Source organism: Arachis hypogaea, chromosome 12 (genome assembly GCF_003086295.3).
Source record: "Arachis hypogaea cultivar Tifrunner chromosome 12, arahy.Tifrunner.gnm2.J5K5, whole genome shotgun sequence".
In the NCBI taxonomy this organism is placed as follows: Eukaryota; Viridiplantae; Streptophyta; class Magnoliopsida; order Fabales; family Fabaceae; genus Arachis; species Arachis hypogaea.
Window position 1 is genome coordinate 21,266,385 of NC_092047.1, and position 144,179 is coordinate 21,410,563.

General features: G+C 39.4%; 3 protein-coding genes and 1 non-coding gene across 26 annotated transcripts; 3 read left to right on the forward strand and 1 right to left on the reverse strand.

Annotated features, from left to right (window-relative positions):
• The first annotated feature begins 47,949 nt into the window (after positions 1–47,949).
• On the forward strand, positions 47,950–51,265 carry LOC112729185 (protein RETICULATA-RELATED 4, chloroplastic). The gene is made up of 5 exons (XM_072210443.1): positions 47,950–48,202; positions 48,314–48,367; positions 48,505–48,549; positions 49,093–49,232; positions 49,329–51,265. Exons 1-5 carry the CDS (start codon positions 48,074–48,076, stop codon positions 49,432–49,434), a joined length of 474 nt encoding a protein of 157 aa, XP_072066544.1. The 5' UTR covers positions 47,950–48,073; the 3' UTR covers positions 49,435–51,265.
• On the reverse strand, positions 50,426–95,129 carry LOC112729819 (SWI/SNF complex component SNF12 homolog). The gene is given in 5 exon segments (XM_025779966.1): positions 50,426–51,058; positions 51,631–51,734; positions 94,390–94,534; positions 94,761–94,853; positions 94,983–95,129. Coding segments are annotated over 5 exon segments (1,122 nt in total).
• On the forward strand, positions 74,338–74,445 carry LOC112732065 (small nucleolar RNA R71). The gene has a single exon (XR_003167806.1). It is a non-coding gene; the product is annotated as a small nucleolar RNA R71 (small nucleolar RNA).
• A 1,105-nt stretch (positions 95,130–96,234) lies between the features above and the next one.
• LOC112727116 (uncharacterized WD repeat-containing protein C18H10.05) lies at positions 96,235–100,198 on the forward strand. 23 transcript variants are annotated; one of them, XM_072209006.1, is made up of 10 exons: positions 96,276–96,530; positions 96,934–97,025; positions 97,366–97,523; positions 97,615–97,666; positions 97,781–97,863; positions 98,051–98,144; positions 98,349–98,411; positions 98,787–98,973; positions 99,800–99,871; positions 99,961–100,198. In XM_072209006.1, the coding sequence occupies exons 3-8, from the start codon at positions 97,393–97,395 to the stop codon at positions 98,808–98,810; spliced, it is 447 nt and encodes a 148-aa protein (XP_072065107.1). In that variant the 5' UTR covers positions 96,276–96,530; positions 96,934–97,025; positions 97,366–97,392; the 3' UTR covers positions 98,811–98,973; positions 99,800–99,871; positions 99,961–100,198. The 23 variants fall into 23 exon arrangements, with proteins under 23 accessions (XP_072065116.1, XP_072065122.1, XP_072065105.1 ...); XM_072209012.1 differs by having other exon boundaries at positions 98,802–98,973; XM_072209007.1 differs by having other exon boundaries at positions 96,276–96,513.
• The last annotated feature ends 43,981 nt before the right edge of the window (positions 100,199–144,179 follow it).

The following is a 144,179-nucleotide window of genomic DNA, read 5'->3' on the forward strand; positions in this document are numbered from 1 at the left end:
TTCAGGTTTGCCATCTCGTATACGCGAGCAAGATGCTTTCGTACGTGAGCAAGGAAAAATGCGCGCCAACGCGTACGCGTGGCCCACGCGTACACGGGACCCTTGTTTTCAGCAAAATTAATTGTGTTTTAAAACCTAATTTCGAACCTCTAAACCTCTAAATTTTACTCTTTTATCCCCTTGATCTTACTGGTATGCGTAGTAATGAGATGAAGCTAGGAAAATGTGGTAACTTAGGGGTGAAGTAAGGTTGAAAAATGATGAATTATGTATAAAAAGTGCGAATATATGAGGTATATATGATGCCATTGCTATAATGAATGATTGTGCAATGATTATAAATGATTATGAATGCTTATATGGCTTATGCACTCAATTTTATCTGAGATACGAGTTTTTCTAGGTAAAAAATCGTGGCTTGCCACCACGTGTTCTAGGTTGAGACTCGATACTCTGTTGACCTTACGTCGTAAGGGTGACCAGGCACGTATAAATTCTCGGGAAGGATGCTCCCAATGAGCAGATTTTATATATGATAAAAAGCTATGCATAGACTCTTGGGGATGCACGACGGAGGACCGTCCAGGGTTTAGCAACCGGACTTGTCGGGTTGGCTTGATAACTGACAGATGAGACTCATCAGCCACAAGATAGGCATACATCATATGCATATTGTCTGAGTTGCTTGTTATGCTCTATTTGGGAATGCCTATGTGATTTTCATATGTTTAATTATATACGTGCTATTTGCATTACTTGTATCTAATTGTGTTTGTTATTGCCTGCTTGCTTGTCTGTGTAATTCCACCGCTGTTGGAGGTTTCGGAGGAAAGGGGATAATGGAGGGCTAGATTTAAGATTTGATTAAGTTAGGAATCCTTAAAAAACTACCCTAATTCATGGCTTCTGCTTTATTTTCTTTAAGATTTATAATCTGAGAGTCGGAGCTCTAGGATTGTCTTTGGCTTTTCCAGGACCTTATATCTTATGTATGCGGCACCTTTACCATGCTGAGAACCTGGTGCACGGAATTGTGATCACACTTTTCACAACTCTAGTACAAATAACCAGCAAGTGCACTGGGTCGTCCAAGTAATAAAACCTTACGCGATTAAGGGTCGATCCCACGGAGATTGCCGGCTTGAAGCAAGCTATGGTCATCCTGTAAATCTTAGTCAGGCGGATTCAATTGGTTATGAGTTTTGATAATTGAAAGATAAGTAAAACGTAAATTAAAATAAAGATACTTATGTAATTCATTGGTGGGAATTTCAGATAAGCATTTGGAGATGCTTTGTTGCTTCTGAACATCTGCTTTCCTATTGTCTTCATCCAATCATGTGTGCTCCCTTCCATGGCAAGCTGTATATTGGTGGATCACCGTTGTTAATGGCTACCATCCGTCCTCTCAGTGAAAATGGTCCAGGCATGGCTTCTGTATGGCTAATCATCTATCGGGTCTTTCGTCTCGGATGAAAAATACCTGGCACAGCTACCGCACGGCTAATCATCTGTCGATTCTCACTTGTGTCGGAATAGGATCTCTCTATCCTTTTGCATACTGTCACTGCGCCCAACATTCGTGAGTTTGAAGCTCGTTTATTCTAGCCTTTACCACAAAGGTTCTGATCTCTGTGAGTTCGACTGCTCTGTTGTCAGGAGATGCAAGTCAAAGCCACGAATCAGAGGCCTAAGAGATTATACTCCAGCTGTCGTCCAATGACTACCTTGAACATCATGTAGACCGCTTGTGGTTGTCAGGCACGCGGATCTTGGCTAAGCGAGTAATGAAGATAGTGGGTGATTGTCACGGGTCACCCTTTCATTCTGAATTAACTGAATTAAGAACGAGAGTATATCTTGGAGAAGAGACATGCGTGAATTGAAAGAGAAACAATAGTACTTTCATTAATTTATGAAGAACAGCAAAGCTCCGTACCTTAATCTATGAGGTGTAGAAACTCCACCGTAGAAAATACATAAGAGAAAAATGTCTTGGAATGGCCGTGTGGCTAGTCTCCAAATGTGAAAAATGGCATAAGATCAGATTACAATAGTAAAAAGTGCTATTTATACTAAACTAGTTACTAAGGATTACAGAAAATAAGTAACTAAGTGCAGATAGTGCAGAAATCTATTTCCGGGCCCACTTGGTGTGTGCTTGGGCTGAGCATTGAGCTTTACACGTGCGTAGGCCTTTTCTAGAGTTAAACGCCAGCTTGGATGCCAGTTTGGGCGTTTAACTCCAGTTTTGGTGCCAGTTCCGACGTTTTACGCCAAAAAGGGTCTCTGGCTGGCGTTGAATGCCAGTTTGAGCCAACAAATCTCGGGCAAAGTATGAACTATTATACATTGCTGGAAGGCCCAAGATGTTAGCTTTCCATCCCAATTGAGAACGCACCAATTGGACTTCTGTATCTCCAGAAAAACGCATTTGAGTGCAGGGAGGTCAGAATCCAGCAGCATCTGCAGTCCTTTCTCAGCCTCTGAATCAGATTTTTGCTCAGGTCCCTCAATTTCAGCAAAAAAATTTCTGAAATTATAGAAAAACACACAAACTCATAGTAAAGTCCAGAAATGTGATTTTTGCATAAAAACTAATAAAAATATAATAAAAAGTAACTAAAACATACTAAAAACTACGTAAAAACAATGCCAAAAAGCATATAAATTATCCGCTGATCACAACACCAAACTTAAATTGTTGCTTGTCCTCAAGCAACTAAAAACAAAATAGGATAAAAAGAAGAGAAAATACAATAAATTTCAAAATATCAATGAAGCTTAGTTCCAATTAGATGAGCGGGACTAGTAGCTTTTTGCTTCTGAACATTTTTGGCATCTCACTTTATCCTTTGAAGTTCAGAATGATTGACATCTATAGGAACTCAGAATTCAGATAGTCTTATTGATTCTCCTAGTTTAGTGATGCCAGGGCATCTTGGCCAGTTTCACTGACATTTTCTTTACTGTTTTTAAGGTAGTTTCATGCATTTTCTTAGGAAATAAGCTAGTTTTGGGTGGATATTCACTTACATCTTGATTCAAGCATACATTGTGCATTTTATATGATTTCATCAGGATTTTACATGAATTATATGATAAATTGGATGATGCATGATCCATGATTAAGAGCAAGACTTTGATGTACTTTGTTTGATTGATTTCAGGCCAAAAGAAGAAGAGAAGAGCCACGTTAGTGGCTACGTTAGTTACACTAACGTAGGCACTAACGTGGAAGGAAGGAAAGCCCCAACGTTAGTGGAAAAAGTGAGTGGCATTAACTTTGAAGAAAGGAAATGGAGCCAACGTTAGTGACACTTAACATTATCACTAACGTTGGACCAAGTTCATAAGTGGGCACGTTAGTTACCACGTTAACTTAGTTAACGTGGTCTCTAACGTTAAGAAGAAAGGGGGAAAGCCAACGTTAGTGACATTCAACATTGTCACTAACGTTGGCCCAAGTTACAACAAAGCCACGTTAACTCCCACGTTAACTTAGTTAACGTGGAAGCTAACGTGGAGAAAGGTGGTGATCGACAACGTTAGTGACACCAAACATTCTCACTAACGTTGGAGTGAACTCACAAGCCCCCAATAAGCCACGTTAACTTAGTTAACGTGGTAGTTAACGTGGGCAAAAGTCCCACCTGGCAGCCTGACCATGCCTTCTTCAAACACGCATAACTTGAGCCACAAAACTTCAAATGAGGTGATTCCAGTGGCATTGGAAAGTAGGATTCCAGAGCTTTCCAAGCATATATGGCACTACATGGTTGACACTAAATTTGAGGGAGAAATCCTGCCCCGAAAGTGCAATGATGAACATGGTATCAACCTGTATTAAGGCCAACTGACCTCTTCACCTTCCAAGAAGTGTAAATCGAGTTGTAGAGCTCCAAATGATGCACTTCCAAAGGCATTGGAAAGTAGACATCCAGGGCTTTCCAACAATGTATAATAGTATGGGGTGGACACTAAGTTTGAGCTTCAGAAACTGGCAATAATAAAGCCTTGATCGCTAGTGTTATTGGCAATCAACATTTCCAGTAACGTTGGCATATATGCCAGCGACCATGTCCACTTCAAAGGAGCATAACTTGAGCTACAAAGGTCCAATTGAGGTGATTCTAGTTGCGTTAGAAATCTGAAATTCAGAGCTTTTCAACGATATATAATACTCTATAGTGGGCATGAAATTTGAGCACAAACAAGAGGCATCTTTTAAGCCCCAAAAACACCAACTGGGCAGCAAGTGCAACGTTAGCCACAATAACTTTAGCACTAACGCCACACTTGTAGCATTAGTGTGGCTAACTTTAGCACTAACTTTAGCACCTGGGCCTCAACTTAACTCACTTCTCTCTCAAGTCCACTTCAAAGCTCAAGCAAGCAAGCCCACAATTGTCAACCAATCAAGACCACAAGAAGCATCTAGAATAGAAATTTTCATTTTATTGTAATTTGCTTTTATTTTCATTTTGTAATTTAGGAGAGCCTATATAAAGGCCTTAGCTTTTACATTCAAAGTATTCGGGAATTCTGGAGAATTGAAGGAAGGGGGAGAGAGTGAAGACCAATTCGAACTTCTGTGAATTGGCACACTCCAAGGGGAGTGGGTCTTCGGACCCCTCCCCTCAACCACTCTTCTTCCTTTTCTCTTCTTTTCTTCCTTAGGAGTAGTTTCATTTTAGTTGTAATTTTCATTTATGAATTTTGAAGTTTCAGTTTTAGTTTTTATCTTCATCTTTACTTTTCTGCACTTTCTTTCTTTTCTATTTTTGTAGAGCAATGACCAACTAACTCTTTACATTGGGTTAGAGAGCTCTATTGTGATTCAATGGATCAATTGTAGTTCTTATTCTTCTTCTTCTTTCTTTTCTCTTGATTTTACTTGAAAGCTTTCGATCTTCATCCAATTGGGTAGTTATCTTGGAAAAGAAACTATTCATACTTGGATCTCTTGTGAACTTTGGAAGAGGAATGGAGAGATCAAGCTAGAAATGCTTTCTCATGCTGGACCAAATTGGATTTGGATGGATATGTGACTATAATCCTCTCAACACTTGATTTGGGAAATGCATGTGGTATAATCAGTGACCATACTTCATCTCTTCTCATGAGCAATTGACCAAGGAATTGGCTGTTGATCAAGATTTGAGAGATTGAATTACAAGAAATTGTAATTCAATCACTTAAGATTGCCAAGGAGATCAATGAGTGCATTGATTGAGGAAGAGATGGGAATGAACTTGATCCGGAGGATTGCAATATCTCTTGATCCCAATGTTCATTTTATTTAGTTCTTACATTTACTTTTCTTGCCATTTTACTTTTCTGCACTTTATTGCTTTCTTTACTTTTCTGTCAATTTACATTTTCTCGTTACTTATCACCCCATTATGATTCGTCTAACTAGGATAATCAATTAACCATTGATTGCTTAATCCGTTAATCTCTGTGGGATTCGACCTCACTCTATTGTGAGTTTTACTTGACGACAATTCGGTACACTTGCCGAAAGGAGATTTCTTGAGAGACAAGTTTTCCGCGCATCAAGTTTATGGCGCCGTTGCCGGGGATTAATTGTGATTAACAAACTACCGGTTGGTTGATTACCTAGATTAGACATTTTCTTTTGTTTTGCTTTATTCATGTAATTGTTTTAGTTCTTTATTTTCTATGCTCTCTAACTGTTTGTGTTAATGCCTCACCAAGAAGCCCCTGTTCGTGACAGCTTTGGCTCTTGGTGATTTTGTTATTAATACAACAGTTCTTTACTCAGCTTCTTTCCAAATAAAATTGGCATATGATCACATTCTAAGTTTGGTGTTGCCCTGCAACAATCTGTTTTCAATCTTTCTGGATACTTGCATCAATTCTAAGAGAAAGTGTCACACTAAGTTTGGTGTGCCACTTATTATTCTATGCAATGTATCCAGCAACACCACTTGTTTGTATAATCATAATGCCTTTGCTTCTTAGGCTTGCAGTGTTACCCTTAAATTTTGCTTGCTTAACCACATACATCACTTACATTTCAGTATGTAAGACGTTCATGACCCATCATAGACCCCACCACCACTGTTTTATTTGCTGCTTGAAGACAAGCAATTAGTCTAAATTGGTGTGGAAAGGGAGAAAAGTAGAAGAAGAAGGGAAACAACAATAAAGATGAACTACAAGGTGGTAAAGTTCCTTTTTCCTCTTACTTATTTCCAGTACATTCAATTGCATGATTGTCTTCTAAGTTCTTTGTATGTATGTGTGCTTGTTCCTTGTAAATAAGCATGTCAATTCTGTCTTTTAAACTTTTTATTGATTAAGGCTGTGTTTTCTAGTCTGAATGTCATTATTGCATCCTTACTTTGCTTACTTGTATGCTTGTCCCTTTTGAATCAAATGAAAAGAGAATGAGTGTTTTTAAAGACCAAAGTAGAGTTCATACTATGGAGTAAGTTCATGAGTTTATGGTGTGGTCATAAGTTAGCTAAGTTGGTTCAACCACAAGGTGGGAAGACAACTATCTGTCCTGAATCATATGCTTTGAACACACCCCATGAGACTAGCTAAATAATAAGATCCTAATAAGAAAAAAGGAAAGAACAATAAAGGTTGAAAAATAAAAGAAAAAGAGTAAGCAATAAGGCTAGGCACCAATGGTTTTAATCTTGAGGCATGTGTCTGTGGTGCTCCTATGTGAGGGATCTACTTGGATGAATAAGCTCTTAGGGGTACCTTATCACTTGGTAACTTGGGTTAACTAACTCGGGATTATCAGCTGAAAGTCCACTATCAAGAGTAACCCTCACTACAGAGCATTTAGTAACCCAAAGAGGTGCTGGATACCAAGGTCTCAAGAAAAGAAAATAAATAAACTATGTGCCTGTGGTGTGTATGTATGGGGGAGAGACTTGAGCAAGTAAGTACTTAGGGGTGCTTCAACACCTAGCACCTTGAACCAACTGGTTCGGGAGTGTTGGCTGAAAGCTTATTTTAAAGAGTTGCCCCCTTACAGAACACTTAACTTAAGAACAAAAATAAGCCCTGAAATGACAACAAAAGGATCAATGAATAAAAGTCTCATGGGATGCAATCAAAGTGAGTGTTTTAGGACATGAAAAAGGTCTGAAAGCCAGTAAAGGAATGAACCTAAGTTGCTATGCATGAAACCACCATAAAATCAGTGACATGACTTCCACAAGAATGACTCATTTCTATTGGCATTCCATTCATCATTCTCTTGTTCCAGTACTTGCTTAGGGACAAGCAAGCTTTAAGTTTGGTGTTGTGATGCCAGGGCATCTTGGCCAGTTTCACTGACATTTTCTTTACTATTTTTAAGGTAGTTTCATGCATTTTCTTAGGAAATAAGCTAGTTTTGGGTGGATATTCACTTACATCTTGATTCAAGCATACATTGTGCATTTTACATGATTTCATTAGGATTTTGCATGAATTATATGATAAATTGGATGATGCATGATCCATGATTAAGAGCAAGACTTTGATGCACTTTGTTTGATTGATTTCAGGCCAAAAGAAGAAGAGAAGAGCCACGTTAGTGGCTACGTTAGTTACACTAACGTAGGCACTAACGTGGAAGGAAGGAAAGCCCCAATGTTAGTGGGAAAAGTTAGTGGCATTAACTTTGAAGAAAGGAAATGGAGCCAGCGTTAGTGACACTTAACATTATCACTAACGTTGGACCAAGTTCATAAGTGGGCACGTTAGTTGCCACGTTAACTTAGTTAACGTGGCCTCTAACGTTAAGAAGAAAGGGGGAAAGCCAACGTTAGTGACATTCAACATTTTCACTAACGTTGGCCCAAGTTACAACAAAGCCACGTTAACTCCCACGTTAACTTAGTTAACGTGGAAGCTAACGTGGAGAAAGGTGGTGATCGACAACGTTAGTGACACCAAACATTCTCACTAACGTTGGAGTGAACTCACAAGCCCCCAATAAGCCACGTTAACTACCACGTTAACTTGGGCAAAAGTCCTACCTGGCAGTCTGACCATGCCTTCTTCAAACACGCATAACTTGAGCCACAAAACTCCAAATGAGGTGATTCTAGTGGCATTGGAAAGTAGGATTCCAGAGATTTCCAAGCATATATGGCACTACATGGTTGACACTAAATTTGAGGAAGAAAACCTGCCCCAAAAGTGCAATGATGAACATGGTATCAACCTGTATTAAGGCCAACTGACCTCTTCACATTCCAAGAAGTGTAACTCGAGTTGTAGAGCTCCAAATGATGCGCTTCCAAAGGCATTGGAAAGTAGACATCCAGGGATTTCCAACAATGTATAATAGTATGGGGTGGACACTAAGTTTGAGCTTCAGAAACTGGCAATAATGAAACCCTGATCGCTAGCGTTATTGGCAATCAACATTTCCAGTAACGTTGGCATATATGCCAGCGACCATGTCCACTTCAAAGGAGCATAACTTGAGCTAAAGAGGTCCAATTGAGGTGATTCTAGTTGCGTTAGAAAGCTGACATTCAGAGCTTTCCAGCGATATATAATACTCTATAGTGGGCATGAAATTTGAGAACAAACAAGAGGCATCTTTTAAGCCCCAAAAACACCAACTGGGTAGCAAGTGCAACGTTAGCCACAATAACTTTAGCACTAACGCTACACTTGTAGCGTTAGGTGGCTAACTTTAGCACTAAATTTAGCACCTGGGCCTCAACTTAACTCACTTCTCTCTCAAGTCCACTTCAAAGCTCAAGCAAGCAAGCCCACAATTGTCAACCAATCAAGACCATAAGAAGCATCTAGAATAGGAATTTTTATTTTATTGTAATTTGCTTTTATTTTCATTTTGTAATTTAGGAGAGCCTATATAAAGGCCTTAGTTTTTACATTTAAAGTATTCGGAAATTCTAGAGAATTGAAAGAAGGGGGAGAGAGTGAAGACCAATTCGAACTTCTGTGAATTGGCACACTCCAAGGGGAGTGGGTCTTCGGACCCCTCCCCTCAACCACTCTTCTTCTTTTTCTCTTCTTTTCTTCCTTAGGAGTAGTTTCATTTTAGTTGTAATTTTCATTTATGAATTTTGAAGTTTCAGGTTTAGTTTTTATCTTCATCTTTACTTTTCTGCACTTTCTTTCTTTTCTATTTTTGTAGAGCAATGACCAACTAACTCTTTACATTGGGTTAGAGAGCTCTATTGTGATTCAATGGATCAATTGTAGTTCTTATTCTTCTTCTTCTTTCTTTTCTCTTGATTTTACTTGAAAGCTTTCGATCTTCATCCAATTGGGTAGTTATCTTAGAAAAGAAACTATTCATACTTGGATCTCTTGTGAACCTTGGAAGAGGAATGAAGAGATCAAGCTAGAAATACTTTCTCATGCTGGACCAAATTGGGTTTGGATGGATATGTGACTATAATCCTCTCAACACTTGATTTGGGAAATGCATGTGGTATAATCAGTGACCATACTTCATCTCTTCTCATGAGCAATTGACCAAGGAATTGGCTATTGATCAAGATTTGAGAGATTGAATTACAAGAAATTGTAATTCAATCACTTAAGATTGCCAAGGAGATCAATGAGTGCATTGATTGAGGAAGAGATGGGAATGAACTTGATCCGGAGGATTGCAATATCTCTTGATCCCAATGTTCATTTTATTTTTAGTTCTTACATTTACTTTTCTTGCCATTTTACTTTTCTGCACTTTATTACTTTCTTTACTTTTCTGTCAATTTACATTTCCTCGTTACTTATCACCCCATTATGATTCGTCTAACTAGGATAATCAATTAACCATTGATTGCTTAATCAGTTAATCTCTGTGGGATTCGACCTCACTCTATTGTGAGTTTTACTTGACGATAATTCGGTACACTTGCCGAAAGGAGATTTGTTGAGAGACAAGTTTTCCGCGCATCATTTAGTATGTTGATTCTTGAACACAGCTACTTTATGAGTCTTGGCCGTGACCCTTAGCATTTTGTTTTCCAGTATTAACACCAGATACATAAATACCATGGACACATAACTGGGTGAACCTTTTCAAATTGTGACTCAGCTTTGCTACAGTCCCCAGTTAGAGGTGCCCAGAGTTCTTAAGCACACTCTTTTTGCTTTGGATCATGACCTTTACCACTCAGTCTCAAGCTTTTCACTTGGACCTTCATGACACAAGCACATGGTTAGGGACAGCTTGATTTAGCCGCTTAGGCCAGGATTTTATTCCTTTGGGCCCTCCTATCCATTAATGCTCAAAGCCTTGGATCCTTTTTGCCCTTGCCTTTTAGTTTAAAGGGTTATTGGTTTTTTTCTTTTGCCTTTTGGTTTAAAGAGCTATTGGCTTTTTCTGCTTGCTTTTTCTTTTTCTTTCTTTTTCTTTATTTTTCGCCATTTTTTTTGCAAGCTTTGTGTTTTTCACTACTTTTTCTTGCTTTAAGAATCAATTTTATGATTTTTCAGATTATCAATAATATTTCTCTTTTTTTATTATTCTTTCAAGAGCCAACAATTTTAACATTCATAAACTTCACTATAAAAAATATGCACTGTTCAAGCATTCATTTAGAAAACAAAAAGTATTGCCACCACATCAAAATAATTAAACTATTTTCAAGATAGAATTCGAAATTCATGTACTTCTTTTTCTTTTTCAGAAAACATTTTTCATTTAAGAAAGGTGAAAGATTCATGGAACATTCATAACTTTTAGACATAGACACTAAACACTAATGATCATGTAATGAAGACACAAACATAGTCAAAACATAAAGCATAAAAACCGAAAACAGAAAAGAAAATAAACAAGGAGATTAAAGAACGGGTCCACCTTAGTGATGGTGGCTTCTTCTTCCTCTTGAAGAACCAATGGAGTTCTTGAGCTCCTCTATGTCTCTTCCTTACCTTTGTTGTTCCTCTCTCGTGGCCTTTTGGTCCTCTCTGATTTATGGAGGATGATGGAGTGCTCTTAGTGCTCCACTCTTAGTTGCTCCATGTTGGAACTCAATTCTCCTAAAGAGGTGTTGAGTTGCTCCCAATAGTTGTGTGGAGGAAAATGCATCCCTTGAGGCATCTCAAGAATTTCTTGATAAGGGACTTCCTCATGCTCTTATTGAGGTCCATGAGCGGGCTTTCTTGTTTGCTCCATCCTCTTTCTAGTGATGGGCTTTTGAGATGAATCTCTCCATCTCCCATGACTCGGAGTTGGAAGCAAATGCCTTTCCTTTCCTCTTCCTAGAGGTTTCTCTGACCTTAGGTGCCATTAATGGTTATGGAAAAACAAAAAGCAGAGCTTTTTTTCACACCAAACTTAAAAGGTTTGCTCGTCCTCGAGCAAAAGAAGAAAGAAAGGATTAGAGGAAGAAGAGATGGAGGAGATGGAGGTGTGTGAATAGTTCAGCCAAGGGGGGTTTTAGGTGGTTATGATGTGTGAAAATGAAGGAGTGATGAAGGGTTTATATAGGAGTGGAGTGGAGAGGGAATTCTTGTAATAGGGGTTGGGTTTGGAAGGGAGATGGTTTGAATTTGAATGGGTGGGGGTAGGTGGGTTGTATGATGGTTTTGGAGGAGAAATGGAGGTGATTGGTGGAGGTTATTTTGGGGGAAGAGTGTTATGGAAAGGTGTGAAAAGGAGAGAGAGTGAATTGGGGTAGGTGGGGATCCTGTGGGGTTCACAGATCCTAAGGTGTCAAGGAATTCTGGTCCCTGCACCTTTCTGGTGTTTAAACGCCCTCTGTGTGCCATTTCTGGCGTTTAACGCTAGCTCTGCTGCCTTTCCTGGCGTTAAACGCCAGTCTATCTGCCAATTCTGGCGTTTAACGCTCAGAATACTGCCAGACTTGGCGTTAAATGCCCATTCTACTATCCTTACTGGCGTTTGAACGCCAGTAAGCCTGTCCTCCAGGGTGTACTATTTTTGATGCTGTTTTTGATTCCGCTTTAATTCTACAGCTGTTTTTGTGACTCCACATGATCATCAACCTAAAGAAAACATAAAATAACAATGGAAAATGAAATAAAAAAGTAATTAACATAGATAAATAAGATTGGGTTGCCTCCCAATAAGCGCTTCTTTAATGTCAATAGCTTGACAGTAAGCTCTTACAGAGCTTCGCAGATGCTCAGAGCATGATTGTGGCCTCCCAACACCAAACTTAGAGTTTGAATGTGGGGGCTCTGCTTGACTCTGTATGGAGAGAATTGGATAAAGCTTTTCATGCTTCTTCTCCATGTTTACAGAAGAAGATCCTTGAGCCTTAAATACAAGGTAGTCCTCATTCAATTGAAGGACTAACTCTCCTCTGTCCACATCAATCACAGCCCTTGCTGTGGCTAGGAAGGGCTTCCAAGGATGATGGATTCATCCTCATCCTTTCCAGTGTCTAGGATTATGAAGTCAGCAGGGATGTAAAGGCCTTCAACCTTCACTAAGACATCCTCTACAAGTCTATAAGCCTGTTTCATTGATTTATTTGCCATCTCTAGTGAGATTTTTGCAGCTTGTACCTCAAAGATCCCTAGTTTCTCCATTACAGAGAGTGGCATGAGGTTTATACCTGACCCCAAGTCACACAGAGCCTTCTCAAAGGTCATGGTGCCTATGGTACAAGGTATTAAGAACCTTCTAGGATCCGGTTTCTTCTCAGGTAATTTCTGTTGAACCAAGGCATTCAGTTCATTAATGAGCAATAGAGGTTCGTCCTCCCAAGTCTCATTATCAAATAACTTGGCATTCAGCTTCATGATTGCTCCTAAATACCGAGCAACTTGCTCTTCAATAATATCTTCATCCTCTTCAATGGAAGAATACTCATCAGAGCTCATGAATGGCAACAGTAAGTTCAGTGGAATCTCTATCGTCTCTGTGTGAGCCTCAGATTCCTTTGGTTCCTCATCAGGGAACTCCTTAGTGGTCAGTAGACGTCCATTGAGGTCTTCCTCACTGTAAATCACTGCCTCTTCCTCCTCTATAGGTTCGGCCACTTTGGATATATTGATGGCCTTGTACTCTCTTCTTGGATACTCTTTTGTATTGCTTGGGAGAGTACTATGAGGGATTTCAGTAACTCTTTTACTCAGCTGACCCACTTGTGCCTCCAAATTTCTGATGGAAGACCTTGTTTCAGTCATGAAACTGAGAGTGGTCTTAGATAGATCAGAGACTATGGTTGCTAAGTCAGAGAGGCTCTGCTTAGAATTCTCTGTCTGTTACTGAGAAGATGATGGAAAAGGCTTGCTATTGCCAAACCTATTTCTCCCACCATTATTATTATTGAAGCCTTGTTGAGGCTTCTGTTGATCCTTCCATGAGAAATTTGGATGATTTCTCCATGAAGGATTATAGGTGTTTCCATGGGATTCTCCCATGTAATTCACCTCTTCCATTGCAGGATTCTCAGGGTCATAAGCTTCTCCTTCAGAGAAAGCTTCTTTAGTACTACCAGATGCAGCTTGCATTCCAGTCAGATTATGAGAAATCATATTGATTTGCTGAGTCAATATTTTATTCTGAGGCAATATGGCATTCAGAGTATCAATCTCAAGAACTCCTTTCTTCTGAGTCATCCCATTATTAACAGGATTTCTTTCAGAAGTATACATGAACTGGTTATTTGCAACCATTTCAATGAGTTCCTGGGCTTCTGCAGGTATTTTCTTCAGATGAAGAGATCCACCAGCAGAGTGGTCCAATGACATCTTGGACAATTCAGACAGACCATCATAGAATATACCTAAGATACTCCATTCTGAAAGCATGTCAGAAAGACACCTTCTGATCAATTGCTTGTATCTTTCCCAAGCTTCATAGAGGGACTCACTTTCCTTCTATCTGAAGGTTTGGACTTCCACTCTAAGCTTGCTCATCTTTTGAGGTGGAAAGAATTTAGCTAAGAAAGTATTGACCAACTTTTCCCAAGAGTTCAGGCTTTCTCTAGGTTGTGAGTCCAACCATATCCTAGCTCTGTCTCTTACAGCAAAAAGGAAAAGCATAAGTCTGTAGACCTCGGGATCAACCCCATTGGTCTTAACAGTGTCACAGATTTGCAAGAATTCAGCTAAGAACTGATGAAGATCTTCCAATGGAAGTCCATGAAACTTGCAATTCTGCTGCATTAGAGAAACTAATTGAGGCTTAAGCTCAAAGTTGTTTGCTCCAATTGCAGGAATTGAGATGCTTCTTGCATAGAAGTTGGAAGTTGGTGCAGTAAAGTCACCAAGCATCTTCCTTGCATCTCCACCATTATTCTCAGGTTCGGCTGCCATGTCTGCTTCCTTTTTGAAATTTTCTGTAAGGTCTTCTCCGGAGTATTGTGCTTTAGCTTCTCTTAGATTCCTCTTCAGAGTCCTTTCAGGTTCAGGATTAGCTTCAACAAGAATGTCCTTATCCTTGTTCCTGCTCATATAAAAAAGAAGAGAACAAAGAGAGTAGTAAAATCCTCTATGTCACAGTATAGAGATTCCTTTATGTGTCAGAGGAAAAGAAGAATAGAAGAATGAGGTAGAGAGAATAAGAAGAATTCGAACACAGAGAGAAGGAGAGGGTTTGAATTATTTGATGAGTAGAAGAGAAATGTTAGTAAATAAATACAACAAATAGAAAGATATGAGAGAGAGAGTATTTGAATTTTAAGAAGAGGAAAAAGAAAAATATTTTTATTTTTATTTAATTAATTAAGTTAGTTTTGAAAATATTAAAAGAAATAAAATAATATTAGAATTTAAAATAATTAGTTAATTAAAAAGAATTTTGAAAAAGTGGTTAGTTGTTTTCGAAAATGAGAAGTGAAAAAGTAGTTAGGTGGTTTTGAAAAAGATAAGAAATAGTAAACTTTTTAAAATTAAAACAAACAAGTCAAGTAGTTAGTTGAAAAAGATTTGAAAATAAATTTTGAAAAGATAAGAAGTTAGAAAAAGATTTTGAAATTAAAATTTTAAAAAGATATGATTGAAATTTATTTTGAAAAAAATTAAAAAGATTTGATTTTTAAAATTAAAGTTGATGACTTGACTAACAAGAAACTAAAAGATATGATTCTAGAATTTAAAGATTGAACCTTTCTTAACAAGAAAGTAACAAACTTGAATTTTTTGAATCAAAACATTAATTGTTAGTAAGGATTTTTGAAAATATGAAATAAAAAATGAAAAAAATTTTGAAAAATTAGTTTTAAAATTTTTGAAAACTTTAAAAGAAAAATGAAAAAGATTTTGAAAAATTTTAAGAATGAAATTTGAAAATCATAAAAAAATGAAAAAGAATTGATTTTGAAAAAGATTTGAAAAGATAAAGTTTTTAAATTGAAAATTTTGACTTGACTAACAAGAAACAACTAAATTTTAAAAATTTTTGACCAAGTCAACTCAAAATTTTGAAAATTATGAGTAGAATAAGGAAAAGATTTTTCTTTTACTTTTGAATTTTTAATGAGGAGAGAGAAAAACAACAAAATGAAACAAAACATAAAAATTTAAGATCAAAACAAATAATGCATGCAAGAACACTTTGAATGTCAAGATGAACACCAAGAATACTTTGAAGATCATGATGGACATCAAGAACATATTTTTGAAAATTTTTAAGAAAAAAAGACATGCAAGATACCAAACTTAAGAACTTTTGTACTAAGGACACTAACAATTTGAAAATACATATGAAAAACAAGAAAAGACACAAAAAAAGAAAATATAAAGATCAAACAAAAAAAATCATCAAGAACAACTTGAAGATCATGAAGAACATAATGCATGAATTTTCGAAAATTTAAAAAAAATAAATTTAAAAAATGCAGTTGACACCAAACTTAAAATTTGACACAAGACTTAAACAAGAAACACAAATTTTTTTTGGTTTTTATGATTTTATTAAACTTTTTGTATTTTTTTTCGAAATTATTTTGGAAAAAGAAAATAAAAAAATTCAAAATTTTTAATAAGAATTTCAGGATTCATGCAATGTTAGTCTACAGCTTCGGTCCAAAAGAATTCGACATGGCCAAATGGCCAGCCAAGCTTTAGCACAGAATTATAAATGAGAATCCAAAGGCTCCTCCAATAGCTGCAATGATAAGTGGAAGCTTCGGTCCAAAAGAATTAGACATGGCTTAATAGCCAGCCAAGCTTCAACATATCATCATGGAGCTCTAAAGTGGAATTCATTCTTAAAATTTTTGAAGAACATTTTTTTTCGAAAAGTTTTTTTTTTGAAATATTTTTAAAAACTTTTTGAAAAGAAAATAAAGGTTGAAACAAGAAAGAAGGTTACCTAATCTAAACAACAAGATGAACTGTCAGTTGTCCAAACTTGAACAATCCCCGGCAACGGCGCAAAAACATGGTGCATGGAATTGTGATCACACTTTTCACAACTCTGGTACAACTAACCAGCAAGTGCACCGGGTCGTCCAAGTAATAAAACCTTACGCGAGTAAGAGTCGATCCCACGGAGATTGCCGGCTTGAAGCAAGCTATGGTCATCTTGTAAATCTTAGTCTGGCGGATTCAATTGGTTATCAGTTTTGATAATTGAAAGATAAGTAAAATGTAAATTAAAATAAAGACACTTATGTAATTCATTGGTGGGAATTTCAGATAAGCGTTCAGAGATGCTTTGTTGCTTCTGAACCTCTGCTTTCCTATTGTCTTCATCCAATCATGCGTGCTCCCTTCCATGGCAAGCTGTATGTTGGTGGATCACCGTTATTAATGGCTACCATCCGTCCTCTCAGTGAAAATGGTCCAGGCACGGCTTCTGTACAGCTAATCATCTGTCGGATCCCTCGTCTCGGATGAAAAATACCTGGCACAGTTACCGCACGGCTAATCATCTGTCGGTTCTCACTTGTGTCGGAATAGGATCTCTCTATCCTTTTGTATACTGTCACTGTGCCCAACATTCGTGAGTTTGAAGCTCGTTTATTCTAGTCTTTACCACAAAGATCCTGATCTCTGTGAGTTCGACTGCTCTGTTGTCAGGAGATGCAAGTCAAAGCCACGAACCAGAGGCTTAAGAGATTATACTCCAGCTGTCGTCCAATGACTACGTTGAACATCATGTAGACCGCTTGTGGTTGTTAGGCACGCGGATCTTGGCTAAGCGAGTAATGAAGATAGTGGGTGATTGTCATGGGTCACCCTTTCATTCTGACTTAACTGAATTAAGAACGAGAGTATATCTTGGAGAAGAGACATGGGTGAATTGAAAGAGAAACAATAGTACTTTCATTAATTCATGAAGAACAGCAGAGCTCCACACCTTAATCTATGAGGTGTAGAAACTCCACCGTAGAAAATACATAAGAGAAAAATGTCTTGGCATGGCCGTGTGGCCAGCCTCCAAATGTGAAAAATGCCATAAGATCAGATTACAATAGTAAAAAGTGCTATTTATACTAAACTAGTTACTAAGGATTACAGAAATAATAAGTAACTAAGTGCAGATAGTGCAGAAATCCACTTCCAGGGCCCACTTGGTGTGTGCTTGGGCTGAGCATTGAGCTTTACACGTGCATAGGCCTTTTCAAGAGTTAAACGCCAGCTTGGATGTCAATTTGGGCGTTTAACTCCAGTTCTAGTGCCAGTTCCGGCGTTTTACGCCAAAAAGGGTCTCTGGCTAGCGTTGAATGCCAGTTTGGGCCATCAAATCTCGGGAAAAGTATGAACTATTATACATTGTTGGAAAGCCCAAGATGTTAGCTTTCCATCCCAATTGAGAACGTACCAATTGGACTTCTGTAGCTCCAAAAAAACGTGTTTGAGTGCAGGGAAGTCAGAATCCAACAACATCTGCAGTCCTTTCTCAGCCTCTGAATCAGATTTTTGGTCAGGTCCCTCAATTTCAGCTAGAAAAATCTGAAATTACAGAAAAATACACAAACTCATAGTAAAGTCCAGAAATATGATTTTTGCATAAAAACTAATAAAAATATAATAAAAAGTAACTAAAACATACTAAAAACTACGTAAAAATAATGCCAAAAAGCGTATAAATTATCCGCTCATCAGAACCCCCGGTTCTCATTCTATACGGATATTTGTGTTTTTTAGATGCAGGTCGAGAGGCACCTCGCTAGGCGTCTAGAGTTTCTGCAGCGAAGTGGATCTTTGGGACATTATTTGTGTACTATTCATATATGACCATATGTATAGAACTCTCCTAGCGACTTGTTTTACTTTTGTACCTCTTAGAGGTGTATGGAGAACTAGGGTTTCTTTTGTATATTCTGGGTTATGCGTTTGATATATATATGTATGTAAATATTCTTCGGCCAACCTTAGCTTTGCAGGCTGAGTTAGGAACTTGTTATTTTGTACTCTTGACCCTCTACTATATGTTTGTGAACCTTAACTTTCTTCGTACGTAAGTAATCCTTATTCCTGAGCGTTACGCTTTTAATTTTACGATTTTGCTTTACCTATTCTTTAAGGCTCCTAGTATACTATGTTCTTTCAATTATTATACGTATATATAATATATATATTATTTTAGAGGTCGTAATACCACACCACCTCTATTTTACGTGTAACACCCTAATATTCAAATCCTTATGCTCGAGTCATAAGTCAATGATATTACGGTGGTACGACTCTCAGGTGGGTTTTTAATATATAAATATAGGTAATTTCGAAAAGAGTATTAATCGAGAAGCCTGAAAAGAGTAGAAATAAAATCGCGAAGACGTATCACTTACGTTTCGACAACAAAAGATAAACCGTGAAGCCGAAAATGATATACGGACAAGGCGTAGAGGAGATTAAGAGATAGATAACAGATAGATATATATAACATAAGTAAATAGCCACTAGTCGCGACCCGCGAAGTTTAGGCTGGCTAGGGTACAGTATGAAAGTAGATGACAACAGTATATCCTAATCTCTCCCAAAGGAAACATAAGAGCCTCTATAGGCAAGTTCCAAAAGAGTTCAATACATAATATAATCTTTTCAAAACATAGGTGGAGAGATTCTAATCAAACACAAAGTAGAGGAAATAAAGATCTTCGCCGTCTCTCAGACGACCCACAACTCACTTCTGAGCACCTGGACCTGTATCTGAAAAACAAGAGATATATACGGAATGAGAAGCCCGGGCCCATGGGTTCCCAGTACGGTAAAAGTGCCAAATAAATACAATGCACTGCAATAAAAACTCACCAAGCATCCTAACTCCTTTTCACCAAGTATCCAACCTAGATTCTCACTAATCTATAAATAGGCATCTGTCGTAAGGGAATACTAAATCTAGATCACATCTCATATGACTCCCAACTCGCTGACTCTCCCACAAATCAGATTTCAGAATCATAAACAAACCCATCATCAGTCGTGCTGTCTCAGCAATTCTATATCAATATATCATGCCCTCCCTAGAACTAGTGAAACCACATCACTGCGTCTACCCAGGGAGCTCAAATCATCTCAACTAATGATCACCATCATCATGCAATCGCATCATCAATTCATCTCATCAAGAACAGCCCTCAACCTCCACCGACACCAACATGAGGGGCCTCTCAGTTGTACAAACACAAGCAATACAGGCAAGTAATACACAATTAGGGTACAAGTAGAACAAGTAGCACATAATCAGGTAACTTAGCATATATAATGTAGAAATCCAAAACAAATAGGCAAACCCAAACAATTCAAACATATGCAAATGATGAATGCCTGCCCTATGGCTGATGATATCATCTGTCGGTTATCAAGCCAACCCGACATGTCCGGTAGCTAACCCGGGCACAGTCTCTCTGTTGCGTATTAATATCATTAGAGGGAATATGTGCCCTGTCACCATTAGAGGGTATCTGCGCCCTGTCGCCATTAGAGGGTATCTGCGCCCTGTCGCCATTAGAGGGTATCGGTGCCCTGTCACCCTTACAACCAGAGAGAAAACACAAGCATGCTTACATTCAACATTTTTCATCATTATTCATTTATCATATTCGTTAATTTATCATATATGCCTTTATACTCAGCCATAATCCATAATGGCTTTGCCGTAACTCGGCAATAACTCAGCCACCCGGCTCACAGTTCAATCCAGAACTAGCCAATTTATCAACATGGCTCCGCCGTATCCGGCAAGAACTCAGCCATCCGGCTCATGGTCCAATCAAGAACCAACCATTTATTAATAAATATAGCCCTTCGGCTCATGGCATACACGGTACTTCCACCGCCATCCTCCATATCTCATATAATCATATCTGATCATCATTGATCATAACCTTTTCCCTTGCTTCACTCGCAAGTTACCACATCCCCTAGCTCCTTCCTCATTGCTAGGCATACCATAATGATTTGATACATAAGGGGTGAGATCGGAGGCTTAAAAGTATGAGGTTTGGCTTTAAAAACTCAAAAATCAACTTTGGCATGAAAATAGGGCCATGCGTACGCGCACTCCACGCGCACGCGTGGATGGCCAAAAACTCATCGACGCGCAAGCGTCATACGCGCGAACGCGCGGGTTGAAAAATATCCAAACGGCGCGCAAGCGTCAGCCACGCGTACGCGTGGGTGCTCTTGCGCCCAGGCACAAAACTGGCACGACCCTGGCACAACTCTCTGGAAAATAGCTGGGCATTTGGTACAGCGCATCGACGCGCCCGCGCACACCATGCGCACGCGTGGATGGTGCTTTCTGGAAGAACGGCGTGCACGCGCCAGGTGCGCCTACGCGTGTAGGGTCGTTCTACTAAAAATTTTCTAAGTTAAAAGCTGCAGAATTTACAGATTCAACCCCCAATCTTCCGACGGACATAACTCTCTCATTTTAAATCGTTTTTCACCCGTCCTTCGAACGGCATGGACATCCCGGATCCAATTTCATTTCTAAACAGATTTGGCAGAAAACAGAGATCCGTAGTGCAGGTTATGTCCCGTCAAAGTATTCCCCAAAACCATGTTTCCATACAAAACCACAAAGTGCCATTTTCAAAACAAGCCATTTTCAACTCTTTTCAAAATCAATCAAAACATGCCAATTTCAGCCTTTTCTTTGAAATCAATCAAAATATACCAAAATCAACATCAAACCTCCTCAACACGCACGTTGACACTTTCTCAAACTCAAACACATTTACATATCATATACTCTTTCTCATGCCAAATTTCAACAACACTATTTCCAATCAACCATCATTATACATAATCAATATCGTACTCACTATCACGTGGCTTTACCCACAAATCAACCTTAATCATTCCTCAAGCATATATCACGACAAACATATCTCTAATGCATCATCATACCATCAAGGCATCAATAATCATAATCACATATATGACCATATAATATATCTCAACCAAAACCAAACATACCTCATCTATATAATTGCACCCAAATTTACCAAATCCCACACCTCAACTCCTCAAACCTTATTATTCAATAACCAACCCAATCATTATATATTCATTATCTGAAATTCATCCAATCACTTGTGTCATCATACAATGCACACATCAACTTACCTTTCTCACCTTTTTTCGGCCTCCGGCCCAAAATCCACGGCCTCCGGCCCAATATCATAATTTAAATGCATAAACTACAAATCAATACTCATTACCTAGTACATCAAATTCTCAATACACCAAGCATACAAGGCCACACAATTCTCAACCCAAATCATTATTTCACATTACATACCAACTATGCATATTAGCACCAACCATTTACACAATCCAAACTTAATCCTAGGGGCATCTAGCCTAGGAATTCTCATCCAACACACGGTACTTAAATGAAACTTAAACCGTACCTCTTGTAGCCAAACCAATTTGGCCTCTTCTTTGGAAGTCTTCACCAACCTTAGCTCCAAGCCTCACCAAAGCTCCTCAAGCAAAACCAATCTCCCAATTGTGCACCAACATCACCAAATACACTAACATAACCAATATCACATACATACATCAACCTAGGGCTCATAAAAATGACAAGTCACAAGGGTTTGAGCACTTCTTACCTCAGCCCATATGAAGTAGGGATAGAACCCACTTAGAATCCATGTTGGAGTATCCCTAAACACCCAAAATCACAAGATTTCAACACTAATTACCCAAAAACGTGTAACAGTGGGAAATTTCGAAAATTGTGCAGAGATGAATGGAATACTCACCACAAAACTTAGATAGAATTGTAGAGGATGAGAAGAGCGACGCGTGGCCATAAACGGCTCGTCAATCGGAGCTCCGTAGCTCTAGTTATGGTGGTTTGAAGATCAAAGAGAGTTAGGTTTTCTCTCTTCTCTTCTCTCTTCCCAATTTCAGCGCCCAACACCCCTTCTTTAGGGCAAAATGAGCTGAAATGCTCCTAACTAATGTTTATATATGTTGAGTCTTGGGCCCACTTAGGCCCGGTTCACTTATTTTTGTCCATTGGCCCAATTTTGGGCCAAAACCTTTAAGATTAGCGCTCTAAATTGCACTTTAAATATTTCTACCTTCCCTAATTATAGTTCCTCATTTATTAATCTAATTTACCCATAATCAATTTCCTCAGCTGTAGTACCAGACAGATCTCAGCCGGTACTGCCGGTCAAAATTCCACTGCGCGCTTTTACGCAGAAAACTATGTTTTCTGACTCGGAAAAATTCACTGAATCCAAATATCATATTTGAATTATCAAATTCCAATTGCCAAATCTTCCAACCATATTCGCTCTTATTTAACTTATTATTTAATTAATTTCGGTTAGACCGGGTATTACATTCTACCCCCCTAACAGAAATTTTTGCCCTCGAAAATTCCATCCATCATTGCGAGTACGCGAGCGTAGTCTGCCTCTATATCCAACGCATAACAGTCCCAAGGTCCTTTTATTCTGCGCACTTCCATTGCCGCGCTCTGATTTCTCTATATTCGAGGTTCTCGGTCATTTGTCCAACGCCGACCAATAGTCTCGTTCCTTACTTTTATCGTCTCATCAACTCACCCTATTAAATCTCAAATCATGTCATCAATAATATCACCATCGTCGTTAATCACAGCCATCGTCCCCCATCACTATAATCAATCAAAGATCATCACCACATCTTAATGATACTCCATCACTATCCTCTCTCTCTGCCAAGCCAATTACCACTAATCACAGCTCAACTCCAAGCATAAACTCCAAACTTACTTTCTTATTCTCAAACCCTCGAATTTCCACATGACTTGCTGTTATAAAGCCTCCGACTCATCAATCAAAAACCCCTTTCATTTCTGGAAAGCAAATGAGTTTGAAATAACAATTTAACAAAATTATAAGAATCCGCTTTCCTTTAATAATCTATAAAAGCATTCGAGACACATCTCTTTTGTTAACGTTACTCATATAAAAAATCATCCTCAAAACCATAACCAACGCTCTTTCAATTTCTTGGGAAAAATTTTCAACAGTACCTCCCCAAAAATTGGAGTTTACCACCCGTCACGGGTTCCCTTAAACCAATCTCAGTACCGCATCAGCATTCCAATTTAGTGGTTTTCACATTCGTCTTTCAAAACCAATCATTATAAATCTCAATCTAATTCCAAGGTCACTATGACCAAACATCATGGTACTCATCTCTCAAACACGACAACTTGCACTCTCTCATCATCTAAATCCAATTATGCATCAATGATAATTTCCTCATCCGCTTTAGAACCATTAAAGCTCGCAGCCGCAATCAATTCCAACTATTGGGGATCATTACTTGCAGCCCGCTTAACCCTTCTAGTATTCAAACATAAGATACTATAGTAAACTTTTACAGCTCTTATTCGTAGCTATCCTGTGTTACTACTTCCATAAGTTTCCGCTGCTTTATTCTGATCTCTCGTCTAGTACGAGTTCTATCACTTACTTCCTCACAACCACAACTTAGCATGACTGGCATTCACTAGATTTCTATCTATGATAGCCAAAACCACATACCAACTTAATCGTACTTTTAACACGTTGTTACCGATCTTTCGCTTACCAATTCCCAAACCGTCGGATCTAACGGTATCACCCGTTGTTGTAGTGAACACACGACCTTGTTGTTGGCCCTTGGTAGTATTCCGGTTGACCTTCTTAGGACATTTCCAGGACACGTGTCCAACTCCTCTACAACCATAGCAAAGTCCCAATCCACCTCGACACGGAGTTCCCGGATGATGGCTTTGACATCGCCCACCAATCATTCCACTCTGAGGTTGCTTTCCGTTAAAGGCCTACCTAATCACTTATGCTCACCAAACCTTCTATTAAGATAACTTAGGGTTATCTAGAACAGATCATAATTTTTCATTCGACCATGTATTATGAGTGAATACCAGCCTTCAGCATTATCTAAAGTGGTAAAGAATTAAGTTATCAGTTTTCTTATTACCTCAGGTATGAAAATCAGACCTGGCAATCTCCCGGTCCTTCCGATGTGGGCAATCTCTGACCAAATGTCCTAGCTTTCCGCAATTGTAACACAAACCCGAACCATAACGACACGGTCTATTTGGGTGATGACCTCCACATCTCTGACAGCTCAAAACATCTGAAACAACCACTATTTGCTTTTCCCTACCTTTTCCTTGGGAATTCTTATTTGTCGCAAGGTCATTTCGCCTTTGGAAAAGACGTTGTGGGTATCCTCTTCTCTTAAACTCTTGACCCCTTGTTGAGTATTCCTGATTGTGCTCTCTGCGGTGGGACTCCTGACGGTCATTCTTCGTCTCAACAGCCTTCCTCACACATTCTTCAGCAATATGGCTCTTGTTCACAAGTTCGGAGAAGACCCTAATCTCCATCGGTCCAACGGAGCTCAGGATTTCACTTCGAAGTCCTCCCTCATACTTAATACACTTCCATTCCTCGAAGTCTCCCGAGGTTCCTTGACACATACGAGAAAACCTGAATAACTCCTCAAATTTATCCGTATACTCAGATACGGACATTGTACCCTGCTTCAGCTGCAGTAATTCAAGTTCCTTGACCGTTCTAGCAGAATTCGGGAAGTACTTCTTATAAAATTCCACTTGGAAGGTACCCCAGGTGATAGGATCATTTCCCTGCTGCAGGAGACGTCGGGCCCCTTGCCACCAATGCGATGCTTCACCCGTGAGCAGATAGGTAGCAAATTCAACACACTGTTCTTCAGGCACCAACTGCGCTTGCAGTGCTCGCTCCATGGCCTGAAACCAGGTGTCAGCTTCAGTCGGATTAGTGGTTCCCTTGAACTTAGGTGGATTAACCTTTAAGAAAGTTGCCAGTGTCATCGGGCCCTGAGCTCCACTTCCGCCATTGCCATTATTGTTTATCTGTTGCCCAAGAGCCTCCGCAGTGGCCTGCATAGTAGCAGCCATATTCTCCAACACCGCCATAAAGTTTACCGGGTTATTCGGGTTGATTTCCGGTTCCTGAGTACTAGTACAATCTCTCTCACGTCCCCGACCAGGTCCACGAGGCGCCATCTGGTTCCTATACACACCAAACAATCGATATCAAGTTGATCAGTCTCAATATCGGAAGTATAGTGCTTCAAAGTACCAAAAGTACACTCATGGACTTCATGCTAGATGTATCGGTTAGATACCCTAACTAGCACAGGCACAGACTCAGAGTATGCATTGAAGCATAAGCAGTTCCATCCCTCAGGCTCACGAGGACGAACTGCTCTGATACCATAATGTAACACCCTAATATTCAAATCCTTATGCTCGAGTCATAAATCAATGATATTACGGTGGTACGACTCTCAGGTGGGTTTTTGATATATAAATATAGGTAATTTCGAAAAGAGTATTAATCGAGAAGCCTGAAAAGAGTAGAAATAAAATCGCGAAGACGTATCACTCACGTTTCGACAACAAAAGATAAACCGTGAAGCCGAAAATGATATACGGACAAGGCGTAGAGGAGATTAAGAGATAGATAACAGATAGATATATATAACATAAGTAAATAGCCACTAGTCGCGACCCGCGAAGTTTAGGCCGGCTAGGGTACAGTATGAAAGTAGATGACAACAGTATATCCTAATCTCTCCCAAAGGAAACATAAGAGCCTCTATAGGCAAGTTCCAAAAGAGTTCAATACATAATATAATCTTTTCAAAACATAGGTGGAGAGATTCTAATCAAACACAAAGTAGAGGAAATAAAGATCTTCGCCGTCTCTCAAACGACCCACAACTCACTTCTGAGCACCTGGACCTGTATCTGAAAAACAAGAGATATATATGGAATGAGAACCCCGGGCCCATGGGTTCCCAGTACGGTAAAAGTGCCAAATAAATACAATGCACTGCAATAAAAACTCACCAAGCATCCTAACTCCTTTTCACCAAGTATCCAACCTAGATTCTCACTAATCTATAAATAGGCATCTGTCGTAAGGGAATACTAAATCTAGATCACATCTCATATGACTCCCAACTTGCTGACTCTCCCACAAATCAGATTTCAGAATCATAAACAAACCCATCATCAGTCGTGCTGTCTCAGCAATTCTATATCAATATATCATGCCCTCCCTAGAACTAGTGAAACCACATCACTGCGTCTACCCAGGGAGCTCAAATCATCTCAACTAATGATCACCATCATCATGCAATCGCATCATCAATTCATCTCATCAAGAACAGCCCTCAACCTCCACCGACACCAACATGAGGGGCCTCTCAGTTGTACAAACACAAGCAATACAGGCAAGTAATACACAATTAGGGTACAAGTAGAACAAGTAGCACATAATCAGGTAACTTAGCATATATAATGTAGAAATCCAAAACAAATAGGCAAACCCAAACAATTCAAACATATGCAAATGATGAATGCCTGCCCTATGGCTGATGATATCATCTGTCGGTTATCAAGCCAACCCGACATGTCCGGTAGCTAACCCGGGCACAGTCTCTCTGTTGCGTATTAATATCATTAGAGGGAATATGTGCCCTGTCACCATTAGAGGGTATCTGCGCCCTGTCGCCATTAGAGGGTATCTGCGCCCTGTCGCCATTAGAGGGTATCGGTGCCCTGTCACCCTTACAACCAGAGAGAAAACACAAGCATGCTTACATTCAACATTTTTCATCATTATTCATTTATCATATTCGTTAATTTATCATATATGCCTTTATACTCAGCCATAATCCATAATGGCTTTGCCGTAACTCGGCAATAACTCAGCCACCCGGCTCACAGTTCAATCTAGAACTAGCCAATTTATCAACATGGCTCCGCCGTATCCGGCAAGAACTCAGCCATCCGGCTCATGGTCCAATCAAGAACCAACCATTTATTAATAAATATAGCCCTTCGGCTCATGGCATACACGGTACTTCCACCGCCATCCTCCATATCTCATATAATCATATCTGATCATCATTGATCATAACCTTTTCCCTTGCTTCACTCGCAAGTTACCACATCCCCTAGCTCCTTCCTCATTGCTAGGCATACCATAATGATTTGATACATAAGGGGTGAGATCGGAGGCTTAAAAGTATGAGGTTTGGCTTTAAAAACTCAAAAATCAACTTTGGCATGAAAACAGGGCCATGCGTACGCGCACTCCACGCGCACGCGTGGATGGCCAAAAACTCATCGACGCGCAAGCGTCATACGCGCGAACGTGCGGGTTGAAAAATATCCAAACGGCGCGCAAGCGTCAGCCACGCGTACGCGTGGGTGCTCTTGCGCCCAGGCACAAAACTGGCACGACCCTGGCACAACTCTCTGGAAAATAGCTGGGCATTTGGTACAGCGCATCGACGTGCCCGCGCACACGTGGATGGTGCTTTCTGGAAGAACGGCGTGCACGCGTCAGGTGCGCCTACGCGTGTAGGGTCGTTCTGCTAAAAATTTTCAAAGTTAAAAGCTGCAGAATTTACAGATTCAACCCCCAATCTTCCGACGGACATTACTCTCTCATTTTAAATCGTTTTTCACCCGTCCTTTGAACGGCATGGACATCCCGGATCCAATTTCATTTTTAAACAGATTTGGCAGAAAACAGAGATTCGTAGTCCAGGTTATGTCCCGTCAAAGTATTCCCCAAAACCATGTTTCCATACAAAACCACAAAGTGCCATTTTCAAAACAAGCCATTTTCAACTCTTTTCAAAATCAATCAAAACATGCCAATTTCAGCCTTTTCTTTGAAATCAATCAAAATATACCAAAATCAACATCAAGCCTCCTCAACTCGCACGTTGACACTTTCTCAAACTCAAACACATTTACATATCATATACTCTTTCTCATGCCAAATTTCAACAACACTATTTCCAATTAACCATCATTATACATAATCAATATCGTACTCACTGTCACGTGGCTTTACCCACAAATCAACCTTAATCATTCCTCAAGCATATATCACGACAAACATATCTCTAATGCATCATCATACCATCAAGGCATCAATAATCATAATCACATATATGACCATATAATATATCTCAACCAAAACCAAACATACCTCATCTATATAATTGCACCCAAATTTACCAAATCTCACACCTCAACTCCTCAAACCTTATTATTCAATAACCAACCCAATCATTCATATATTCATTATCTGAAATTCATCCAATCACTTGTGTCATCATACAATGCACACATCAACTTACCTTTCTCACCTTTTTTCGGCCTCCGGCCCAAAATCCACGGCCTCCGGCCCAATATCATAATTTAAATGCATAAACTACAAATCAATACTCATTACCCAGTACATCAAATTCTCAATACACCAAGCATACAAGGCCACACAATTCTCAACCCAAATCATTATTTCACATTACATACCAACTATGCATATTAGCACCAACCATTTACACAATCCAAACTTAATCCTAGGGGCATCTAGCCTAGGAATTCTCATCACAACACATGGTACTTAAATGAAACTTAAACCGTACCTCTTGTAGCCAAACCAATTGGGCCTCTTCTTTGGAAGTCTTCACCAACCTTAGCTCCAAGCCTCACCAAAGCTCCTCAAGCAATACCAATCTCCCAATTATGCACCAACATCACCAAATACACTAACATAACCAATATCACATACATACATCAACCTAGGGCTCATAAAAATGACAAGTCACAAGGGTTTGAGCACTTCTTACCTCAGCCCATATGAAGTAGGGATAGAACCCACTTAGAATCCATGTTGGAGTATCCCTAAACACCCAAAATCACAAGATTTCAACACTAATTACCCAAAAACGTGTAACAGTGGGAAATTTCGAAAACTGGGCAGAGATGAATGGAATACTCACCACAAAACTTAAATAGAATTGTAGAGGATGAGAAGAGCGACGCGTGGCAGCAAACAGATCGTCAATCGGAGCTCCGTAGCTCAAGTTATGGTGGTTTGAAGATCAAAGAGAGTTAGGTTTTCTCTCTTCTCTTCTCTCTTCCCAATTTCAGCGCCCAACACCCCTTCTTTAGGGCAAAATGAGCTGAAATTCTCATAACTAATGTTTATATATGTTGAGTCTTGGGCCCACTTAGGCCCGGTTCACTTATTTTTGCCCATTGGCCCAATTTTGGGCCAAAACCTTTAAGATTAGCGCTCTAAATTGCACTTTAAATATTTCTACCTTCCCTAATTATAGTTCCTCATTTATTAATCTTATTTACCCATAATCAATTTCCTCAGCTGTAGTACCAGACAGATCTCAGCCGGTACTGCCGGTCAAAATTCCACTGCGCGCTTTTACGCAGAAAACTATGTTTTCCAACTCGGAAAAATTCACTGAATCCAAATATCATATTTGAATTATCAAATTCCAATTGCCAAATCTTCCAACCATATTCGCTCTTATTTAACTTATTATTTAATTAATTTCGGTTAGACCGGGTATTACATTACGACTTAAGCGTAAAGCTCTGTGTGGTAGGATATTAAATATACATCAAACTATGTCTAGTATTTCTTTGGCAAGTGTGTGTTGTTTTTGTAAATGATTTGGTTCCATAGCTTTAAGCTATTAAGCTTGATTAATGGATGCTCATAAATAGGGGTTGCTTCTTAAAATTTATGAAAATCCTCTCTTTACTCTCTACTTTTTCGAGTTTAATCATGTTTGTCATCAAGAGGGAGATTGTTAAGTCAAGATTTGTTTTGATACCTTATGATGACAAACATAATCGATTATTTTCTAGTTTAACTAATTTATTATGATTATGAGCATTATAGAAATCAATCAATAATGACATATCAAGCAAGATAATATTATGAAAAGCGTCTACATAAATAAGAAGATCTCAAGACAAGATAGGAAAATGAGGCACCATGATTTTGAGTTCAAAAAGAAAAGTTTTTCACTTTTTTGTAAATAGAATAGAATCTATTGCACACTAATGGACAACTGCTGCACGTGAAAAATGAAGAACCAAGATGGAAAGAATCTCCATTCAATACCAACGACCTCAAGCATAAATGGTGCAATGCCTAGTTGATATAAAAGAAAAATTATTCCTACATTAAAGAAGAGATATGAAACTCTATATATTGATGAACCATGAAGGAAGAAGACAATCATTTTTGTTCATATTGTAGATCACACAAAATAGCATTTATTTTTCTTATTTTTTACTAGGTTCTTACTTCTCTCTTGTCTAGATTCAAGCTTACTTTGAGAGATACAAAAAGCAAAGAGAGTGGTGCATACAAAATCCGTTTTAACCTTTGATTGAGAGTTTTGATTTTGAAAGTGTGCTGGGTTATAGCGTACTTGATTTCTTTTAACTAGCTTGGGTTAGCACCTAGGTGATTTACTAAACTTGGGATAACTTAGGTAGTTTACAATAGTGTGAGTTTCTTGGAATTGGTAATTTATAATCTATCTTGATTAGAGTAAAAATTATACTATTGTTGTCGTGGAGACTAGACGTAGGTCATATTGCACTTCATGGCCGAATCAGGATATATAGAGGCATCACTCTTCTTCGTCGTCTTCTTCTTCTTTTACTTCTTCTTCTCTTACTTCTTCTTCTCTATTTTATGCATTTGCTGTTCTGCATAATCACGAAATAAAATAAAAAATAATCTCCTAAAATCAGAATTTTGCATAATTTGTTTATTCATGCGTAAAAATAATTTCTTGATTCAGTTTTCCCTTCTAAATTCACTTGAAAATCTTCAAATAGGGTAAAAAAAAACTATGATGTTAGTTGTGTTAAAAGAGATAATAATAATAATAATAATAATAAGATATGGTGATACAATAAAAATAATAAATATAAAAATTATAATGATAAGAATGAAGAAAAAATATAGTATAATAATGATTTTTTTTAATTGATTTTTTTTACTACATGACATTTTTTAAAAATTTAAAACCCCTATAGATTATAAATAAAATCATCATAAAATTAATTTTTGTTAATATTTAATGGATTTTTAAAATGGAAAGTTTATATTTATCCAAAATAATAATGTCATGAACTGTATTTTTTTGTTAGGAATTTTATTTTTTATTTTGTAAATTGATAAGGATTGAATTAAATTTTCACCCTTATTTAATCATGTCTCGTTCGTACATGATAAGACATAAATATAAAATTATAAATATTAAAGATGTAGACATAAGTTGAAATTTTTAATTTTGATATTGAGTTTATAGTAATGTTTTTTAACAATGTGTGAACTTTGTGTGTTTTTTTTATATGGAGATTACAAATCAGAGAGTCTGATTTATAAATTATAATTTTTTAAAATTTTTAAAATGCAAAACCTACCTTCTGATTTGTAAATTTTTTATTTTTTAAAATTTTTAAATCACAAAACTTATCCTCCAATTTATGAACTTTAAGTTTTTAAATTTTTTAAAACATAAAACCTACCCTCCAATTTGTGAACTTTAAAAAATCTACCTTTCGATTTGTGAACTTTAATTTTTTTTTTATTTTTAAATGAATAAGTCGAACTTTTTTATTTGTGACTATCTCTATATTAAATTAAAAAATACCACTTCTCCATAACTAAGAATAATACAACAATAATTTTCATATAAAAAAAAATCAACTGACATAAGTTATTAATATTTATATAAAAATCTAAATTTTTCAGATAAAAATCTCATGTTTATCTTTATGTTCTACCAGTACTACCAATTGATCATCATCCACGTTCAGCAAATATCAACAATCACTGTAAACAAGGCAAACAACAGCTAGAATTTTTTTTTTTGTTAAAAAAAAAAAGAAAGAAAGTTAAACAGAAACAAAAAAAATTAAAGAATGAATCATAGATCTATGGAGGAGTGAAACATAATTCTTCAGTGAGTGGTGTAGATACAACAGATCAGAATAGCAAGCGGGTTTGTAGAAGATAAAAGGAAGGTGACTACCACAAAGAAAACCGGTGAGAAGCATAACATTATTATTAAAAAACATAAAATTTGCTTATAATAATAATAATAATAATAATAATGATGATAATGATGATAATAATGATGATGATTAATTTTAGGAGATGCCGTATCTACTTAAATCACCACATTACACCATTTTTAGGTAGAACACCTAACCCATAAATCACATAGATATTAAAATGCGAAAATGAACTTGTTATAAAATTTGTTGTAAAGATATTAAAAAAAAAACGGTTTCTTATTACCACATTTTTTATTTATTGTAACATATTTTTAAGATAATACTTTAAAAGAGTTGCCTAAAATAAAAATAGACAATACTTTATACTAATTGCTAGTAAATAGAGTTATTACAACATATTTTTAACCAACATATTATAAGTGATGTCTTAAATAAATTAAAAAATACTTAACAAGTGTTGCTCTATCAAATATATAAGACAATTATTATAAAGTCAATATGTTACATTTTATAAGTGTTATCTTTAAATTTATTATAAACTTTGTCTCCTAAGTGTTGCCTAAAATTTTTAATACCTCTCGGAAATAAATCTTATAATTGGTACATAATGTAGCTTTGCTTTTCCACCAATTTTGAAATAAAATGAATCCAACTTAGCAGGAAATAATAGAAGTAGTTCACAAACGAGAACGAGCAAGGAAAGGGGCTAGGTTTAGGGTTCTACATTGTGCTTCAAAAAGTGAGCACGTCGATGGGGAGGGACACGGAGAATGACGAAGAGAACGAGAGAAAGGGAGATCCGTCGTCGAAGGAGGAAGAAGAGAAAGATGAAGAAGGTGACAATGGAGAGAGAAGTCGCCACCGTCGCTTCCTACACCTCTAGAGCTATCTCTGCCTTGCGCTGTTGTTTCTGTTTCTACCTTGCGCTGCCGAATCTGCCGTTGCTGTAATCCCTATTCTCTGCTTTGCGCTGCCTGAGCCGTCTCTGGTCGTCGTCGCTGCTCAAAGGTCGTTGTCGGCTCGTCAATGCCTCACGTCCTCGTTGCTCTACCTAAGCCGTCTCTGCTGTAATCCTCACTACTCGTTGCAGTTATGTCTCAAGATAGGGTTTTTTCTCCTCCGTAATCTTAGGAAGCTAATTCTATTCTCAGATTGGGGAAATTGAGGAATGTGTTTAGGATGTATATATGTTCTTTGAGAGGGTCTAGTTATGTGCTTATTGAATATGCTTTTTCGAGTCGCTAGCATATAATGCTATGCTTTGAGGTTCGAGGCCCAAACATGTTCATAAACAAGTGTATGTACTGTGTATTTTTCCTTTTCTTTCTATTTCACTTTCATCATCATGATGTGCGTCTTTTCTGATTTTCTTGTGCTAAATTTTCAATGTTTTCCCTAGCTTGTGGTTAGTACGGGCAACCGTAGAAGCTTTCAGAGTTGTTGATGCTCCTGCCAAGGTTTTCTTTCTTCTGATGAAAAACACTGAGGAGATTCTTCCATTTTGCACACAGATCCTCCAGTTCCAGGCTTAGTGGTATTAATTTCTTAAATTCAAGCTAAGTGATATACATATAGTGGTATAAGTTTTTTAGCAATTAACTTAATTGAACATAACTTGCATAAAAAATGTATTGCTTTTCTATAACAGTATAGCTTTAAGATAATACTGTTATAGTGAAGAGATTGTATTCATCTCAATAATAAAAACTAAGCTTCATTGATATATGTGCAGGTTACTTGTGGTAGCAGCTGAGGTAATCAGTGGATACGTTATCCTTTGCCTTCCCTTCTTATATATTTTAATGTTTGCATTGTTCGACTATATGCTCTGGAACCAAGTTTTTCTACTTATGATCCTTGATATAGTAATATACTAACTAACTAAATATCATGTTTCACCTTTTAGTGATTTCAAGAGACAATAATTTGCTATATTTATAGGCAGGTCTATATTGTGTCAAGTTATTTTTAATTTAGTGTATACAATTATTAACAATAAATGCAAAAATGAATAAAGTGTTATATGTATATGCAGGTCTATATTGTGTATATGGAGGGAAAAGAAGAAGAATAATTGGGATGAAATCTCCACACAGTCATTGCATCATTCCATGCTACTAGAGGTTCATGAGAGGTTATATAAACTTATGTACCTATTAATTGTTGGCTGAGAATGCTTCCAGTTCAATCAATTTACTGCTAAGTTTTTCACAATGCTTCCAATTACCTTCACTTTTTTCTTTTTCTTTGCCTAACTAAACTTACTTCTTCAGGGAGGAGGAAGAAGTTGATAGATTCAACAAAGTTCAAGAGAGTTTCTTGACAAGTTCTTCAATTCTCAGTATACTTAAATTCATGTTAGTGTTCAAAACTGTTATACTTAGAACTTTCATGAAAATAAAGCAATTAGTGATATGTTGTGTGCAGTAGAGATTCTTTTTCTCTCCATTTTTTACATTGATAAATTCCTATCTATAAACACTGCTTCTCCATCCTCGGTGTTCAGTTTATTGGTGTTTCCTCCATGCTTATTGCATCGTAGGCCTTCATTCAATGCCTTTCTTTATGGTATATCTGATCAAACTTTATAATTCAAATTAATTAATTAATTATTATTTTTTTTCATTTCTCAATGTTCAGGAAGTATGAGGAAATTAACCATTGAATGTGCAGGAATTCTGCTATATCACTGAAGATACATACATGAAAAACAAAGGAATTCTCTTTCTGGAACTTTGTCTGCAGCAATTGAAAACCTAACAAATCTTTGCCAAGTGTAGGACTCAGAACAAATCTTCTTTCCAATTTTGCATTCATATTTTTCCCTTTCAATGATTTTTTTGTAGCTAAGCTTTCAACTTTTTTCTTCTACAAACACTACATGTTTATCTTATTTTTCTTCTTGTTTTGGTTATTACAATTACTAGTTTCTAAGTAGTGCTTGTCCTTATGTGTATTCACCTCAACATCTTCCTTTTTCTATTCCAGTATTCCTTTAGTGTTCATTTTCATGTCTGTAGTATTGGAGTTTGTATCACCTTCTGAGAAACCTAAGCATAATTCTCCACGTTATGGGTAGGTTACTACAAAACAACAATATCTCTGGTCAAATTCTGCCAGAGCTTGGAACCCTTCCAAAGCTTCACACATTGGATCTTTCCAGTAATTGATTTTCTGGGGCGATTCCTTCCGCTCTCGGCCAATTAGATAGTCTCCAATACCTGTGAGTAGTTTCTTATTTTGTTTTTCCTTTTATTATCATTTTTAAGGAGTAAATTGATTTATTAATTTTGATACTACTTGTGAGTAGTTAATGCAAATAAGTAAAAATTTAACAAAGGTAATTAGATGAAAATGATATGATGATGAAGGTAATATAGTATATCTTTCTTTGTTGCTTTTAGATTCTCACACCCACCCCAGCCCAGGCCAGGTCAGACCAGCGAGCCCCATGAATGAATGAATGAATTGAAGGAAAGAAAGGTTCAAAGTTTGGGGCTGGGATACAAAAACCTTGGTGTCTCTTTATACGATTATGGAAAGGACTCTGATGTTATTTTCTGGTCTCTTTCTCAAGTATCCAAGTGATGCAGATAAGCATCTCTTGGCGTGGCAGACTGACTCTCCAGAAATCAGGTTCCCCCTCCCTCCCCCCTTCCTCCTCTTTATTAACTTTGATTTATTGCTTTGCTTTCATTTATATTCACAAATTACAAATACAAAAATCTTATCTTATATATATATCTTGCATCACACATCCACTAATAATTACCAGTTATATATAAATCTCTCTTACAATAAATAATGACTTTTAAAGTTTTACTATAAAATAAAAATAGGACAAATTAAATAGGTACATATGTGTGATTTACTAGGCTTCTTTGTGATTTGATTAATTACATGCATAGCCTACCTTGACATGACTAAGTAATGATGAAAAAGTTTTTATTTCTTCATGTTTTTATTGTTGGTTTTGGTACTTTTATTTAGTGTCATCACTACTATTGATTTGTTTCAAGTAATAAAAAATACTTTGTTTTTTATTTTTGTTGTATATATGTGACTGGTAGTATGTTCTTACTATGTCTGTAAGTTTCATACCATTGTTATACATCTTATTTTGCAGATATAGTTATCATTGCTTGTACAAGGGACAAGAACTAGGATTCAACAAGAAATATATGCAAGAAGATTGATAAAACTTTGAAACAAATATATTTAGCTTTTTTTTCTAAGTCATGTATTTAATCTAGAGGGCTTATTTAATTATCTTTTTATATTTTGATATGTGAATTAGAAAATCATTTCATAATAGTGTATTTGAAATATTTTAATTTGATAGTATTTATCCAAGTCGAATAAATTGAGATTTTGTTTCTTTTTTGTATCTTTAATTTTATAATAGAATACTCAAATTATTGTAGCTATAGGTAGTAGATAATGTAGTATGAGAAGAATGGTGAAATGCATAGTAATAATAATATAGGCAACGCTGCTGGATTGAAGTCATAGTGATAATAGAAGAGCTAACACTTCTAAAGTGATGCCATAGTTGATCAAATATGCAACACTTCCGAGGGTTGCTATAGCAATAGAATAGGCAATGCTTTTTATTCGTTGCAAAATTACTAGGAAAAACAACACTTAATAAGCGTTGCATTAAAGTCTATTCATAAGTGTTGTCTTTGTTTCAGAGTAGGCAATGCTTTTAAAGAGTTGCTTTCAAAAACATTGCTTTTGAAGCAAAAAAGTGTTGCCTTGATATAAGACAATGGCTGCATCTGCAAGGACCCCAAAAACGTTTTCTTAGGTCCAAAAGTGTTGCCATAGATCAAAGACAACCCTTTTTCAATCTTTAAGCAATATTTTTTAAATGTTGTCTTAGACAAAAAATGTTGTAGAGGCGACGGACAAATTTAGATATCAACAACACCTATAATAAAAAGAATGTTAGGACTTAGAACATACACAATCATCAACACTAATAGTAGTAATAATAGTATGGAATAATGGAATTAGTGTTTTAGGTTCAAATTAATGATAGAAATTAAACTAAAATAAAAGATCGTTTTTTATTTTCTATAATATTTTTTTATTCGGCAGGCCAATAACTAATTCGTTGTAGACTGGAGTTTTATTTAAAGATTTGTCGCTAGCCAATAGATTGCTACATGCACATGATGGAATTCAAACTCTAACACTTACTTATCGGACAAATGAGCTATCCAGGACTAACCCAAAATGATTACAACATCTAATTATACAATTGAAAATAAAAAATAAAACTTACAGTTACCAAACTGCTCCATATCAAACAAAGCATTTCTTAATGCAGTCCCTCCTCATTACGTTTGTAACACCCTACCATACAGAGACTTATGCTTAAGTCATAATTCAGAGATGGCAAGGTATTACGACCTCTAAAACAAAAATTTAGTACGTATAGTAGTATGAATGATTGATTATAACTAGGAGCCTTGTGGAAAAAAAGGGGTAAACAAAAACCGCAACTCAAAAGCGCAACACTCCGATCACTAACACAACGAGCAAGGATAAGCTAACGCAAGATCATATATATAAAGAGTATCAAAAACAGGAATATCAAGACTCAAAATCCGGCTGCGAAGGTAACCGGTTCGAGCATAGCAATATATACATATAATAAAATAAGGAAAACCCCAAGGAAAACCCAAAGGGACACAAATACCGAAAACCTAATCTCCAAAATCCCCTCTAGAAGGAGTCATCACAGTTTGTATTATTTAATGGAGATAAAAGTATCTAAACAAGATATATAAATCAAGATAGAGTCCCGAGAACAAGAATCTTCGCTAATCCAGAAGTCCCCAGCATGCCTCAACGAGAAGCCTCGCGTCCTGCATCTGAAAACCACAAAATCCGCATGGGTGAGAACCAGAGGTCCCCAGTACGGTAACAGCTTCCACATATATAATACATAATAATAGAGGAAAGCCAAAGGCAATCCTAGAACTTCCTCCAGAAAATATCAAAGCTTATAAACAAGCTAAACCGTAAGCGGCAACTAACTAAAGATCCTTCAGTCTAACTAATACTTCCCTTTCTACTTCCTTCAGACCTCCCAACAACCAGCAGGAGTATAATATAGCAAACACAGTTATATCAGACAAGAGATTTACAAATAGGAACAAATAAGGCATTTAGGCAATTAGCAAGTAATATGCAGTCAAATAGGCAATCTCAAACAATTCATGTAGTATGCTTATGATGCATGCCTGTCCCTAGTGGCTGATGATATCATCTGTCGGTTATAGAGCCAACCCGACAAGTCCTGGTAGCTAGCCATTGGACTGTCCCTCTGTCGTGCATCCCCAAAAGTTATGGTGGTTTGAAGATCAAGTGAGAGAAGGAAGTTGAGAGAGTGTTCTTCCCCCTTCCATCTCAATTTTCAGCGTGTTTTGGTGTTGTGTGAGGAGAGAGAGTGCTGAAAACTAGGGTTTTGGTTTATTTATGTTGGGCCAAGGGCCCACTTTGGGTCCGGTTGGTCCGGTTTGGCCCGTTCGGTCCAATCTTGGTCCGATTTCTATAAAATTGGTACCGAAATTCTCGTTTCAATTTCCTCTATCACATTTAGCCATAAAAATAACATTTTTGGCTTTCTAGAATAAATTCTCATTTATGGGTTAATTAGCCATTAATTAACCGGGTCTTACATTCTACCCACCTAATTGGGAATTTTGCCCACAAAATTCAAATTCAATTACCTGAGAATAAGTGCGGATAATCCGTTCGTATCTCCGACTCAAGTTCCCAAGTGTGTTCTTCAACACCGCCTCGACTCCAAGCCACTTTGACTAATGAAACCTCTTTTCCACGCAATCGTTTGATACTAGTATCGTCAATTCTAACTGGAGCCACTGGAAGCGTCAAATCTTCTCTTAACTGAACTGATTCAGGTTCTAACACATGGCTAGCATCAGGAGAGTACTTCCGAAGCTGTGACACGTGAAACACATCGTGCAAGTTCGAAAGATGAGGTGGTAGAGCCACCCGATACGCCACCGGCCCAATCCTCTCCAGGATCTGAAATGGACCAATGTATCGAGGATTCAACTTCTTTGCTTTAATCGCTCTACCTACTCCTGTGGTCGGAGTAACCTTCAGGAAAACATGATCTCCTTCCTCAAATTCCAAGGGCTTCCGCCTCTGATCGGCGTAACTCTTTTGGCGACTCTGCGCCGTAAGCATCCTGTCTCGGATTTTCTTGACTTGTTTAGTGGTTTCAGCTATCATTTCTGGCCCCAACAAGCCTTTCTCTCCAGCTTCATACCAACATAGTGGAGATTGACATTTCCTCCCATACAATGCCTCATACGGAGCCATTCCGATGCTCGCATGGTAACTATTATTGTATGCAAACTCCACTAACGGCATATACCGATCCCAACTCGTCGGTTGGTCCAAAACACAAGCTCTCAACATATCCTCTAGTGTTTGGATCGTCCTCTCAGATTGACCATCTGTTTGAGGATGGTAAGCTGTACTCAAGCTTAATCGGGTTCCAAAAGCTTTCTGAAATGTACCCCAGAACCTCGAAGTGAAACGAGGATCTCTATCAGAGATTATAGTAGCAGGTACACCATGGAGTCTCACAATCTCCTTTATGTATAACCGAGCTAGCTCCTCAAGGGTGTAAGTCATCCGAATGGGCAAAAAGTGAGCTGACTTCGTCAGTCGGTCCACAATCACCCAGATAGCATCAAAACCAGTCCTAGTCCTTGGCAATCCCGACACAAAGTCCATTGCAATACTTTCCCACTTCCATTGCGGAACCTCTAAAGGTTGCAACATCCCGGAAGGTCTTTGATGTTCAATCTTTACCTTTTGACAAGTTAAGCACTTTGAAACATATTCCGCCACATCATTCTTCATACCCGGCCACCAAAACATCACCTTTAAATCATGGTACATCTTAGTACTTCCCGGGTGAATGGAGAATCCACTTTTGTGTGCATCCCTTAAGATATCTTGTCTCAAAGTACCAACATCCGGCACAATGATCCTACCCTTGAATCTCCATAACCCATCTTTTTCTTCCGACACTCTCCACTGTTTTCCTTGCTCGATAGCCGGTAACACCTTCCATAATGCTTCATCATTTTCATGAGCCTTTAGGAGTTCGGACTTAAAGTCACTTGAGATTTCTAATCGGCTCAAACACAAGTTTCCAGATACTTCTCGAGCACCAATTTTTAGACTCTCGAATCCCTTGAGCAACTTCTCCTCTTGAAGCATCATCCAAGACGCATATAACGACTTCCGACTTAACGCATCCGCCACTATATTCGCTTTTCCCGGATGGTAATTCAACTCAAAGTCGTAGTCTTTCAATAATTCCATCCACCTCCTTTGCCTCATATTAAGCTCTTTCTGATCAAAGAGGTATTTCAAACTCTTGTGATCGGAAAAGACTTGGAACTTAACCCCATAAAGATAATGCCTCCACACCTTCAAGGCAAATACGACCGCAGCGAGTTCCAGATCGTGCGTAGGGTAACTAACTTCATGAGGTCTCAACTGTCGTGAGGCATACGCCACCACATTATGATGCTGCATCAGCACACACCCTAGACCCTTCAACGATGCATCACAGTACACCTCAAAAGGCTCGTTCGGCTCAGGTAACACTAACACAGGTGCAGTGGTCAACTTTTTCTTCAATGCCTGAAAGCTCTCCTCGCACTCAGGAGTCCAAACAAACAGAGTGTCTTTGCGAGTTAACTTTGTCAACGGCAAAGCTAATTGCGAAAAGCCTTTGATGAACCTTCGGTAATAGCCAGCTAAACCCAGAAAACTCCTTATCTCAGTTACTGTGGTTGGTTGCTTCCATTCCATCACAGCCTCCACCTTAGTTGGATCTACGGCTATTCCCCTCTTACTCACCACGTGACCCAAAAACTTTACCTCATCCTTCCAAAACTCACACTTAGACAATTTCGCATAGAGTTTCTTCTCCTTTAAAATTTGCAACACGGTCCGCAAGTGTTCCGCATGCTCTTCTTCGGTCTTGGAGTAAATTAGTATGTCGTCAATGAAGACAACAACAAATTTATCCAGAAACGGACGGAACACTCTATTCATGTAATCCATAAACACTGCAGGAGCGTTCGTCAACCCAAAAGACATTACAGTATACTCGTAATGACCATAACGAGTCCTGAAAGCAGTCTTAGGGATATCCTCACCCCTCACCCTTATCTGGTGATAACCGGATCGCAAATCGATCTTGGAGAAAACCCCAGCTCCTTGTAATTGATCCATGAGATCATCAATCCTCGGCAATGGGTATTTATTCTTTATGGTGACCTTGTTCAGCTACCTGTAATCCACACAGAGCCGCATACTTCCATCTTTCTTCTTTACCAGTAATACTGGAGCACCCCATGGGGAAACACTTGGTCGGATAAAGTTCTTACCCAACAATTCCTCTAACTGAGACTTTAGCTCGGCCATCTCTAACGGTGACATCCTATAAGGAGCACTTGAGATTGGTCCCGCCCCAGGCACCAACTCAATAGCAAACTCGACCTCTCGGTTAGGTGGAAATTCCTCAATATCATCGGGAAACACTTCCGGAAACTCACACACTACCGGAATCTGATCCAACTTTTGATCATCACCCGAAACACCAGCGGTTAACAACAGGATACCCTGACATTCGATTCCAGAACAGTTCACCATCATCGAATTCAAGTAATAATTATTCACCACGACCGGCCCTTCTGTATCTTCCGGCATAAAGTACACCGACTTTGTAGAACAATCAAGCAGGACATGATTCTCAGATAACCAGTCCAATCCCAAGATAAGATCAAGACCGATCATCGGTAAGCAGATTAAATTATGGACAAAATCACGCTGCTTGAACCTGAACGAAACTTTCGGGCATCCTAGCCTAGTTACCATGGCTTCATGGGTAGCATTATGTACCTTTAGGTCATAACCTAAGGTTACGATCTTCAATCCTAACTCATGGGCTTTCTCAAATGCAATAAATGAATGCGATGCTCCCGAATCAAATAAAGCATTTAAAGTTTGACCAGCCATTTCACAGTTACCTCGAATGAGTGTCTCAGATCCTTCTGCACCCACAGCTGAGGTGGTGAACACCCGACCAGTCTGTTGTGCTTTCCCAGCACCTTGCTTTTGCTTCTCTGGACAACTTGCGGCTTTATGCCCCGCCTTTCCACAATTGTAGCACAAACCCCATCCGGCCTTGCATGGTACTCCCGGATGGTGACTCCCACACCTAGTACAAGCTTGATCATTCTGAGGCTGCTTCCCAAACCTTTTCCCTTGGGAGTAGTTGTTGTTGGGCCTCCTAAAAGAACCTCCCCTCTTGAAAGACAGACCTCTAGGTGCAAAGCTCTTCCCTCGGTTCTGTGGAAATGATCCTTTGTGACTTCCTTTCTCAGCGGCTGCCCTCTTCACACACTCTTCAGCAACCCTACACTTGTTCACCAATTCGGAGAAAGTCCTAATCTCCATTGGCCCCACCGAACCGAAAATATCACTCCGGAGTCCTCCCTCGTACTTAACACACTTCCATTCCTCATATTCCACCGGAGTCCCTTGACACATACGAGAGAATCTGAACAGCTCCTCAAACTTGTCAGTATACTCAGATACGGACATAGTACCCTGCTTCAGCTGCAACAATTCAAGCTCCTTGGCCGTCCTAGCAGAAGTCGGAAAGTACTTCTTATAGAACTCCTCTTGGAAGACATCCCAGGTGATATAATCATCACCCTGCTGCAGAAGACGACGGATACCTTGCCACCAATGCGACGCTTCACCTGTGAGCATATAGGTAGCGAACTCGACACGCTGTCCTTCAGGTACCACTTGTGCTTGCAGTGCTCGCTCTATAGCCTGAAACCATGTATCGGCCTCAGTCGGGCTAGTAGTTCCCTTGAACTTAGGTGGATTAACCTTCAAAAAGTTCGCCAGTGTCATCGGGCCCTGAACTCCACTTCCGTCATTACCATGGTTGTTCATCTGTTGACCAAGGGCCTCAGCAGTGGCTTGCATAGCAGCAGCCATATTCTCCAACGCAGTCATAAAGTTCACCGGGTCATTAGGGTTAGTCTCCGGCGCACGAGCATTAGTACGACCTCTCCCACGGCCTCTACCGCGTCCACGAGGCGCCATCTGGTTCCTATACACACCAAACAATCGATGTTAAGTTGATCAGTCTCAATATCGGAAGTTTAGTACTTTAAAGTCCCAAATGCATGCTCATGAACGTTTATGCCAACTATATCAAGTAGATATACTAACAGCACATAACACACATACAGAGAATGCACAGAAGCATAGTCAGTCCATTCCTCAGGCTCTACAGGAACGAACTGCTCTGATACCATAATGTAACACCCTACCATACAGAGACTTATGCTTAAGTCATAATTCAGATATGGCAAGGTATTACGACCTCTAAAACAAAAATTTAGTACGTATAGTAGTATGAATGATTGATTATAACTAGGAGCCTTGTGGAAAAAAAGGGGTAAACAAAAACCGCAACTCAAAAGCGCAACACTCCGATCACTAACACAACGAGCAAGGATAAGCTAACGCAAGATCATATATATAAAGAGTATCAAAAACAGGAATATCAAGACTCAAAATCCGGCTGCGAAGGTAACCGGTTCGAGCATAGCAATATATACATATAATAAAATAAGGAAAACCCCAAGGAAAACCCAAAGGGACACAAATACCGAAAACCTAATCTCCAAAATCCCCTCTAGAAGGAGTCATCACAGTTTATATTATTTAATGGAGATAAAAGTATCTAAACAAGATATATAAATCATGATAGAGTCCCGAGAACAAGAATCTTCGCTAATCCAGAAGTCCCCAGCATGCCTCAATGAGAAGCCTCGCGTCCTGCATCTGAAAACCACAAAATCCGCATGGGTGAGAACCAGAGGTCCCCAGTACGGTAACAGCTTCCACATATATAATACATAATAATAGAGGAAAGCCAAAGGCAATCCTAGAACTTCCTCCAGAAAATATCAAAGCTTATAAACAAGCTAAACCGTAAGCGGCAACTAACTAAAGATCCTTCAGTCTAACTAATACTTCCCTTTCTACTTCCTTCAGACCTCCCAACAACCAGCAGGAGTATAATATAGCAAACACAGTTATATCAGACAAGAGATTTACAAATAGGAACAAATAAGGCATTTAGGCAATTAGCAAGTAATATGCAGTCAAATAGGCAATCTCAAACAATTCATGTAGTATGCTTATGATGCATGCCTGTCCCTAGTGGCTGATGATATCATCTGTCGGTTATAGAGCCAACCCGACAAGTCCTGGTAGCTAGCCATTGGACTGTCCCTCTGTCGTGCATCCCCAACTCGAGTTATACTCATCATAAACTTGATCATAATCATGATCCATATCCATCACCCTCACTGGTGAATATTTATCCATCACCATCACTGGTGAATATTTATGGGGGCGAGCTCATCCGGGCCTTTCACAGTGCCCGGCCACACTTACGACATAGGGTCAAAAGAGCTTCGAGTCTCAACCTGGAGCACATGGTGGCTAGCCATTGCTACTACCCAGGGAAACCCTCATCTCCAATGGTGGAAGTGCAAACCTTCACAATTCAATCAACATCATATATGCATTTATACTTGGCCATAAACATGGCTCCGCCGTAACACGGCAATAATCTAGCCATCCGGCTCACGGTTAAATCCATAACCAGCCAATTCATTAACAATTACGGCCCTTCGGCCCATGGCACAACAAGCACTTCCACCGCCATTCTCCGCATCTCACATAATCATCTTTGATCCTCAATGATCATTCATTTTTCCCTTGCTTCACTCGCAAGTTACCACATTCACTAGCCCTTTTTCTCATGCTAGGCATATCATAATGATTTAAGACATAAGTGGTGAGATCGGAGGCTTAGAAGTATGAAATTTGGCTTTTAAAACTCAAAAATCAACTTTGGGATGAAAACAGGTCCACGCGTACGCGCACTCCACGCGCACGCGTGGATGGCGCTTTCTCGAAGAACGGCGCGTACGCACCAAGTGCGCCTACGCGCGAGGGGTCATTCTGCTAAAAATTTTCTAAGTTAAAAGCTGCAGAATTTACAGATTCAAACCCCAATCTTCCGACGGACATAACTCCCTCATTTTAAATCGTTTTTCACCCGTTCTTTGAACGGCATGGACATCCCGGATCCAATTTCATTTCTAAACAGATTTGGCACAAATCAGAGATCTGTAGTCCAAGTTATGTCCCGTCAAAGTATGCCCAAAAACCATGTTTTCATACAAAACCACAAGGTGCCATTTTCAAAACAAGCCACTTTCAACTCTTTTCAAAATCAATCAAACATGCCAATTTCAACCCTTCTCTTTGAAATCATTCAAAATGTACCAAAATCAACAACAAGCCATCCTCAACTCACACATTGACACTTTACCAAGGTTTCCAAAACCACATCCAACCATTTTAACACTTCTCAATCAAATGGCTAAAGGACAAACACAATATCATGTCATACATCCTTCCTCATCCCAATTTCCAATAATACCATTTCCAATTAACCATCATTATACATAATCAACATCATACTCACCATCAACATGGTACCACCCATCAATTCAACCTCAATCATCCATCAAGCATATATCACAACATGCATTTCTCATATTTCACACAATCAAGGCATCAATATTCATAATCACATATATGAACACATCATATATTTCAACCATTCAACAACACCAACAATTCAATGCCTATCTTAGGGCCTCTAGCCTAAGTATTTCCTACCACATTACATATTAGATACGGGAAACCAAAACCATACCTTAGCCGATTCCCCAAGCTCAACCGGAGCACTTCCAAACCACTTGTCCACAAGCTCTCAAGGTATCAACACCTCCAAGAACAGATTTTATCACACAAAACCCTCTTCCAAGCTTTCTAAAATCACCAATCAAGCTCCAATATTCACATATACACAACCTAAGCCACAATCATCATACCCATACACAACATCTCAATACCCAAACATCATAGAACAACAAATTATACTAGGGTTGAGAATCTTACCACACCCAAGGTCTAAGGAGACAAGATTAACCTTCTCCTTCAAGAGAGTTGGGTCCTATAACATCAAAGAACCCAAAATCTCAACATTTTTGCTCATGAAACTCGAAATCAAGGGCTGGAATTTCGAACAGTAAAACGTGGCTTACCTCAAGATTGATTGTATGGGTTTTGTAGAGCTCTCCGCGGTGAACGCGTGGCCGCAAACGGAGCGGCAATCGGAGCTCTAGATCAAAAGTTATGGTGGTTTGAAGATCAAGTGAGAGAAGGAAGTTGAGAGAGTGTTCTTCCCCCTTCCATCTCAATTTTCAGCGTGTTTTGGTGTTGTGTGAGGAGAGAGAGTGCTGAAAACTAGGGTTTTGGTTTAGTTATGTTGGGCCAAGGGTCCACTTTGGGTCCGGTTGGTCCGGTTTGGCCCGTTCGGTCCAATCTTGGTCCGATTTCTATAAAATTGGTACCGAAATTCTCGTTTCAATTTCCTCTATCACATTTAGCCATAAAAATAACATTTTTGGCTTTCTAGAATAAATTCTCATTTATGGGTTAATTAGCCATTAATTAACCGGGTCTTACAACGTTATTACGTGCATAGCTTCTACGACATCCAATGAAACAGCCTTTTTTAGATGCAGTATAATAAGATGGAGTCCAGTACCTCTCTAGAGTAATAATGCCATGAGATTCTACGATAATAGTAGAACAAACAATCACTGCAATGATCAACATTACAATTATGTTTCTAGCCATAGGCATCTTTTCTCTTTTGTCTTGCAACAAGTTTACGACAATTGATTAGGTTTATATAGGTCTAAAAACAATTTAAATAATATTATATTTAATATGATTCTGCTAGAACTAGGATATTGCTTACTTAGATTGTGTATGTCACTTTTTGATATATAATAAGAGTTGCAAATTATAAATTGAAACAAAACTAAATAAGTTCTCGCTATAGTAAAGTGTTGTTTTAGATTTGTTTATTGTTTTTGACCAAGTTTAATTGTCTCTTGATGAATTCAATGAATTTTCAAAAGTACTCATTATTATATAATAATGCTAATTGATTTTCTGTAAGAATTTATTATAATGTATTGATAAAACTTATATATAATGGCAAACTAAAATCCAATTGTCACATTTATTAAAAAATTAATTGTGAAATGATCATGTGGTGAATTAAGGGTTAAAAAAAGAAAGGGAAACACAATCTAATTTTTTAATTACTAGTGTGTTGATATAGTAACTAATTTTAGTGACTAAAATCGATCATTAAAGTAGCGTTTGTTTTTGTAGACAGGACAAAATATGACACTGAGACAGAGACAATAGAACGGAGACACTAAAATTTATGTTTTGTGTATTGTGTTTGGATACAATGTACAAGACACTAATGTAATGTTCAGTATTATGTTTGGATAGACATGGACAAAACTAAAATATTATTCAAAATGACCAAAATAGACATATCTTTCTGTCTCTCTCTCCTTGCCCTAACCCCTCCCTAAACACCAACTCGGACTCTCTTCTTCGTCAATTTCTAAAATCTAAAAATCTGAAATCCCTAATTTGACTATTAGTACTATTTGTTAAGGATATAGTCAAGTGAGGAATTCAATGGCAAACACCCCTTTTCCCCAATACTGTTGTTCTTAGGTGATGGCCATACTTGCAGATTTCATGCTGGTTTATCTTCCTGCACCTACTATGTCTCTTAGACCGCCGCTTGGAATCAATGCAGGCCCTATTGTTAAGTTCTTCCACAACTGTCCGGATAATGCATTCCAGGTCTCTATATAATCTTGTAGATTATTAATTGATGTTGATTACTTTTGCAATTATTATTGTTATTTTGATTTCCCTACTAAGTGTTTGTATTGTGCTTAATTTCTTTCCCAGGTTGCTCTCTCTGGGACATTATATTCTTTGTTACAGAGATTTGGTGCAATAGCGGTGTGTAAAATTTCATAACTTTTGTCTTATTACACTTTATAATTCTAATTCAATTTCTTCCTTCTTGTTGCCTTCTCTTAGTATATATGTTTTTAGTATATGCAACTAATTGTTATACAAACGGTTACACTCTACAGCGTATTGGGGCTAAGCTTTTTGCTATTGGAACTGCATCATCACTGGTTAGTTCTCATTATCCTCTGCGATTTTTCTCATTCTCTTACATTTTATGCTTTCTTTTAATAAGTTTTGAATCTATTTTTTCCTTTACTTTAATATATGTTTCTCCTAATTGTGGTTAATGATCCTTTTGACACCTGATAATTATGGTTGTTATTTAATTAACTTTTTTTCATATTTTTGTTTTAGCGGTACGGTTTAGTTAGCTCTATGCTTCTGTATCTATGGTTAAGTTTGTCTATGATGCAGTTCTAATCTAAATTTTGGTTGTTTACTTGTGCTTCTTTCGCTGTTGAACTTGTTTTTAACTCCATGAATTATAAATCAAATATAATGAAGAAACGCTGTCATAAATGTTCTTCAAATATGAATATGAAAATCACTAATCAATTTTCTTTAAAGGATCTGTGATAATGTGATATATATATCCATAACGTTGCGCTCAAACATTTAATCCAACCAAATGTTCTTCCTCACCATTTTAAAGGAAAATGGTATCAATTGAGTCTAAACATTGACACATACTCTATTTTGTATATATATAGGTTAGGACAGTTGTGACAAATACCTTGATTAATGCAAAGAAGGCAGTTGATATGTCTTCCTCTGAAGAAATCGAAAATGTTCCAATATTATCTACCAATGCTACCTATGGTGTCTATATGGCAGTTTCTAGCAACCTCAGGTAAATTATGTAATTAGCAATACCTTCCCTCCTCTTCTCCTCCTGTGTGTCCCTTTCTGACCCTTCTGATGTCACTGTTATATTTTTCTTATGCAGGGAACTTTTGCTTCTAATTCATGAACACCTGCAGGCATCTAGATTGTCACAAGCTGCTTCTACGTTGCTTAAAGAGGCTCAATTGACTCCCTTACCATCATTGTGAGGATCCTTTATTATTTTTAGTTCATTATATCCCTAGGTTTGTTGATCAGAAATTTGTTCAATTGAGTGAATCATGGTAGATATTAGTATTATCATAATCTTTTTAAAGTGTGCCTGCGATCTGCTGGTAGAATCAATTATACTAAAATTGATTTAGTTTAGAATTGATTTTGGCTTACTTCCATCCTTGTGTCAAGAACCAAGCAACAAATAGTTATGGTTCTTCAGGCCACACCCCTTTTCAAAGTGTGGCTGTTTCATCATATTGGTGCTTTTAGAAAAATAACATTCCACCAAATTGAATTGCAAACAGTGAATTGAAACCGATAACATTTTTTTCATGATAGGACAATTAGCATCATTGCAACTATTTGTTCTCAGATTGACTCATACAACATATATTGCATTACAAAAGGTGCAACATTGGTTCCAGCTGCTTGGAAAGCTAGCTACTTTAAAAATTCCCAAAATACATCTTCACATGTGTCGCCAAAATGGAAGAATGATTAATGAAACCTGATACTGCTGGCATCATGTGCTTCCTAGTGCGTCGCTCCCTGATGCCGACTTGCAATTCAAATGCCTAATAACAACATCTTCGACCCTGTCTAAGTTGTCAAACAGCATGTAAAATATCATGTTGAATTTTTTGTATTCACATTATGGAAGGAAAATGTCATGAAGATTGATAACTTGCAAATGAACAGAAGGAAAAGCATCTTATGCATTCTAGCCATTTGAAAGTGAAGTGAAATAAAACATCCCAATGGCTAGATAAGTCCAACTAAATAATAGTCATAGTTTTGTCACGCATCATTCTCACTTGACAATTTTTGAAATTATTGATTAGTAGACTATACATCATTCTAAAGTAATATCTTTAGGTCAATCATTACCATGTCTAACATCATAGAAGAGAAATGCAGATAAATAAAGAAAACAAATTAAATTGGCAGATACCAAAACACTAGATAAGAGATATATTAGAAAGATTACCATGGTTGGTTGTAGAAATCCGATCGATGCTCTTTTTCAGTGTTGCGACTGGGTTCTCCAGCTGCAAGTTTCAGATCCCTGCTTTGAGACTCGATCATGGCATTAATAAAATCCACATGAGATTGACTGAAACTAAGAAAGAATGCTCGTCTCCTACAGTGCTCGTAGATTTTTCTAATGATTCCACATATCGATTCATCACATAGCTCAATCTCTTTGTTCTTCTCCACATTGGCCAATAGTACAGACAACTTCCTCTGAATAGGAAATGGAACATCAACAGTTACATCATAACAAGCAGTTCCAGTTGGACAATTTCCTAAGAGCTTGATCTTATGCTCCCAAAGTACAGGCTGTGGAGGAAACAAATGGTGTGATATTTTCTGTGAAACCATAGTAAATTTCATCTTATCTTTACCAAATACTTTCTGTAGAGGCTGATCGCAGTGAAAGAAAGAAGGGTCACTTGGGTTTTGCAATTTCCTGGCCTTTACATAATGCCATATTACACCAATAATTTTGGGACGAGTATCAACCTCAATACCAAGAACCTCAGTCAATGCTGGTGAAAGCTTAAATTTCTCTTACTAATAATGCACTTTCAAATTCACAAGCAAGATATCTTTCCACTAAATAACTAACTAACTAACTGACATGCATGCATACGTGCTAAATTTATGAGAATGGGATTAATATTATATCACAGCTTCATGGCAGAAGCAGCCTGTCTTATTCTTGAACTAGCAGCAAAAAATTCAGTGATGTCTTTATTAGTGAAGAGAATGAAAATGGTAGTTAGCTAAACAAAAGAAACTTCATCATATTGAAAAAAAAAATCTGAATTCTGCATTTAAACATACAAAAGAAACTTTCGTACAATTGAATTGAAATTGAAAACTAATTATAACTTATCTGCAGTAATGTTAAACAAAATTCTGCACTAGTTTTAACTAAAATTCTACATTAACATTAACAAAAGAAACAATTCTACACATATTGAAAATTAATTCTGCACAAAATACCAAATTGTTATAAGTCTAAGATACCAAATTCTGCCGACAATACTCATTATGTATTAACATGTGTCAAATTGATAGTCTAAAAAACCAAATGTACTATAAATCCAACCTCCAACTATGTTTCTTGAAAAGAGATAAACTCTAAGTATGCAATATAGCTCTAACAAATGCAATTTTTTTACTATTTCCCAGTGACCAAAAGGTTTTTCCAGTTGAGGATTTATGGAGAACTTGAGTGCAACAGAAATGATTTCATCATCGGTGAACCCAAGCTCCCTAAGCATATCTGATACATGCGAAATTGTTACTCAGATTGAGATTGTAAAATTTGTTGTTCGTTCTCTCCCTGGCATGGCGCCAATAACTGGTGCACAATACCATGGTCCAAACATAACTTCACAACTTCGCACAACTAACCAGCAAGTGCACTGGGTCGTCCAAGTAATAAAACCTTACGTGAGTAAGGGTTGATCCCATGGAGATTGTTGGTATGAAGCAAGCTATGGTCACCTTGTAAATCTCAGTCAGGCGGATATCAAATAGTTATGGAGTTTTTGAAAATAAATAAATAAATAGAAAATAAAGATAGAAATACTTATGTAATTCGTTGGTGAGAATTTCAGATAAGTGTATGGAGATGCGTTCGTTCCTCTGAACTTCTGCTTTCCTACTGTCTTCATCCAATCAGTCCTACTCCTTTCCATGGCAAGCTTTATGTAAGGGCATCACCGTTGTCAATGGCTACATCCCATCCTCTTGTGAAAAAGGTTCAAATGCTCTGTCATGGCACGGCTAATCATCTGAGGTTCTCGATCATACTGGAATAGGATTCACCCTCCTTTTGCGTCTGTCACTATGCCCAGCACTCGCGAGTTTGAAGATCGTCACAGCCATCCCTTTCCAGATCCTACTCGGAATACCACAGACAAGGTTTAGACTTTCCGGATCTTAGGAATGGCCATCCATGGTTTCTAACTTATACCACGAAGATTCTAATATCTCGGACTCGGTCCTCTGTATTAGATATCTAAGAGATACTCATTCTAGCTTGTTTGCATGTAGAACGGAAGTGTTTGTCAGGCACGCGTTCATAAGTGAGAATGATGATGAGCGTCACATAATCATCACATTTATCATGTTCTTAGGTGCGAATGGATATCTTAGAAGCGGAATGTAAGACCCGGTTAATTAATGGTTAATTAACCCATAAATGAGAATTTATTCTAGAAAGCCAAAAATGTTATTTTTATGGCTAAATGTGATAGAGGAAATTGAGACGAGAATTTCGGTACCAATTTTATAGAAATCGGACCAAGATTGGACCGAACGGGCCAAACCGGACCAACCGGACCCAAAGTGGGCCCTTGGCCCAACATAACTAAACCAAAACCCTAGTTTTCAGCACTCTCTCTCCTCACACAACACCAAAACACGCTGAAAATTGAGATGGAAGGGGGAAGAACACTCTCTCAACTTCCTTCTCTCACTTGATCTTCAAACCACCATAACTTTTGATCTAGAGCTCCGATTGCCGCTCCGTTTGCGGCCACGCGTTCACCGCGGAGAGCTCTACAAAACCCATACAATTAATCTTGAGGTAAGCCACGTTTTACTGTTCGAAATTCCAGCCCTTGATTTCGAGTTTCATGAGTAAAAATGTTGAGATTTTGGGTTCTTTGATGTTATAGGACCCAACTCTCTTGAAGGAGAAGGTTAATCTTGTCTCTTTAGAGCTTGGGTGTGGTAAGATTCTCAACCCTAGTGTAATTTGTTGTTCTATGAGGTTTGGGCATTGAGATGTTGTGTATGGGTATGATGATTGTGGCTTAGGTTGTGTATATGTGAATATTGGAGCTTGATTGGTGATTTTGGAAAGCTTGGAAGAGGGTTTTGTGTGATAAAATCTGTTCTTGGAGGTGTTGATACCTTGAGAGCTTGAGGACAAGTGGTTTGGAAGTGCTCCGGTTGAGCTTGGGAAATTGGCTAAGGTATGGTTTCGGTTTCCCGTATCTAATATGTAATGTGGTAGGAAATACTTAGGCTAGAGGCCCTAAGATAGGCATTGAATTGATGATGTTGTGGAATGGTTGAGATATATGATGTGATCATATGTGTGATTATGAATATTGATGCCTTGATTGTGTGATATGTGAGAAAATGCATGTTGTGATATATACTTGATGAATGATTGAGGTTGAATTGATGGGTGGTGCCATATTGTTAGTGAGTATGATAATTATGTATAATGATGGTTGATTGAAAATTGATATTGTTAGAAATTGGGATGAGAAGGATGTATGACATAATATTGTGTTTATCCTTTGGCCTTTTGATTGAGAAGTGTTAAAATGGTTGGAGGTAGTTTTGAGAATTTTGGTAAAATGTCAATGCGTGAGTTGAGGATGGCTTGTTGTTGAATTTGGTACACTTTGATTGATTTCAAAGAAAAGGGATGAAATTGGCATGTTTTAATTGATTTTGAAAAGAGTTGAAAGTGGCTTGTTTTGAAAATGGCACTTTGTGGTTTGGAATGAAAATATGGTTTTTGGGCATACTTTGACGGGACATAACTTGGACTACGGATCTTTGATTTGTGCCAATTCTGTTTAGAAATGAAATTGGATCCGGGATGTCCATGCCGTTCGAAGAACGGGTGAAAAATGATTTAAAATGAGAGAGTTATGACCGTCGGAAGATTGGGGGTTGAATCTATGAATTCTGCAGCTTTTAACTTAGAAAATTTTTAGCAGAATGACCCCTCGCGCGTAGGCGCACTTGGCGCGTATGCGCCGTTCTTCGAGAAAGCATCATCCACGCGTGCGCGTGGAGTGCGCGTACGCGTGGCCCTGTTTTCATCCCAAAGTTGATTTTTGAGTTTTAAAAGCCAAACTTCATACTTCTAAGCCTCCAATCTCACCACTTATGTCTTAAATCATTATGATATGCCTAGCATGAGGAAAAGGGCTAGTGAATGTGGTAACTTGCGAGTGAAGCAAGGGAAAAATGAATGATCCATGAGGATCAAAGATGATTATGTGAGATGTGGAGGATAGCGGTGGAAGTGCTTGTTATGCCATGGGCCGAATGGCCGTAATTGTTAATGAATTGGCTGGTTATGGATTTAACCGTGAGCCGGATGGCTGGATTATGCTGTGTGGCGGCGGAGCCATGTTTATGGCTAAGTATAAATGCATATATGCTGTTGAATGAATTGTGAATGTTGGCACTTCCACCATTGGAGATGAGGGTTTCCCTGGGTAGTAGCAATGGCTAGCCACCATGTGCTCCAGGTTGAGACTCGAAGCTCTGTTAACCCAATGTCGTAAGTGTGGCCGGGCACTGTGAAAGACCCGGATGAGCTCGCCCCCATAAATATTCACCAGTGATGGTGATGGATAAATATTCACCAGTGATGGTGATGGATAAATATTCACCAGTGAGGGTGATGGATATGGATCATGATTATGATCAAGTTTATGATGAGTATAACTCGAGTTGGGGATGCACGACAGAGGGACAGTCCAATGGCTAGCTACCAGGACTTGTCGGGTTGGCTCTATAACCGACAGATGATATCATCAGCCACTAGGGACAGGCATGCATCATAAGCATACTACATGAATTGTTTGAGATTGCCTATTTGACTGCATATTACTTGCTAATTGCCTAAATGCCTTATCTGTTCCTATTTGTAAATCTCTTGTCTGATACAACTGTGTTTGCTATATTATACTCCTGCTGGTGGTTGGGAGGTCTGAAGGAATTGGAAAGGGAAGTATTAGTTAGACTGAAGAATCTTTAGTCAGTTGCCACTTACGGTTTAGCTTGTTTATAAGCTTTGATATTATCTGAAGGAAGTTCTAGGATTGCCTTCGGCTTTCCTCTATTATTATGTATTATATATGTGGAAGCTGTTACCGTGCTGGGGACCTCTGGTTCTCACCCATGCGGATTTTGTGGTTTTCAGATGCAGGACGCGAGGCTTCTCGTTGAGGCATGCTGGAGACTTCTGGATTAGCGAAGATCCTTTGTTCTCGGGACTCTGTTTTGGGTTAGAGCGCTAATCTTAAAGGTTTTGGCCCAAAATTGTCCAATGGGCAAAGATAAGTGAACCGGGCCTAAGTGGGCCTAAGACCCAACATATATAAACATTAGTTATGAGCATTTCAGCTCATTTTGCCCTAAAGAAGGGGTGTTGGGCGCTGAAATTGGGAAGAGAGAAGAGAAGAGAGAAAACCTAACTCTCTTTGATCTTCAAACCACCATAACTTGAGCTACGGAGCTCCGATTGACGAGCCGTTTACGGCCACGCGTCGCTCTTCTCATCCTCTACAATTTTATCTAAGTTTTGTGGTGAGTATTCCATTCATCTCTGCCCAGTTTTCGAAATTTCCCACTGTTACATGTTTTTGGGTAATTAGTGTTGAAATCTTGTGATTTTGGGTGTTTAGGGATACTCCAAAATGGATTCTAAGTGGATTCTATCCCTACTTCATATGGGCTGAGGTAAGAAGTGCTCAAACCCTTGTGACTTGTCATTTTTATGAGCCCTAGGTTGATGTATGTATGTGATATTGGTTATGTTAGTGTATTTGGTGATGTTGGTGCACAATTGGGAGATTGGTATTGCTTGAGGAGCTTTGGTGAGGCTTGGAGCTAAGGTTGGTGAAGACTTCCAAAGAAGAGGCTCAATTAGTTTGGCTACAAGAGGTACGGTTTAAGTTTCATTTAAGTACCATGTGTTGTGATGAGAATTCCTAGGCTAGATGCCCCTAGGATTAAGTTTGGATTGTGCAAATGGTTGGTGCTAATATGCATAGTTGGTATGTAATGTGAATTAATGATTTGGGTTGAGAATTGTGTGGCCTTGTATGCTTGATGTATTGAGAATTTGATGTACTGGGTAATGAGTATTGATTTGTGGTTTATGCATTTAAATTATGATATTGGGCCGGAGGCCGTGGATTTTGGGCCGGAGGCCGAAAAAAGGTGAGAAAGGTAAGTTGATGTGTGCATTGTATGATGACACAAGTGATTGGATGAATTTCAGATAATGAATCTATGAATGATTGGGTTGGTTATTGAATAATAAGGTTTGAGGAGTTGAGGTGTGGGATTTGGTAAATTTGGGTGCAATTATTTAGATGAGGTATGTTTGGTTTTGGTTGAGATATATTATATGGTCATATATGTGATTATGATTATTGATGCCTTGATGGTATGATGATGCATTAGAGATATGTTTGTCGTGATATATGCTTGAGGAATGATTAAGGTTGATTTGTGGGTGAAGCCACGTGATAGTGAGTACGATATTGATTATGTATAATGATGGTTGATTGGAAATAGTGTTGTTGAAATTTGGCATGAGAAAGAGTATATGATATGTAAATGTGTTTGAGTTTGAGAAAGTGTCAACGTGCGAGTTGAGGAGGCTTGATGTTGATTTTGGTATATTTTGATTGATTTCAAAGAAAAGGCTGAAATTGGCATGTTTTGATTGATTTTGAAAGAGTTGAAAATGGCTTGTTTTGAAAATGGAACTTTGTGGTTTTGTATGGAAACATGGTTTTGGGGCATACTTTGACGGGACATAACCTGGACTACGGATCTCTGTTTTCTGCCAAATCTGTTTAGAAATGAAATTGGATCCGGGATGTCCATGCCGTTCGAAGGACGAGTGAAAAACGATTTAAAATGAGAGAGTTATGTCCGTCGGAAGATTGGGGGTTGAATCTGTAAATTCTGCAGCTTTTAACTTAGAAAATTTTTAGCAGAACGACCCTACGCGAGTAGTCGCACCTGGCGCGTGCGCGCCGTTCTTCCAGAAAGCATCATCCACGCGTGCGCGTGGTATGCGCGGGTGCGTCGATGCGCTGTACCAAATGCCCAGCTATTTTCCAGAGAGTTGTGCCAGGGTCGTGCCAGTTTTGTGCCTGGGCGCAAGAGCACCCACGCGTACGCGTGGCTGACGCTTGCGCGCCATTTGGATATTTTTCAACCCGCGCGTTCGCGCGTATGACGCTTGCGCGTTGATGAGTTTTTGGCCATCCACGCGTGTGCGTGGAGTGCGCGTATGCGTGGCCCTGTTTTCATGCCAAAGTTGATTTTTGAGTTTTTAAAGCCAAACCTCATACTTTTAAGCCTCCGATCTCACCCCTTATGTATCAAATCATTATGGTATGCCTAGCAATGAGGAAGGAGCTAGGGGATGTGGTAACTTGCGAGTGAAGCAAGGGAAAAGGTTATGATCAATGATGATCAGATATGATTATATGAGATATGGAGGATGGCGGTGGAAGTACCGTGTATGCCATGAGCCGAAGGGCTATATTTATTGATAAATGATTGGTTCTTGATTGGACCATGAGCCGGATGGCTGAGTTCTTGCCGGATACGGCGGAGCCATGTTGATAAATTGGCTAGTTCTGGATTGAACTGTGAGCCGGGTGGCTGAGTTCTTGCCGAGTTACGGCAAAGCCATTATGGATTATGGCTGAGTATAAAGGCATATATGATAAATTAACGAATATGATAAATGAATAATGATGAAAAATGTTGAATGTAAGCATGCTTGTGTTTTCTCTCTGGTTGTAAGGGTGACAGGGCACCGATACCCTCTAATGGCGACAGGGCGCAAATACCCTCTAATGGCGACAGGGCGCAGATACCCTCTAATGGCGACAGGGCGCAGATACCCTCTAATGGTGACAGGGCACATATTCCCTCTAATGATATTAATACGCAACAGAGAGACTGTGCCCAGGTTAGCTACCGGACATGTCGGGTTGGCTTGATAACCGACAGATGATATCATCAGCCATAGGGCAGGCATTCATCATTTGCATATGTTTGAATTGTTTGGGTTTGCCTATTTGTTTTGGATTTCTACATTATATATGCTAAGTTACCTGATTATGTGCTACTTGTTCTACTTGTACCCTAATTGTGTATTACTTGCCTGTATTGCTTGTGTTTGTACAACTGAGAGGCCCCTCATGTTGGTGTCGGTGGAGGTTGAGGGCTGTTCTTGATGAGATGAATTGATGATGCGATTGCATGATGATGGTGATCATTAGTTGAGATGATTTGAGCTCCCTGGGTAGACGCAGTGATGTGGTTTCACTAGTTCCAAGGAGGGCATGATATATTGATATAGAATTGCTGAGACAGCACGACTGATGATGGGTTTGTTTATGATTCTGAAATCTGATTCGTGGGAGAGTCAGCGAGTTTGGAGTCATATGAGATGTGATCTAGATTTAGTATTCCCTTACGACAGATGCCTATTTATAGATTAGTGAGAATCTAGGCTGGATACTTGGTGAAAAGGAGTTTAGGATGCTTGGTGAGTTTTTATTGCAGTGCATTGTATTTATTTGGCACTTTTACCGTACTGGGAACCCATGGGCCCGGGGTTCTCATTCCGTATATATCTCTTGTTTTTCAGATACAGGTCCAGGTGCTCAGAAGTGAGTTGTGGGTCGTCTGAGAGACGGCGAAGATCTTTATTTCCTCTACTTTGTGTTTGATTAGAATCTCTCCACCTATGTTTTGAAAAGATTATATTATGTATTGAACTCTTTTAGAACTTGCCTATAGAGGCTCTTATGTTTCCTTTGGGAGAGATTAGGATATACTATTGTCATCTACTTTCATACTGTACCCTAGCCGGCCTAAACTTCGCGGGTCGCGACTAGTGGCTATTTACTTATGTTATATATATTATGGTATCAGAGCAGTTCGTCCTCGTGAGCCTGAGGGATGGAACTGCCTATGCTTCAATGCATACTCTGAGTCTGTGCCTGTGCTAGTTAGGGTATCTAACCGATACATCTAGCATGAAGTCCATGAGTGTACCTTTGGTACTTTGAAGCACTATACTTCCGATATTGAGACTGATCAACTTGATATCGATTGTTTGGTGTGTATAGGAACCAGATGACACCTCGTGGACCCGGTCGGGGACGTGAAAGAGGTCGTACTAATACGCAGGAACCGGAAATCAACCCGAATAACCCGGTAAACCTTATGGCGGCGTTGGAGAATATGGCTGCTGCTATGCAGGCCACTGCGGAGGCTCTTGGGCAACAGATAAACAATAATGGCAATGGCGGAAGGGAAGCTCAGGGCCCGATGACACTGGCAACCTTCTTAAAGGTTAATCCACCTAAGTTCAAGGGAACCACCAATCCGACTGAAGCTGATACTTGGTTTCAGGCCATGGAGCGATCACTGCAAGCGCAGTTGGTGCCTGAAGAGCAGTGTGTTGAATTTGCTACCTATCTGCTCACGGGGGAAGCATCGCATTGGTGGCAAGGGGCTCGACGTCTCCTGCAACAGGAGAATGATCCTATCACTTGGGATGCCTTCCAGGTGGAATTCTATAAGAAGTACTTTCCGAATTCTGCCATGACAACCAAGGAATTGGAGTTACTGCAGCTGAAGCAAGGTGCTATGTCCGTATCTGAGTATACAGACAAATTCGAGGAGCTATTCAGGTTTTCCCGCATGTGTCAAGGAGCTCTGGGAGACTTCGAGGAATGGAAATGTATTAAGTATAAAGGAGGGCTTCGGAGCGACATCTTAAGTTCAGTGGGACCAATGGAGATCCGAACTTTTTCAGAGTTGGTGAATAAGAGCAGAATTGCTGAAGAGTGTGTGAAAAGGAGGGTTGCAGAGAAGGGAAATCATAGAGAGCACAACCAAGGATTCGCACCAAGGGGTCGAGAGTTTAAGGAGAGAGGATACGTACAACACTTTCCCCAAGGACAGAATAACTTTGCGACGAGTGAGGAGTCCCAAAGGAATGGTAAGGGAAAACGGGCAGCGGCTGCTTCTGATGTTTCGAGCTGTCAGAGATGTGGGAGTCATCACCCAAATAGGCCGTGCCGATTGGGGTTAGGTGTATATTACAAGTGCGGGTTACCAGGGCATGTATCAAGAAATTGCCAACAAGGAGAGAGTCAGGATGCGGGCCGATTACGACAGTAAGATTGAGGTAATTGCAATAATCAGGCTTAAAGGATAGTGCATGATTTTATAATACCGCCTGTACAGTAAAACTGGGAATGTTGAGTTTAATATTAAATTGAGGTGCAAACCGGATGGTCCGAGTAAGGATTTGCCTTGATACAAATGGATAAATGCCTGTGATGTAAATGATTTTTTTGTTGAGAATGATGTGTTGTGTTTGTTATGTAGCTGGTTGATTTCTGGATTTTTGGTAAAACGAATTGAACCCGTGACTTTTAGTTCCTTTGATTTAAATAGATAAGGAATGGTCCTAAATGAGGGATTTGGAAACGTTGATTTGAAATGCTAGTCATGCTAAGTTGTGGTTGAGTACTTGAGGAAGTAAGTAATAGAGCTCGTACTAGGCGAGAGATAAGAATAAAGCAGCAGAAACTTGCGGAAGCAGTAACACAGGATAGCTACAACTAGGAGCTATAAAACTTTACTATAATATCTTAAGTTTGAATACTAGAAGGGTTAAGTGGGTTATTAAAAGTAATGATCCCCAAATAGTTGGAATTGATTGCGGCTGCGAGCTTTGATGGTTCTAAAGCGGATGAGGAAATTATCATTGATGCATAATTGGATTTAGATGATGAGAGAGTGCAAGTTGTCGTGTTTGAGAGATGAGTACCATGATGTTTGGTCATAGTGACCTTGGAATTAGATTGAGATTTATAATGATTGGTTTTGAAAGACGAATGTGAAAGCCACTAAATTGAAATACAGATGCGGTACTGAGATTGGTTTGAGGGAGCCCATGACGGGTGGTAAACTCCAATTTTTGGGGAGGTACTATTGAAAATTTTTCTCCAAAAATTTGAAAGAGTGTTGGTTATGGTTTTAAGGATAATTTTTTATATGAGTAACTTTAACGAAAGAGATGTGTCTCGAATGCTTTTATAGATTATTAAAGGAAGGCGGATTCTTATGATTTTGTTAAATTGTTATTTCAAACTCATTTGCTTTCTAGAAATGAAAGGGGTTTTTGATTGATGAGTCAGAGACTTTATAATAGCAAGTCATGTAGAAATTTGAGGGTTTGAGAATAAGAAAGTAAGTTTGGAGGTTATGCTTGGAGTTGAGCTGTGATTAGTGGTAATTGGCTTGGTAGAGGGAGAGGATAGTGATGAATGGAATTTTCGAGGGCGAAAATTTCTGTTAGGGGGGTAGAATGTAATACCCGGTCTAACCGAAATTAATTAAATAATAAGTTAAATAGGAGCGAATATGGTTGGAAGATTTGGCAATTGGAATTTGATAATTTAAATATGATATTTGGATTCAGTGAATTTTTCCGAGTCGGAAAACATAGTTTTCTGCGTAAAAGCGCGCAGTGGAATTTTGACCGGCAGTACCGGCTGAGATTTGTCTGGTACTACAGCTGAGGAAATTGATTATGAATAAATGAGATTAAGAAATGAGGAATTATAATTAGGGAAGGTAGAAATATTTAAAGTGCGATTTAGAGCGCTAATCTTAAAGGTTTTGGCACAAAATTGGGCCAACGGACAAAAATAAGTGAACCGGGCCTAAGTGGGCCCAAGACCCAACATATATAAACATTAGTTATGAGCATTTCAGCTCATTTTACCCTAAAAAGAAGGGTTGGGGCGCTGATTTGAGAAGAGAGAAGAGAAGAGAGAAAACCTAACTCTCTTTGATCTTCAAACCACCATAACTTGAGCTACGGAACTCCAATTGACGAGCCGTTTGCGGCCACGCGTTGCTCTTCTCATCCTCTACAATTATATCTAAGTTTAGTGGTGAGTATTTTATTCATATCTGCCCAGTTTTCGAAATTCCCCACTGTTACACGTTTTTGGGTAGTTAGTGTTGAAATCTTGTGATTTTGGGTGTTTAGGGATACTCCAACATGGATTCTAAGTGGGTTCTATCCCTACTTCATATGGGCTGAGGTAAGAAGTGTGCAAACCCTTGTGATTTGTCAATTTTATGAGCCCTAGGTTGATGTATGTATGTGATATTGGTTATGTTAGTGTATTTGGTGATGTTGGTGCACAATTGGGAGATTGGTATTGCTTGAGGAGCTTTGGTAAGGCTTGGAGCTAAGGTTGGTGAAGAATTCCAAAGAAGAGGCTCAATTGGTTTGGCTACAAGAGGTACGGTTTAAGTTTCATTTAAGTACCGTGTGTTGTGATGAGAATTCCTAGGCTAGATGCCCCTAGGATTAAGTTTGGATTGTGTAAATTGTTGGTGCTAATATGCATAGTTGGTATGTAATGTGAATTAATGATTGGGTTGAGAATTGTGTGGCCTTGTATGCTTGGTGTATTGAGAATTTGATGTATTGGGTAATGAGTATTGATTTGTGGTTTATGCATTTAAATTGTGAAAATTGGGCCGGAGGCCGTGAATTTTGGGCCGGAGGCCGGAAAGAGGTAAGAAAGGTAAGTGATGTGTGCATTGTATGATGACACAAGTGATTGGATGAATTTCCAGTAATTAATATATGAATGATTGGGTTGATTATTGAATAATAAGGTTTGAGGAGTTGAAGTGTGGAATTTGGTAAATTTGGGTGAAATTATATAGATGAGGTATGTTTGGTTTTAGTTGAGACATATTATGTGGTCATATATGTGATTATGACTATTGATGCCTTGATGGTATGATGATGCATTAGAGATATGTATGTTGTGATATATGCTTGAGGAATGATTAAGGTTGATTTGTGGGTGAAACCACGTGATAGTGAGTATGATATTGATTATGTATAATGATGGTTGATTGGAAATAGTGTTGTTGAAATTTGGCATGAGGAAGAGTGTATGATATGTAAATGTGTTTGAGTTTGAGAAAGTGTCAATGTGTGAGTTGAGGAGGCTTGATGTTGATTTTAGTATATTTTGATTGATTTCAAAGAAAGGGATGAAATTGGTATGTTTTGGTTGATTTTGAAAAGAGTTGAAAATGGCTTGTTTTGAAAATGGCACCTTGTGGTTTTGTATGAAAACATGGTTTTTGGGCATATTTTGACGGGACATAACCTGGACTACGGACCTCCGTTTTCTGCCAAATCTTTTTAGAAATAAAATTGGATCCGGGATGTCCATGCCGTTCGAAGAACGGGTGAAAAATGATTTAAAATGAGGAAGTTATGACCGTCGGAAGATTGGGAGTTGAATCTGTAAATTCTGCAGCTTTTAACTTAGAAAATTTTTAGCAGAACGACCCTACGCGCGTAGGCGCACTTGGCGCGTGCGCACCGTTCTTCCAGAAAGTACCATCCACGCGTGCGCGTGGTGTGCGCGGGCGCGTCGATGCGCTGCACCATATGCCCAGCTATTTTCCTGAGAGTTGTGCCAGAGTTGTGCCAGTTTTGTGCCTGGGCGCAAGAGCACCCACGCGTATGCGTGGTTGACGCTTGCGCGCCGTTTGGATATTTTTCAACCCGCGCGTTCGCGCGTATGACGCTTGCGCGTTTATGAGTTTTTGGCCATCCGCGCATGCGCGTGGAGTGCGCGTACGCGTGGCCCTGTTTTTATGCCAAAGTTGATTTTTGAGTTTTAAAAGCCAAATCTCATACTTCTAAGCCTCCGATCTCACCTCTTATGTATTAAATCATTATGATATGCCTAGCAATGAGAAAGGAGCTAGGGGATGTGGTAACTTGCGAGTGAAGCAAGGGGAAAAGTTATGATCAATGATGATCAAAGATGATTATATGAGATATGGAGGATGACGGTGGAAGTACCGTGTATGCCATGAGCCGGAGGGCTATATTTATTGATAAATGGCCCGTTCTTGATTGGACCATGAGCCGGATGGCTGAGTTATTGCCGGGTTACGGCAAAGCCATTATTGTTTATGGCTGAGTATAAATGCATATATGATTAATGAATGAATATGTTAAATGGATAATAATGAAAAAATATTGAAATGTGATGTGCGACCCCGGCTAGTAGGCAGTGGCGTTGTCCACTTGCTCCGGGTATGAGACGGGAAAGGAGGATTATGATAAACGAGTTTAATCATGGAGTTTTGAATAAATGTGTATTTGTGATACCTGGGTAGTAGCAAGGGTCGTGGTTCGTCCCGCTTGCTCCGGGTTATTGTCTGAGAATTGATAATAATGAAGGGTGATTATGAATAAATGTTTATTTGTGATACTTGGGTAGTAGTAAGGGTTGTGGTTCGTCCCACTTGCTCCAAGTTAATGTCTGAGATTTGGTAACAATGAATGTTGATAATATGAATTGAGATTGAATGAATATATGTTTGAGATACCTGGGCAGTAGCAAGGGTTGTGGTTCGTCCCACTTGCTCCAGGTCAGAGATTGTGACGCCTGGGTAGTAGCGGCAGTAGTGGTGAATCCACTCGCTCCAGGTTGAGCTTTTAAACACCCGCCTGGGTAGTAGCCGCAGTAGTGGTTATTCCACTGGCTCTGGGTTGAGAGGGTAGTAGCAAGGGGGTTGTAGCTCAAACCTACTTGCTCCGCAATGGGTGTTTCTGTCCAATGGTTAGCTACCAGGACATGTCGGGTTGGCTATATAACCGACAGATGATATCATCAGCCATAGGGTAGGCATTCATCATTTGCATATGTTTGAATTGTTTGGGTTTGCCATTTGTCTTGGATTTCTACATCATATATGCCATGTTACCTGACTATATGCTACTTGTTCTACTTGTATCATGTTTGTGTATTACTTGCCTGTATTGCTTGTGTTTGTACAACTGAGAGGCCCCTCATGCTGGTGTCGGTGGGTGTGAGGGCTGTTCTTGATGGGATGAATTGATGATGCGATTGCATGATGATGTATTGATATAGAACTGCTGAGGCAGAACAACTAGTGATGGTTTTGCTTATGATTCTAAGTCTGATTCGTGGAAGAGTCAGCGAGTTGGGAAACATGTGAAACATGAATTGAATTTAGCACTCCCTTATGACAGTTGCCTATTCATGGATTAGCGAGAACCTAGGATGAATAATTGGTGAAGAAGTTTAGGATGCTTAGTGAGTTTTTATTGCAGTACATTGAATTTATTTGGCACTTTTACCGTACTGGGAACCCATGGGCCCGGGGTTCTCATTCCGTATATATCTCTTGTTTTTCAGATACAGGTCCAGGTGCCCAGAAGTGAGTTGTGGGTCGTCTGAGAGACGGCGAAGATCTTTATTTCCTCTACTTTGTGTTTTGATTAGAATCTCTCCACCTTTGTTTTGGAAAGTTTATATTATGTATTGAACTCTTTGAATTTGCCTATAGAGGCTCTCATGTTTCCTTCGGGAGAGATTAGGATATACTGTTGTCAACTAATTTCATAATGTACCCTAGCCGACCTAAACTTCGCGGGTCGCGACTAGTGGCTATTAATGTAACACCCTACCATACAAAGTCTTATGCTTAAGTCATAATTCAGAGATGGCAAGGTATTACGACCTCTAAAACAAAAATTTAGTACATATAGTAGTATGAATAATTGATTATAACTAGGAGCCTTTGTAGAAAAAGGGGGTAAACAAAAACCGTAACTCGAACGGGCAACACTCCGATCGATAACGTAACGAACCGGGATAAGCTAACGCGAGATCATATATATAAAGAGTGTCAAAAACGGGAATATCAAGACTCAAAACCCGGTTGCGAAGATAACCGGTCCGAGCATAGCAATATATACATATGATAACATAAGAAAACCCCAAAGGAAACCCAAAGGGACACAAATACAGAAAACCTATTCTCCAAAAATCCCCTCTAGAAGGAGTCGTCACAGTTTGTATTATTTAATGGAGATAAAAGTATCTAAACAAGATATATAACCCAAAACAGAGTCCCGAGAACAAAGGATCTTCGCTAATCCAGAAGTCTCCAGCATGCCTCAACGAGAAGCCTCGCGTCCTGCATCTGAAAACCACAAAATCCGCATGGGTGAGAACCAGAGGTCCCCAGCACGGTAACAGCTTCCACATATATAATACATAATAATAGAGGAAAGCCGAAGGCAATCCTAGAACTTCCTTCAGATAATATCAAAGCTTATAAACAAGCTAAACCGTAAGTGGCAACTGACTAAAGATTCTTCAGTCTAACTAATACTTCCCTTTCCAATTCCTTCAGACCTCCCAACCACCAGCAGGAGTATAATATAGCAAACACAGTTGTATCAGACAAGAGATTTACAAATAGGAACAGATAAGGCATTTAGGCAATTAGCAAGTAATATGCAGTCAAATAGTCAATCTCAAACAATTCATGTAGTATGCTTATGATGCATGCCTGTCCCTAGTGGCTGATGATATCATCTGTCGGTTATAGAGCCAACCCGACAAGTCCTGGTAGCTAGCCATTGGACTGTCCCTCTGTCGTGCATCCCCAACTCGAGTTATACTCATCATAAACTTGATCATAATCATGATCCATATCCATCACCCTCACTGGTGAATATTTATCCATCACCATCACTGGTGAATATTTATCCATCACCATCACTGGTGAATATTTATGGGGCGAGCTCATCCGGGTCTTTCACAGTGCCCGGCCACACTTACGACATTGGGTTAACAGAGCTTCGAGTCTCAACCTGGAGCACATGGTGGCTAGCCATTGCTACTACCCAGGGAAACCCTCATCTCCAATGGTGGAAGTGCCAACATTCACAATTCATTCAACAGCATATATGCATTTATACTTAGCCATAAACATGGCTCCGCCGCCACACAGCATAATCCAGCCATCCGGCTCACGGTTAAATCCATAACCAGCCAATTCATTAACAATTACGGCCATTCGGCCCATGGCATAACAAGCACTTCCACCGCTATCCTCCACATCTCACATAATCATCTTTGATCCTCATGGATCATTCATTTTTCCCTTGCTTCACTCGCAAGTTACCACATTCACTAGCCCTTTTCCTCATGCTAGGCATATCATAATGATTTAAGACATAAGTGGTGAGATTGGAGGCTTAGAAGTATGAAGTTTGGCTTTTAAAACTCAAAAATCAACTTTGGGATGAAAACAGGGCCACGCGTACGCGCACTCCACGCGCACGCGTGGATGATGCTTTCTCGAAGAACGGCGCATACGCGCCAAGTGCGCCTACGCGCGAGGGGTCATTCTGCTAAAAATTTTCTAAGTTAAAAGCTGCAGAATTCATAGATTCAACCCCCAATCTTCCGACGGTCATAACTCTCTCATTTTAAATCATTTTTCACCCGTTCTTCGAACGGCATGGACATCCCGGATCCAATTTCATTTCTAAACAGAATTGGCACAAATCAAAGATCCGTAGTCCAAGTTATGTCCCGTCAAAGTATGCCCAAAAACCATATTTTCATTCCAAACCACAAAGTGCCATTTTCAAAACAAGCCACTTTCAACTCTTTTCAAAATCAATTAAAACATGCCAATTTCATCCCTTTTCTTTGAAATCAATCAAAGTGTACCAAATTCAACAACAAGCCATCCTCAACTCACGCATTGACATTTTACCAAAATTCTCAAAACTACCTCCAACCATTTTAACACTTCTCAATCAAAAGGCCAAAGGATAAACACAATATTATGTCATACATCCTTCTCATCCCAATTTCTAACAATATCAATTTTCAATCAACCATCATTATACATAATTATCATACTCACCAACAATATGGCACCACCCATCAATTCAACCTCAATCATTCATCAAGTATATATCACAACATGCATTTTCTCACATATCACACAATCAAGGCATCAATATTCATAATCACACATATGATCACATCATATATCTCAACCATTCCACAACATCATCAATTCAATGCCTATCTTAGGGCCTCTAGCCTAAGTATTTCCTACCACATTACATATTAGATACGGGAAACCGAAACCATACCTTAGCCAATTTCCCAAGCTCAACCGGAGCACTTCCAAACCACTTGTCCTCAAGCTCTCAAGGTATCAACACCTCCAAGAACAGATTTTATCACACAAAACCCTCTTCCAAGCTTTCCAAAATCACCAATCAAGCTCCAATATTCACATATACACAACCTAAGCCACAATCATCATACCCATACACAACATCTCAATGCCCAAACCTCATAGAACAACAAATTACACTAGGGTTGAGAATCTTACCACACCCAAGGTCTAAAGAGACAAGATTAACCTTCTCCTTCAAGAGAGTTGGGTCCTATAACATCAAAGAACCCAAAATCTCAACATTTTTACTCATGAAACTCGAAATCAAGGGCTGGAATTTCGAACAGTAAAACGTGGCTTACCTCAAGATTAATTGTATGGGTTTTGTAGAGCTCTCCGCGGTGAACGCGTGGCCGCAAACGGAGCGGCAATCGGAGCTCTAGATCAAAAGTTATGGTGGTTTGAAGATCAAGTGAGAGAAGGAAGTTGAGAGAGTGTTCTTCCCCCTTCCATCTCAATTTTCAGCGTGTTTTGGTGTTGTGTGAGGAGAGAGAGTACTGAAAACTAGGGTTTTGGTTTAGTTATGTTGGGCCAAGGGCCCACTTTGGAGTTTAACTCCAGACTGCAGCGTAGAACTGGCGTTCAACGCCCTTTTGCGTCATCTAAACTCGGCCAAAGTATAAACTATTATATATTGCTGGAAAGCCCTAGATGTCTAATTTTTAACGCAATTGGAAGCGCGCCAGTTTGAGTTCTGTAGCTCCAGAAAATCTACTTTGAGTGCAGGGAGGTCAGAATCCAACAGCATCAGCAGTCCTTCTTCAACCTCTGAATCTGATTTTTGCTCAAGTCCCTCAATTTCAGCCAGAAAATACCTGAAATCACAGAAAAATACAAAAACTCATAGTAAAGTCCAGAAATGTGAATTTAACATAAAAACTAATAAAAACATCCCTAAAAGTAACTAGATCCTACTAAAAACATACTAAAAACAATGCCAAAAAGCGTATAAATTATCCGCTCATCACAACACCAAACTTAAATTGTTGTTCGTCCCCAAGCAACTGAAAATCAAATAGGATAAAAAGAAGAGAACATACTATAAATTCCAAAATATCAATGAAACATAGCTCCAATCAGATGAGCGGGACTTGTAGCTTTTTACCTCTTGAATAGTTTTGGCATCTCACTTTATCCATTGAAGTTCAGAATGATTAGCATCTATAGGAACTCAGAGTTCAGATAGTGTTATTGATTCTCCTAGTTCAGTATGATGATTCTTGAACACAGCTACTTTATGAGTCTTGGCCGTGGCCCTAAGCACTTTATTTTCCAGTATTACCACCGGATACATAAATGCCACAGACACATAACTGGGTGAACCTTTTCAGATTGTGACTCAGCTTTGCTAAAGTCCCCAATTAGAGGTGTCCAGGGTTCTTAAGCACACTCTTCTTTTGCTTTGGACCTCGACTTTAACCGCTCAGTCTCAAGTTTTCACTTGACACCTACACGCCACAAGCACATGGTTAGGGACAGCTTGGTTTAGCCGCTTAGGCCAGGATTTTATTCCTTTAGGCCTTCCTATCCACTGATGCTCAAAGCCTTGGATCCTTTTTATTACCCTTGCCTTTTGGTTTTAAGGGCTATTGGCTTTTTGCTTTTGCCTTTTGGTTTTAAGAGCTTTGGCTTTTTTTGCTTGCTTTTTCTTTTTTTTTTTTTATATTTTTTTCGCCATTTTTTTTCTGCAAGCTTTGTTCTTTGCTGCTTTTTCTTGCTTCAAGAATCATTTTTATGATTTTTCAGATTATCAAATAACATGTCTCCTTGTCATCATTCTTTCAAGAGCCAACATATTTAACATTCTTAAACAACAACTTCAAAAGACATATGCACTATTCAAGCATTCATTCAGAAAACAAAAAGTATTGTCACCACATCAATATAATTAAACTAAGTTCAAGGATAAATTCGAAACTCATGTACTTCTTGTTCTTTTTGAATTAAAATATTTTTTATTTAAGAGAGGTGATGGATTCATAGGACATTCATAACTTTAAGACATAGTTACTAAATACTAATGATCATGTAATAAGACACAAACATAGATAAGCATTTAACATAAAGAAAATGAAAAACAGAAAATATAAGAACAAGGAATGAGTCCACCTTAGTGATGGTGTCGTTTCCTTCTTGAGGAAACAATGATGTCCTTGAGCTCTTCTATGTCTCTTCCTTGTCTTTGTTGCTCCTCCCTCATTGCTCTTTGATCTTCTTCTAATTTCATGAAGGATGATGGAGTGCTCTTGAAGTTCCACCCTTAATTGTCCCATGTTGGAACTTAATTCTCCTAGGGAGGTGTTGATTTGCTCCCAAAAATTCTGTGGAGGAAAGTGCATCCCTTGAGGTATCTCAGGGATTTCTTGATGATGAGCTTCCTCACGTGTTTCTTGAGCTCCATGAGTGGGCTCTCTTGTTTGCTCCATCCTTTTCTTAGTGATGGGCTTCTCTTCCTCAATGGGAATGTCTCCTTCTATGTCAATCCTAGCCGAATTGCATAGATGGCAAATGAGGTGAGGAAAAGCTAACCTTGCCATAGTGGAGGACTTGTCAGCCACCTTGTAGAGTTCTTGAGGTATAATCTCATGAACCTCCACCTCTTCTCCAATCATGATGCTATGGATCATGATGGCCCAGTCTATAGTAACTTCAGACCGGTTGCTAGTGGGAATGATTGAGCGTTGAATGAACTCCAACGATCCTCTAGCTACAGGCTTAAGGTCCAGTCTTCTCAGTTGAACCGGTTTGCCTTTTGAGTCAATCTTCCATTGAGCTCCTTCCACACATATGTCCATGAGGACTTGGTCCAACCTTTGATCAAAGTTGACTCTCCTTGTGTAGGGGCGTGCATTCTCTTCCATCATTGGCAAGTTGAACGCCAACCTTACATTTTCCAGACTGAAATCTAAGTAATTCCCCCGAACCATAGTGAGATAATTCTTTGGGTTCGGGTTCTTACTTTGATCATGGTTCCTTGTGATCCATGCATTGGCATAGAACTCTTGAACCATTAGGATGCCGACTTGTTGCATGGGGTTTGTTAGAACTTCCCAACCTCTTCTTTGGATTTCATGTCGGATCTCCGGATACTCATTTCTCTTGAGCTTGAAAGGGACCTCGGGGATCACCTTCTTCTTGGCCACAACATCATAGAAGTGGTCTTGAGATGAATCTTTCCATCTCCCATGACTCAAAGGTGGAAGCTTTTGTCTTCCCTTTCCCTTTTCTAGAGGATTCTCCGGTCTTAGGTGCCATCAATGGTAATGGAAAAACAAAAAGCTTATGCTTTTACCACACCAAACTTAGAATATTGCTCGCCCTCGAGCAAGAGAAGAAAGAATAGATGAAGAAGAAGAAGAAAATATGGAAGAGAGGAGGGAGAGGTGTATTCGGCCAAGAAGGGGAAGAGAGGGTTATGTTGTGTGAAAATGAGGAAAAATGGAGGGCTTTATATAGGGAGGGGAGGGGGGGTTAATTTCGGCCATATAGGGTGGGTTTGGGTGGGAAATTGGTTTTGAATTTTGAAGGTAGGTGGAGTTTATGAGGTAGGTTTATGGGGAAGAGTGGATGGATGTGAGTGGTGAAGTGGTGATAAGGAAGAGAGATTGAGGTGATTGGTGAAGAGTTTTGGGGAAGAGTGTTTATTGGGAAGATGGAAAAGAGTGAGTGGTGGTAGGTGGGGATCCTGTGGGGTCCACAGATGCTGAGTTGATCCTGTGGGGTCCACAGATCCTAAAGTGTCAAGGAATTGCATCCCTGCACCAATTAGGCATGTAAAATGCCTTTGCATGCAATTCTGGCGTTTAAACGCCGAATTGATGCTTGTTCTGGGCGTTCAACGCCCAGATGCAGCATATTTCTGGCGTTGAACGCCAGCCAGATGCTTGTTTCTGGCGTTCAGCGCCAGCTCTTCCTTAGTGTGCATTTCTGGCGTCTGAACGCCAGGATGCTGCTTGTTTCTGGCGTTCAACGCCAGAAACATGCTCTGTTCTGGCGTTGAACGCCAGACAGATGCTCCTTACTGGCGTTTAAATGCCAGTAAGATCCTCCTCCAGGGTGTGATTTTTCTTCTGCTGTTTTTGATTTTTCTTCAATTTTTTCAGTTATTTTTGTGACTCCATATGATCATGAACCTATGAAGACATATAACTAATAAAAAATATAATTAAATAAAAATTGGGTTGCCTCCCAACAAGCGCTTCTTTAATGTCAATAGCTTGACAGTGGGCTCTCATGAAGCCTCATAGATGTTCAGAGCATTGTTGAGACTCCCCAACACCAAACTTAGAGTTTGGATATGGGAGTTCAACACCAAACTTAGAGTTTGGTTGTGGCCTCCCAACACCAAACTTAGAGTTTGACTGTGGGGGCTCTAGTCGACTCTGTTTTGAGAGAAGCTTACTGTGCCTCTTTTTCATGTTTACAGAAGGATGTCCTTGAGTTTTAAACTCAAGGGAGTCCTCATTCAATTGAAGGACTAGTTCACCTCTGTTAACATCAATCACAGCTCTTGCTGTGGCTAGGAAGGGTCTTCCAAGGATGATGGATTCATCCTCATCCTTCCCAGTATCTAGGATTATGAAATCAGTAGGGATGTAAAGGCCTTCAACCTTTACTAATATGTCCTCTACTTGTCCATAAGCCTGTTTTCTGGAATTGTCTGCCATCTCTAATGAGATTTTAGCAGTTTGTACCTCAAAGATTCCCAATTTCTCCATTACAGAGAGTGGCATGAGGTTTATTCCTGACCCAAGGTCACATAGAGCCTTCTCAAAGGTCATGGTGCCTATGGTACAAGGTATTAGAAACTTTCCAGGATCCTGTTTCTTCTGAGGCAATCTCAGTTGATCCAATGCATTTATTTCATTGGTGAACAGGGGAGGTTCATCTCCCCAAGTCTCATTATCAAATAAATTGGCATTCAGCTTCATGATTGCACCAAGGAACTTGGCAACTTGCTCTTCAGTAACATCCTCATTCTCTTTAGAAGAGGAATACTCATCAGAGCTCATGAAGGGCATAAGGAGGTTCAATGGAATCTCTATGGTCTCTAGATGAGTCTCAGATTCCTTTTGTTCCTCAAAGGGAAACTCCTTATTGATCACTGGACGTCCCAGGAGGTCTTCCTCCTTGGAATTCACGTCCTCCCTTTCCTCCTTGGATTCGGCCATGATGGTGATATCAATGGCCTTGCACTCTCCTTTTGGATTTTCTTCTGTATTGCTTGGGAGAGCATTAGGAGGGGTTTCAGTGATCTTCTTACTCAGCTGGCCCACTTGTGCCTCCAAATTTCTAATGGAGGACCTTATTTCATTCATGAAACTCAGAGTGGCCTTAGATAGATCAGAGACTAAGTTTGCTAAATTAGAGGTATTTTGTTCAGAGTTCTCTGTCTGTTGCTGAGTGGATGATGGAAAAGGTTTACTATTGTTAAACCTGTTTCTTCCACCATTGTTAAAGCCTTCTTGAGGCTTTTGTTGATCCTTCCATGAGAGATTTGGGTGATTTCTCCATGAGAGATTATAGGTGTTTCCATATGGTTCACCCATGTAATTCACCACTGCTATTGCAGGGTTCTCAGGATCATAAGCTTCTTCTTCAGAAGATGCCTTTTGAGTACTGTTGGGTGCAGCTTGCATTCCATTTAGACTCTGAGAAATCATATTGACTTGCTGAGTCAATATTTTATTCTGGGCCAATATGGCATTCAGAGTATCAATTTCAAGAACTCCCTTCTTCTAAGGCATCCCATTACTCACAGGATTCCTCTCAGAAGTGTACATGAACTGGTTATTAGCAACCATGTCAATGAGTTCTTGAGCTTCTGTAGGCATTTTCTTTAGGTGAATGGATCCACCTGCAGAAGTATCCAATGACATCTTAGCTAATTCAGACAGACCATCATAGAATATATCCAGGATGGTCCATTCTGAAAGCATGTCAGAAGGACACTTTTTGGTTAGTTCCTTGTATCTCTCCCAATCTTCATAGAGGGATTCACCTTCTTTCTGTCTGAAGGTTTGAACATCCACTCTAAGCTTACTCAGCTTTTGAGGAGGAAAGAACTTGGCTAAGAAAGCCTTGACCAGCTTATCCCAAGAGTTCAGGCTATCTTTGGGTTGAGAGTCCAACCACACTCTAGCTCTATCTCTTACAGCAAACGGGAAAAGCATGAGCCTGTAGACTTCAGGATCTACTCCATTAGTCTTAAGAACTGAAAGGGATCTTCAGATGGAAGTCCATGGAACTTACAGTTCTGCTGCATCAGAGAAACTAATTGAGGTTTAAGCTAAAAATTGTTTGCTCCAATGGCAGGGATGGAGATGCTTCTTCCATGTAAAGTGGAATTAGGTGCAGTAAAGTCACCAAGCATCCTCCTTGCATTATCATTATTTTCGGCTGCCATCTCCTCTTCCTGTTCGAAAATTTCTATAAGGTTATCTCTGGATTGTTATATTTTAGCTTCTCTTAGTTTCCTCTTCAGAGTCCTTTCAGGTTCAGGGTCTGCTTCAACAAGAATATTCTTATCCTTGCTCCTGCTCATATGAAAAAGAAGGGAACAAAAAAATAATAATAATAGGGATCCTTTTTGCCCAGTTATAGAGGTTCCCTTAGGTGAGTAGAAGAAGAAAAGAATGTAATGTAAAGAAGGGAAGAAAAAACTCGAACACAGAGAGGGAGGTAGTGTTCAAATTTTTGGATGGGAGAGAAGTGTTAGTAGATGAATAAATAATTAGAAGGAGATGAGAGAGAAAAAGGAATTTCGAAAATTATTTTTGAAAAATGGTTAGTGATTTTCGAAAATTAAAATTAAAATTTGAAACAATTAGTTAATTAAAAAGAATTTTTGAAAAAGAGGGAAGATATTTTCGAAAATTAGAGAGAGAGAGTTAGTTAGGTAGTTTTGAAAAAGATAAGAAACAAACAAAAAGTCAATTAGTTAGTTGAAAAAGTTTTGAAAATCAATTTTGAAAAGATAAGAAGATAAGAAGTTAGAAAAGATATTTTAAAATCAAATTTTTGAAAAAGATAAGATTTTAAAAAGATATGATAGAAAGATATGATTAGAATTAGTTTTGAAAAAGATTTGATTTTTAAAATCACAATTAATGACTTGATTCACAAGAAATCACAAGATATGATTCTAGAACTTAAAGTTTGAATATTTCTTAACAAGTAAGTAACAAACTTGAAATTTTTGAATCAAAACATTAATTGTTGAGGATATTTTCGAAAATTATGAGATAAAATTAAGAAAAAGATTTTTGAAAAATATTTTTATAATTTTCGAAAATAAATAAGAAAAATGAAAAAGATTTGATTTTTGAAAAAGATTTTGAAAAAGATAGGATTTTTAAATTGAAAATTTGATTTGACTCATAAGAAACAACTAAATTTTAAAAAGTTTTGAAAAGGTCAATTCAAATTTTCGAAAATTTATGAGTGAAAAAGGGAAAGATATTTTTTTGATTTTTGAATTTTTAATGAAGAAAGAGAAAAACATGAAAAAGACTCAATGCATGAAAATTTTGGATCAAAACATGTGATGAATGCAAGAACACTATGAATGTCAAGATGAACACCAAGAACACTTTGAATGTCAAGATGAACACCAAGAACATATTTTTGAAAACTTTTCAAGAAAAGAAAACATGCAAGACACCAAACTTAGAAAGTTTTCATGTATAGACACTATGAATCCAAGAATGCATATGAAAAACAAGAAAAGACACAAAACAAGAAAATATGAAGATCAAACAAGAAGATTGGCCAGGAACAACTTGAAGATCATGAAGAACACTATGAATGCATGATTTTTTTCGAAAAATGCAAAATGAATATGCAATTGACACCAAACTTACAATTTGACTCAGGACTCAAACAAGGAACACAAAATATTTTTGATTTTTATGATTTTCAAAATTTTTTTTTGGATTTTTCGAAAATTAATGTGAAAAAGAAAAATAAGGATTCCAAAATTTTTAATATGAATTCCAGGAATCTTGCACTCTTAGTCTAAAGCTCCAATCTGAGGGTTAGACATAGCTTAATAGCCAGCCAAGCTTTAGCATGTAAATCAGGTGGATCAGGAACAGCAGCAGGTGGATTAGCAACAACTAGCTTGCTCTTGATAATGTTGGGTTGGAAGCCCCAGTCCAAATGAATTTAGACATGGCTTTACAGCCAGTCAGGCTTCAACATGCTTCATGAAATACTAGAATTCATTCTTAAAAATTCTGAAGAACATAATAAAATTTTTTTTTGAAAAGAATGTTTATTTTTATTTTTTTTTCGAAAATAAGGGAGAAATTTTTGAAAGATTTTTGAAAATTTTTTGAAAATAAAACAAAAAGAAAATTACCTAATCTGAGCAACAAGATGAACCGTCAGTTGTCCAAACTCGAACAATCCCCGGCAACGGCGCCAAAAACTTGGTATGCGTGAAATTGTTACTCAGATTGGGATTGTAAAATTTGTTGTTCGTTCTCTCCCTGGCATGACGCCAATAACTGGTGCACAATACCATGGTCCAAACATAACTTCACAACTTCGCACAACTAACCAGCAAGTGCACTGGGTTGTCCAAGTAATAAAACCTTACGTGAGTAAGGGTTGATTCCACGGAGATTGTTGGTATGAAGCAAGCTATGGTCACCTTGTAAATCTCAGTCAGGCAGATATCAAAGAGTTATGGAGTTTTCAAAAATAAATAAATAAATAGAAAATAAAGATAGAAATAATTATGTAATTCATTGGTGAGAATTTCAGATAAGTGTATGGAGATGCGTTCGTTCTTCTGAACTTCTGCTTTCCTGCTGTCTTCATCCAATCAGTCCTACTCCTTTCCATGGCAAGCTTTATGTAAGGGCATCACCGTTGTCAATGGCTACATCCCATCCTCTTGTGAAAAAGGTCCAAATGCTTTGTCACGGCACGGCAAATCATCTGAGGTTCTCGATCATACTGGAATAGGATTCACCCTCCTTTTGCGTCTATCACTACGCCCAGCACTCGCGAGTTTGAAGATCGTCACAGCCATCCCTTCCCAGATCCTACTCAGAATACCACAGACAAGGTTTAGACTTTCTGGATCTCAGGAATGGCCATCCATGGGTTCTAACTTATACCACGAAGATTCTAATATCTCGGACTCGGTCCTCTGTATTAGATATCTAAGAGATACTCATTCTAGCTTGTTTGCATGTAGAACGGAAGTGTTTGTCAGGCACGCGTTCATAAGTGAGAATGATGATGAGCGTCACATAATCATCACATTTATCATGTTCTTGGGTGCGAATGGATATCTTAGAAGCGGAATAAGTTGAATTGAATAGAAAACAGTAGTACTTTGCATTAAATCATAAGGAATAGCAGAGCTCCATACCTTAATCTATGGAGTGCAGAAACTCTACCGTTGAAAAATACATAAGTGAATATAGGGTAAGCATGGCCGAGTGGCCAGCCTCCCATGGAGGTCTAGATCGAATAAAACTGATCAAAGATCAAAAGATGTTCTTAAAGATGATAGTAAAAAGTCCTATTTATACTAAACTAGTTACTAGGGTTTACAGAAGTAAGTAATTGATGTATAAATCCACTTCCGGGGCCCACTTGGTGTGTGCTTGGGCCGAGCTTGAATGTTACACGTGCAGAGGCTCTTTCTGGAGTTGAACGCCAGTTTGTAACGTGTTTCTAGCGTTCAACTCTGGCTTGTGACGTGTTTCTGGCGTTTAACTCCAGACTGCAGCATAGAACTGGCGTTCAATGCCCTTTTGCGTCATTTAAACTCGGCCAAAGTATGGAATATTATATATTTCTGGAAAGCCCTGAATGTCAACTTTCCAACGCAATTCGAAGCGTGCCATTTTGAGTTTTGTAGCTCCAGAAAATCCACTTTGAGTGCAGGAAGGTCAGAATCCAACAGCATCAGCAGTCCTTCTTCAACCTCTGAATCTGATTTTTGCTCAAGTTCCTCAATTTCAGCTAGAAAATATCTGAAATCATAGAAAAATACAAAAACTCATAGTAAAGTCAAGAAATGTGAATTTAACATAAAAACTAATAAAAACATCCCTAAAAGTAACTAGATCCTACTAAAAACATACTAAAAACAATGCCAAAAAGCGTATAAATTATCTGCTCATCAATATCACCAACCTTTTTTTTCTCATGAGTCTTTCCCATAGCTTAAGCAAAAGAATCCAAACGCTTTGCCTGTTGATCGAGCACATACTTCAGGGTGTCAGTTAACTCCTTCATCATCTTGGTATCTTTTGCCCTTTTAGATGAGTATGGCTTTTTTCCTTGTTTCTTTTCAGAAGATGAAGCCACAGAATTCGATTGTAGGAGTAGAGATTCACTGAAGTCATGGTTTGAGTTAAACATACCCATATCTTCTTAATCAACTTCTTCATCTCCATCCTGTTGCACTTCTTCTTCAGCATCATTGCCGCATACAACAGTAATTCTGTTTGCCCTATCCTTACAAAATATTTTCTCCAAATGTGGATGCAACACCCTAACTATCAAATCTTATGCTTCCGGCTGCGCGACTCTGATAGCTAACGATGTTACGACGACTCTCAGAATATTTAATACATAAATATGAGCCTGTTAAAACTTTAAACCGTATTACCGCTCTAAAATACTTTTTCATAGGTAACATACATCCATACATACAATACAACTTACAATACTAACAAAGAATACTTATAAATACTTATTATTAATTTACAAGTATTTCATATCAAAATCCTATCCGTCTTCTAGAACTTGCAAAATTAAAGGCGAGGGAAGCATAAATACTAACACAATCCAAATTATCATCTAAACAGAAAGAAATAAGCCCTTCTGAACCTTGTCGTCCATAACCTGAAAAGAGAAAAGACCTGTAGGGGAGTGAGAACATCATCCTCGAAAGGGTTCTCAGTAGAGGGTTTTTGAGAATTACTATAATAGGATACGTGAAAATAAAATCGTTACAGTGATTAATAACCGCCTTATGCATACTTTCAAAACCCAATGATTTACCATTAAAAATCTGCAATCTTTTCTGAAAGAGAAAACTGTTATTTCTTCAAAATGTCAAAAGCCTTTTAAAAGGTTTTTCCTAGATAGTATGAATGACCAACCTGCTCCAGGCATAGGTTCATTAAGTCTATGCTGAACTAGTTTAGTTTTTCATACTTTTCTAAACCAGAAACATCAACCAAACATGGTCTTCGGCCCACCTCATGATCAACCACGGCCCTAGGCCCAAACAATCCAAACAATAACCAATCACCACAATCCAATAGAGTTTCAGTCGCAAACACAAGTAGGAAAGTTCAAGCACAACCAAACAATTACTTCAAGTAGAACAAATAGCAATTAAACATAATTAATCACATAGGCAAACCAATTACAATATGCATACCCAACCAATGTCACACAGATGCATATTGTAAGACCCGGTCAATTAACGACTAACTAACCCATAAAATGAGAATTTATTCTAGAAAGCCAAAAATGTTATTTTTATGGCTAAATGTGATAGAGGAGATTGAGACGAGAATTTCGGTACCAATTTTATAGAAATCGGACCAAGATTGGACCGAACGGGCTAAACCGGACCAACCGGACCCAAAGTGGGCCCTTGGCCCAACATAACTAAACCAAAACCCTAGTTTTCAGCACTCTCTCTCCTCACAACACACTCAAACACGCTGAAAACTAATATGGAGGGGGGAAGAACACTCTCTCAAGTTCTCTCCCTTGGTTGATCTTCAAACCACCATAACTTTTGATCTAGAGCTCCGATTGCCGCCCCGTTTACGGCCACGCGTTCACCACAGAGAGCTCTACAAAACCCATACAATTAATCTTGAGGTAAGCTACGTTTTACTGTTCGAAATTCCAGCCCTTGATTTCGAGTTTCATGAGCAAAAATGTTGAGATTTTGGGTTCTTTGATGTTATAGGACCCAACTCTCTTGAAGGAGAAGGTTAATCTTGTCTCCTTGGACCTTGGGTGTGGTAAGATTCTCAACCCTAGTGTAATTTATTATTCTATGAGGTTTGGACATTGAGATGTTGTGTATGGGTATGATGATTGTGGCTTAGGTTGTGTATATATGAATATTGGAGCTTCATTGGTGATTTTGGAAAGCTTGGAAGATGGTTTTGTGTGATAAAATCTGTTCTTGGAGGTGTTGATACCTTGAGAGCTTGTGGACAAGTGGTTTGGAAGTGCTCCGGTTGAGCTTGGGAAATCGGCTAAGGTATGGTTTTGGTTTCCCGTATCTAATATGTAATGTGGTAGGAAATACTTAGGCTAGAGGTCCTAAGATAGGCATTGAATTGTTGATGTTGTTGAATGGTTGAGATATATGATGTGATCATATATGTGATTATGAATATTGATGCCTTGATTGTGTGATATATGAGAAATGCATGTTGTGATATATGCTTGATGGATGATTGAGGTTGAATTGGTGGGTGGTACCATGTTGATGGTGAGTATGATAATGATTATGTATAATGATTGTTGATTGGAAATGGTATTATTGGAAATTGGGATGAGGAAGGATGTATGATATGATATTGTGTTTGTCCTTTAGCCATTTGATTGAGAAGTGTTAAAATGGTTGGATGTGGTTTTGGAAATTTTGGTAAAGTGTCAATGTGTGAGTTGTAGATGGCTTGTTGTTGATTTTGGTACATTTTGAATGATTTCAAAGAAAAGGGTTGAAATTGGCATGTTTTGATTGATTTTGAAAAGAGTTGAAAGTGGCTTGTTTTGAAAATGGCACTTTGTGGTTTTGTATGAAAACATGGTTTTTGGGCATACTTTGACGAGACATAACTTGGACTACGGATCTCTGATTTATGCCAAATCTATTTAGAAATGAAATTGGATCCGGGATGTCCATGCCGTTCGAAGAACGGGTGAAAAATGATTTAAAATGAGAGAGTTATGACCGTCGGAAGATTGGGGGTTGAACCTGTGAATTCTGCAGCTTTTAACTTAGAAAATTTTTAGCAGAATAACCCTCCGCGCGTAGGCGCACTTAGCGCGTGTGCACCATTCTTCCAAGAAGCACCATCCATGCGTGCGCGTGGTGTGCGCGGGCGCGTCGATGCGCTGCGCCATATGCCCAGCCATTTTTCCGAGAGTTGTGCCAAAGTTATGCCAGTTTTGTGCCTGGGCGCAAGAGTACCCACGCGTACGCGTGGCTGACGCGTGCGCGCCGTTTGGCTAATTTTTCAACCCGCGCGTTCGCGCGTATGACGCTTGCGCGTCGATGAGTTTTTGGCCATCCGCGCGTGCGCGTGGAGTGCGCGTACGCGTGGCCCTGTTTTCATCCCAAAGTTGATTTTTGAGTTTTAAAAACCAAATTTCATACTTCTAAGCCTCCGATCTCACCACTTATGTCTTGAATCATTATGATATGCCTAGCATGAGAAAAAGGGCTAGTGAATGTGGTAACTTGCGAGTGAAGCAAGGGGAAAAATGAATGATCATTGAGGATCAAAGATGATTATGTGAGATGCGGAGGATGGCGGTGGAAGTGCTTGTTGTGCCATGGGCCGAAGGGCCGTAATTGTTAATGAATTGGCTGGTTATGGATTTAACTGTGAGCCGGATAGCTAGACTATTTCCGTGTTACGGCGGAGCCATGGTTATGGCTAAGTATAAATGTATATATGCTGTTGAATGAATTGTGAATGTTTGCACTTCCACCATCGGAGATGAGGGTTTCCCTGGGAGGAAACAGTGGCTAGCCACCACGTGCTCCAGGTTGAGACTCAAAGCTCTTTTGACCCTATGTCGTAAGTGTGGCCGGGCACTGTGAAAGGCCCGGATGAGCTCGCCCCCATAAATATTCACCAGTGATGGTGATGGATAAATATTCACCAGTGAGGGTGATGGATATGGATCATGATTATGATCAAGTTTATGATGAGTATAACTCGAGTTGGGGATGCACGACAGAGGGACAGTCCAATGGTTAGCTACCAGGACTTGTCGGGTTGGCCCTATAACCGACAGATGATATCATCAGCCACTAGGGACAGGCATGCATCATAAGCATACTACATGAATTGTTTGAGATTGCCTATTTGACTGCATATTACTTGCTAATTGCCTAAATGTCTTATCTGTTCCTATTTGTAAATCTCTTGTCTGATATAATTGTGTTTGCTATATTATACTCATGCTGGTGGTTGGGAGGTCTGAAGGAATTGAAAGGGAAGTATTAGTTAGACTGAAGAATCTTTAGTCAGTTGCCACTTACGGTTTAGCTTGTTTATAAGCTTTGATATTATCTGGAGGAAGTTCTAGGATTGCCTTCGGCTCTCCTCTATTATTATGTATTATATATGTGGAAGCTGCTACCATGCTGGGGACCTCTGGTTCTCACCCATGCGGATTTTGTGGTTTTCAGATGCAGGACGTGAGGTTTCTCGCTGAGGCATGCTGGAGACTTCCGGATTAGCGAAGATCTTTGTTCTCGGGGCTCTGTTTTGGTTTATATATCTTGTTTAGATACTTTTATCTCCATTAAATAATACAAACTGTGATGACTTTTCTTATAGGAGATTTTGGAGAATAGGTTTCTGTATTTGTGTCCCTTTGGGTTTCCTTTGGGGTTCCCCTTATTTTATCATATGTATATATTGCTATGCTCAGACCGGTTATCTTTGCGGCCGGATTTTGAGTCTTGATATTCCTGTTCTTGACACTCCTTTGTATACATATGATCTTGCGTTAGCTTATCCTTTTCTCGTTACGTTATCGATCGGAGTGTTGCGCGTTCGAGTTAGGGTTTTTGTTTACCCCCTTTTTCTACAAAGGCTCCTAGTTATAATCAATTATTCATACTACTATACGTACTAAATTTTTGTTTTAGAGGTCGTAATACCTTGCCATCTCTGAATTATGACTTAAGCATAAGACTCTGTATGGTAGGGTGTTACATTATGGTATCAGAGCAGTTCGTTCCTGTAGAGCCTGAGGAATGGACTAACTATGCTTTTGTGCATTCTCTGTATGTGTGTTATGTGCTGTTAGTATATCTACTTGATATAGTTAGCATAAACGTTCATGAGCATGCATTTGGGACTTTGAAGCACTAAACTTCCGATATTGAGACTGATCAACTTAATATCGATTGTTTGGTGTGTATAGGAACCAGATGGCGCCTCGTGGACGCGGTAGAGGCCGTGGGAGAGAACATACGAATGCTCGTGCGCCGGAGACTAACCCTAATGACCCGGTGAACTTTATGACTGCATTGGAGAACATGGCTGCTGCTATGCAAGCCACTGCTGAGGCTCTTGGTCAACAGATGAACAACCATGGTAATGACGGAGGTGGAGTTCAGGGTCCGATGACACTGGCGAACTTTTTGAAGGTTAATCCACCGAAGTTCAAGGGAACTACTAGCCCGACTAAAGCCGATACGTGGTTTCAAGCCATGGAACAAGCACTGCAAGTGCAGGTGGTACCTGAAGGGCAGCGTGTGGAGTTCGCTACCTATTTGCTCACTGGTGAAGCGTCGCATTGGTGGCAGGGTATCCGACGCCTTCTGCAGTAGGGTGATGATTATATCACCTGGGATGTCTTCCAAGAGGAGTTCTATAAGAAGTACTTTCCGACTTCTGCTAGGACGGCCAAGGAGCTTGAATTGTTGTAGCTGAAGCAGGGTGCTATGTCCGTATCTGAGTATACTGACAAGTTTGAGGAGCTGTTCAGATTCTCTCGTATGTGTCAAGGGACTCCAGTGGAATATGAGGAATGGAAGTGTGTTAAGTACGAAGGAGGACTCCGGAGCGATATTTTCGGTTCGGTAGGGCCAATGGAGATTAGGACTTTCTCCGAGTTGGTGAACAAGTGTAGGGTTGCTGAAGAGTGTGTGAAGAGGGTAGCCGCTGAGAAAGGAAGTCACAAAGGGTCATTTCCACAGAACCGAGGGAAGAGCTTTGCACCTAGAGGTCCGTCTTTCAAGAGGGGAGGTTCTTTTAGGAGGCCCAACAACAACTACTCCCAATGGAAAAGGTTTGGGAAGCAGCCTCAGAATGATCAAGCTTGTACTAGGTGTGGAAGTCACCATCCGGGAGTACCATGCAAGGCCAGATGGGGTTTGTGCTATAATTGTGGAAAGGTGGGGCATAAAGCCACAAGTTGTCCAGAGAAGTAGAAGCAAGGTGCTGGGAAAGCATAACAGACTGGTCGGGTGTTCACCACCTCAGCTGTGGGTGCAAAAGGATCTGAGACACTCATTCGAGGTAACTGTGAAATGGCTGGTCGAACTTTAAATGCTTTATTTGATTCGGGAGCATCGCATTCATTTATTGCATTTGAGAAAGCCCATGAATTAGGATTGAAGATCGTAACCTTAGGTTATGACTTAAAAGTGTATAACGCTACCCATGAAGCCATGGTAACTAGGCTAGGATGCCCGAAAGTTTCGTTTAGGTTCAAGCAGCGTGATTTTGTCCATAATTTAATCTGCTTACCGATGATCGGTCTTGATCTTATCTTGGGATTGGACTGGTTATCCGAAAATCATGTCCTGCTTGATTGTTCTACCAAGTCGGTGTACTTTATGCCGGAAGATACAGAAGGGCCGGTCGTGGTGAATAATTATTACTTGAATTCAATGATGGTGAACTGTTCCGGAATCGAATGTCAGGGTATTCTGTTGTTAACCGCGGGTGTTTCGGGTGATGATCAAAGGTTGGATCAGATTCCGGTAGTGTGTGAGTTTCCGAAAGTGTTTCCCGATGATATTGAGGAATTTCCACCTAACCGAGAGGTCGAGTTTGCTATTGAATTGGTGCCTGGGGCGGGACCAATCTCAAGTGCTCCTTATAGGATGTCACCGTTAGAGATGGCCGAGCTAAAGTCTCAGTTAGAGGAATTGTTGGGTAAGAACTTTATCCGACCAAGTGTTTTCCCGTGGGGTGCTCCAGTGTTACTGGTAAAGAAGAAAGATGGAAGTATGCGGCTCTGTGTGGATTACAGGCAGTTGAACAAGGTCACCATAAAGAATAAATACCCATTGCCGAGAATTGATGATCTCATGGACCAGTTACAAGGAGCTGGGGTTTTCTCTAAGATCGATTTGCGATCCGGTTATCACCAGATAAGGGTGAGGGGTGAGGATATCCCTAAGACCGCTTTCAGGACTCGTTATGGTCATTACGAGTATACTGTATTGTCCTTTGGGTTGACGAACGCTCCTGCAGTATTCATGGATTACATGAATAGAGTATTCCGTCTGTTTCTGGATAAATTCGTTGTTGTCTTCATTGACGACATACTGATTTACTCCAAGACTGAAGAAGAGCATGCAGAACACTTGAGGACCGTGTTGCAGATTTTAAAGGAGAAGAAACTCTATGCGAAACTGTCTAAGTGTGAGTTTTGGAAGGATGAGGTGAAGTTTTTGGGTCACGTGGTGAGTAAGAAGGGAATAGCCGTAGATCCAACCAAGGTAGAAGCTGTGATGGATTGGAAGCAACCAACCACAGTAACTGAGATAAGGAGTTTTCTGGGTTTAGCTGGCTATTACCGAAGGTTCATCAAAGGCTTTTCGCAATTAGCTTTGCCGTTGACAAAGTTAACTCGCAAAGACACTCTGTTTGTTTGGACTCCTGAGTGCGAGGAGAGCTTTCAGGCATTGAAGAAAAAGTTGACCACTGCACCTGTGTTAGTGTTACCTGAGCCGAACGAGCCTTTTGAGGTGTACTGTGATGCATCGTTAAAGGGCCTAGGGTGCGTGCTGATGCAGCATCATAATGTGGTGGCGTATGCCTCACGACAGTTAAGACCTCATGAAGTTAGTTACCCTACGCACGATCTGGAACTCGCTGCGGTCGTGTTTGCCTTGAAGGTGTGGAGGCATTATCTCTATGGGGTTAAGTTCCAAGTCTTCTCCGATCACAAGAGCTTGAAATACCTCTTTGATCAGAAAGAGCTTAATATGAGGTAAAGGAGGTGGATGGAATTGTTGAAAGACTATGACTTTGAGTTAAATTACCATCCTGGAAAGGCGAATATAGTGGCGGATGCGTTAAGTCGGAAGTCATTATATGCGTCTTGGATGATGCTTCAAGAGGAGAAGTTGCTCAAGGGATTCGAGAGTCTAAAAATTGGTGCTCGAGAAGTATCTGGAACCTTGTGTTTGAGCCGATTAGAAATCTCAAGTGATTTTAAGTCCGAACTCCTAAAGGCTCATGAAAACGATGAAGCGTTATGGAAGGTGTTACCGGCTATCGAGCAAGGAAAACAGTGGAGAGTGTCGGAAGAAAAAGACGGGTTATGGAGATTCAAGGGTAGGATCATTGTGCCGGATGTTGGCACTTTGAGGCAAGATATCTTAAAGGAGGCACACAAAAGCGGATTCTCCATTCACCCGGGAAGTACTAAGATGTACCATGATTTAAAGGCGATGTTTTGGTGGCCGGGTATGAAGAATGATGTGGCGGAATATGTTTCAAAGTGCTTAACTTGTCAAAAGGTAAAGATTGAACATCAAAGACCTTCTGGGATGTTGCAACCTTTAGAGGTTCCGCAATGGAAGTGGGAAAGTATTGCAATGGACTTTCTGTCGGGATTGCCAAGGACTAGGACTGGTTTTGATGCTATCTGGGTGATCGTGGACCGACTGACGAATTCAGCTCACTTTTTACCCGTTCGGATGACTTACACCCTTGAGGAGCTAGCTCGGTTATACATAAAGGAGATTGTGAGACTTCATGGTGTACCTGCTACTATAATCTCTGATAGAGATCCTCGTTTCACTTCGAGGTTCTGGGGTGGATTTCAGAAAGCTTTTGGAACCCGATTAAGCTTGAGTACAGCTTACCATCCTCAAACAGATGGTCAATCCGAGAGGACGATCCAAACACAAGAGGATATGTTGAGAGCTTGTGTTTTGGACCAACCGGCGAGTTGGGATCAGTATATGCCGTTAGTAGAGTTTGCATACAATAATAGTTACCATGCGAGCATCGGAATGGCTCCGTATGAGGCATTGTATGGGAGGAAATGTCAATCTCCGCTATGTTGGTATGAAGCTGGAGAGAAAGGCTTGTTGGGGCCGGAAATGATAGCTGAGACCACTGAACAAGTCAAGAAAATTCGAGATAGGATGCTTATGGCGCAGAGTCGTCAGAAGAGTTACACCGATCAGAGGCGGAAGCCCTTGGAATTTGAGGCAGGAGATCATGTTTTCCATAAGGTTACTCCAACCACAGGAGTAGGTAGAGCGATTAAAGCAAAGAAGTTGAATCCTCGATACATTGGTCCATTTCAGATCCTAGAGAGGATTGGGCCGGTGGCGTATCGGGTGGCTCTACCGCTTCATCTTTCGAACCTGCACGATGTGTTTCACGTGTCGCAACTTCGGAAGTACACCCCTGATGCTAGCCATGTGTTAGAACCCGAATCGGTTCAGTTAAGGGAAGATTTGACGCTTCTAGTGGCTCCAGTCAGAATTGATGATACTAGTATCAAACGGTTGCGTGGAAAAGAGGTTTTATTGGTCAAAGTGGCTTGGAGTCGAGGCGGTGTTGAGGAACACACTTGGGAACTTAAGTCGGAGATGCGAACGGATTATCCGCACTTATTCTCAGGTAATTGAATTTGAATTTTGTAGGCAAAATTCCCAATTAGGTGGGGAGAATGTAAGACCCGGTCAATTAACGACTAACTAACCCATAAAATGAGAATTTATTCTAGAAAGCCAAAAATGTTATTTTTATGGCTAAATGTGATAGAGGAGATTGAGACGAGAATTTCGGTACCAATTTTATAGAAATCGGACCAAGATTGGACCGAACGGGCCAAACCGGACCAACCGGACCCAAAGTGGGCCCTTGGCCCAACATAACTAAACCAAAACCCTAGTTTTCAGCACTCTCTCTCCTCACAACACACTCAAACACGCTGAAAACTAATATGGAGGGGGGAAGAACACTCTCTCAAGTTCTCTCCCTTGGTTGATCTTCAAACCACCATAACTTTTGATCTAGAGCTCCGATTGCCACCCCGTTTGTGGCCACACGTTCACCGCGGAGAGCTCTACAAAACCCATACAATTAATCTTGAGGTAAGCCACGTTTTACTGTTCGAAATTCCAGCCCTTGATTTCGAGTTTCATGAGCAAAAATGTTGAGATTTTGGGTTCTTTGATGTTATAGGACCCAACTCTCTTGAAGGAGAAGGTTAATCTTGTCTCCTTGGACCTTGGGTGTGGTAAGATTCTCAACCCTAGTGTAATTTGTTGTTCTATGAGGTTTGGGCATTGAGATGTTGTGTATGGGTATGATGATTGTGGCTTAGGTTGTGTATATATGAATATTGGAGCTTCATTGGTGATTTTGGAAAGCTTGGAAGAGGGTTTTGTGTGATAAAATCTGTTCTTAGAGGTGTTGATACCTTGAGAGCTTGTGGACAAGTGGTTTGGAAGTGCTCTGGTTGAGCTTGGGAAATCGGCTAAGGTATGGTTTCGGTTTCCCGTATCTAATATGTAATGTGGTAGGAAATACTTAGGCTAGAGGCCCTAAGATAGGCATTGAATTGTTGATGTTGTTGAATGGTTGAGATATATGATATGATCATATATGTGATTATGAATATTGATGCCTTGATTGTGTGATATATGAGAAATGCATGTTGTGATATATGCTTGATGGATGATTGAGGTTGAATTGGTGGGTGGTACCATGTTGATGGTGAGTATGATAATGATTATGTATAATGATGGTTGATTGGAAATGGTATTATTGGAAATTGGGATGAGGAAGAATGTATGATATGATATTGTGTTTGTCCTTTAGCCATTTGATTGAGAAGTGTTAAAATGGTTGGATGTGGTTTTGGAAATTTTGGTAGTGTCAATGTGTGAGTTGAGGATGGCTTGTTGTTGATTTTGGTACATTTTGAATGATTTCAAAGAAAAGGGTTGAAATTGGCATGTTTTGATTGATTTTGAAAAGAGTTGAAAGTGGCTTGTTTTGAAAATGGCACTTTGTGGTTTTGTATGAAAACATGGTTTTTGGGCATACTTTGACGGGATATAACTTGGACTATGGATCTCTGATTTGTGCCAAATCTATTTAGAAATGAAATTGGATTCGGGATGTCTATGCCGTTCGAAGAACGGGTGAAAAATGATTTAAAATGAGAGAGTTATGACCGTCAGAAGATTGGGGGTTGAACCTGTGAATTCTGCAGCTTTTAACTTAGAAAAATTTTAGCAGAATAACCCTCCGTGCGTAGGCGCACTTGGCGCGTGCGTACCATTCTTCCAAGAAGCACCATCCATGCGTGCGCGTGGTGTGCGCGGGCGCGTCGATGCGCTGCGCCATATGCCCAGCCATTTTCCCGAGAGTTGTGCCAAAGTTGTGCCAGTTTTGTGCCTGGGACGTAAGAGTACCCACGCGTACGCGTGGCTGACGCGTGTGCGCCGTTTGGCTAATTTTTCAACCCGCACATTCGCGCGTATGACGCTTGCGCGTCGATGAGTTTTTGGCCATCCGCGCGTGCACGTGGAGTGCGCGTACGCGTGGCCCTGTTTTCATCCCAAAGTTGATTTTTGAGTTTTAAAAACTAAATTTCATACTTCTAAGCCTCCGATCTCACCACTTATGTCTTGAATCATTATGATATGCCTAGCATGAGAAAAAGGGCTAGTGAATGTGGTAATTTGCGAGTGAAGCAAGGGGAAAAATGAATGATCATTGAGGATCAAAGATGATTATGTGAGATGCGGAGGATGGCGGTGGAAGTGCTTGTTGTGCCATGGGCCGAAGGGCCGTAATTATTAATGAATTGGCTGGTTATGGATTTAACCGTGAGTCGGATGGCTAGACTATTGCCGTGTTACGGCGGAGCCATGATTATGGCTAAGTATAAATGCATATATGCTGTTGAATGAATTGTGAATGTTTGCACTTCCACCATCGGAGATGAGGGTTTCCCTGGGAGGAAGCAGTGGCTAGCCACCACGTGCTCCAGGTTGAGACTCGAAGCTCTTTTGACCCTATATCGTAAGTGTGGCCGGGCACTGTGAAAGGCCCGGATGAGCTCGTCCCCATAAATATTCACCAGTGATGGTGATGGATAAATATTCACCAGTGAGGGTGATGGATATGGATCATGATTATGATCAAGTTTATGATGAGTATAACTCGAGTTGGGGATGCACGACAGAGGGACAGTCCAATGGTTAGCTACCAGGACTTGTCGGGTTGGCCCTATAACCGACAGATGATATCATCAGCCACTAGGGACAGGCATGCATCATAAGCATACTACATGAATTGTTTGAGATTGCCTATTTGACTGCATATTACTTGCTAATTGCCTAAATGCCTTATCTGTTTCTATTTGTAAATCTCTTGTCTGATATAACTGTGTTTGCTATATTATACTCCTGCTGGTGGTTGGGAGGTCTGAAGGAATTGGAAAGGGAAGTATTAGTTAGACTGAAGAATCTTTAGTCAGTTGCCACTTACGGTTTAGCTTGTTTATAAGCTTTGATATTATCTGGAGGAAGTTCTAGGATTGCCTTCGGCTCTCCTCTATTATTATGTATTATATATGTGGAAGCTGCTACCATGCTGGGGACCTCTGGTTCTCACCCATGCGGATTTTGTGGTTTTCAGATGCAGGACGTGAGGTTTCTCGCTGAGGCATGCTGGAGACTTCCGGATTAGCGAAGATCTTTGTTCTCGGGGCTCGGTTTTGGTTTATATATCTTGTTTAGATACTTTTATCTCCATTAAATAATACAAACTGTGATGACTCCTCTTATAGGAGATTTTGGAGAATAGGTTTCTGTATTTGTGTCCCTTTGGGTTTCCTTTGGGGTTCCCTTTATTTTATCATATGTATATATTGCTATGCTCAGGCCGGTTATCTTTGCAGCCGGATTTTGAGTCTTGATATTCCTGTTCTTGACACTCCTTTGTATACATATGATCTTGCGTTAGCTTATCCTTTGCTCGTTACGTTATCGATCGGAGTGTTGCGCGTTCGAGTTACGGTTTTTGTTTACCCCCTTTTTCTACAAAGGCTCCTAGTTATAATCAATTATTCATACTACTATACGTACTAAATTTTTGTTTTAGAGGTCGTAATACCTTGCCATCTCTGAATTATGACTTAAGCATAAGACTCTGTATGGTAGGGTGTTACACATATGATGAATGCCTATCCTAGTGGCTGATGAGTCTCATCTGTCGGTTATAAAGCCAACCCGACAAGTCCTGGTAGCTAACCATTGGACTGTCCCTCTGTCGCGCATCCCCAGCTCGAGTTATTCACAATCATAATTATCAATATATATATATATACACAACACCCACACTGGTGTTTATCCACAGGGGCGAGCTCATCTGGAACTTTCACAGTGTCCGGCCACACTTATGACATAGGGTCAGCAGAGTATCGAGTCTCAACCTGGAGCACGTGGTGGCTAGCCACTGCTTTTACCCAAGGAAACACGTATCTCAGATAATTGAAAGTGCAACAATCACTTTATCAACTAAATAACCATCCATATTCATACTCAGCCATCCGGCTCATAACATATTCCACAATCAGCCATAATTTATTATCATACACAGCCATTCCGGCTCATAACATAATAGCACTTCCACCATCCAACATCACCAAACTCATAAAATCATCATTCAAGCCATAAATCACTTTTTCACAATTTACTTTACTTTAAAATCAAAAAATCAATTCTTTCCAGCCTTGGCTTTAAAATTCCCATTCCAAAAATCATTTCAGGCTCATAAGCCACTTTTTCTCAAACGTAAATTTCCCTTTTTAAAACATGGTTACTGAGCACATGGTGGCTAGTCACTTCTCCTCAAACGTAAATTTCTCTTTTTTTTTAAAATAAGGCCACTCTCTACAACATCTTTCTAAACATTTCAGAAACCAAACCAAATCAAAAGCCATTTCCGCGAGATTCAAAATCATTCATTCTAAAACAGGATTTGGTAACAAAAGTTCCTCACCAGAGTCTCAAGTCTTTAGGGGAGAATAACATAACTCATTTATTTCAAACTCGTTTAAAATCTGTAAAACCTTAATTTTCTTGATTTGAATAAATAAAAATAAGAATAGAATTTAAGCCAAACCAAGTCATGTAATCAGTTACTCTAACCATATTTTCAAAATCCTTTCTTTTACTTAAACTAAAACCAATTTCAACCCCATGTTAAAAATCTGAAACGTTTCCAACAGCTCGAAAATTATTTTAGTTTTTCTAAACCAGAACTTTAAAGGATACTTTAAACTTTTCCCAAAACGTCGTAAAAATAAGGTTTATCAATCAAGATTCAAGTTCTTTCAAAACCACTGAAACTCCTCCAATTGAACTCCTCAAGTTAATTTTAAAGACATAAACCTTTTCACCTTTAAGACAGCTTAAGACACAAGCTTCTTCTAAATGTCTTGCATCCAAAGGTAAAAATACTTTTCTTAAGAAACAAAGCTGAATCATAGTTCTCTTTTCAGTAATTCATTTCGAAACACAATTCATCACCTTTGTAAATAGTTCAAGTAAAATGGTACAAGTCTTAGGCTCATGACTCTCCAAATAACATTTCGAATAGAATTTTGAATTTTCACAGAAATTTCGGCAGCACTGACATGAGATTAATAATCATAAAAATATGAGAAGACATAATTGATTAAAATAAAATAGAGGATCAGAATTAAAATAAAAATAACTTCATATATTAATAAATTCAAAATGTAACGTAATCATCTGAACAGAATCAATGAGTAACTAATTAAAATTAAGGGAGTAAGGAAACAAACTAAAGTAATGTCTTCAACGGAGGTAATGACCTTCAACATCCATAAATCCAAGAAAAAGCATAAACTATAAATATAATGTAACTCTAAAAACTCAGATCTGAGACTAAGTGTAATCCTAATGTGATGAATCTGAATGTGTGTGGATGCGCGTTGAGTTTCTACATGTTCCATAGGTTTAATCTGCATTTGTGGGCCAAAAACTGGGTCAAAAAATGGCCCGAAATCACCCCCAGTGTATTCTGTTATTTTTGCAGATTGCGCAGGTCACACGTACGCGTCGTCCACACGTTTGTGTCATTCAGCGTTTTTCCTTGCCATGCGTTCGCATTAGGCATGCATCCGCGTCATTCGTGCAGACTCCAATCCACGCATTTACGTCAGGCACGCGTTCGCGTCGTTGCAAATTCTTCACTTCACGCGTTCGCGTGGGCCATGCGCTCGCGTCATTGCTCGCTGGTCTTCTCCTTAGTTTCTTGTGTTCCTTCTATTTTTGCAAGCCTCCTCTCCAATTTCCAAGTCATTCATGCCCTATGAAGTCTGAAACACTTAACACACAAATCATGGCATCGAATGGGATAAAGGAGAATTAAAATACATAATTAAAAGTCTCTAGGAAGCAAGTTTTCAATCATAGAGTGATTTTGGGAAGGAATTGTAAATACATGCATATCATATGAATAAGTGGGCAAAGATTTGATAAAACCACACAATTAAACACAATATGAATCATAAAATAATGGCTTATCAAGCACCTCCCCTAAAACGTGGACTCTGCCACCCTTTCTGGGTTCCAACCAAACCATTCCGCAACCCTCTTTATCGGGTTCAAAATCAAATCAGTTCAAAATCAAGTTGTTTCCAAAAGTGCATCATTATCATATTTCAAGAGCACCAATTCAAACTCAAATCAATTTCCAACAGGGTATACTCGATTTCAAAGGTTTTACAAAATAACTTTAAAGAAGCATTTCAAGAACAGTCCATTTCACAAAACTGAACAATAACCTAGCCAACTAAGCATTCATATTCATCCAAGACAACCAACAATTACATAGACTTATACAATCACTCAAAGATACATTTTCTCACATCAATATCCATATATAATAATTCCAATTCATAAAGTGTAGTTTTCTGAAAAAGGCCCCTACCTCGACAAGCAAAACCATAACCCAAGCGCCTCACAAAAATCCTTTCGTCTTGACCCGAATCGACGGCAACCAAAACGTCAGCTCTGCTTGCTTTCACAGAAGCAGAAACAGTCTCAACGCCACATGCAAACTCGGTTTCTAACTCCTAAAACCATTAACATTCACGAATACTTTATTACACGGAATAGAGCATTAACGCAGGGGCTCTCGAAATAGAAATACTTACTGAACTAACAAATTAAAGCAGCCGCAAACTTCGAGCACGACATACAAGCATCGATACACAACCCTACAACAGACAACGCCTGCAACACCTCATCATAAATTAACAGAACAGCGACAAAAAGGCTTTTCAAACCAAAAACGCTTACCAAGACAGAGGAAGAATGGCTGAACTGAAACGGCGGTGGCCTCCGAACCCATTCGGCGGCAGCCCCGGCAGCCACCTCAAGCGGCAGCGGCGACTTGAACAACATGCATCGACAATGAAGTTCCCAAAAACTTAACAGAAAGGAAAACCAACTTAAAACCCTTACCGACAGAGCATTCTCCGGCGGTAGAGGCAGCTTCGTCCCCTCTCATCCATAATAAACCACGACGGAGATAGAAGCTGGCAGTGATGGCGGCGGTTCCGACGAAGGCGACGCGAACAGCGGTTGGGCGCGGTGTTTGGACCCCAGCTCAGCCTCAGATCTCTCTCTCTCTCGTCTGCTCCCGAGCTCTCTCTCTGCCTCTGCCATAAGTGATGGCGATGACTTCACGACGGGAACAACGACGGTGCGGGTACAGCAGCGGCGGCGACGGGCTTCACGGCGAGGGGCGACCGCGGCAGCACGAGCCCGCGTAGAGGATGGCAGACGCGACTCTCTCTCCTTGAGGCTTTGTCGGCGGCAGCAGCGCAACCCTTTCTCTCTTCTCTATTCTTCGTGCGCTCACCCTCCTCAGTGCAACACGGCGGCGCGACAGCAGTGATGCCCGCGGCGCCGTGCTTCCTCTTCCCCCCTTTTGGATCTCCCTCTTCTCTCTTCCCTTTCTTTCTTCTCTTTTTTCTAGTTTCCACTCACAAAACCATGTCTGTGTGTTGGTGAGGAAGAGTGAGTGAGGTGTGTGCTGAGTGTGTGAGCCATGGGTGGGGGATTGGGTGAGAGAGATGAGTGTAGTGTTAAGGTTTGGGGTACTGTGGGGTAGTTTAGGTATTTTTATTAAAAATAGGGTTAGTAGTGTAATTTCATAAAATAATTAAAGAGATAAAGTAATAATCAAAAACCAATTTAAATATAAAATTTCTATCTTTAAAATACCTTCCAATTACAATTTGTAAATTATTTTCGTTCAAATGCTAATTTAATAAAAATTAGAGATAAGTAAATTAAATCTCTCTTATTTATAAAATAAGGTTAAAAAATCTAGATATTAAAAATTAAAACATAAAAATATTTATTGTTTTTCAATTACAAGAACTCTAAATTATAAATAAGAATTACACTACAAGAAAAAGGGCAATTATCGACGCTAAAAATCGACGGAAAAATCTTCGTCGATAATTTTCGACAGTTTGTCGTCGATAAGATAAGAAAATAAAAATTAAAAATAAAATATTAAAATCGACGACCGAGTCGTCTATTATTTTAGAAACTTAGAACGTTCCTCTGCCAGTGTTGCATTGCCGACAGAGATTGGGTTGGGATATTTTTTTTCCTTTAAAATCGACAGGATTGTCGTCAATTTTAATATTTATTATATCGACGGCTTTGGCCGTCAATAAATTTAAACGATGAAGATCTTTTTTAAAATGAGAAGGATGGTTTAGATTTATTATATAAAATACACGGCTAAAGTGTTGATTTTTTTCCAAATAAAATCGACGGTAAATTCCGTCGATTTTTATCAACAAAAAATTTTTGCCCGCGTTTAGTTCCTGCGTCCCTCGTTTCTCTCCAGTTCACCTCAGTTTATCTCAAAAGTTAACCCCAATTGGCGCCTTCTCCATTTCACCAACCCTCCTTCTCTGATGCCGCCGTGCCTTTTCGCTCTGCTGCCACCGTGTTGTTGCTCTGCTGCTCTCGCACCCGTCACACACGCGCCGCCGCCCCTTCGCCCCTTGTTTCAGATCGAAAACACGTCGTAACACCTCCTTCTTCGTATGAATCTCCAGAAATTTGTCAATGAACTATTACGAGTGCTACTTTAATTTGCAACAAATGATTTCATAGTTCCTTTTCTCTTTACTTTTCTATGCTGTTTCCTTGTTTTGTGAATTGTGATTTTGAATTTACGATTTTTGAATGTAGTTCTTCTTCTCTGCTCTGCGAATGGTTGATTTCCTTCTTTTTTTTAAGTTTCTGTGATTTTTGTAAAGTCTCTGCTTGCTCCATATCTCATTTTTTTATTCTTCCCTGTAGCTGCTTTGGTTTTACCTGCTATATGAAGAATTTCATTCTGTTATCTCAATCTCTTTGTTCAATTCAGCAATTAATTCAAATTGTATTAGAATTTGGAACTATGGTTTCACTTAATCTGTAACCCTAACTTGCTCTTTTTCAGAGCTTGAAATGAAGAGGATTTTCCACGACATTTTCAAAGAAAAGCAGAAGAAAAGCGTGGAAGCTGGTACAATTCCAAGTTTCTACAAGAAGGCATGTGAAATCGTTACTTTTTCATACTTCGTTCTAGTATAAAATTTATGTGTCTATATCATAGTAGTCTTCTCCCTCTTCACAATAAAATTTGAATTAGTTCCCAGTGCATCATATCCCTACCAAATCAAACCCAATTTGCCCCATAATTGTGCCAGACAGGTACAATTTTGTCAGAGTATCTGTCTTTGCTGCATATAGGATTAATTGTACACAAGTCCTCTAATGTGTAATAGGATGGTTAAGTTTATCAGTGAAAGCAATATTTTTCCTCCGTCAACTTTTTGTTTTCTTTTGCCAATCATACCTTCTGCTTCAATCTATTTTCTGTCTGTCACAGTAACTTGCATCCAGTTTAATCCTGTTAATGATAGTTACTTCATTAGCGGATCCTTGGATGCTAAGGTTCGCATATGGAGCATTCCTGATAGGCAGGTTGTTGATTGGACTGATATGCATGAGATGGTTACTGTTGCTTGTTATACACCAGATGGTCAGGTTGGTCTAAAGATTAATATGCATCCATTCACAACATTTGGAAATTCAACTTTTTTAGTTGAGTCTCAATCAAATTTGCTGGTTCCTGTAGAGTGCACTGGTTGGTTCTTACAAGGGCAGTTGCCACTTATATAACGCATCAGGTACCATCGCTGAGACTTTATTTTCTAATAATTTTTATAAACTGTGCCTGTCCATGCACTATTTTCTGGTGATTGCGGGGGGCACTGATTGTTATATTTTTACCTTTTGTTCAGAAAATAAGTTGCAACAAAAAAGTCATATCAATCTGCAGAACAACAAGAAGAAATCACATCTCAAAAAAATTACATGTTTCCAAGTAAAAGAATCATTTACTACTGTGCTCTTATATGAAATATGCTCCTTTTTTCTTGTAAAAAATGTTGAACAAAGGAAAAATAAAACCAAAAGGCCAAAGAAGGGTGCCTGATTAGTTTGATATGCTTTTACTTTGTTACAATGCTTATTCAATTATGCTAATCTTTCTAATTGAAGCTCATGAACAGTTTGCCCCAGGAAGTTCATCAGAGGTACTTATCACATCTGCTGATTCACGAATTCGGGTTGTTGATGGTGTTGATCTGGTTCAAAAGTTTAAAGGTATTTATTTAACCAACATTAGTTATATATCAATTGAATTTTTTAGAAAGATAATATAAGTAGTGAATACACTGTTTGATTAACTACTTTCTTGTGTATAAAATGTATTATGTTAATTCTATGGTAACTATTCTTTTTCATGTATCTTTGTATATGGTAACTATGATTAACTACGTTCTTGAAAATTTATGTGCCTTCATGCAGAAACCTGAAGAAGGATCAGTCAGTCATACAGTACAGCAATTGGCAAAGTACATGTTTCTGAAGGTATCATTTTCTGGCTAACTTATTCATTGGTTATATCTGCTTAAACTTGTGATACTTTTCTTAGTTGGTGACATTTTTCTTGAATATTGAACACTGATTGCTGATGATTTGGATGCAATGTGGGTTTGCTTAAGAGAAAATTGTGTAATAGATGATGCTACTAGCTTGGGTTTCCATGCTAAAAGTTGCCCAAAAGTTGAGAAGATTATTTCTGATTTTGTGAATGAGCACATCTATAATGCTCCTTCACTTGCAGCTGCATTAATTAGAATACATTTTCATGATTGTTTTATTAGGGTAATTATTTAGTTATTACTTAAATAATTACTAATTATCTTGTTGTGTTTCAAAATAACCCAAGTTTTAATTTTCAAGGGTGTGATGGATCAGTGCTTCTGAACAACAGAAACAAGCAAGCTGAGAAGAATGCTCCGCCAAACTTGACAGTGAGAGGGTTTGACTTCATTGAGGGAATAAAGAGCCTTGTAGAAGCTGCATGCGCTGGTGTTGTTTCTTGTGCTAATATCTTACTTTGGCTGCCAGAGACTCTATTGTTGCCATTGTGAGTACATCAACATAATAATCATTCATCAACACTAATATTATATAATTAACATGAAATTTTCTTCAGGGTGGACTCCTCTGGAAAGTTCCAATAGGTAGAAGGGATGGTTTAGTTTCTAATTTGTTAGAAGCAACAAAAAATATTCCTGCTCTATTTGATAACTTCACCACCCTGCAAACTAAGTTTAACAATGATGGACTTGATCTCAATAACTTAGTCATCCTATCTGGTATTTACATTAATAAGTAGCTTATTAATAAGTAGCTTATTAATAATACATAGATGTATAATGTAATATTTTATATGCTATATATTATACTTATTTAAATCATCGAATGTGTTATGTGTGTACGTGCAGTGAATTTTGACAAATTTGAGTGGAATCACAAGAGCATGTCTTGATTGACCAATTTTTAACCCAATTCATTGTACTAAAAAAAAAGGGTGTTTCATTCAAAATAATTGCTATTCAAGAAGTTCCCATTTGAATAAAATAGCTGATAAGAAACATGTGAAGTGATGGGATAAAAATTGCACAATGCTCAAGTTGCTTTTTTGCCTTAAATCAAATTCTCATACAAGATGCTCCAAATAATTAACCTTATTAATAGTTCTCAAGGTACAATTGAAACCGATAGAATTTGTCTATATGAAAGAAAATATAAAAACCATTGTACCACAGTTATATAACCAAGTTATTAAGAGAAGAGGCCTATTCACTTCAGATTCTCAGTTATTGGTCAACAGTGTTATTGTACCATAGCTTGTACCTTGAATCTATCTGATATCTAATGATTGCTACCTAATCGTTATGGCCATTCAGATTTCACTTACACAGGCAAGAATAGATATGAGTGAACTCGATGAGGACTCTGATGGTTTCTTTCAGCCACATGTATGGATTCTTATTGTTATTGGGTTTCCTATTTAGTGTGCTCTTCATGTGTTTAATTGAGTTGTCTCATTTTTCCATTAAAAATGCAGCTATATTGATATGCTTGATAACAATCTGGATATGGAGCGCAATGAGATCTTGAAGCAATTCATAAAGACAAGGGATTATTCTGAATTATTTGTAAAAGCATATCTTGTGAGTAGTTCATTTTCATCTTATAAAACTTTTTTATTTCTATAAACATTATAGTAGTGGCATAATTAGTGTATGTTTATTAATTTGTTACAATATGAAATTAATGAATTTAGATTCCAATTTGTGGTTCTATATGACCCCGCTCTTATCATTTGCATCTTTGGTTACAATAAAATCGACGGCAATGCTGTCGCTTTTTAAATTTAACATAGACAAAAATCGACGGCAATGTTGTCGATTTTTAATGTAAAATAGACAAAAGAAAATGGAAAATATGTCGGTAATTTAATAATTAAATTGACAACTAATTTATCAATTTTAATAAATAAAAATATCGACACAAGTGTCGTCGATTTTAGATAATATTATCGACGACAAAGGTGTCGCTTTTATTAAATATGTAAAAATCTTAAACCTATATTATCGACACTGTAGCTGTCGATTTTATTAGGTTTTTGAAAAATCGACACGTTTTAAAGCGACGACTAACATCATCAATTTTATCGTCGATTTTTAATATTATCGACGGCAAAGTCGTCGATTTGGCCGTCGATTTTAACGGTGTTTCTTGTAGTGTTACTCCACTTGTATACGAAAATCCCTAAAAAATTATAATCTTAATTAAGTATAATAAATCATAAATAATTTATCAATAACTTTTCAAAATCCGGGGTCTTATATTCTACCCTGCTTATAAAAACTTTTGCTCTCGAAAATTCAAGTAATACATAAGATAGTACCTGGTCTTAGGCCCAGTTTGGGTAAACAACTTAAATAAGCTCTTTTTATAAGGACTTTTATTAATAGCAGCTTATAAATAAGTTATTTTGTGTTTGGATTTTTAGTTATAGAAGTACTTATTTTAAAGTTGTAGCGTTTGGATAAATAACTCAAAAAATACAATTTTTTCACAAAAAAGGATATTAAAACAACGATGATAACAAATACTTTTCAATATTGAATGTTGATTTTCTACAACCTAATCACTAAGAATACAATTGTTTAGACAATTAATTCTTTATTTGCTCTGTTATTAGTTCTATTTTTTAGGTAGAAACTGGTTCTTCTACTTCATCTTCACCCACATCGGTATTCTTGTATGTGGTAAATAGTAATAAAATTTTAATTCACAATAATGTTGATGGTAATGCCAAAAAAATTATTATGTAGTTAGTGTTTGTTGTTTTATTGTGTATGATATGGTAGATAAAAATAAAAAACAAATGTAAAATGTGTGTCAATGTATATTTTATTGCTATTTTTTTATTTTTTTTTACTTCTATTAGAATTCCCTCCTCTTTTATTGGGGTCAAGAACTTGCTATAACTAACTATAAAAATAATAGCAACTATATAAAAATAAAATCACATGGAAAAAAAATAAAATTAAAACTGAGATTTTATACCACACACAATGTTAAATATAATTTTAATAATAAAAATAGAGTGGTAAAATGATAAAAAAAACTGGAAGGAATATATGCAATAGGTGGTTCAGATGGAACATTGTTTTAAAATGGTGGTGGAGGGTCAATATTTTCAGCAGATAAATCATTACTTGAAAATGATGGTGGAAGGCCAATGCTTCTAGCAGATGGAACCTTGGGTGAAAATGGTGGTGGGGGGCCAGTATTTCCAGTATTTTTTTACAGAGCCAAGAATGAAAGTAGATTTTTTTGTTTTGAGGTCATTTTTTTACGGAAATGATAGAATAACTTATCGAGGAGGAGAAGTCATATATTTCTACTTCTTCAAAAAGCTATGAATTAACTTTTCGAAAAGTTAAAAGTTCTTTTTAAAATAGTGCCAAACACGCGTACTGTGACTTTTCATAATTCAAAAGTCAGAAAAAGTAGCTTCTGCTACTTCCCAAATGGGCTCTTAGTATTCTACTTTTGAATGCTTTTTAGAAATGTAAGAAACCTTAGCATATATAGATATACATATAATTGTTCAAATACCACATAATCATGAGACTTAAATATAAAGGTAGGGTATAGTGTAAGGCAGAAGATACAAGAAGGTTCGATGCATAAGGTCATATGGTTTCAAGATTTTACCGAGAATTAGAGAAACAGAAAAAGAAATGCAAGTTTACAAGGTAGGTTGGTATTAAGATAGGCATTCGCAAAAGTAAGACGGTAGTTAAAGTGGCCAAAGGTCACAAGGCAGGCTGGTATTAAGGCAACAAATATAACGTTGACTCACAGATATCGTACCCACTTCAGAGTTTCAACTTTCCAACTCTATCCACTACTTTACAACCCTATAACCGGTCACAATCCTAATACCCGCAAACTTTCACAAGGAACAAAACTACCACACTCCTCATAACGTTACACACTTACCGATCCACCCTTTTACGTTCACGGACAGCATTCTAAAGAGGCTAATGTTTCGCTTGCTATGCTTAAAGGTCATATGTTACTCTAAGGCAACCTTTGAGTTTATTCAGAAAGATACAAGACTAGAGATAAAGGACAAGTGACAAGGATGGCGTCCACAAGAGTTTAAGAGACCACCTTAAGGATTAGAAAACAATACAACAGTCTGAAACGAATTCAAGCTGAGTCAAGGAATATGAGGTTTATAAAAAAGAAAATCCAAGGCCAAAGACAAACTCACAAGATTCAAGTATGGATGAAACTCTTTCGAATGCATTGCCCATAAGAATCAGAACTAAAGAAATTTATTTTACATTCCGAAAGAGAAAATATGCAACAACACATTTGTAAATGAACGACGAAAGCATAGATGTGACCTTACCTTAATACAAACTCAAGTTGAAGAAGATTATGTAAAGTTTGAAAAAGTAAGAAGAAAATGTTGAGGTGCATTGATAAACCCCAATTTTTTGGTTTATATTGTGTAGAATTTGGGAAGTTTTGTCAATATTTCTCACACTTATTCACTAGAATTGCATGGTTTTGTGTTCTCTTCCTTTTTTTGCTTCATGATGAAAAACATGCTTATTTTGCCTTAGAATTGCTATATTTTGATCCTCTTTTATTGCCATTCGATACCGTGATGTATTTGTTGAGTGATTTCAGGAATTTTAGGACAAGAATGGCCTAGAAGAGAGAAAGAAAGCATGCACAAGAGGAAGGAACATGAAGATTTGAATTTTGGGAACTTCAGAATGGGCGCGCACGCGCACTTCATGCGCATGCGTGCATGAGGATAGCTGAAAGTGGCGCGCAAGGCTGGACGCATCTGCGCGGATCAGAGAAATCCCATCGACGCGCACGCGCACATGGCGTGCACGAGTGGATCACAAAAGCAATCGGCGGACACGCACGCATGGCGCGCACGCGCAGAAGGCTGCACATGACCTCATTAAAGGAAATCGTTCCTGGCGATTTCTGAGGCTCATCAGGCCCAAATTCAAGCTGTTTCTGCATGGAAAAGACCCAAGGATGCTAGGATAAAGGGGGATCAATCATTTTACACATAGATATAATTTTTAGCTAGTTTTGGTTTTTTGTTCTTCTAGAGAGAGAAATCCTTGTTCCTCTCTAGATCTAGCTTTAATTTGATCTTCCCTTGTTGAATTTTGAATTGGATCTTGTTAATTACTAGTTTTAATTGTTCAATTTGAATTCTCTAGTATAATTTTGTTTAGATCTTGTGTTAGTTTTATGTTTCCTTGTTGTTTGTCATTTTATACCCATTTCATGAATCTTGTAGATCTTGATTTGTTATTGCTGCATTGATGATTTCCATGATGAATTGTGTTGTTTAAATGATTGTATGTTGATAATTGTTAGTGGGTACTTGTTAGTTCCAATTTAATTGCAATTTAAATAGATCTTTTATTAATGCTTACCATGTGTTTGATGAAATGTTTCCTTTGATTATGGAGTAGTCCTTTTTACTCTTGGCCTAGGCTAAGGAAATTGGGTAAGCTTGAGTCATTGGGTCTAATGGATTATGATTTGGGAACCCTTAGTGGTCAATTTGATAGCCATTGACACTAGCCTACTATCAAGCTAATTGGTAGTTAGGTTGGACCTTATGGGTTGATGTTGGCCAAACCATTTAACATACTTCAAGTATAGAAGTAAACTTAATGAGTTTGGTTCCTCATAATTGTCAAGATATGGTTATTAGACAAGGATAGTGACCCCAATTCCCATGCTTAGCCAAGAGTTGCTTTTATCATTCATATTTGAAAACCCAAAAATCTCAATTGCCTTGTCTTAGTTATAGTTACTTGTTTAGTTTGGAATAGAATTACGTTGGTTGTTATTTTATTAGTTTGGAATTATTTGCATCTTGCTTTAGTCAATTGAATTAGTTTCTTGCATTCCAAGATTACTTGCTTGTTAAGATTCCTAGTTTAATTTCTTGCTCATGACTTGCAACCCCGGATTTCTAACCAATGTTGAAGCACATGTTTGCCCATTCCTTGTGAGACGACCCGAGATTTGAATACTTTGGTTACTTTTATTGGGGTTGAACTTGTGACAACCAATTTTCCTTCTAAATTTGATACTCGAGGATTGTTGTTGGGAAGAGCTATACTTGCAACGGGATTTTATTGAGAAATTCTATACCAACATAGTCTTAGGAGCGCATCAAATTTTTGGCACCGTTGCCGGGGAATGGTTGCAACATATGCCTTGATATTGGTTATGTGAATATGTGAATATTGTAGATAGTTTACCTTCTTTCAATACTTAGCTATTGTTTAGATTTCTTTTGTATGTGTGCTATGACTTCCAAGTTTGATGACTCGGTCTCAACCGAATTCTAGCTTAGCCGAGTTCGATGCTGAGATTGAAAGAACTTTGTTACACACTCGGCAAGCTAGACGGTGGTTGGATTATACAGCTAGTACTTCGGCCTCTCTTGAGGAACATACCGAATCACTAGACGGTACCGAGAGTGACTTGGAGTCCGCTACTTCTTATTCTTCTGTTGGCACTACTAATACATCTTTGCATCCTACAGGTGAGCCATACATGGCGGAGCCACGATGGATCACTTTGCACGAGCAAGGAGCTCCGGATATCATACTTCAACCTTTGCAAGTAATGTATCCTAACCTTGACCCAAAATTTGAGTTGAAGAGTAGCTTGATAAATCTACTTCCTAAGTATCATGGGTTGCCAGGTCAAGACCCCATCTAACATCTAAGAGATTTTCAAGTTGCTTATTCTACGGCTCGAAGGCATAGAGCCGATGAGTTGGCTATTATGGTTTTTGCCTTCCCTTTCTCTCTTGAAGGGCAAGCAAAGATGTGGTTTTATTCACAACCAGATGAGATTGTGACTAATTGGGATTTCTTAAGAAGAGAGTTTCTAGATAAATTATTCCCACCAGAGAAGACCGACTACATCCGGAAGGAGATTTCGGGTATAATGCAAAAGGACCAAAAGAGTTTGTATGAGTATTGGGTTCAAGAGGCTATTGGAATCTTGTCCACACCATGGATTGAACACTCACTTGCTCATTAGTTACTTCACTGGAGGTCTTTGTACGGAAGATAGAAGATTGCTCACCGCTTCTAGTGGCGGTTCTCTTTCAAAAAACAAGACGGAGGGAGAAGCTTGGAAATTGATAAATGATGTTGCCGAGGCTACACAACATGTGAGGGTGAGAAGTAATCCTCTCAAGGGTGTGGTAGAACCACCCCCTTCCAAAGCAAGCTTAACCAAGGTGCTTGGGGACATGACCACTATCCTCACTCAAATACAAAAAGATCAAAAGGAATACTACTCCATCCAAGCCATCCAAGCCCCACCTCAAGTTGCTCAACTTGAAGGCCCTCATAAAATTTGTTGTTTGTGCTCTAGCACCACATATTACACTGATCAATGCCATTAAATTCAAGAAGAGCATGCGCTTGTCGTGGCCAATGTGAACTATAACAATCGTCCGCCCTATCCTTCTCAAGGCCAAAACAACTACTCTCATGGTAGTAATCAAAATCAAGGGTGGAGGGACAATGCACAAGGGAGCAATCAAAACCAAAGATGGAACAACTCTTCTTCTCATTACAACAACAACCAATCTTCATCTCAATACTAACACAACAACAACAACCACCAAGCCAACCAAAGTCACCACAACCAAAACCAAAACAACTACACCAAATACCAAGCACCACACTATAGACAACAATCCAACCAATCCTCTTCATCTTCCACTAATCAATTTGATGAGCTTAGAGCCGTTATGGAGAAACGGGATGAGAGCTACAAGGCTCAATTCGATACCATGGGCGCTCAACTGGCCAATATTACCGACATAATTTCGAAGATGTCCATGTCATCCTCCAACAACACCAACCAACCCTCAAGCTCTTCTAGCCTACCTTTCCAACCCCAACCAAACCCCAAGGGCGGTCTCAACGCCATCACTCTACGGTCGGAGACTACATTGGAGGAGATACCTCCTAGGGTCATGGAAGACATCCATGAAGAAGAGGTGGTCGTTGAAGCTCCACATGAAGAGGAAGAGGTAGACAAAAAGCATGATGAAGAAGGAGTAAGCCTTAAGGAACCCAAGAGGAAAGCTATAGTGGATGAGTCCATTCCTATCCCATTCCCTTCCTTGGTGAAGAAAGAAAAGAAGATCCTAGAATTTGATTTGAACATGCTTCAAGTGTTCAAGAAAGTTGAGGTAACCGTACCGCTTCTTGATATTATCCAACAAATTCTGAAGTACGCAAAATTTCTGAAAGACTTATGTACACACAAGGATAGGATAGGAGAGTTGGAGACATTATCCTTGGGTAGTTCAATTTCTTCCTTGATGGAACCTATTCCAAAAAAATATGGTGACCCTGGACCTTGTTTAGTGTCTTGTTGTATTGGTGGACGCACTTTTCATGACTGTATGTGTGATCTAGGAGCTTGCGTAAGCATCATGCCATTATCTATTTTTGTGCGGTTGAATTAAGCTCCATTAAAGAAGTCGGCGGAGAAGTTTGCATTAGCCGATAAAAGTGTGATCACTGTGATGGGAATAGCGGAAGATGTACTTGTGGCAATCAAGGACTTGGTCTTTCCGGTTGACTTTTACATTCTTGAAATACCTCCAACAGAAAATAGAAGCCCATCTTCCTTTCTACTTGGTAGACCCTTCCTCAAGACCTCTAAGTTCAAGTTAGATGCCTTCACCGGCACATATTCCTTTGAGGTTGGAGACAAAACTATCAAGTTCAATTTGGAAGAAGCCATGAAGCATCCTTCCGAAGAGCATTCCGTTCTCCGATGTGATGTAATCGATGAAGTGGTGGCGGAAATGCGAGAAGAAGACCACAACAAGTTATGCTACCCTATTGTTGAAGAGACGGATGACCAAGAGGATGAACACGAGAATGTTGTTGAGAATGAACTCCGTGAGCTTGATGAAAAGGAACCTCAGCTTGAGGCAAAGAGTGAATTGAAGCCTCTTCCATCTCATTTAAAGTATGCTTTCTTAGAGGACAACCAAAAGTTTCCAGTCATTATTGCTAGTGAGCTTTCTAGTGAAGAAGAAAAGCTCCTAGATGTTCTAAGAAAGTACAAGAAGGCAATTGGTTGGAGCCTAGCCGATATTATGGGGATTGACCCTCACAAGTGCATGCATCGTATATTTCTACAAGAGGGAGCTAGGCCGGTTAGGCAACCGCAAAGGAGGCTCAACCTGACCATCCTTGATGTGGTAAAGAAGGAGGTCACTAGGCTACTTGATGCGGATATCATATACCCAATTTCTGACAGTGAATGGGTAAGCCCGGTCCAGGTTGTTCCCAAGAAATCGGGCATCACTGCGGTTAAAAAGGATGATGGTGAAGTGGTCACCAAGAGAGTACAAAATGCGTGGCGAGTGTGCATCGATTATAGGAGGTTGAACGCCGCTACAAGAAAGGACCACTACCCTTTGCCCTTTATCGACCAGATGCTGGACCGTTTGGCGGGTAAATCCCATTATTGCTTTCTTGATGGATTCACTGGTTACTTCCAGATTCACATCGCTCCTGAAGATCAAGAAAAGACAACATTTACTTGCCCTTTTGGCACCTTTGCCTACAAAAGGATGCCATTTGGACTATGTAATACACCTGCTATTTTTCAGCGGTGTATGACCAGTGTCTTTTCTGATCTAATGGAAAATTGTCTGGAAGTCTTTATGGATGACTTCAGTGTTTATGGAACTTCATTTGATTGTTGCTTAGAGAACTTGGCCAAGGTCTTAGCTAGATGTGTTTACACTAACCTTGTCTTGAATTTTGAAAAATGTCACTTTATGGTAAGACAAGGCATAGTGTTGGGACATGTAGTTTCTCATGAAGGCATTTCAGTAGACCCGGCCAAGGTCGATGTTATCACCACTTTACCTCACCCCTCATCTGTGAGGGAGGTCCGCTCGTTTTTGGGACATGCAGGATTCTATAGGTGCTTTATCAAAGATTTCAGCAAAATTGCTTTGTCATTGTCGTGCCTACTCCAAAAAGATGTGGATTTTGAGTTTGACAGTGCATGTGTGAATGCATTTGAAGAGTTAAGGAGAGTTCTTACCACAGCACCGATTGTGCAAGGCCCCAATTGGACATTGCCATTCGAGATAATGTGCGATGCGTCAAACCATGCTGGAGGTGCCGCGCTTGCACAACGCGATGGTAAACTCCCTTATGTCATTGCTTACTCTTGTAAGACACTAGATGCAGCACAATCCAACTATACCACTACGGAAAAGGAACTCCTAGCTATTGTTCATGCTTTAGATAAATTCAGATCTTATTTGCTAGGGTCCAAGATAGTGGTATACACGGAACATGCAGCTTTAAAGTACTTATTGACAAAGAATGAGTCAAAACCTAGATTCATACGTTGGATCTTGCTTTTGCAAGAATTCGACATTGAGATTAGGGACCGGAGTGGGTCTCAAAACTTTGTTGCGGATGATTTAAGCCGCCTTGAGAATTTAAAATTTGACCCATTTCCAATCAATGACTCATTCCCATTGGATAGTTTGCATGCTGTGTCGGATAGTTTTCCTTGGTTTGCCCCAATGGCGAACTACCTGGTTGTGAAAATCTTCCCTCCCAACTTTTCTAAAAATCAAAGGGACAAGTTGAGGAGTGATTCCAAATACTACATTTGGGATGACCCTCACTTGTGGAAGAGAGGCGTAGACCAAGTAATTCGAAGATGTGTGCCAAAATCTGAAATTCAACCTATTCTTGAAGCTTGCCATTCGTCCGAATATGGTGGCCACTTTGGCCCACAAAGAACAGCTAAAAAGGTGTTGGATTGTGGATTCTGATAGCCAACCTTGTTCAAGGATGCTAACCGGTTCTGTGTGTCTTGCCATCAGTGTCAAAAGTCGGGAAATACGTCCCAAGGGGATGAGATGCCTCAGCAACCTATGTTGTTCTGTGAGATATTTGATGTATGGGGCATTGACTTTATGGGACCATTTCCCAACTCAAGTGGGTATCTATATATTCTGTTAGCGGTTGACTACGTGTCAAAATGGGTAGAAGCAATACCTACCCGCCTTGACGAAGCTAATACCGTTGTTTCTTTTATTAGAAATCACATTATATGTCGTTATGGGTCGCCACGAGGAATCGTGAGCGACCAAGGATCCCACTTTTGTAACAGGAAAGTAGAGGCACTACTCAAGCGCTATGGGGTATTGCATAAGGTTGCCACTGCTTATCATCTGCAAACCAATGGACAAGCGGAAGTGTCCAACCAGGAGATCAAGAGAATCTTGGAGAAAGTGGTCAATCCACAAAGGAAGGATTAGAGCTTCCGGTTAGGAGATGCACTATGGGCGTATAAGACGGCCTACAAGACTCCGTTAGGGATGAGTCCCTTCTGAATCGTTTATGGTAAGGCATGCCACCTACCGGTAGAAATTGAGCATAGAGCCTATTGGGCGGTAAAGCAGTGCAACATGGATCCAACCAAGGCGGGTGTAGCCAGAAAATTACAGCTAGAGGAGCTCGAGTGTTTGAGGAATGAAGCGTATACGAATGCCCGGATTTACAAGGAAAAGACTAAGGCATTTCATGATCATCACATCCGGAAGAAGGATTTTCAAGAAGGTGATGAGGTTCTTGTCTACAACTCGAGGCTTAGATTCATGCCTGGCAAGTTCCGTTCTAGATGGGAAGGACCCTTCAAGGTGAAGGAAATAAAGCCCTATGGAGTGGTGGAGTTGTTTGATCCTAAAAGTGAAGCAACTTTCAAGGTGAATGGACATAGAGTGAAGAAGTACCATGGCTACAAGCTCCCAAAAGAACTAGAGGTGTTCCTGCTAACGGATGCACCTAGAGGAGGAGAAGCTTAAGCGACTGAGCGTCCAACTTAAGGACGTTAAAGAAAAGTGCTTGGTGGGAGGCACCCCACCGTGGTAAGATCTTTCTTGTGTATTCATTCTTGTTTTTAGCTTTAGATTCTTGTGAATTTTGTGACTTCTTGGTGTTGTTGATTGCATAGGATTATTAGTTTTATTGTTCTTGTTGGATAGATAGGATGTTTATATAGTTTTCATCATTTTGGTATGGATGAATTGTTGAAGTTAGAGAAAATGCTTTGTCTTGAATGGTGCATGAATTTATAAGTGTTTCCTTGACTACTAGCTTGAACACCTGCCAAAAATGTGTTAGAATAGCTTTTTCCTATGTTGTATAAAAAAAAAGGCAAGGAAAAAGGGGCATCTGCGCGTGAGTGCACTGTGCGCGCGTGCGCCGGAGGTGTATTTCTTACTCTTTAGCCTAAAACCCGAGACTCATGCCCACTTTCTGCCCATTTCGTGCTAGGCACCCACGCGCCAACATATGTGCCGCCTACGCGCCCCTTGCAATTTGACCATCGACGCGCAAGCACACTGTGCGCGCGCGCGCCGATGGCGCTATAAGAACTCCCTGGTACAAAAACCATAGAGTTGTGCCATACTTGTGCCTAATCTGTGCCCACACTGACGCGTCCGCGCACTGCGCGCATCCGCGCCGGTCGCCAATTGGCTCAGGCACGCATCCGCGCACTGTGCGCGTCCGTGCGCCTGTGTTGCATGCCAACTCTGGTACAATTTACCCGAGACTTAGGCCAACTTTGTGCCTGTCCTGTGCCAGGGGCACAGCTGCATTCACGTGTACGTGCCAATGACGCGCAAGCGTCCCTCGACTAACCCTCACCGACGCGCCAGCGTACCGTGCGCGCGCGCACCGTCGCGCTAACCAGTTTTAAAGCTGGCGCGCCCTGCTCATATCCCTCTTCCATCTTCTTTCCTATTTTTTCTTCTTCCTTCTCCATCACCTCTCTTCTCTTCTCTCTTCTTCCTTACTTCACCACCGTCTCCGGCCACTTACCGGCGACTACCACCATTCCGGTGGCCCTACATCTCTCTCTTCTCTTTCTCATCTTCACAAAAGAAAACTCCACCTTGTTCTTTTACACTTCTCAAGGTTTTACTTCTTCCATATCACATCTATTACTTTCTTTGCATGGTCTCTTCTTCTAGTTAGATTTTTCTTGTTTATTTACTTATTTTCTCTTTTAGTTGCACGCTTTTACTACTTACTTTTTGTTTGTTCACTTTTTCCTTCTTCATGTTTTTCCATGGTCGTTGAATTTAAATTTAATTTGCTTTGATGGTTCTTCTTGATTGTTTTCATTGTCTTTGTCATGTAAGTGATGTTATGTGATGATTGATATTTCATTTTGGGCTTCAAATTGGTTGAGTATCTCGTAATTGCTCATTGCTTGATAAATGCAGACCAAATGTTCGAGGAAATGCACGATTGCCATCTTGGTTTATTTTAATCATATATCTTCAATTTGGTGCTTCCTCCTTACTCACTTGTTGTCTTCTATACGCATTGAGTCCACTTTGCTTGCTAATTAGATACTCATTGAACATGACTTGCTCTTTGTTATGGATGCTTGAGATTATTCTTCTCATGCCATATTGCATGCTTTACTTTCTCTTGCATCCCATGCCAAGTGTTGTGACCCATGTTTCTATGATTACTTTGTTACAATATTTCTTTTGGGCAATATCTTTCACTTGCATATTTTTGTTGAGATGGTTCTTTGGGTTTAATGCTTTCCTATTTCCCTTCCTTTCTCAGGGTGGCCACCAAGAAAGGCAAGGAGAAAGCTTCAAGGAAACCGGCCGCAAAGAGGGCACCCCAAAGGTCAAACTCTAAGGCGCATTATTCATTAGGAGCCAAACCTCTATCTAAGAAGTCGAAGGCACCCGCTCCTATTGATGAGAACGAGAAGAGCAAACCGGCAAAAGATTCTTCAAAGTTCTCCAACCGCTTCTGTGAACTTGTGTTCCCCGCCATGGTTGAGAGGAACTATCATGCTGAGCATCTACTCACTCCGCCGGACAAAGTTGCTCCTTGTATTCTACCCCGCATTGAACGGTGAGGATGAGAGTTTCTTCTGAGAAAACCACAAGAGGTCAACCTCTCATGGGTGGTAGAATTCTACACTAACTACCATCTTCCCTCTCTTCAATCGGTATACGTGCACCGAAAGCAAGTATCGGTTTCAGAAGAGGCCATTCAGCAAGTGCTTAATGTCTTACCGGTAACACGTGACATGGATGGCTACCAAGAGGTCTTACGTCAGTGAGAAAAGTTTGGATTTGATTGGGACTCGATCCTCCGAGTCATTGCTGAACCAGAGATATTTTGGACCCATGGTCGATTCAGGATGAGGCCCAAGTGCATTGACGCACGTTTCTTCACTGTAGAAGCTAGAGCTTGGGCCCAGATCTTATCCCACTATGTGCTACCTAGCACTCATAAGTCGTCATTCACGGCGGATCTCGCTTTGCTTGTTTGGTGTATTCTCACGAAGAGACCGGTGAACATTCCACTTCTTGTCAAGCAAGCGATGGGACAAGTCCACGCCCGGAGTAATTTGCCATTTCCAGCATTGGTATCCGATTTAGTTGCTGCTGCGGGTGTTCCTTGGGAAGATATGGATACGAAGGCTATAATTCCGGCTAAGGGCGATGTGGTCCCAAGCGAAAAATATTTACATCTCCCCATGAACGACCCAAGCCTTGACATAGCCCTTCCATCTACTATTCCTTCCACCTCATCGCCACCACCACGACAAAGATCCACACATCAAAGGATAGAAGATCTGCACCAGAAGATTAATAGATATGAGCGGCGCAACCAACGCCGGTACACTTACATCAAGAAGCTTCTGCGTTGTGTTACCCCTAGCATGGAGGAACCCAAAATATTCACATCCACCTCAAACTCAAGTGATGGAAGCTCTGATGGAGGGGATAGTGAAGGTTCCGGTCCCGACCGTCCTTTGCACATTGTTGGTAGCACGGAGGACCGTGCTAAATTCTAAGTGTGGGGAGGTCGTTCGACCGATCTCCATGGGTAACAATCTCTTCCTTTCAACACCCATGAATTTATCTTTTGCTTAGCAGTTAGTACATTGCATGTGTAGTTAGTTTTGCTTGTAAATCCTCCTTGCATGATAGCTAGTTCCTATAGAGTTACTTGGTCAAAATAATGACTTCTTTCCCAAGAAACTGTGTTTTGGGGTACCCTACCAATTTTGAAAAAAAAAATTTTGTGAAAAACTTACTTCAAGAATGTATTTTGGAACATAGTGATTGAGCTAAGAACAGGAGCATGTGAGTTTTGAGCCAATTGTGTGGTTATATCTTCTAACCATTAATTCCCATTCTTGTGTGCATTGTTCTCTCTCTATGATTGTAATCCTTGCTTTGTCTGATTCTATATGTCCATTACTTTATGTATGAATGCATTTACATGATTGGGGCCATCATTTCAATAGTCACTTTTCCTAAACGGCCTTAACCCTTTTATCTACCATTACTAACCAGTTTTGAGCCTATGATAAACCCTCTTTGTTCTTAAAAAGAGCGCATCAACAACCCTAAACGAAAAACAATGAATGTCCCTAGATTTGGATCCTTGATTAGCTTAGGTAAGTTAGGGTGTGTGTCATTCAAATGGGAGGGTGTACTTGGGAATTTGGGTAGATGTAAAGAGGTGTATTGTAGTTGTCATTGAAAATTCTAGGATTTGGGAACATACTCATGTATTGAATCATTGAGCCATATGCATTGGAACTTTTGTACATGAAACCCCAAGAAAAAGGGGACCAAAAAAAAAAGAGAAAGCAATGAAAGGGGACAAAAATGCCCCAAGACAAGGTAATAATAACAATGCATGTGGGATGTGAATTGAAGGGAATGCATGAGTATGCGAAAAGTGAAACATATGGGTAGCTAGATATTGTATTATAGTTGTATAGGTTGTTCTATGTGTCTAGTGGGATCTTAGGTTAATCAAGGACTCAAATTTTAAGCTCACTTGACCATATACATCTTTACCTTCACCCTAGCCCCATTACAACCCATGAATAAGACCTCATGATACTTGTAAGTATGCATTAAGTAATTGTTGATTGTTAGATGAAAGACAAATCTTGGAAAGCATGATTAGGAGAGGATTGAGTGACGAACCCTATACACTCGAGCGAATAGAGTGGATACACTTCCGGTGAGGGTTCGATGCTCAACTCCTTGTTCCTGGCTTTCACAAGCGTTCATCTAGCAAGTTATATGCACTCCATGTTGATGTTCAAATTGGTAGGATTCATGAACTACATAGCATTTTCACCCCGTATGCTCATATGTGTTCTTGAAGGATAGATTTACCCTTGACCAAGTAGATAGATGATTTTACTTTAGTTGCCTATATTCATTTAGGTAGTTTGCATTTCATAAACCCTTTCTCACCATGATCTTTGGTCTTTTTATTTTAAGCATGAGGACATGCTTGGTTTAAGTGTGGGGAGATTTGATAAACCCCAATTTTGTAGTTTATATTATGTAGAATTTGGGGGGTTTTGTCAATATTTCTCACACTTATTCACTAGAATTGCATGGTTTTGTGTTCTCTTCCTAATTTTGCTTCAAGATGAAAAACAAGCTTATTTTGGCTTAGAATTGCTATATTTTGATCCTCTTTTATTGCCATTCGATGCCGTTATGTATTTGTTGAGTGATTTCAGGAATTTTAGGACAAGAATGGCCTAGAAGAGAGAAAGAAAGCATGCACAAGAGGAAGGAACATGAAGATTTGAATTTTGGGAACTTCAGAATGGGCGCGCACGCGCACTTCACACGCATGCGTGCATGAGGATAGCTGGAAGCGGCGCGCAAGGTTGGACGCATCCGTGCGGATAAGAGAAATCCCATCGACGCGCACGCGCACATGGCGTGCATGCGTGGATCACAAAAGCAATCAGCGCGCACGCACGCATGGCGTGCACGTGCGGAAGGCTGCACGTGACCTCATTAAAGAAAATTGTGCCTAGCGATTTTTGAGGCTCATCAGGCCCAAATTCAAGCTGTTTCTGCATGGAAAAGACCCAAGGATGATAGGGAAAAGGGGGGATCAATCATTTTACACATAGACATAAATTTTAGCTAGTTTTGGTTCTTTGTTCTTCTAGAGAGAGAAATCCTTGTTCCTCTCTAGATATAGCTTTAATTTGATCTTCCCTTGTTGAATTTTGAATTGGATCTTGTTAATTACTAGTTTTAATTGTTCAATTTGAATTCTCTAGTATAATTTTGTTTAGATCTTGTGTTAGTTTTATGTTTCCTTGTTGTTTGTCATTTTATATCCATTTCATGAATCTTGTAGATCTTGATTTGTTATTGCTGCATTGATGATTTCCATGATGAATTGTGTTATTTGAATGATTGTATGTTGATAATTGTTAGTGGGTACTTGTTAGTTCCAATTTAATTGTAATTTAAATAGGTCTTTTATTAATGCTTACCATGTGTTTGATGAAATGTTTTCTTTGATTATGGAGTAGTCCTTTTTACTCTTGGCCTAGGCTAAGGGAATTGGGTAAGCTTGAGTCGTTGGGTCTAATTGATTTGATGATTTGGGAACCCTTATTGGTCAATTTGATAGCCATTGACACTAGCCTACTATCAAGTTAATTGGTAGTTAGGCTGGACCTTATGGGTTGATGTTGGCCAAACCATTTAACATACTTCAAGTATAGAAGTAAACTTAATGAGTTTGGTTCCTCATAATTGTCAAGATATGGTTATTAGACAAGGATAGTGACCCCAATTCCCATGATTAGCCAAGAGTTACTTTTATCATTCATATTTGAAAACCCAAAAATCTCAATTGCCTTGTCTTAGTTATAGTTACTTGTTTAGTTTGGAATAGAATTACATTGGTTGTTATTTTATTAGTTTGGAATTATTTGCATCTTGCTCTAGTCAATTGAATTAGTTTCTTGCATTCCAAGATTACTTGCTTGTTAAGATTCCTAGTTTAATTTCTTGCTCATGACTTGCAACCCCGGATTTCTAACCAATGTTGAAGCACATGTTTGCCCATTCCTTGTGAGACGACCCGAGGTTTGAATACTTCGGTTACTTTTATTGGGGTTGAACTTGTGATAACCAATTTCTCTTCTAAATTTGATACTCGAAGATTGTTGTTGGGAAGAGCTATACTTGCAACGGGATTTTATTGAGAAATTCTATACCAACATAGTCTTCGGGGTGCATCATGCATCACTATCCAAACACATGCATAAAATTGACATATAGTCAAAAGAAAATTGATTTATATTCATCAAAACAATTTCCTAGTTTAAAAAAACGGAATAGGAGAGTTTCGAAAGTGGAAATCATAACCAACCTCAGTACTCAAAACCTAGTCATTAGTTATAAAAATTAAATGGTGATTAGAAAAGATTAGTAAGTTGGGAACAGTTAGAAATGTAAAAGAAACAAGTTTTTAGAAGAATAGGGGTCATGCATACGCATGCCCCGGTCCCGCGTACGCACAATGATAAAAAGGGATTGCCGCGTACACAGCACCTCTCCTGCATACGCTTGCCTTAGAAAAATTTGAAAACTTTCAAAAATTACAAAATCTTAGATTTTCATACCAAACTTCAAACATGCATAACGTTTTTGTTTTAAAATACTTTTTATCCGTTCTTCGAACGTCATAAACTTCACGGACCCATCTATTATTTAAAATAAGTTTTACAAAATTTGGAGGTCCAAAAGTCAAGCTGTCTCGTTAGAGTTGGTCAAAAATCAAGTTTTTACTAAAATTCACAAGCCCTTTATTTTTTCGAAACTCATGATACCAAAGGAAATTTATAAAAATCCATATTCAAACAAAAAGGGCATAAAAGTTGCAACGAGAACCAAACTTTATTTAAAAAGAAGGGTCGAGATAAAATTTTCCTATGGGTCCATAAAGAAAATAAGTGAAGCATGTCAAATACACAAGTTTTCAGTTAAATATAATTCTGAGACTTTCATATAAAGGAGGACATGCCTAATTTTTAAAACAGCTTCATCAAAGTTTAAAGAATGACCATGAATGCAATCAAATAAGAGGAGGATTGATTTGAATTTTCCTTTAAAAGAGTTCAATACTTCTTTCAAAAGGTTTGAAACAAAACTCCGAGTGTATTAAAATAGCACCCTCATAAGGACATCTAGAATGCGCTAAAAAGGGAAATTTATTTGTCTTTAAGAAAGGAACTCAATTCGAGAGAAAACAAGCAAGATTAACAAGGCAGGAAGTAAGGAACAAGTTTTCAACCGATCCGATGAATTACAAAACTTACAAAGGAGGACAACTCAGTTGATAATGATTCCTTTAAGGTTTTCAAGGATCTTTTTGATACATCAAACAATTTTCAAAGTTACATCAAAGAGTATAGGAGCCAAGGAGAAAAGTTTAGACAAGTAAAAGGAGATACTCCAAAGAATTGTAAACAGACATATACAGTTTAGATCAGACGAGAATGCACATAAACAAAAGGATAGGATTGGGAAATAATCCGATTATTATCCAAGAAAAGAATCGCAAACATGGACCTCGAGGCACATCAAGAAAGGACAAGTTACATAACATTCACAGAGTTCGAGACACCTAACCAAAAAACCTCGAGAATTAACTCCTAACATTCCCAAAACCCACGATTCTCTTTACCCAAAACTCGTACCTAATACATGACAAACACTCAGAGTATGCAATCGAAGTATAGTCGGTCCATTCCTCAGGCTCTACAGGAAGGACTGCTCTGATACCATAATGTAACACCCTAACTATCAAAGCTTATGCTTCCGGCTGTGCGACTCTGATAGATAATGATGTTACGACGACTCTCAGAGTATTTAATACATAAATATGAGCCTGTTAAAACCTTAAACCGTATTACCACTCCAAAATAATTTTTGATAGGTAACATACATCCATACATACAATACAACTTACAATACTCACAAATAATACTTATAAATACTTATTATTAATTTACAAGTATTTCATATCAAAATTCTATCCCTCTTACAGAACTTGCAAAATTAAAGGCAAGGGAAGCATAAATACTAAAACAATCCAAATTATCGTCTAAACAGAAAGAATAAGCCCTTCCGAACCTCATCGTTGATAACCTAAAAAGAAAAAAGACATGTAGGGGAGTGAGAACATCGTCTTCGAAAGGGTTCTCAATAGAGGGTTTTTGAGAATTACTATAATAGGATACGTGAAAATAATACAATTACAGTGATTAATAACCGCCTTATGCATACTTTCAAAACCCGATGATTTAACATTAAAAATCTGCAATCTTTTCTGAAAGAGGAAACTGTTATTTCTTCAAAAAATCAAAAGCCTTTCAAAAGGTTTTTCCTAGACAGTTTGAATGACCAACCTGCTCCAGGCATAGGTTCATTAAGTCTATGCTGAATCAGTTTAGTTTTTCATACTTTTCTAAACCAGAAACATCAACTAAACATGGTCTTTGGCCCAACTCATGATCAACCTCGGCCCTAGGCCCAAACAATCCAAACTACAACCAATCACCACAATCCAACAGAGTTTCAGTCACAAACACAAGTAGGAAAGTTCAAGTACAAACAAACAATTACTTCAAGTAGAACAAATAGCAATTAAACATAATTAATCACATAGGAAAACCAATTACAATACGTACACCCAACCAATGTCACACATATGCATATGATGAATGCCTATCCTAGTGGCTGATGAGTCTCATCTGTCGATTATAAAGCCAACCCGACAAGTCCTGGTAGCTAACCATTGGACTGTCCCTCTGTCGCGCATCCCCAACTCGAGTTATTCACAATCATAATTATCAATATAATATATATATATATATATATATATATATACACGACACCCACACTGGTGTTTATCCACAGGGGCGAGCTCATCCAGAACTTTCAGTGTCCGGCCACACTTACGACATAGGGTCAGCAGAGTATCGAGTCTCAACCTGGAGCACGTGGTGGCTAGCCACTGCTTTTACTCAGGGAAAGTCGTATCTCAGATAATTAGAAGTACAACAATCACTTTATCAACTCAATAACTATCCATATTCATACTCAGTCATCCGCCTCATAACATAATAGTACTTCCACCATCCAACATCACCAAACTCATAAAATCATCATTCAAGCCATAAATCACTTTTTCTCATATTACTTTACTTTGAAATAAAAAAATCAATTCTTTCTAGCCTTGGCTTTAAAATTCCTATTCCAAAAATCATTTCAGGCTCATAAGCCACTTTTCCTCAAACGTAAATTTCCCTTTTTAAAACATGGTTAATGAGCACGTGGTGGCTAGCCACTTCTCCTCAAACGTAAATTTCTCTTTTTTTTTTTAAAATAAGGCCACTCTCCACAACATCTTTCTAAACATTTCAGAAACCACACCAAATCAAAAGCCATTTCTGCGAGATTCAAAATCATTCATTCTAAAATAGGATTTGGTAACAAAAGTTCCTCAGCAGAGTCTCAAGTCTTTAGGGGAGAATAACATAACTCATTTATTTCAAACTCGTTTAAAATCTGTAAAACCTTAATTTTCTTGATTTGAATAAATAAAAATAAAAATAGAATTTAAGCCAAATCGAGTCATGTAATCAGTTACTCCAGCCACATTTTCAAAATCCTTTCTTTTACTTAAACTAAAACCAATTTCAACCCCATGTTAAAAATCTGAAACGTTTCCAATGGCTCGGAAATCATTTTAGTTTTTCTAAACCAGAACTTTAAAGTAAACGTCATAAAAATAAGGTTTATCAATCAAGATTCAAGTTCTTTCAAAACCACTGAAACTCCTCCAATTGAACTCCTCAAGTTAATTTTAAAGACATAAACCTTTTCACCTTTAAGACAGCTTAAGACACAAGCTTCTTCTAAATGTCTTGCATCCAAAGGTAAAAATACTTTTCTTAAGAAACAAAGCTGAATCATAGTTCTCTTTTCAGTAATTCATTTCGAAACACAATTCATCACCTTTGTAAATAGTTCAAGTAAAATGGTACAAGTCTTAGGCTCATGACTCTCCAAATAACATTTCGAATAGAATTTTGGATTTTCACAGAAATTTTGGCAGCACCTCCCCTAAAACCTGGACTCTGCCACCCTTTCCGGGTTCCAACCAAACCATTCCGCAACCCTCTTTATCGAGTTCAAAATCAAATCAGTTCAAAATCAAGTTGTTTCCAAAAGTGCATCATTATCATATTTCAAGAGCACCAATTCAAACTCAAATCAATTTCTAACAGGGTATACTCGATTTCAAAGGTTTACAAAATAACTTTAAAGAAGCATTTCAAGAACAGTCCATTTCACAAAAATGAACAATAACCTAGCCAACCAAGCATTCATATTCATCCAAGACAACCAACAATTATATAAGACTTATACAATCACTCAAAGATACATTTTCTCACATCAATATCCATATATAATAATTTCAATTCGTAAAGTGTAGTTTTCTGAAAAAGGCCCCTACCTCGACAAGCAAAACCATAACCCAAGCGCCTCACAGAAATCCTTTCATCTCGACCCGAATCGACGGCAACCAAAATCTCAGCTCTGCTTGCTTTCTCAGAAGCAGAAACAGTCTCAATGCCACATGCAAACTCAGTTTCTAACTCCTAAAACCATTAACATTCGTGAACAATTTATTACACGGAACAGAACATTAACGCAGGGGCTCTCGAAACAGAAATACTTACTGAACTAACAAAATGAAGGAGCCGTGAACTCCGAGCATGACATGCAAGCATCGATACACAACCCTACGACAGACAACACCTGCAACACATCAGCATAAATTAACAGAACAACGACAAAAAGGATTCTCGAATCAAAAATGCTTACCAAGACAGAGGAAGAATAGCTGAACTGAAATGGTGGCAGTCTCTGAACCGGTTTAGCGGCAGCCCCGGCAGTCACCTCAAGCGGCAGAGGCTACCTGAACAACATGCAGCGACAATGAAATTCCTGGAAACTCAACGAAAAGGAAAACCAACTTAAAACCCTTACCGGCAGAGCGTTCTCTGGCGGCAGAGGCAGCTTCGTCCCCTCTCATCCATAATCAACCACGACGGAGATGGAAGCTGGCAGTGATGGCGACGGTTCCGACGAAGGCGACACCGACGACGCGAACAGTGGCTGGGCAGAGTGGTTGAACCCCAGCTCAGCCTCAGATCATTCTCTTTCCTCTTCTCCCGAGCTTTCTCTCTAGCTCTGCCATAAGTGATGGCGATGACTCCACGATGGTAACGACGACGGGGCAGGTACAACAGCGGCGGCGATGGGCTTCACGGTAAGGGGCGACCGCGGCAGCACGAGCCTGCGTAGACAATGGTGGACGCGACTCCCTCTCCTCGTGGCTCTGTCGGCGGCAGCAGCACGGCCCTCTCTCTCTCTCTTCTCTATTCTTTGCGCACTCACACTCTTCGGTGCAACATGGCGGCACGGCGACAATCACGCCCGCCGGCGCCGTCCTTCCTCTTCCCCCCTTCCGGATCTCCCTCTTTTCTCTTCCCATTCTTTCTTCTCTTCTTTCTTGTTTCCACTCACAAAACCATGTCTGTGTGTGTTGGTAAGGAAGAGTGAGTGAGGTGTGTGAGCCGTGGATGGGGGATTAGGTGAGAGAGATGAGTGTAGTGTTAGGGTTTGGGATGATGCGTGATAAACCACAATTTTATGATTTATCTTGCGCTCAATTGAGTGTTTTTATCAATTCTTCACCCACTTATTTATAAGAATTGCATGGTTTTATAATTCCTTCCTTATTCCATGATATATGTCAAAACATGTTTCCTATGCCTTAAAAATATTAATTTTAATTATCCATTATCACCATTTGATGCCGTGATCTGTGTGTTAAGTATTTTTAGGCTTCATAGGGCAAGAATGGCTTAGAGGACAGAAAGGAAACATGCAAAAATGGAAGAAACGCACAAAATGGAGTTTTGAAGAAAATGGCAACGACGCGCACGCATGGACGACGCGAACGCGTGCCTCGCGCAGAACACAAGCGACGCGTACGCACGACTCACGCGTACGCGTGACAAGGAAAAATCTCTAATGACGTGCATGCGTGATCCACGCGCACGCGTGACGGACGCCACATGCAGGAAATTGCAAAAAATGCCCTCAGCGATTTTTGGACCCTTTTTCGGCCCAAATCCAAGCCCAGAAACACAGAATAGAGGTTGGAGAATGAGAGAATCAAATCATTCATTGAACTAACATTCATTATGAAGAATTTTAGGTTTTAGATATAGTTTTAGAGAGAGAGAGAGAGACTCTCTCCTCTCTTTTAGGTTTTAGAATTAGGATTTCTCTTAGAGTATGGTTATTTCTTCAATCCAGGTTCAATGTTCCTTTAATTTATGTTTCTCTTCTACTTTTATTCATTCTATTACTTTAGTTAATTACTTATGTTGCCAAATTGGCCTATGAACTTCCCATGTTAGATTTGAATTTATGTTTAAATGCAATTTGAGGTATTTTAGATTTATGATTGCTTTCTTTTATTTATGATATAAATAATTTAGATTTTTTCCCTTTTGGCTTTGGTTGAGTAATTGGTGACACTTGAGTTGTCAAACTTAGCTGTTGATTGAAAATTGGGAATTGCTTATTGATTTGGATCCCTCTAAAGCTAGTCTTTCCACAGGAGTTGACTAGGACTTGAGGAATCAAGTTAATTAGTCCACTTGACTTTCCTTTATTTAGTAAGGGTTAACTAAGTGGGAGTAATAAACCATTCTCATCACACCTGATAAGGATAACTAGGATGGGATTTCCAGTTCTCATACCTTGCCAAGAGTTTTTCTAGTTATTAATTTACTTTCCTGCTATTTAATTTCCCTGTTCAACCTTTCAAAAACCCATAAATATACCCTTCTCCATAACCAATAATAAATCATACTTCCTGGCAATTCCTTGAGAGACGACCCGAGGTTTGAATACTTCGGTTATAAATTTTATTGGGTTTTGTTACTTGTGACAACCAAACTTTTGTACGAAAGGATTCTTTGTTGGTTTAGAAACTATACTTGCAACGATAATTTATCTGTAAAATTCTTTACCAGCAGAAAATCCGTCCGTTCAAAAAAATAGCGCCGTTGCTGGGGAATTGCAACTGTGTGCCTTATTATTGGTTATTGTAAATATTTTCTTTTGCTTGTTTATTTGTTTTTGTTTTTGTTTTAATTTTTATTTTTATTAGCTACTATGAGTTCTCACCCCTCTGGCTTTAAGTTTGGTTCCAATGTTGTTGTAAGGAATGGAAGCTATAACAGGAATATGCATCAAGGTCAACCTACTCAAAGATGGAAGGAGCCACGAGGATCTGATCAACCCTTTCGGCAACAACACTTCCCAAGGTACCGTGGACAACGACCATTCTACGACGCATACCCAGACAATAGTTATGGTAGACCCCCTTGTAGTTACCAACAAGCCCCATCATATGCCTATGAACCACCTCCTCAACATAGCTTCGAACCACCATACTCACAAGCCAATCACAACCATTCACCTCCATATGACCCTAACCTCTACCCACCCCAATTCCAATCCATTTACTCCCAAGAACCACCACTTCCATATGCATCATGTCCATATCCATCGACCCAAGAATCACATGCTCGCCTCAAAGAAATAGTAGATCAATTTCATGCAACTCTTCACCAACTGGAGCAAGCGATAAATCAATTAGCTTTCTGACGTTCGGGTACTCAAGGAACTCCCATGGCTTCATGTGGAGAATCTAATGAAAAACATAGCATGAAGGAGATACTGGAAGCTCTGGAGGACAGTAAGAAGCATGACTTTGTACTGGAACAAGTAGAGGAAGCTGAAATTATCAAGGAAGAAGAATTCGTTGAAGACTTAGGAGACACTGAACCTCCATGGGAATCAAGAATTGTAGAGAATTCCGCCCAGAAATTTGCAGTTGATGTTAAGGGGGATAGTGCACAACCCCAAGGCATGTATCTTATGAAGAACTGGACGGAACAAATCAAGAAGCAAGTTTCCTTGGTAATGATAATCACAAATCAAGTTCTCCTAGTGATGAACTTGCATCCGTAATTGAATTCTTTGAGACTGAAGAATTTGCCCCAAGTGAATATGAAGATGATGTAGAGGTAGATTTTTCTCAACCTCCATCTTATGACTTGAGTGATGAGGAAGAAATTGAAGACTTTGATCAAGACGTAGTTGCAGTTGAAGAGATTTGTCAGGAAATGGAAGAATTCACAAAGGAGTACAAGGAAGTGGAGCTTGCAAAACCACCGGAAACACCTCTCCCAAGGCCATTACCACCTAATACAAACTTCAAGTGGGTAAAATCCTTAGCCTTTATTTTTACCTTTCCACTTGAATATGGTTTGCTTGAAACCGATGGCCAGCTTAGAGCTCTTTGTGGCTTTAAGAGTAAGAGGGAGATTGTTAGTAATAGAAGTTGGCAGGTAAAGTTCAATAAGGTCCCACGCTCCAATTGGAAGTGCAGGGATTGGTATAGAGCTCGATTGAATGAATTTCGGAAGCAGTTTGGATATCTCAGTGGAAATTCAGGTTGTGTACCACTCGGTTGGAATAATGAAGATAACAGCGAAGACGGGTACAAAAGCAAGGTTTGAGATCCTGGAATTTATCCTGACAATCAATACTCCTGGAGCCTGAAAACCTGCTTTAACTTGATCAAAGGCTTTACGTGCCTAGTTTGGGACCCCGGAGGCTATTGGAATTGCAAACGTTGGTGGAGATTCCTAGATGAGTTCAAGCACAAGCCACCATAACAGGGAGCTCAACAAATGTCCAACTTAAGGACTTTAACTAAAAGTGCTAGGTGGGAGACAACCCACCATGGTATGATCGTTCCTTTTCAATTTTTAATCTTATTTTGTTTTGTTTGTTTTTAGTTTTATTTTATTTTATTTTATTTTATCTTCCCTAGTATCATTCATAACTTCTGCATCAGCATACGCATTTTGCATTCTGCATATTTAAAAAAAAATCACACCACGCGTGCGCATGGGCCACGCGTGGGCGTCGATTTCAAATCGACATCACCATCTAACGCCCAGAAAGTTGGGCTGGAATCGTGCGGCTGATATGCGTTAGGCATAATTTGGGCCACGCGTACGCGTTATTTTCATTTACACACACCACGCGTAAGCGTGGGCAACGCGTACGCGTCGCGTGAAAATTTTGCCCCCTAATTGAAACAGAGAGTTATGCCAAAATGACGCTGGAATTGTGCGTTTAGCACAATTCTAGTCGACGCGTACGCATGTCTCACGCGTACGCGTCATTTTCCTTATCCCCCATTCACGCGTTCACGTCAATGACGCCTTCGCGTCGTTGCACTTTTGCCTCATCCACGCTGTCGCGTGAACCACGCGTTCGCGTGTATTTGAATCCACTAACCCCCTGACGCGGAAACCCTAACCCTAGCGTCACCTTTTCCCCCCTCCCCAACGTTCCACCTCCATCTCTCTCTTCTCCCTCCAACCTCCCACTGCCACCGCCGCCCAGCCCGCCGCAGCGCCGCCATCGCCACCCCTCGCCGCACCGCCCTCACCCCCTCTTTCCCCCTTCTCACCCTCTTTTCTCCTTCTCCTTCCCCCTCTCGCACCACCACTACCCCCTAGCCCATCGCCAACCCAACCCCACCGCCGCACTCTAACGCCGGCCACCACCACCCCAACGCCACACTCCTCTCCTCGCCCCTCTCCTTCTTCTCTTCCTCTCCCTTTTTCACCACCTCCCCTGCCTCCACTACGGCCATACCCGACCTGTCGCCACACCCGAACCACCACAGACCTCCCAGCGCCGCCGTGCCACCCACCAGCGCCACCACACCACCACCCTATCTCTTTGTTAAATTTTTGTTACTGCGCACACCAGGTTCCACTGCACTCCGATTCCTTTCCCGTTCCAATTAGTTAGTTTGCATATTTTTCAATTCTGTTCAAATTAAGATAGTTAGAGATGCATGTTCGTAGTGGATTTTAGGTGGTTAGGTAGCTAGGATGTGGTTAGTGGATTTAGGTCTGATAATTGTGCCATTCTTGCTGCTTGCTTTATCTGTTTCGCAATTTTGAAAGTGCTATGCTGTTGATGGTGCTCATATGCTGTTCATTACTGTTTCATGCTATTTTGATATTATTCCATTTAAATTGCAATTCTTGCTGCAGATTGAATTCATTTTTTCTAAATTCATGTGACTTGCTATTTGCTACTCTTTTGTGCACTACTTTATTGTCATATGAACTGAATTTCTGCTGCTGTTTATTACCCGGGAACATCCAATTTATAGCCGGAATACTGCCGATTTTTCCGAAAATTGTTTCACTTAACTCCCATTCATAAATTGGCTTTGGTACTTTTGAACTCTGGAATAATTGGTTTCAACCAAGCCAATTCATGGATGAATGTGCTAGCATTCCTACTCATTCTGGTTCCCTTCTTCGTCAAATCGCATTATTGATGATTTTATTCATTTTGCACTTCTTTTATTTATATGATTCATCATTAATAACCTGCATTCTCTGCTTGAATGTGAGTTAATTGTTCTTCAAGTTGTGCAATTTTTGTTAATTAGGAACTACAATTCCATGTTACTCACTTTAACTCCACCTTTTAACTCTTAACTGCATTAACTTTCTAACTTCTCTCTTAGTTTTCAATTAACTACTTTCAACCCATTTCAAAGCATGATTATTGTTGTTCCTGATAAACAAGCATTCCGCATATCATAGATCTCGGATTGTAATTTTTATTTCAATTCTTTGACTTTCAGCTTACATACAGTCCAACATTCTACATCTATCTAACTCAATTCATGCTTATATTGCTATTTTATTCCTCTTTTGCCCAGCTATGCTTATATTGCTCAAATACTATTTGCTTACCTATTTTCCTGCTTTAGTTTAATAAACTGTATCCTAGAACCTCTGCTTTTCAGGATGTCTGACCCAAAAGGCAAAGGAAAAGCCAAAATAGGCACAGGCAAAAGAAAAAGAGGAAAATCCTCTATGGCTATCCTGGATATACTGCATGATGATTCCTGGCGAGAAAACAATTTTACTCCGCAGGAAAAGGCTGATCAGTTAGTGCCTGCAACCGACCCAGTCAAATTTGCAAACTGATACTGTGAACTGAAGTATTCGGTCTTTGCAACTTCAAGGAACTTATATCTAGAAAAGACCCTCCGAATTCTAGCCGAATTACTACAGTACACCACAGACCAAATCAAACAGAGAGGCTGGTTCTTTCTGGAGAGGAACTTGACTGAGGTAAATGCATCCTAGGTCAGGAAATTTTACGACAACTATTTTAAAATGACCCTGGATGCAGTGCAGCTCAGAGGCAAACAGATTCTAGTTACTGAGGAGGTGATTGAAGACATCCTCCATCTCATGCCTAAATCCGATCAGCCGAATGGTTATCAGTAGGCTGAAGAGGATATGAGGTTTATGCGTTTTGATTGGGAAGCAGTGAAGTGCACTATAGCTCTTGATCCTGCTGTCCCATGGGTTGTGGGAAAGTCAACAGTGCACCCTAAAGGCATCAAGATCAATTATCTGAATGATGAGGCTCAGCTATGGCAACAAATCCTAAGCAATTATGTGATGCTGAGCACTCACTAGACTGAGGTGCCAGCTGCCATGATTACTCTTATCTGGTGCGTGATGAAGGGCAAGGACCTGTACCTTCCCAGATTTATGTGGTATTCCATGTCCAGGGTACACGTCCGAGGCACTCTGCCTTTCCCCTTTTTGGTTACTCAGTTGGGCCGCCGAGTTGAGGTACCCTGGGAGCTTGTGGATGAGAAGCCACCAGCCACCGACGACAAGAAGATCATCCCACATGGTAGAAAGTTCGTAGCTCTGGGCTACAGATAGCCCTTTCTCACTGCATCCGCTGATGCAGCCACATCTTCTGCTGCCCCTTGATAAACCCATATTTTATGGTATATTTTGTGCTTAGTTGGAGTGATTTATTCAACTCTTTACCCACTTATTCATATTAATTGCATGGTTTTACTTCTCCTTCCTTATTATGTGATGTATATGAAAAACATGTTTCCTATGCTTCTAAATTAATTATTTTAATCACCTTTAATTCCATTCGATGCCGTGATTAGTGTGTTGAGTAGTTTCAGATCTTCTAAGGCAGGAATGACTCAAAGGATGGAAAGGAAACATACAAAAATGGAAGGAAAGCGCAAAATGGAGTCCTTGAAGAAACTGGTATCCACGCGATCGCATGGACGACGTGATCGCGTGCCAAGCGCAAATCAGCAGCGACGCGGCCGCATGACTGATGCGACCGCGCGCCTTAAGCAGAACACATATGACGCGGCCGCATGACTGACTCGACCGCGTGGCAAGGAAAAGCTCTAAATGACGCGACCGTGTGACCCACGCGGACGCGTGATAGAGGCTACGCACCAGAAATTACAGAAGACGCTCCCAGCAAATTCTGATGCCCTTTTTGGCCCAAATCCAAGCCCAGAAGGCATAGACCAGAGGTTATGAAGTGAGGGAATGCATCCATTCAGGGAGAGCTCGCCAATTTCCACTTCTCATGTTTTAGATCTAGTTTTGAGAGAGGTTATCTCATTTCTCTCTCTCTCTTAGGATTAGGATTTAGGACTTCTCTTAGTTTTAGGAGTAACTCTCAATCCCAGGTTCTTTATTTTTATTTATTCTTCCAATTTAGTTTATGAACTCTTCATGTTAGATTACAATTTCACTTATTAATGTTATTTGAGGTATTTCAATTCATGATTGGTTTCTTTAATTTATGTTATTGTTGCTTTACATCTGAAGGCATTTTTATTCCAGCAATTTTACTTTTTCCTCTTTTGGTTTTGGTTAAGAAAGCAGTAACTCAGGAGTTATCTTATCTCAACATAATTGATAACTGTTATCTTTGCTAATTGAATTGAACTTCAATAATCCCAACCTTTTCTTAGGAAATAAATAGGATTCGAAGATCAAACTAATTAGTCCCTTGACTTTCCTTTATTTTAGTAAAGGTTGACCAAGCGGAATTAAGATTCGACTTTCATTGTTGTTGATAAGAATAACTAATCCTGGACTTCCAATTTCTCATACCTTGCCAAAAGTTTGCTTTACAGTATTTGTTGATTTATTTTAATTGCTATTTAAATCAATTATCATATTTGTCCCTCATTCTTAAAACCCCCAATTTTACAATCTCCATAACCAATAATAAGAACATACTTCCCTGCAGTTCCTTGAGAAGATGACCCGAGGTTTGAATACTTCGGTTATCAATTTTTAAGGGGTTTGTTACTTGTGACAACCAAAACGTTTGTACGAAGGGATTTCTGTCGGTTTAGAGACTATATCTACAATGCGACTGTTTTTATGAAATTCTTTACTGGCAAAAATCCCCGACGTCAAAATGGCGCCGTTGCTGGGGAACTGCTAACGTGTGCCTTATTATTGGTTATTGTACATATTTTTCTTTTACTTGTTTATTTATTCTTGTTTTTCCTTTTTAATTTTATTTGCTACTATGAACTCTCACCCCTCTCGCTTTGAGTTTGGTTCTAACTTTGTTGAAGGAAATAAAAGTTACAGCAGGAATATGCATCAAGGTCAGACCAATTAAGGATGGATGGAGCCAAGAGGATCTAATCAACCCTTTAGGCAACAACACCCTCCAAGATATCATGGACAACGACCATTCTACAATGCATACCCAGCTGATAGATATGGTGGACAATCTTGTAACTACCAACAAGCCCCACCCCGTGCCTATAGACCATCCTCTCAACATAACCTCGAACCACCACACTCACAAGCTTCTCTTCACCATTCGCCACCGTATGATCTTTTTCCACCCCAGTTCCAATCCAATCACTCCCAAGCACCACCACTTTCTTATGTTTCATATCCAAATCCATTACCCCGAGAATCAGAGGTTCGCCTCAAGGCAACAGTAAATAAACTTCAAGCAACCATTCGACAACTGGAGCAAGCAGTAATTCAATTAGCTTCTAGGCGCTCGAACATTCAAGGACCAACCACAGCCCTATGTGGACAATCTAATGAAGAGCGTAGCATGAAAGAGATATTAGAAACTCCAGTGGACAAGACAGAGCATGAATTCGTACTCGAACAAGTAGAAGAAGCTGTCATTGTACAAGAAGAAGAGTTGGTTGAAGATCTAGGAGATGCTGAACCTCCATGGGAATCCAGGGCTGAAGAGAAATCCATCAAGGACATTACAGTTAATGCTAAAGAGGATAGCGCACAATCCCCAAGGCAAATCGTTTGTGAAGAATCAGACGAAATAGTCCAAGAATCAAATTCTCTTGATAATGATAGTCACAAGTCAAGTTTTCTTAGTGATGAACTTGCATCCGCAAGTGAATTCTCTGAGATCAAAGAGCCTTCCCCAAATGAATACGAGGATGATACAGAGGTAGATTTCTCTCAACCTCCCATCTATGACTCAAGTGATGAGGAAGACATAGAAGACTTTGACCAGGGTGATGATGCATTTGAAGACCCTTGCAAAGAAGTGGAGGAATTCACAGAAGATTACCAGGGAGTAGAACTTATAGAACCACCAGAAACACCTTCCCCAAGGCCATTACCACCTAATACAAGCTTCAAGTGGGTACAATCCTTAACTTTTAACTTTACTTATTCACTTGAATATGGTTTACTTGAAACAGATGGCCAGCTTAGAGCTCTATGCGGCTTTAAGAGTAAGAGGGAAATGGCTCGTGCTTAGAGCTGATGTACAAGGTTCAATAAGGTTCCACGCTTCAACTTCAAGTGCATGGATTGGTATCAAGCTCAATTGAATGGATCTTGGAAAACGTTTGGTCACTATGCTGAGAATCTACTTTCTAAATCGCCCGAATGGAAAAATATAGATCAAGACGGAGGCGAATTTAGATCCAAGGCTTGGGATCCTGGAATCTATTCTGACATTCGTCACCCCGGAAGCCTGAAAATCTGTTTGAAGCTGCTCAGAAGCTTTACATGCTTAGTTTGGGACCCTGGAGGCTATTGGCATTCCAAGCACTGGTGGAGATTTCTGGATGAATTTAAACACAAGCCACCATAATAGGAAGCTCTTCAAATGTCCAACTTAAGGACTTTAACTAAAAGTGCTAGGTGGGAGACAACCCGCCGTGGTATGATCGTTCCTTTTGCAATTTTAATTTTATTTAGTTTTGTTTGTTTTTGAATTTTATTTTATTTTTATTGAACCTGGGATTATGCACAGCATTCACATCAAGCACTGCATTCTGCATATAAAATTCAGAAAAAAAAGGGTGCGCGACGCGACCGCCTGCCTCATGCGATCGCGTCAAATGGCGAACTACACTTCCCACGCGACCGCGTCATCCACGCGGCCGCGTGACCTGGAAATCGGCGTAAACATCCAACGTCCAGAAAGTTAGGCTGGAATCATGCGGCCGTTGTGCGTCTAGCACAAAATGGCCCACGCGATCGCATGCCCCATGCGATCGTGTCACATGCACACAACCAATCCCACGCGACCGCGTGAGCGACGCGATCGCGTCACATGGATTGCACAATTCCCAATAGGAGACAGAGAGTTGCGCTGGAACGATGCTGGATTCGTGCGTTTAGCACAATTTCCAGCGACGCGATCGCATGCCCCATGCGATCGCGTCATCCCTTCTTTTACCCCCTCCATGCGATCGCACGCCCCACGCGATCGCGTCAACCCCATTTTCACCCCAACCACGCGACTGCGTGCTCCACGCGGCCGGGTGGATTCAAAAATATAACCCCCCAGCCACGCAAAACCCTACATTCGCGCAGCCCCCCCCCCCACTTCTTCTTCTCCCTCTCTTCTTCCCCAACCCTCAACCACCACCACCGCGCCACCACCCAGACACCGCCGCCACCTACCCCCTCCCTCCTTCCCCTTCTTTCTTCCTCTTTCTTCTTTCTCCCTCCTCCTCCGCCACTGCTCCCCTCCGCGCCACCACCCACCGCCGCCAACCGTCCCAACCACGCAGCCTTCCACCACCACCCGCGACCCCCAACCCTCTCCCTTACTTCCCCCATTACCCTTCCCAAAGCCCCTACCCCCCCCCCCAACAGCAGCAACCGCCGTGCCCACCACCGCCAACCGCCGCACCGAACGTCACCGCCACCACCCCAGCCACCTCTGTACCCCCAACCTCCTTCTTTCACCTTCCAAGTTCCGCAACACGCAATCCCTTTTATCCGTTCGTAGTTTATTCTTATTTTTCCGTTTTTGTTCATGTTAGGATAGTTAGATATGCATGCTGTAGTGGATTTTAGGTTGTTAGGTAGCATAGGATGTGGTTAGTGGATTTAGGTCTGTTTATTTGCACTGTTCTTGTTTTTGTTTTATCAAATTTGCAAATCTGTTGCTGCTGTGATCTTGTTCATATGCTGCACTTTCATGCATTTACTGCTCTTTACATTGAACTTTCATGTTTATATTTCGTATATGTAATTGCAAGCTTTAATTTGGATTCATATGAACTGCTTGTTTGCTGTTTATTTTCCGGGAAAGTCCTATTTTAGCCGGAATGCTGCCCAAATTTCTATGAAATATTTCTGTTCATGTCTTGGTTTTGGCATTTTCAACTGTGCTTTCCTATAATTTCACCAAACCAATTCATGAATTCTTAGGCATGCATTCTTATTTTCTTTGATCTCCTGGTTCATAAACTGCAATTTTGATGTTTGATTCCTATTTTTGCTTTCTTTATCTCTATTTGAATCATCATCAAACTGTTTTAATTGTTTAAATATGAGTTACCTATAGCTTCTACCTGTGATTACTTGTTACTTGGTCTATTTTGATTATGCCTCTTACTTTAACCCATTTTTCACTAACTCACTAATTTTAACTCTAACCAACCTAACCTTTTCAAGACTTCTTTTCTTGCTTTTCTTTCACTTTCTTTTAACATTCTAACCCAGGCATGATGTTAATTTTTTCTATTTAACTTGCATTCAATTACATTTTGGATTGTGATTTTTTCTTTTCAGACTTTTCACTCATATACAATCCTAAATGCACATTCTACTTAACTCATATTCATTATCCTATTGCTCCTTTGCCACTTTGTGTTTTGTTTGACTATTTGCCTATTTGCTTTCCTATTTTTACTATATCCTGGTTTTCTGTTTTTCAGGATGTCAGATTCCCAGAGATGGGGCAAAGACAAGGCCACTACTGGCAAAAGGAAATGAGGCGAAGCCTCCGTGTCTATCATCGACCTCATGCACGACGCCTCCTTGCGGGAGAAAGCCTTTACCCCGCAGGAGAAGGCCGACCAGCTACTTCCCGCCACTGACCCAGTAAAGTTTGCAAACCGATACTGTGAGCTGAAGTATCCGGTGTTTGCAAACTCCAGAAACCTATACCTGGAGCGGACTTTGAAGATCCCAGAAGAACTCCAGCAATACACCTCTGATCAGATCAAACAACGAGACTGGTTCTTTCTGGAGAGACCTCTGACTGAGGTTAATGCATCTTGGGTTAGGAAATTCTACTGCAACTACTTCAAAACTTCCCTAGATGCAGTAAACCTCAGAGGGAAGCAGATATTGGTTACTGAGGAGGCAATAGAAGAGGTTCTGAAACTTCTGCCTAAGACTGATCAAACAGATGGCTATCAGAAAGCTGAGGAGGATATGCGCTTCATGAAGTTTGACTGGGATGCAGTCAAGGCCCGGATTGCCCTTGACCCGTCCATTTCTTAGATCATGGGTCAGAACACCACCATGCCCAAAGGGATCAAGCGGATTTACCTGAACGATGAGGCTCGGCTATGGCATCAGATCTTCAGCAACTACATTATGCCGAGTACTCACGAGACTGAGATACCAGCCGCTATGATCACCCTCCTTTGGTGTGTGATGGAGGGCAAGGACCTGTACCTGCCACGCTTTATCCGGCACTACATGGCCAGGGTCCACGTCCGCGGTACTCTCCCCTTTCCCTATCTGGTTACACAGCTAGGCCGTCGAGCTGACGTGCCATGGGAGGATGCTGATGAGAGGCCACCTGCTGCAGAGTGCAAGAAGCTTATCCCGCACAGCAGGAACTTCCTGGCCTTGGGCTACAGACCCCCATTCTTGACTGCCACTGCTGATGATATGGCTACACCATCTGCCGGTCCCTCTTCCTCCACTGCTGCACCATCCACCCCTGCCACCACCACTGCACCTCCACCTGCCACAGAGCCTGTCTATCATCTGGTGCACCGCTTGTTTCGACGACTTGACCAGATGGAGCGTCGCAACAAGCAACGCTATGAGCACCTGAAGCTGATGATACGATCCGGCGACATCCCTTCCGAGCCTGACATACCTTCTGAGGCATCTGAGGAAGAGGCGGATGCGCCTGAGGCAGAGACCCATCCCCAGGGAGAGGCAGAGCAGGCAGACACCCAGTAGGCAGCACCCCAGCAGATCCAGGCAGCAGATCATGAGATCCCTATTCAGACAGTCCCTCCTCTCCAGCAGCCAGACATTCAGCCAGCCACCACAGAGACACCAGCTACCATCCCTTCCAGTGATGACACCCCTTCACACCCTGCGTGAGTGAGCATCAGGGACGATGCTTCATTTTAAGTGTGGGGAGGTCGCCATCTCTAGCGTATTACTTTGGTGAACCACTACAGACTCTTTCTTTTATTTTGGCTATTTTTCTGTATTTTTCTTTTTATTTTTATTTTTATTTTCTGAGTATTTATACATTGCTACTGTTTATGTATTTTTACTCTATTTCTGCATTTTGCATTTTTAGTTCATATTTTAGCCACTTAGTCGCAATTCTAACTTATTAGTTATAGAAATTGTGGATTGATTAGTATAGTTTACCCTTTGTAGCATAAGATAACTCAGAATAGATTGAAAAGAAAAAAGGAAGTAAACTAGAGACTTAAACAGAATCAAAACAACCCACACCTTGTATATATAGCATTATATCATGTAGTTAAGTTAACAACACTTCATCAAGGAGAAACACTCAAACTTTAAAGCCATTCAATATAAGTTTTACATTGAGAATAATGAGAATTTTTAACTAAACCTGCATGACATACATAAGTGATAAATGATTTTTGAGCTAGAGAACACATAGCCTGTGAGTTTTGAGCTTAATTGTATGGTTACATTCAAACCATAATTTTTATTCCTGTGTGTTCCGCCCTTCTTTTATATTCTGATATTCTTTACTTTGTTTTAATCTATATGTCCCATTAAAGAATATAGAATATAGAATATAGATACATACCAAAGGAATGATTGAGGCCATTATTTGATTTTAGCTCACTTACCCCAAAAATAACCTACCTTTCACATCACCCTTGTTAGCCCCCTTGAGCCTTTAAATCCCTTTTATTCTATTTAGCCACACTACTAGCCTTAAGCAGAAAAACAAAATAAAATCCCAAGTTGAATCCTTGGTTAGCTTAAGATAGAAAATTATGAATAGTTTAAAATGTGGAAAACCTATTGGGAACATAGATGATAAAAACAAAAGGTAGAAGAGTTGAAAAGAATAAAATAACTCAACTTAAGAAATTTTTGGGAAGCATGCTCATGAGAAATCAAAGTAATTAAATTACCATGTGCATTAAAAAAAATTTCAGTACTTAATAAAGGGGATACAAAAGAATTCTCCAAATGCAAAATAAAAGCAATGCACATGGGATAAAGATAAAAAAATTGAAACATGAGCATGTAACATCCAAAAGTGGGAAAAATATGGGAAAATAGGTAAAGAAGTTTTGTTTTACTAAGTATGTATGTTAGGTGAGATCTTAGTCTAATTAAGGATTCACTTATTAGCTCACTTAGCCTTATACATATATCCTTACCTTTACCTTGACCCCATTACAACCTTAATTAAATACCTCATGATTTTTGATATGACTGTATTCTATAATTGTTGATTGGTTAGATGAAGAACAAAGTTATAGAAAGGAAGAACAAAAAGAGGAATAGAGTGATTAACCCAATAAACACTGAGTGACTAGAGAGTAAACACAAATCCAGTGAGGGTTCAAAAGCTCATTAACATTTATCTCTGTTTGAATTATCTAATTGTCTTGCGAGTTCATAAAATGCTTTTCTCCCATCTCAATTGTAAAAGTGCTTATTAATTATCTAAGGCTTGGCTACATATATGACTCCTTGAGAATGTGAATTAATTTAACTACCCGTAAGCTTTATATATGAGTGAATAAATTAGAATTGCATGTTGCATTTAGATAGTTGCATTTAGATTAGATTGCATTGCATAACATTCTATCACTTTAACCTTACTTATTACCTGGGATATAGCATGAGGACATGCTATTGTTTAAGTGTGGGGAGGTTGATAAACCCATATTTTATGGTATATTTTGTGCTTAGTTTGAGTGATTTATTCAACTCTTTACCCACTTATTCATATTAATTGCATGGTTTTACTTCTCCTTCCTTATTATGTGATGTATGTGAAAAACATGTTTCCTATGCTTCTAAATTAATTATTTTAATCACCTTTAATTCCATTCGATGCCGTGATTAGTGTGTTGAGTAGTTTCAGATCTTCTAAGGCAGGAATGACTCAAAGGATGGAAAGGAAACATAAAAAAATGGAAGGAAAGCGCAAAATGGAGTCCTTGAAGAAACTGGTATCCACGCGATCACATGGACGACGCGATCGCGTGCCAAGCGCGAATCAGCAGCGACGCGGCCGCATGAAATAAAGGAAAGTCAAGGGACTAATTAGTTTGATCTTCGAATCCTATTTATTTCCCAAGAAAAGGTTGGGATTATTGAAGTTCAATTCAATTAGCAAAGATAACAGTTATCAATTATGTTGAGATAAGATAACTCATGAGTTACTGATTTCTTAACCAAAACCAAAAGAGGAAAAAGTAAAATTGCTGGAATAAAAATGCCTTCAGATGTAAAGCAACAATAACATAAATTAAAGAAACCAATCATGAATTGAAATACCTCAAATAACATTAATAAGTGAAATTGTAATCTAACATGAAGAGTTCATAAACTAAATTGGAAGAATAAATAAAAATAAAGAACCTGGGATTGAGAGTTACTCCTAAAACTAAGAGAAGTCCTAAATCCTAATCCTAAGAGAGAGAGAGAGAGAGAGAGAGGAGAGAACCTCTCTCAAAACTAGATCTAAAACATGAGAAGTGGAAATTGGCGAGCTCTCCCTGAATGGATGCATTCCCTCACTTCATAACCTCTGGTCTATGCCTTCTGGGCCTGGATTTGGGCCAAAAAGGGCCTCAGAATTCGCTGGGAGCGTCTTCTGCAATTTCTGGTGCGTAGCCTCTGTCACGCGTCCGCATGGTCACGCGGTCGCATCATTCGGAGCTTTTCCTTGCCACGCGGTCGCGTCAGTCATACGGCCGCGTCGCTGCTGATTCGCGCTTGGCACGCGATCGCGTCGTCCATGCGATCGCGTGGATACCAGTTTCTTCAAGGACTCAATTTTGCGCTTTCCTTCCATTTTTGTATGTTTCCTTCCCATCCTTTGAGTCATTCCTGCCTTAGAAGATCTAAAACTACTCAACACACTAATCACGGTATCGAATGGAATTAAAAGTGATTAAAATAATTAATTTAGAATCATAGGAAACATGTTTTTCACATACATCACATAATAAGGAAGGAGAAGTAAAACCATTGAATTAGTATGAATAAGTGGGTAAAGAGTTGAATAAATCACTCAAACTAAGCACAAAATATACCATAAAATATGGGTTTATCACCCCTTCAGCATCTGCTGCCCCAACCACCACCACAGTACCTTCACCTGTTCCCGAGCCCATTTACCACCTTGTGCACCGCCTCTTTGAGCAGCTAGACCATATGGAGCGCCGCAACCAGTAGCGATATGAGCGGTCTGAGCGTCGCAGCAAGCGGCGCTATGAGCATTTGAAGTTTATGATCTGGTTGGGCCATACTGACATCCCCTCTGAGCCTGACACACCATCAGAGCCATCTGAGGAGGAGGCGGATGACCAGGAGGAGGATGCACGAGCAGAGGCTGCGCAGGCAGAACCTGAGCAGGCTGCACCACATCATGAGGAGACCCATCAGATACAGCCAACCGATCCACATGTCCCTATACAGACAGAGCCCCCGCTTCAGCAGGCACATCCACAGGCACTCACACAGACTGCAGCTGTAACAACCCTGATTTTCGAGTACATGAGATCTTTTCTAAAAGTACGGATTTCTCCAGAAGATCAGTAAAGGGAACACCTCTGCTATATCATCAAGTATCTCAATCCTCATTATCATTATGTCATCCTTAAGCTAGAACCTCCTTTGAGGCAAGCTCGATAATGCAATCGCGAAGAACTTAGTTTTTGAACCGTATCGGTTGGCAGTTTTGATTCTGATTTTCGTAAATAGTCTCTGTTTGATGAACCGGACTCGATTCATGAGAGGAGAGAGATAATAGTATAATATTATCATTATATTAGTATTAGAAAATACTTGAATGACATTATAAGGTTACCTGGTCTGTTTTGTTAAAAACAGAAAATCGGTTTAAACCGCGTTTACGGTTTACTGGTGCAGCTTAGCACCAGCACTCTCTGATGAATTTAGCAATGCTAAGGCCTCATTATACATGTTCTATTCTCATAATAAATATGTTACTAGTGTCATTTATGCTAGTAGCTCAGAAAATAATTTTTAGAGATGTTTTTACGAGTATTCCGGTACACCTAGTTTTAGTAGTTGTACACCAGAGATATTTTAATATTATTTTAATCCACCTCCAAGCCAACCAATCACAACTCACCTTATACCCCCAAGACCTCCAAGGCTGTCTCATTTCATCATTTTGGCCGAAAATAACAAGAGAGAAAAGAGAGAAACTTTCATGAACACTTAATCTTCAAAGCTTGATTTCTTTTGAACTAAAACTCAAATCAAAACTCCGATTTCACCAAAATGATCATCTCTTCTTCCTCTACATAACCATGTATCTTATAAAGGATGGAAATAAGGTGAGATGGCTGTCTCCCTCCCATTTCAATTCGGTTTTCAAGGAAAACCATGCAAAACATGTGTTTTCTTGATGTTCTTCCTTAGGAATCATGCTTAACTTGACTTGAGGGCCAAGAAACGTGAATTTCCAGCAAGTCTAAGGTGAGATATCTCTTCCTAACATACTGAGTGAGATTTGGTCAGTTGAGAGTTTTTGGATTTAAAGTTGTTCTTGATGTGATTTAGGAGGAAAAAGTGCTTAAGGACCACCTAAAAGTCTAACCGAATTAGGAGCAGCAAAACCAGGTAGGGTTTGGTAAAATTAATCTTGATTGATTGTGTTTGAATTGAGTGATTATGATATAGTTTGGTTATGCTTGAAATTGATTGTTTATATGAGTGATTCTTGATGAAATTTTGGTAAAAATTTGATGAAATTTGATGATATTCAACTTTGAATTTGTGTTCTTCATGGCTGCTGGAAAAACGAACCCTAAACCTTAAATTGGGGTTCAATTTGTGTTAAAATAATGTAGAAAAGATGGGGTTTTAGTGGCTGCAAATTTATTATGAATTATGGTAAAAATCGGTTGCTGAAAAGACTGAAAAACGGGTAAAAACAAAGAAAGAATCTGAAGAATATACGAAGAACACGAAGAACACTTTGAGTGTGGTGAAGAATAATGAAGAACACCTTTTTGTTCCATAAAAGGGCAAGGAAGTAAATATTTTGGTGTTTGGGGGGTTATTTTGTAATTTCCAAAAGTTAGGGTGGTAAAAGTAGAAATATTAAAAGTTACAGGTGGTAAAAAGTGAATTTTAAAGGTTAAAGGTTAAAGTAAAGTTAATTTTAGAAAATTTAACAATAAAATAATAAATAATAATAAAATATTAAATAATAATATTTAATTAAAAATAATATTTTAATAAAAATAATAAAATAATGCGGAAAAGGCAGTTTTCTGTAAAAGTATTAGAAATATAACTTTAAGCGCAGAATCTCATAATTACCTTCATAAAACACTTAGGGAGTGGTAAGAACATATTAGTGAGGCAAAGATAAAAGAAAGATAAGAAGTTGAAGAAAAGATAAAAACTAAAGAAAAGTCTGTAAGGTTTTAATAAACGAAAAACAGACAGAAATTAGTGAACGAACTAGGGCAACATAGTTAGTCCTTGAGTTGCGACTAGGGTTAGGTATTATATAAAAAGTTAAACTGTTTCAGTATAGACTTAATGAACCTATACTTGGGACAAGCGAACTATTCATACCGAAATTTACATAAACTTTAAATACATACGTTAAGCAGAGAAATCAGAGCAGAGTAGAGAAACACAGAAAATAGAGTAACCAGAGTAAAGTAAAGAGATAAAGAGAAAAAGAGTAATATAGATACAGATGAAAAGAGTAATCAGAGAAGAGAAAAGAGATACAGAGTAAAGAGATATAAAGAGAAGAGTAACATAATATAAAGAGCTATATATATATATATATATATATATATATATATATATATATATATTAGTTGCTTAATGCAACCCAGAGCTATATTTATATATATATTAGTTGCTTGATGCAACCCAGAGCTATATTTAATATATATTAGTTGCTTAATGCAACCCAGAGCTTCTGTAGGGAAACTAAGTTTCCTACAGCTATTTTCCGCTTCCCCAGAGCAGAGCAGAGTATATATATTTTTCTGCAGTAAGCAGAGGCTGTCTCAAATGAGCGGCTATTATTATATGCGCATTTATTTAGGAACGGAAAATCGTATTCGGGAAATCGGGATTACTCGTGACCGGATAAATGTCGGGATTGCGGGCAGCCAACCGACACATGAGCTCATGGCCTGCGCTAGGGCTAGACATGCATCATTCTTGTCTGCGCATCATTCTTTGTTGCATTCCTTTCTGTGTGTGATCTACTTCTTTATGTTTGTCTGCTCGTATGCTATTTCTGTGCTTTATTTTCTTGTATTCTTTTATTTGTGTTCTGCTTTCTGTTCTCTCTACTTTCTCTTTCTATCTTTATCTTCTGTTTACTGCTTCGCTATATTATGTTATTCGTCTACTAATCGATCCCAAATAAATGAACGTAACTAATAACCCCGGCCCTACTAAGAACTCCCTAGTTCTTACCCCTTCTCTCTCCCTTTCCCCTTCAGATGGAAGTAAGAGTTCCTTTCCGTAGTTCGCTGACGATTGTACACAAAAAGGGATTCCACTCTAAGCAGTCTTCTGAGTCTAGGGTGAATATCATTCTCTGATTATATGTATATACTGTGAGACCAGCCAACGTCTGCACCCCGTTCGTATGCGCACTTTAACCTAAATCCGGTGTACGAGATTCCTATTGTGTGGCTACTTCATGAGGTACCAGAGAGACGTCCTGTGGAAAAGTCTGATCGTGCAGAAGAGTAGCAGATGATGTTCTATCTTTTGATGACGTTCCACTTGACTTGAGTTTTGAAGACCTAGAACGTACTTTCCCTCGCTTTAGTAGTTTAGAGGGACTAGGTGAGTATAGAGTCTAGGCTAGCCTAGGTGCCAGCTTAGGGACCTCTTGAACAGGTCAGGACCTGGGATGTTGTATGTATATATATGTATATAGATATTATTTAGCTATATCTAGGGGTGTTCTAACTAACAGTCTATATGCTAATAAAGGCTGAATCACCGAATGTTGTCAACTACTTGTGATGTATTTTTGTGTGGTTGTTTATAACTGTTTTAATCGTTTTTTACTTGTGAATTGATTATAAATGATTCTGTCTATTAATCCAAACGTTTTCAAAAAAAAAATACACCACGCAAATTAACTACGCGTTTAACAACGAATCAGGCTCATATGATAAATAATAGATAATAATTAGGAAGACAAATTGGTAGCGCTCAGTTTCCGGTATGATCTAGACATAATTAAAATTGGGTCGTTACAATTTGGTATCAGAGCAGTTCGTTCCCAGTAGAGCCTGGGGAGTGGACTGACTATGCTTCATTGCATACTCTGTTGTGTGTCTCATGCGTATAGGATATCCCAGTGATATATGTTGCATGATTGTCTCTGTGTTTTCATTTTGGGAATGTTCACACTTGACTTGAAGTGTTAAGACTGATCACCTTAACAATGATTGTTTGGTGTGAACAAGACTATAATGGGTTCACGGAGACGAGGCGTACGGGAAGGAATTCCTAATGTTAACTACGAGAGGGAACATGAAACGTTTATGGCTACCATGAACAACGTGGCTGAAGTAGTGCGTGAAGCTGCTGTAGCAGCGGCTAGGGATGTTGAACGTCTCGGAGTGAGAAATGGGAACGAGAATGAATACGGAGAAGATAATAGGAATGATGAGAACAACTTAGAGCATCCTGAAAGACCTATGACCCTTGCGACATTTCTGAAGGTTAATCCGCTTAAGTTCAAGGGTACACTCGTTGCGACTGACACTGATAATTGGTTTCGAGGTATTGAACGATCACTGAAAGCGCAACATTTTCCGGAAGGACAACACGTGGAGTTTGCTACTTATATGCTCGAGGGAGAAGCTGAGTACTAGTGGCAGGGGATACAGCGACTGCTACAATAGAATAAAAATGACATTCCTTAGGATATCTTTAGGGACGAATTTTATAAAAAGTATTTTCTGGGAGTAGCACGAGATGCTAAGGAGATGGAGCTTATGCAGTTGAAACAAGGGGATATGACTATTGCTGAGTATGCCCATAAGTTCGATGACTTGTGCCGTTTCTCCAAGATTTGTCAAGGGAACCCAGAAAACTTTGAGGAATGGAAGTATTTAAAGTTTGAAGGAGGACTCCGAGAAGAACTGATGAATTCTGTTGTTTCGCTAGAGATATGAAATTTTGCTGAACTGGTGAATAAAAGTAAACTAGTGGAAGAATGTTCAAAGAAGGTGGCGATAGCTCGAGCAAGACGTAGGGAGGATTCACAAAGAGACTTTGTTCAAAATTTAGCCCCTCAAGGTCGCAACTTTAAAGCCATTGGTCAATTCCAGTGTTGGAATGGAAACCACCGAGATGTCAGCCTTTTAACTCGCAATAATGGTAGTGACAATAACCGTGACATTGAACAAGGACATGAGAGTCAACCTCACCAAGCTCAAAGTGGTGTAGTATGCCCAACTCGTGGAAAGCATCATGGTAGTAGGCTTTGCCGGTTCAGAACAGGTTTATGTTACTACTATAATAAGGAAGGACATCGGGCAAGAGACTGTCGAAAAAGAATGGTAGATGAGTCCGCTGGCAATACTATAAAGTTTGGATTTATCGCTTGAGGTAAAGTAAGGCAAGGGAATGGTAAACGAGCCCGTCAGGCTTACATAAACCCTACATGTAAGCAATGCGGAAAAGAGCATAGTAACAGGTCGTGCCAGTTTGGATCACCTAACTGCTATGCTTGTGGAGAACTTGGACACGTTGCCAAGGATTGTCCGAAGGGATTTACTCGAAATCCAGTCAGAACCCAACAACAAGGACGAGTGTTTGTTATCACTATTGACGATGTTGTGCAATCGAACGCCCTCATTCAAGGTCAGGTTATGTCAAGAATCGATTTCTAACTGTACTGTATGATTCGGGTGCATCGCATTCTTTATTTCTCTAACTATTGCTCACGAGTTAGGATTATATTCCTTTAAATTGAATTTTTACTTGATTGTCCATACACTTGCATCCCAAAATGCTTTGACC

Coding starts and splice junctions, on each gene's coding strand:
- LOC112729185 (XM_072210443.1), top strand. CDS start 48,074: ATGGCCATACTTGCAGATTTCATGCTGGTTTATCTTCCTGCACCTACT. Junction 48,368..48,504: donor AGAGATTTGGTGCAATAGCG/GTGTGTAAAATT, acceptor TACACTCTACAG/CGTATTGGGGCTAAGCTTTT. Junction 49,233..49,328: donor GCAGTTTCTAGCAACCTCAG/GTAAATTATGTA, acceptor TTTCTTATGCAG/GGAACTTTTGCTTCTAATTC.
- LOC112727116 (XM_072209004.1), top strand. CDS start 97,251: ATGTGTAATAGGATGGTTAAGTTTATCAGTGAAAGCAATATTTTTCCT. Junction 97,524..97,614: donor GTTATACACCAGATGGTCAG/GTTGGTCTAAAG, acceptor TGGTTCCTGTAG/AGTGCACTGGTTGGTTCTTA. Junction 97,667..97,780: donor CCACTTATATAACGCATCAG/GTACCATCGCTG, acceptor CCTTTTGTTCAG/AAAATAAGTTGCAACAAAAA.